This window comes from Myotis daubentonii, chromosome 9, assembly GCF_963259705.1.
Source record: "Myotis daubentonii chromosome 9, mMyoDau2.1, whole genome shotgun sequence".
Lineage (NCBI taxonomy): Eukaryota > Metazoa > Chordata > Mammalia > Chiroptera > Vespertilionidae > Myotis > Myotis daubentonii.
The window spans coordinates 67,439,276-67,583,454 of NC_081848.1; the positions used below are offsets into that span (position 1 = coordinate 67,439,276).

The 144,179-nt window shown below is 39.4% G+C and overlaps 5 protein-coding genes across 13 annotated transcripts; 2 read left to right on the forward strand and 3 right to left on the reverse strand.

The window, feature by feature from the left end:
• Positions 1 to 20,912: 20,912 nt before the first annotated feature.
• LOC132242267 (olfactory receptor 5AK2-like) lies at positions 20,913 to 22,715 on the reverse strand. The gene has a single exon (XM_059711169.1). The coding sequence runs from the start codon at positions 22,596 to 22,598 to the stop codon at positions 21,669 to 21,671; it is 930 nt and encodes a 309-aa protein (XP_059567152.1). The 5' UTR covers positions 22,599 to 22,715; the 3' UTR covers positions 20,913 to 21,668.
• A 17,811-nt stretch (positions 22,716 to 40,526) lies between these two features.
• On the reverse strand, positions 40,527 to 49,346 carry LOC132241161 (putative olfactory receptor 5AK3). Of its 2 annotated transcripts, none has more exons than XM_059709344.1 (2): positions 48,278 to 49,346; positions 40,527 to 42,024 (listed from the first exon to the last, which is right to left on the reverse strand). In XM_059709344.1, the coding sequence occupies exon 2, from the start codon at positions 42,020 to 42,022 to the stop codon at positions 41,093 to 41,095; it is 930 nt and encodes a 309-aa protein (XP_059565327.1). In that variant the 5' UTR covers positions 42,023 to 42,024; positions 48,278 to 49,346; the 3' UTR covers positions 40,527 to 41,092. The 2 variants fall into 2 exon arrangements, with proteins under 2 accessions (XP_059565327.1, XP_059565328.1); XM_059709345.1 differs by lacking the exon at positions 48,278 to 49,346 and adding an exon at positions 44,753 to 45,977 and having other exon boundaries at positions 40,527 to 41,976.
• A 3,532-nt stretch (positions 49,347 to 52,878) lies between these two features.
• LOC132241162 (fatty acid desaturase 2-like protein FADS2B) lies at positions 52,879 to 87,062 on the reverse strand. 8 transcript variants are annotated; one of them, XM_059709346.1, is made up of 12 exons: positions 86,477 to 87,061; positions 79,021 to 79,131; positions 75,348 to 75,545; positions 73,642 to 73,743; positions 66,194 to 66,319; positions 63,689 to 63,749; positions 62,507 to 62,583; positions 62,216 to 62,313; positions 60,521 to 60,617; positions 58,422 to 58,501; positions 57,061 to 57,186; positions 52,918 to 55,604 (listed from the first exon to the last, which is right to left on the reverse strand). In XM_059709346.1, exons 1-12 carry the CDS (start codon positions 86,864 to 86,866, stop codon positions 55,553 to 55,555), a joined length of 1,518 nt encoding a protein of 505 aa, XP_059565329.1. In that variant the 5' UTR covers positions 86,867 to 87,061; the 3' UTR covers positions 52,918 to 55,552. The 8 variants fall into 8 exon arrangements, with proteins under 8 accessions (XP_059565337.1, XP_059565332.1, XP_059565331.1 ...); XM_059709349.1 differs by lacking the exon at positions 57,061 to 57,186 and having other exon boundaries at positions 52,904 to 55,604; positions 86,477 to 87,062; XM_059709348.1 differs by lacking the exon at positions 79,021 to 79,131 and having other exon boundaries at positions 52,906 to 55,604; positions 86,477 to 87,062.
• Positions 87,063 to 127,097: 40,035 nt separating this feature from the next.
• On the forward strand, positions 127,098 to 128,040 carry LOC132242268 (olfactory receptor 5G3-like). Its single transcript, XM_059711170.1, has one exon. The coding sequence runs from the start codon at positions 127,108 to 127,110 to the stop codon at positions 128,038 to 128,040; it is 933 nt and encodes a 310-aa protein (XP_059567153.1). The 5' UTR covers positions 127,098 to 127,107.
• A 10,244-nt stretch (positions 128,041 to 138,284) lies between these two features.
• LOC132241684 (olfactory receptor 5G3-like) lies at positions 138,285 to 139,214 on the forward strand. Its single transcript, XM_059710618.1, has one exon. The coding sequence runs from the start codon at positions 138,285 to 138,287 to the stop codon at positions 139,212 to 139,214; it is 930 nt and encodes a 309-aa protein (XP_059566601.1).
• The last annotated feature ends 4,965 nt before the right edge of the window (positions 139,215 to 144,179 follow it).

The window sequence follows — 144,179 nt, forward strand, 5'->3', positions numbered from 1 at the left end:
ACATAGAGGGTTTTAGCTGACTCCTTTCAGAATAAGTTTCTTCCTAAATAGCATCATTCATTACAGTAATCAGCATTGAAAAGCAACAACACACCAGAGTTAGATGTTTTTCTATTTTTCTCCTGAAAAATCTCAGCTCCTAGAGATAGGGGGTGAGTCAGAATCTTACTCCTTCTTAACTTCTTAATCTTCTTAACTGAAGGTGGTCTGACACATTAGTTAAGGGCCCCAGCTTCAGAGTCAGAAAGAATTGGTTTGGAATTTCCACTGTGATAGTTATTCTTTCTAGGGCCATAAGAAGATGAACTTACACAGCATTCTTAGTTATAATGTGGACATTACCCCATGTTGTAAAGCTGTTGTAAGAATTAAATGACATATTGACTGTAAAGTTTTTATTCAAGTTCAGTACATAAGGTTCAAAGAAGACTATAAGTTTCTTATTTTTATAATGATCTCTCAACAGAAGAGGGTACCTTGCATGTAGATTAGTGCTTAAGCAAATGTGTGGATTTTAATAGTTAGAATGCAATATTTCCAGGCCAATCTGAACACTGAATTTCTAGGTAACTGTGCCCTGAAGGGGAGGGTTATATCAAATTCAATTTTCATGAACAAACCTTTATTTCCCAGTGGTACTGTGAGTTAAGGCATAGTCATCTAAGTGGGCTTAATACTAGCAGCAGGGCTGATAATGGATGGCTATCTCGGTTTAACTAAAATTCCTTGCTCTCTGGAATTGCTAATTGCAACTTGAAATTTAGGGAGATGTTTACTTGCTTCTCTGTTCATGGGGAAGCAGCTCCTTTTCTGTCCTGTTTGTTTGGATTCATTAAATCAGAGATGAGTGGGAAGTCCCAGCACGGACACTGGGAAAGCTTATTTCATGGGGTTATGAACATTTTATGAGAAGTCAGGAAGAATGGGAACTTTGGGTGGACTCCTCCAAACAGGGATGGAGAGTTTCCCATTCTGGCTTGGGTAGGTCACCAGCGTGGAAGCACAGGGGTCCTGAAATGAGGCTTGAGTTCTGGCTTTGACACTTATTAGCTGCTAACTTGTAACGGGAGAAATCACTAAATCTCCTGGAGACTCACTCATTCACTCATTTATTTAAGTTCTTATTGTGCGTTAAACACCATTCTAGGCTCTAGAAAGATGATAATAAAGTAAACACAGAAGAATCCATGCTGTCATCAATCTCATGTTCTAATGCAACAGAAATATACAGCAAGTAATAGCAAATTTCCTTCTGTGCAGGAGAAAAAGAAAAAGTGAGAAACCAGCAAAGGAGGTTGAGAAAAGGCAGCTAGAGAAAGGAAAATCAGCAAGTGCAGAGTTCTGGAGCACAGTAAAGAAAGTGTTTGAGAGATAAGAGAGTCATCAACTATATTAAGTGCTACTGAAAGGTGATGTAAGATCAGGATGAGAGTTGGAATTAGCCCATGTGGGGGTTATTGATGACCTTGAGAAAGGCAGTTTTGATAAAAGCCTAATTGGGGTGGATTTAAGAGAGATTGGGAGTAAAGAATTTACACACAATGAGGTTAGACAACTCTTTCAATGAGTTTTGCTGTAAAGAGAAGAAACAGAGGATTTTTGTTTATATATTAATATTGGGAGAAAGAATACCATATTTGTATGCTGATGGGAATGATCCAGCAGGAAGGAAGAAGCTGAAGATGCAAGAAGGGGAAAATTTGGAAGAGCAATGTCCTTGTTTGGGCAAAAGGAGATAGAGCTAGGTGTGTAAATAGAAAGGTTGGCCTTACATAGGAGCATAGGGTGTAGAAGGGATGATAGGAGTACAGGGACAGAAAATCAAGCAGGTGGATAGATGTAGTGAAGAAAGGTGTGGAAGTTCTTTTTAGTTTTCTATGTGAAATAACAATTTTTTTTTAAAAAAAAAGCTGGGAGTAAGGATGGAGCAACAGTTTTAGAGGTTTAAGAAGAGAAGATATGGTGTGAAATAGTTGCCCAAGAGAGTGGCTAGGCTAAGGAAATACAGCATTGTTGTCAGACAGCAATTGGGGCTTTGAGAATAATGAGAGGGTAAAGTGAGATCAGCCAGAAAGGTAGTATGTTTTTCTATTAGCTAAATAGATAACCTCCACAGAGAAGCCGGTGAGTTAGATTGAATTCAAACTATGAATTAGTCAAGTAAATATGACAAAGCAATAGAGCGACAATGGAATTGAAGGTGTATGCAAGATGACAAAGGTGATTTGCCTTGGAATATAAGGAAGGACTGAGACATGAGGGACAGTGAAGAAGTGGTAGGATAAATAGATTGAAGTTTGAAATGCAGTCATTGTTGAGTTTGGACTTGGAAGGCAGTGATTGTAGAGTGGAGTGTTTGAATTTGTGGTTATGCAAGAGTTACAATTATTGATAATAGTCCTGGAGCAGGACCAGAAAATGACAAGATTGGTAGTGGAAAGAAGGTCAAAATCTGAGGGACCAGAATATGAGGAGTTTTTATGGGGATGTTGACCTATCAGACCTGTGACAGGAGTTGTGCTCAGGAGAAAGACAGTGATACAATTGCTAACATCCTCAGCAGTTGAGGAGTAGTGACTTGGCTTTTAGGAATGGAGCAAGTGACTATAATAAAAAGAGGGGGTGTGCAAATATAGTTTCATGATATGAGAGTCAAAGCTTAAATTTTTTTTTTTTTTGGTGAGGAAGGAGGGAGAATGATTTGAAGCATCAGCGAAGCAATAAGGAGGGTATCTACCCCTGATTCCAGCTCCAGTCAATTCAACAGATCTCAGATTCCTTCACTTGCGCTATTTCCTTCATTGCAATCTCAAGCCATCATCACCCCTAGCATGGAACATTGTTATAACTGCAAAGCAATTTTGTCAGTATCTAAGCTATCTTTTCCTTTTGAGCCATTATCTACACAAATAGCAAGATCCATCTTTTCAAAACCTCACATGCATGTTATCCCACTCTTCTTCATGTTTCAACAAAATAAGTCAGTCCCAACAAAATAAAAATCCTTTGGAGGTTCTCATTGATTCCCACTATGGCCCATAAAGTGCTGCCCCTGCCTCCTCAGCTTTCCTCATCCCAGCTTCATCTTCCACTACTCTTTCTTTCTCAATATTTAAGCCCCATCGGTCTTTTATTCCTAGTCTGCATCATGCCCTTTCACTAATATTATTTGAATATGCAACTGAATCATAACCTTTATTTATTGAGTACTTACTGTGTGGTGGATATTTTGTTAAGTACTTTATAAACATTTATCATTCACAATAACACTGTAATGTGGGAATTATTATTATACCCCATTTAGCAAAGAGGAAAACAAGCCTAGAATGATTAATTGTCGTCTCCAAGTTCCTTGTAGCTGGCTAGAATCCAGTTCCATTTGTTTGCAAAATCTATGACCTTAATCCCATGTATTATTGCTTGCCATGTCCTTCTATAGTTAAAAATGCTTTCTCCTCTGGTAGGGAGCTGGTAATGGCCTCCCCTCCTTGAGACCTAACTTCTCCCACCCTTTATCTCATGATATCACTTCCCTTTTTCCTACTCCAGCGCCAGTAATGATTTTAATACTAATTCTACTGGGTTGTTGTAAAGATTTCATGAACTCATGATGTAAAAGCTCCAGTCCTGTCCTCTGTAGCTTGGTTATCAGATGGACAGCCCCTTTTCAAATGTTTGATCCTTTCTTTCAAGTAAATAAACTACTTTGATTATGATTTATTCTTTAGCACTTAAAGTTGCTTGTTTCTATTAATCCCTCCATATCACACTCCATTACCCCCTTGTCTCCTTTCCACATGTTAATACCAACCTATTCTTTAAAGTTTAGAACATAGGGTAAAACTTCTTCATGAAGATTTTAGGCCAGAGAAAGAAAGACAGTATTTAGGTCATATTGCCGTGGCCAGAGGGAAAACAATTCGAAGTTGAAGAGTCATGCAGTGACCTGGACATTCCTAGAATAGCACCGTAGACATCCCATTTGAAGATGATGAGATGATATCTCGGTTTACAAGACACAGTCTTTCCCTTGCCCAGAGAATGGTCTGATGCGCGAGGCTGAGTTTGGCACCTTCCCTGCTCTGAGGCTCAGTGCTCTTGAATTTGACAATAGGGGATACTCTTGCCACCTGCAAGAGTGCCTTTGTTTCCCCAATTTGTGCATAGTTTTTGGGCTTTTCAGTTTTTTTCTGGAGGCTTGATGAAAGAAAATAATCACTGCAAGGCCCCTTTAAAGGTTTGCAACTGCGTCCTTTGATGTGGAGCTAAAGCCCAGTTTGCACTTGTGCGCCTGCTGTCTGTGTTTGTCCAGGGGAAGAGGCAGCTATTTCTAATTACAAAGAGGGTCAGGTAGGCTGGAGCAGGCTTGAATCACCCCCTTTCCCAATGGCCCAGGTGGGCCTGTGATCCTGTCCACATTTAAACTTGTTGCTTCCCCCACTCTCCTTCTCCCTTCTTCTCTCCCTTCTTTCCTCCCCTGCTCTCTGGCTTTTACACGGTATATTGTCACCATAAGGTGTCCATGATCTTGCTTCCTTTCTCCCTTTAAATTTTATTTATGCTTTTATATTTTGATTCTTCATTTCCATTAATTCAGTGTTTCTTGAGCATCTTTCTTTTGGAGGTGGGGCATTCCCCCCCCCCCCCCCAAAATGTAGGCCATCATTTTGTGTGCACATTTTTATATTACAAAAATTGTATAGTACTGTATATCTCATTCTTATTTTATTCACTCAAAACAATGTTTCTAAGACATGGCTGTTTTTAATTTTTCTATTGCTTTATTTACCTCCTTGATTCTATTGGCATTTTGTTTATATAGGTTATCAATGTCGGCTGCTGGTGAAGTGCTCCTTTCTGGGTGAAGTCTTTCCCCATTCTTCCAGTGTTAAGCTCCCTCTTCTGGGCTCTTAAGGCATTTGTTCATTTTGCAATTTAAAAAATCTATCTGTTGCTGTGCAGAAGCTTTTTATTTTGATGTAGTCCCATTTGTTTATTTTCTCTTTAGTTTCCATTGCCCTCGGAGCTATGTTGGTGAAGATATTGCTTCGGCATTTATCTGTGATTTTGCTGCCTGTGAATTCCTCTAAGATTTTTGTGGTTTCCCATATTTAAGTCCTTTATCCATGTTGAGTTTATTTTTGTGTATGGTGTGAGTTGGTGGTCTAGTTTCAGTTTTTTGCATGTATCTGTCCAATTTTCCCAACACCATTTATTGAAGAGACTGCCTTGACTCCATTGTATGTTCTTGCTTCCTTTGTCATATATTAATTGAGCATAATGGCTTGGGTTGATTTCTGGGTTCTCTGTTCTATTCAATTGGTCTATATGCCTGTTCTTGTGCCAGTACCAGGCAGTATTGAGAACAGTGGCTTTGTAATACAGCTTGATATCTGGTATTGAGATCCCTCCTACTTTACTCTTCTTTTTTCAGGATTGCTGCAGCTATTCAGGGTCAGAGCAAAAGAAACCATCAGCAAAACAACAAGAAAGCCCACTGCATGGGAGAACATATTTGCCAATGTTATCTCCAGCATTTACAGGGAATTCATACAACCTAACAAAAGGAAGATAAACAACCCAATCAAAAAATGGGCAATGGACCTAAATAGATACCTTTCAAAAGAAGACATAAGGAAGGCCAAGAGACATATGAAAACATGCTCAAAGTCACTAATCATCTGAGAGATGCAAATCAAAACGACAATGAGGTATACCTTCTCACACCTCTCAGAATGGCTATCATCAACAAATCAACAAATGACAAGTGCTGGCTAGGATGAGGAGAAAAGGGAACCCTTGTGCCCTGCTGGTGGGAATGGAGACTGGTGCAGCCACTGTGGGGAACAGTATGGAGTTTCATCAAAAAACTAAAAATGGAACTCCCATTTGACCCAGTGATTCCACTTCTAGGAATATATCCCAAAAAACTAAAAACACCAATCAGAAAGGATATATGCACCCCTATGTTCATAGCAGCATAATTTACAATAGCTAAACTTTGGAAACAGCCTAAGTGCCCATCAGCTGATAAGTGGATTAAAAAACTGTGGTACATCTACACAATGGAATACTACACTGCTGTAAAAAGGAAGGAACTCCTACCATTTGCAACAGCATGGATGGAGCTGGAGAGCATTATGCTAAGTGAGATAAATCAGCCAGAGAAAGATAAATATCACATGATCTCACTCATTTGTGGAATATAATGAACAACATAAACTGATGAACAAAAACAGATCCAGAGACAAAGAAGCATCGATCAGACTGCCAAACCTCAGAGTGTAGGTAGGGGAGGGTGGGGGTAAGGAGGAGAGATCAACTAAAGGACTTGTATTCATGCATATAAGCCTAATCAATGGACACAGACACCAGGGGGTGAGGGCATGAGCAAGGGGGAACATTGAGGGGATAAGGGCACATATGTAATACCTTAATAAAAAAATCTGTGTTGAACATGGAAGAGATCAATATATATTTATTCAATTCTAACACATTCTCAACAAATATGTATTGGGTAAATGAATAATAATGATAATAGCGAACATTTCTTGCGTGCAAGCTATATGTCAGATACTGTCCTAACCATTCCATATGTATTGTCCTCACTGAACTCTCACACCAGCCTTATGAATTAGGGACTATTACTATCATTGCCATTTTGCAGAGAAGGAAACTGAGACATGGAGTTTTCAAGTAAATGTAAAGTTCATGTCATTGATAAATGCAAGCACCTTATGTAATTAGTAAATGTGGAGCTGGAATTCTAACCAAGGCAGTCTGGCTGCAGAGCCCAAGGTCTTCACTCTTCTCTGCAGCAGCCTGTGGACTGTCTAGGACTCCTGACTTCCAGTCCAGGGTGCTCTCCATGCCACAGTACAGGCATAATCTCTATCCCTTCTTTTCATTACCAGATGTCTGTTAGGCATTGCCATGAGTGCTATTATCTCACTCACTCACTTACTCACTCAAGTACTTGTCACAGTTTTTATATGAGGAAACTGGGGCTCCAAAGAATACAGTAAATCTCCTTTGTTCTCACATTTAGTTAGTGGCAGAGCCAGGATTTGAACCCAAGTCTCATTGATTTTAACTTCCGTGCCCTTTCTGTATATCACATGGTTACCAGAGAGGGTACACTGGACCTGAGATCCTTGCCACTCTGATTGCTTAGTTTTGTGGAGGAACTGATGGGCATTTGGTGGAAAGATAGGAGTTCTGGCACTGATTTGGTCCTAGAAAGTCCTTCCACCATCTGTGACTTCCTCTATGATCATGCCACTGGGAGCTTGGAATCTCTTTTCCAGAGCCAGAGTCTCTATCACTCCTTCCCTCTCCCCCTGGACAAGAAGAATATGTGCTTAATAAACCAAATAAACATGGCACATAGAAGTATATCATGTGTAAGGATGGCAGGTTCTCTGCATGGTTTTTTGGATGTGGGGTGAAGTGGTTGAGTTCTTTGGGGAATGTGCCTTCTGCTTTTTAGAAGGCTATATCACTATTTTCTTTTATTACATTGAACATATATTTCATTAAACATAAAAAATTGATAACAGTAAGATAGAAAAATAAATATCATCCAGTTTTAGAATTAAAAAAAAAAAAGAAACAAGAACCTTAGAGATCATCTTGTACTCCAGAGATCAAATACATGGTGAGCTTGGAGCCACTCTCTCCTCCTTTACTGTGTTGGAGGTCGGTTATTTTTTGTTTGTGTGGTGGCAGCACCTGATTTCCTGCTCAGGAATCAGTTCTCCCGTCTCAGTCCAGGTGCATGGGGTGGAGCAGACTAGTCTCTCTCTTCAGGGCTGGGTGGTTGACCCAGGGTCTTGGTTAGCTTGGGCGGCTGTAACAAAATAGCATAGACTGGGTGGCTTAAACAACACTCCTCCCCACCCCCAGTTCCCCACTCACAATTCTGGAGTCTGGGAAGTTCAAGATCAAGATACTGGCAGATTTGGTTCTTGGTGAGATGGTGAGAAGCCTCTTTTTGTCTTGTAGATGGCTGTATTCTTGCTGAGTCCTCACTGGGTAGAGAGAAAGGGAAGGAGAGAGGGAGAAAGAAAGAAAGAGGGAAAGGAAGAGGGTGAGGAAGAGGGTTAAGGGGAAGCAGAGGGGGAGGGAGAGAGAGAGAGAGAGGGAGAGAGAGAGAGAGAGAGAGAGAGCGAGCTAATTCTGGTCTCTCTCCCTCTTATAAATACATTAATCCCATCATGGGGCCCACACCCGCTTGACCTCATCTAAACCCAACTGCCTGCCAAAGGCCCACCTCAAATATTATTACATTGGGCTTAAGGCCTCAACAAAAGGGGTTTTGATAGCGATGACAGACATTCAGTCTATAATGCACAGTTTGACTCATTAAGACATCACTCTTTCTAGGGCACAGTGATTGGTTTACTGAAGTCTATCCAATCAGGACCAGTAGAAAGGAAATACTGGGGTGACTACTTGAGTAATTAGATAAAGAATGCTATTTTTCTATTGGATGTGTTGCAGAAAGGACATAATCCTGAAGCCTAAGGTGGTTATAATATTGAGATTGTGTATTGAACTCTGGGATTCAGCCATTGCCTGAAGCCAACTCTATCCCTGGGCATTTTATTTTCATAGACCACTTTAAAATGTGAGCTCTGTGAGAATGGGGAATTCATCTCCATTGTAGCCTCAGTGCTTAAAACAATGTTTATCACACAGTAGAGGTCTGTTAAATAATTGCTGAAGAAATGCCAGATCTTAAGCCAATGTGTGTGGTGTTTTGTTTTTTTTATTTTGTTTTTTTGCTTACAATCAGAGAAGTCCTAACTGATAAATACTCATGTTATATATTATTAATCAATTTTGACACTTTTTGTAGCTGAAGGTAGATGCAGATTTTGAATTCTTTTTACTATGGTGCTTTGGGCAGGCAGACATTATCAATCATTAGAATTAGCAGGCAAGATGGAACTCACTTAGAATCTATATTAGCTTTCCATTACTGTGTAACAAATTAACAAAAATTTTGTGGCTTACAACAACATATATTTATTATCTCAAGTTTTCATGGGTCAGGAGAATGGGTATGCTTGACTGTGCCCTCTGCTTAGGGTCCCACAAAGCTGCATTCCTTTTTGGAGTACATGAAGTTGTTGGCAAAATTCATATCTTTGTAGTAGGACTGAGGTCCTCATTTTTCTTTTGGCTGTCAGTTAGGGCCACTCAGAGCTCTAGAGGCTATTCACAGTTCCTTATCACATAGCCATTTCATAGGCTCCCCAGGACTCAGCAGCTCTGTCTTCCAGGCTTACAAGAGAATCTTCCTTTTCAAGAAGTACCCAGTTCTCCTTTTAAGGACTTTCATCTGATTAATTCAGATAATCTCCCTTTCAAAGAACTGAAAAATCAACTAATTTGGAACTTTAATTACATCTGTAAAGAACCCCTTTACTTTTCCCTTAGAACCTAACTTACTCATGGGAGTGAGATCCCATCACATGCATACATCCCACCCACACTCACAGGCATGTACAGCAAAGGATGGGAATTTTCAGAGGCCATTCTAGGGTTCTGCCCACCACAGAAGCCCTGGTTTAGTACAAATTCTTTGTTGTACAAATGAGAAAACTGAGGCTGAGGGTAGGAACGCAGCTGTCGGTGCACATGCAGTGTCCACTGGCATAACTGGAATGAAGACTCCACGTCTTCCGCTTTGTACTCTGGTGCACTTTGAGGTCATTGACTGTAGAACCATGGCTGAGTCTTTTTCAGGTCTGTTCAGACTCTGATCATATGACAACAACCTCTATTTTTTAGTTATATTTGTGCCTTTCTCTTCTCCCCAACTCCCACTGCACCTAGCTAACAGATACACAAAATGCTTTTCGTGTTGGTTTGACTAAAATCCATTGGTTAGGTTTTAGGAATTTGGAGGCAGAAGTGAAATGAAACCATGTCTACTACAAAACCAACGAGGGATTCATCATACACAGAGGGAAGCCTTATAGGGCTCTGATGAATCATTAATAAAGTTCCTGTCAGTGACTCTTCTTCCAGCAACAGCTGTGACCTTTAAGAGTTAAGTGTCACCACAGGGACCCTTCCAACAGGGCTAGGCCCCCTGCTTTTCAGCAACTGAAGCCACTTACAAGTTATGGTCATGCTGGGGCTTGAGGAAGAACATGATGAATAGGTGAAAAGGATGTTAAAATGTCAGCTCAAGACCCCAGGTGATTCTCTTGGGAGTGTGCTGAGTTCATAAGAAGTTTTCACTCACCAGCAGTTTTAGGATTTTGAATAGACTTTGTTTCTCTTCTCATAGGGCAGGCTTATTAATATGAAATATGTATTTATCTAAATTAATGTGACAGCAAATGGAATCATGTGGGAACTATATATAATATATATAAAACACACATATATATGGCACAAATATAAATGTTAAATATATACATTACCAAAGTATAAAAATATTTTATTACCACTTTCACGGGACTACATTTTTCATAAGAAAAACTTTTCGGAGATTTGGATACCTATACAATTTCTTAGAAAAGAGTCCAATTCATTGGTATTTTCAAACTCTGAGCTTAATTCTCGAGACCAAGCACATTGTCTGAAAAATAGTAGACTTTTAAAGAATAACAAGGGTCAAGAAATGGTTTGTAGAGTGAGGAACAGATAGAGGGCAAAAAGGAAAAGGTTTTTCCAAAAATGTAGGCTCCTGAAAGGCATTTTGATTGGTTACTGTATGAGTTTTCTATTGTTGTGTAATAAATCATCCCCAAACTTAGTGTCTTAATTAAGGAATATTTATTATCTCACAGTTTCTGCAGGTCAAGAATCCAGATGTGGCTTAGCTGAGTGCTTCTGGCTCAGGGTCTCTTACTAGGTGTTAGCCAGGTTTTGTGGGCTTTCCTCAAGGCTCTCCTCAAGGCTCTACTCAGGGAAAATTCTCTTCTAAGCTCACTAACGTGGCTGTTGACAGGATCCCTTGAGAGCTGTTGACCAGAGACATTAGTTCTTTTATACATGGGTCTTTCTACAGTGCAACTCACAACATGGAAGCTGGGGCTTACCTCTGAGGAAGAGTGGGGGAGGGGGAGGGAAGTGTGTGTGTGTGTGTGTGTGTGTGTGTGTGTGTGTGAGAGAGAGAGAGAGAGAGAGAGAGAGAGAGAGAGAGAGAGAGAGAGTCTTTTTGTAATTTTAATCTTGCTAATCTTGGAAGTGGCATCTTATTACTTTTTCAGTAGTCTCCTCAATCCTTAGAGGGTCTGGCTATTTGAGCTAATTTTCTTAGAGCTATCTGACTCAGGTCTTCCTCTCAAAAGCATCAATCAGACCATCAAAACTCAGAGGGAAGGTAGGGGAGGGTGGGGTTAAGGGGAGAGATTAACCAAAGGACTTATATGCATGCATATAAGCCTAACCAATGGACACAGACACTAGGGGGGTGAGGGCATGAGTGGGGGGTGGGTGGGGAGTAATGGGGGGGGATAAGGACACATATGTAATACCTTAAACCAGTGGTTCTCAACCTTCCGAATGCCGCGACCCTTTAATACAGTTCTTCATGTTGTGGTGACCCCCAATTTCATTGTTAAAAATTGAACATAATTAAAGCATAGTAATTAATCGCAAAACAATATTTAATTATATATGTGTTTTCCGATGGTCTTAGGCGACCCTGTGAAAGGGTCGTTCAACCCCCAAAGGGGTCGCGACCCACAGGTTGGGAACTGCTGCCTAAAACAATAAAGAGAGAGAAAGAAAATAAATAAAAAGAAAGCTAACACCCCCCCCCCCCCCAACAAAAACAAACAAACGAATGAATGACTGCTCACCTGACCTCTGAAACACTAAATGTATTAATTAAAGAGCTCCCTCCAAAAACAATAGACTCTTGCAAAGGCAAATTTTGGTCTTCAAACCAGAAGACAAAAAATTGTTTATTACCATAAAAATGATATCTCTTTGAGTCTAAAAATTTATTAAGGCAGGGTCTCTAGTAGGGCTTATATCAGAAGAGTTCTTATTATGCATTTAACTACATTTTCTCAAAGAATTCTCCTAACAATCATTTTTTATAGGTTATTACAGTCCTCCTGCTCCAAATGAGAACAGGAAGACCTTGTGAGATGTAGAGATACGAAACTGTACACAAGGGCTCCAGACACTCATTGTCTGGAGCCTGTTCCTTAGTGTAGACAGTGGTTTAGCTGCATTAGTTAGACTGACTCTGGCTCTCACTGTTATTTTGAATAAGTTGTTATAAAAATATAGACTCCAGAAGCTCACATGTTTGGCTCAGTCTGAGAATTTCACATGTTAAAAAAGGAAGATAAAAATGTTCTAATGAGCTAATCATCACACAATTGTTGCAAACAGAATGCTAGATGACATCTTTAAAGGTAATTCACTTTAGCCTCTTGAATCATCTCTCCAACTACCCAAGTGTCTTCCTAATGAACTTCAGGAATTAAACTCTGACTTTCTTTTTCTTCTTTTATGAAAGGCCCTTATTCTGTATTTTTGAGTATGGTTGAACCCTATGCTCTTTGGTTCAAGTTTTTGGCATCTTCAGTTAAGTTCAAGACCGGTTGTGCCATTGATGCTAGGCTGAAAGCTTCATGAAGGCAGAGGTCATGTCTGTCTTGTTCATTTTTGTGTCCCCACTTAGCCTAGAACTTGTCACTGAGCATTCATCCCCAAAAACATTCATTGAAGAAATAAATTTCTGAAAATTGAGTACAGAACGTCTAGTAAGATTGAAAATTGAGTTGGGATAATCAAGCAAGATTTATGAAATATAATCATAGGCACTAGAGTTGAAAATCAGAGATTCAGTAAATTTTAGTGGAAAGAAAAGAAAAATCCAAAAACCCTAAATGCCCATTTTGGCCTGTGACTCTTTAGGTGACGGATTTGGAAGGCCATTTGATGGCCCTGAGTATCAATGTCTTCACCTGTAAAAGGAGCCAACAACCCTAAGAGACTCAGAGAATTGCTGTGAGGGTCAGATAAGATGGTGAATAATAAAAGCACTTTGCATATTTTGGGACACTCTACATTTCTCTGGTGAAGAAATTGAAGAAAGGAAACGGTGATTAAACACATACTATGTGCCATGGTCTGTAGTAAGTTCTTCACTTATATATCAAGTTTAATTGAAAGTATCAACCTCATATAATGGTAGTGAGGATTAGATAAAATCATGCATGTAAAATACTTATCCTAGGCACATAATAACTATTCAATGAATGTTTGCTGTAATTATCATATTATTGACTATTATGGATTTTTTTTTTAAATTTTTTAAATTAAATCTTTATTGTTCAGATTATTACATTTGTTCCTCTTTTTTCCCCCCATAACTCCCCTCCTCCCAGTTCCTGCCTCACCCTCCGCCCTCACTCCCCACCCACTGTCCTCATCCATAGGTGCACGATTTTTGTCCAGTCTCTTCCCGCATCTCCCACACCCCTTTCCCCCCCAAGAATAGTTGTTGTGCCCAGATTTCAAAGTTCCCAAGACCCCCAGGGAGCCCGTCAGTCCGATGCAAAAGCAAAGAGTCATTCATTTCAAACCCGGGTTTGGCTCCCCTGCCACACTCACCGATGCAACGGTAAGCTCCAGTGGCCGAGAGAGAGAACTCTGTGTGGAGAGAGGCTTTATCTGGAATTTTAAATTTCAGGTTTGGTGCCTTCAAGGTTGTGGTTAAGTTTGAAATTGACATTTTTTTATAACAACAATCTCATGTGTTTCTGATACTTAAGTCATACCTCTGAGAATTTATTGGAGCTCAGTCCTCTCTGAGTCTCTGGTTCTGATTTGATAACCAGAGCATGCTTCTTTCTGAAGAGTATGAGAGGCATCCTGGCCAGGAGAAAAATGCAATTCCAACAACTCTGCAATGCCATGACAGGTCCAAATTGCCACCCAGAGACTCATCTACCCAAAAGGAAGAGAGAATAGAAGATTGATGTGGGTAAGATTCTAGTGTTCTGAGCAGCCTTTATTATAGACTAGAGGCCCGGTGCATGAAATTCATGCATTCAGGGGTCCCTCAGCCTGGCCTGTGCCCTCTGGCAGTCCAGGAGCCCTCAGGGGATGTCTGACTGATGGCTTAGGCCCGCTCCCCTTGGACATCCTTTACGCTGCCACAGAGGCAGGAGAGGCTTCCGCCACCCCCACTATGCTCACCAGCTGTGAGCCCGGCTTCTGACTGAGCAGCGCTCCCAATGTGGGAGCGCACTGAACACCAGGGAGCAGCTCCTGTGTTGAGCGTGTGCCCCCTGGTGGTCAGTGCACATCACAGCAACCGGTCATTCTACCATTCCATTGATTTGCATATTAGTCTTTTATTATATAGGATGGTGTTATGGGTGGAATTGTGACTCCTCTCAAAATTCACATTTTGAAGTCATAACCTCCCAGTCACTCAGAATGTGATTTTATTTGGAGAGAAGGTCTTCATAGAAATATTTTAATCAAATTAAAGTGAGGTCATTAGGGTGGGCCCTTAGTCAATATTATTGGTGTCCATGTAACATGGAAATCTAGAGACAGTCATGTAGAAAGAAAGGGCACCATGTGAACATGCAGGTGGGCATCACAAGTCAAGGGGAGAGGCCTGGAATAGCTCCTTCTTTCACACCCCTCAGAGAAACCAATCCTGTCAACACCTTGATTTTGGATTTCTAGCCTTCAGAACTATGAGACAGTGCATTTCTGTTGTGTAAAGCACCCAGTTTGTGGTATCCTGTTACAGCAGCCCAAGCAGACTAAGACAGACAATAACATTTTAGCTATTGAAAGCCCTCTGTGGTATCCTGCTAGGGTCAGGGAGAGGTGATGGGAAGGAATGACCAACGGCTTTTGGAACTGAGGTAGACCACATCTGGTATTCACTTCCACTCTTTGGGTAAATATGAGCTGGGATTCCAGAAAGTGTTTACAATATTCACTTCCCTTAGGTAAGGGAGAAAGGTGACTCATATTAAAGTTAGTAAATAAAGACAATAATAAGTGTTTCCTAAGGCTAAAAATTCGCTAAAATAGGTAGATTGTGTGAAATAGCCAGTCTGAATCATCAGATACTTTTTAAAGAAGTAAAGACGTTGAAAATCCACCATAACTAAACCATGGTAAATAACATGCTTCCTTCCTATTAGGAATCATTAAGGCACTTTTATTAATAATTGAATATAACATTGATTTTTTAATATACAAGTGTGGTGTTCTATTTAGAGCTGAAGATGTCCTTTAAATGATGTTTTCTAGAAAGTACTTCAATAGTCTACTCTCTCTAGTTACTTTTATAAAAGCATTTAGCCAATTTAAAAAAAACACACAGGTATTTTTCAAACTGAACTACAGGAAAAATGGGTTTCAAATTATTAAAAATGTATTTATTATATTATATTGGATATATGTATATATCAATTGAAAGATTCACCATGAATTTTATAACTTAACTGCCTTGTTAAATGTACAAGTGGATTTTAAAATAAGCCCAACATCAGAAATATTAAGACATGATAGAAATGTGCATTTTAGAATTAAGACAATAGAGCAATAAGTACATAGATTAAAAAGTGTCCTGTGGTCCAACACATTTGGGAAATGCTCTACACTCCTTCTATCTTAGAGAGTCACAAGGCACACCAATAAGTAATATACTTCTAGAAAGCCCATTGGTAAACAAATCTGACATTTATGAGTTTTATTTCTTGCCTCTCAGGAATCATGTTCTTTACTGTCTGATATATAGTGTTTTGCAACTAGTGTTTCATCTATTTTGTTCATTTTTTTTCTTGTTTCAGGCAGGAGAGTAAATTCATTCCTGGTTCACCCATCTAGGCAATAAGTGACGGTTCTGAAAGATATTTTTAATTGTATAAGTATTGCAAGTGTTTTTAAGTTGTCCAAATTATATTGTATCCAAGCCACTTTGGAGATTTATTTTATACTACCTGCAATGGAAAATAATAGGCTTTGAAGTTAGATATACATTTGAACCTTGGAACTACTATTTAACATGTATGTGATCTTGGGCAAGAAAAGTAACTTCCCTCAACCTCAGTTGAACCTTTGATAAAATGAGATTGGAAAATATTTATCTTAACCACAGAAAATTCTATACAACGTTTTGTTTTTATAGCAAAAATTTTGGATATAGGTTGGGTAATGTTAAAATAAGTTAGAGTTAATCTATAGTTGTATTTCCATGAAAACACCTAAAATAATGAGATGATTTATAGTATTAGGGAAAATGTTAATAACATGCTGAAATTCTGAAAAAGCATTTTGCAGAAAAAAACATGTCGGATGTAAACTGATTTTTAATTTAAAAAATTGTGTGTGTGTTTATGTGAAGGAAACACCATTGGGAAGGATATATAACAAACCTAAGAACAGTGAGTAGGACTAAGGGACATAAAGAATCTCCTTTTACAATTTTAAAAACAGCTGTATTGAAACAATAATGGCTATATAAAAGTGAATAATAAAAGCATGTAAGGTGGCCCTAGGTGGTTTGGCTCAGTGGATAGAGCGTTGGCCTGCAGACCTAAGGGTCCCGGGTTTGATTCTGGTCAAGGGTGTGTATCTTGGTTGCAGCTCCTCCCCGGCCTAGGCCCTGGTTGGGGCTTGTGCAGGAGGCAGCCAATCAATGTGTTTCTCTCACATCAGTATTTCTCTCTGTCTCCTAAAAATCAATGGAAAAAATATCCTCCGCTAAGGATTTAAAAAAAAAAGAAGCAAGTAAGATTTCTGAGAGGTAACAGATGCACTTGGCACAATTCACACTGTCAATGCTCAATAGCCAATGAGCACGAGGAGCACATAGGTGGACAAATGAAGTTAGACAGCAAGGAGAGCACACCCCAGAGGGACCAGAGTGCTGGACAAGAGGTTCTTGAGAAGGCTTATGCAGGGTGAGTCTAAGGGAGGATTTAGGAAGTGAAGGGGAATTCTGTTTTGAGCATTATCAGGAATTCAGTAATTGGATATTTTGGTAATCTGTACCTGAGAGGGGAGAAAAATAAAAGTGGATAAAGAAGGAGTGACTAGTTGACCTCTTCCCACCCATCCACCCACCCTCCGCTTCCTCCTTTCTGAGGTTTGACAGTTTGTTCGATGCTTCGACGTCTCTGGATCTATTTTTGTTCATCAGTTTATGTTGCTCATTATATTCCACGTATGAGTGAAATCATGTGATACTTATCTTTCTCTGACTGCTTATTTTGCTTAGCATATGCATATACGCATAACCATGGGCACAGACAATAGGTTGGTGAAGGCCTGGGGTGGGGGTGGGCTGGGAGAGGTCAATGGAGGAAAAAGGGGACATGTGTAATACTTTCAACAATAAAGATTAAGAAAATAAAAAATAAATAGAAAATTAATGAAATTGAAAGGAAAAAAAGGAGTAACTACTAATTTTAGCGAAGGCTTTTGTTTGTTAAGAGTCTTTGTCCTTCTTTTGTTCCAGACATACGCACAGAGTGGCCTTTTCTTGGTCTTGTTCCGTCTCCGTCATGGAGTGGCCTTGTCTAATTATTGCTTATATTCTGTAAAGGTTTTTCATGTTCAGTTGAGAACATTATGGTTGATGTGTCAGCCCTCATGGCCAGGGCCATTTCCTTGTCTTCTGTTTTTTCTTCTTCTTTTTTTTTTTCTTCCAGAGGCCAAAAATATTTCATGTGAAGCTCACTTCCCAAATATCAAATATTACTGCTATAATATTTTAAAACCAACAATGACAAGAACAACATTCAATTAATTTCCCCCAGGAGTCCTGTCTGATTCCTAGCCCCTTCCACTCTATCCAGGGTAAGAATGATCTGAAGCAGTTCCAAAGAAAGCAGTGTGGAGTCAGCCTCCTTCAACGATCCTGCTATCAAAACAAAGAGTCTGGAAATTAAGGCCTTCATTAAACGTCTGATACAGCTCATGAATGCAGGGATTCAAGGGCAGCAGCCACACTCACTGTATGTCTCAATTTTCCGTACTGTCTGGGAACACAGCTCTGAGGGCCACCTCTCGCCCAACCTTCCCGATACTGGTTCCGCCAGGGTTTTCCGACCCCTCCCACAGCTGTTCTCCGAGTCTGTTCAAACATTGCTTCCAAACCCAAGGTGTGAGCCTTTTCCCCGAACCCCGTGAAGCCCACGGTGGCTGCCAGCTGCGGGTCCGGTCCGACGCCTCAGAGCCTGTCGGTTCGCTGGGCCCCGGGCGCCCCATCACCGCCGCGCTGCAGAGCCAGCGGCAGCGGCCGCCCACACAGCAGCAGGAGTGGCACTGAGAACCCGGCTTTTTAAAAAAATTCTTTATTGTTTAAAGTATTACATATGTCTTCTTTTTTCCCCATTGACCTCTTCCCGGCCACCGCTCCCCCCTCCCCCCCCCTGCCCTCCCACATGCCCTCACCCCCCTACTGTCTGTGTCTATCGGTTATGCTCAAATGCATGCATACAAGTCCTTTGGTTGATCTCTTACCACGCCCCGCCCCCCCCCTTCCCTTTGAAGTTTGATGGTCTATTCAATGCTTCTCTGACTTTGGATTTATTTTTGTTTATCAGTTTGTGTTGTTTATTATATTCTACAAATGAGTGAGGTCATTATGCTTATTTCGCTTAGCATAATGCTCTCTAGGTCCATCCATGCTGTTGTGAACGGTAAGAGTTCTTTCTTTTTACAGCAGCATAGCATTCCATTGTGTAGATGTACCACCATTTTTTAATCCACTCATCTGCTGATGGTCACTTAGGCTGTTTCCAAATCTTAGTGATGGTAAATTGTGCTGCTATGAACATAGGAGTGCATATGTCCTTTCTGTTTGGTGTTTCTTGTTTCTTGGGATATATTCCTAGAAGTGGGATTACTGGGTCAAATGGGAGTTCCATTTTTAACATTTTGAGGAAACTCCATACTGTTTTTCACAGTGGCTGCACCAGTCTGCATTCCCACCAGCAGTTCACGAGGGTTCTTTTTTCTCCACATACTTGCCAGCACTTGTCATTTGTTGATTTGGCCAGGGCCATTTTCTAAAAACTTCTCCATACCATCAATAATTCCCGCTCTTCATTTACATGTTTATTTTATTGGAAATAAGACCACTCTATCCAACCCTGGCCACTCTACCCAATATACTGGCACATTGGCTGTACTCCTATGGACTTCACTGTGGTCCTCATGCTGGAACGATGCTCAGCTGAATAGGAAAAATGCAGTTTGCTTTACATACAGGAGCTTTGACTTTAGATTTCCTTCCCAGGCTAGTGGAGACTGATTGCTCACCCGATGATTTCTCCACAAAGAGAGTATAGAGCTGTGGCCTGTGGGATTGGTACGTGTTCCCTTGAGCATCTGTGGCCCTATGCACTGAGACAGGAACAAAGAAAGCAATCTTTATTAGGTAATTTCCTGCTAAAGGAGAGAGGAGCTTCCCAGAGGAGGAAGGTTTCATGTTGCAAACTTCAGGAGATTTCTTACTGACTGTGTGTGTGTGTGTGTGTGTGTGTGTGTGCGCACGCATGCTCGCTTGGGTGGTGAGGGCATTCTTACAGTGTCTGTCACACACATGTTGAAATAATCCATGTGAATTCTTATCACTATTAACATTTATTGAAGATTAATTAGTGTCAGGTACTATGATTTCTTTTCGTTATTTTATCTATTACTAAAACACAAAATTTAAAATCTCACAAGCTCTGTATTATTATGAGAAATGAGGTTTGAAAGATTACCACCCCCCTCTTCTGCCTTCCCTCTGAAGTTTGATGTAACACTTCAATTTTCTATTAACAGCCACTTACAAAGGGACACTGCTGGTGAGTGGCAGGGTTGGGACGTAAATCACATTCTAAAAGCTTCTAAATCCCGTGCTCTTAGTGGCACATGCAATTAAAATAACATTCTGCATATTCAGATACTTATAGCTATTAGGCTCCATCTAATATCACAGAATCAATATCTCCAGGGCTGAGATATAGTTATTGGCACTTTAAAAAAACTTTCCATGGTCATTCAAATGCTGCTATTTAACAATTGGTATTTAGAGACCAGTCATGTAGGCTACATATTTACACAACTTGGAGTTGGGAAATTGCCTATATTGTTGTTGTTTTTTTGTCATCATGTATTCATCCATTCAATATTAATAGAATACCTACTGTGTCTAAGACTCTATACCAGATGTTAAAAGGTCATAGAAAACAATTTAGTTCAAGAGCTTTATAGATAATAGTGAAGGTCTTTTATGTAAATAAATAATTTAGATAGGAAGTGATAAAAAGAATGCTTATTAATGCAAATGAAGTGTTGTGGGTCTTCAGTGGAAGAAGAAATTATTTCCAGGGGTAGGACATTAGTGGGAAACAAATGTTGAGATGGAAAAACTTCAGGGAGAGAGTGATGTTTGAAGTTCTGGTAAGATTTGGGAATATGAAGGGTATTTTTCACATGGTGTATGTACTGATTAGTTGTCTATGGCTTTCTAACTTTGAAGAAATAAGCTGCCATGCACAGGGGTGATGAAGAGGGCCATGTGGCAAAGAATTGTGGATTGCCTCTAAGTGATGGGAGCAGCCCCTGCTGAGAGCCAGCACAGGGGCAGGACTCTCAGTCCTACCACTGCAAGGAGATGAATTCTGCCAATAACATGAGGGAGGCTGGAAGCAGGTCCACCCCAGTTGGGCCTTCAGATGAGTTCCCATCCCAATTGACACCTTGATTTTAGCATCTCAGAGGATGCAGATTCCTGCCCCATAAAACTATAAGATAATGAGTGTGTGTGTGTGTGTGTGTGTGTGTGTGTGTGTGTGTGTATGTTTTAAAGCCCCTACATTTTTGGAAATTTGTGATGCAGCAATAGATACAGACTGTAGACTGGTAACAATGCAGATTTATTTCCTTATTGAGGACTATTCACTTTTTTTGGTCTTGCCTTACTAAATAATACCATAATAAACATCTTAAATATATGTCCTTATGGACTAGAATTCTATTGTACAGATCAATTTGCAAGGCTGAAATTCTGAGTTAAAGATTATTTTTAAGCGGAGGCAGGAGAGACTTCTGCCACTGCCACTGTGCTCGCCAGCCATGAGCCTGGCTTATTGCGAGAAGGATGTCTGACTGCTGGTTTAGGGATCAGGCCTGAGCCAGCAGTCAGACATCTCTCAGGGGCCCCAGACTGCGAGAGGGTGCAGGCTGAGCTGAGGGACCCCTCCTCCCCAGTACATGAATTTTCATGCACCAGGCCTCTAGTTAGATATAATTGTATTACTAATTCACAAAATTAGCTTTTGTTATGCACACCTATACTTTGTGCGTATGTTTCACTTAATAAATGAAAAGAATAATAAAAAGATTATTTTTTAAAAAGATATTGCGAGATTCCTTCTAATGTGAAGTAACACTTCAATTTTCTATTAACAGTATGTGAGAGCATAATTTTCCTTACATCACAGCATTTAATAGGCGTTATCATCCTTTGGCAGTTTTTGCCAGACATGTTTATAGAAAGCAGTTATCTCATCATGACTTTAATTTGCAGCTCAGTCTTAGTAAAAATGAGCAACTTTTCCATGTTGCTTGACTTTTTTGTTTTGATTTCTTAAAAATTAGCACTACTGGTCTTGTTGTTTCCAAGCACAGAGAATTAGAAATTGAGGATCAAACTACAGGCACTTCTTTCCAATCCCTTTCAGAGCTTCCTTCACATCTTGGTTTCTCAGGCTGTAGATGAGTGGGTTTAACATGGGGATCACAATGCCGTAAAACACAGAAGCCATTTTTTCTTGTTCTCGAGACTCCTGGGACCCATGGTGCAGATACATGTAAGAGAGGGTTCCATAGAAAATGGTGACTGCTGTAAGGTGGGAGGCACAGGTGGAGAAGGCTTTTCTTCTCCCTGCAGCAGAAGATATCTTCAGGATGGCAGCCAGGATATATATGTATGAAAAGATGACGACCAACACGGTGAACACCAAGTTAAACCCCACAATGACGGTCAGGAACATGATGTTTAAATCAACATTGGAGCATGAGAGAGCAAGAATTGGGGGTTCATCACAGAAAAAGTGGTTAATTTTATTGGATTTGCAGAAGTTCAGTGAGAAAGTAAGACTTGTATTTATGGAGGCATTTAGGAAACCCATGAGGTATGAGCCAACTAACAGTTGAATGCAGACTCTCTGGGTCATGACTACTGGATAGTGGAGTGGGTTACAGATGGCCACATAACGGTCCACTGCCATTGCAGCAAGGATATAGCAGTCACTTGTTGCAAAAGTACCATAGACTAGTAATTGCACCATACATCCTATGAATGAGATGGATTGTTCTGTTTCTAAAAAGTTTTGCAACATCTTGGGAGTGATAGCAGAAGTGTAGCAGAGATCAACAAATGCCAAGTGTTGGAGGAAAAAGTACATGGGGGTGTGAAGGCAGGAATTAATCTTGATGAGTAGGATCATCCCAGTATTACCCACGAGGGTGATCACATAAATCACAAGAAATACTATGAAGAGGATATGCCAAGACGTGTGCTGCCCAGCAAATCCCAGAAGAATGAATTCAGTCACCTGAGTGCCATTGTTTTGTTCCATGACTAACAAAGACTAGGTATCACCTGAAAAGATACATAGAAAGAAACGCAGAGAAAGCTAAGATCATTGTGATCCTTGAACTAATTCTATAATTGCAAATGGTATAATAATTTGGCCTCATAGTGGGGTCAGAGAATATTTTCTATGACATAATTGACTTACATTTTAAAGGCTGAACTTTGACACCCGACTGAAATAATTTCGTCTGCAGTTGGGAGAAATTGCCATGGACCAGTAGCTGTATTCCCAGGGTGAAAATTGATTTGCATCTCATAAATATGGCAATTCTAGAACATACAAAACATACTTTTATTTAATTATATTTTCTCTTATGCCCTCACTATTTTTTCAATGTGCCTAAATACTAATCATTCCATCTGAGATCTTGATACACCTGTCAAGTTCCAACTTATTTCTGTAGTCTGATTTTATCTTCTTCTTAGTGACTCTTTTCTGCAATCAAGGGTTCATGGACACATGGAGTCCTATATGGATGTGTTTATCAAAGTTTTTATGGTAAAGGTCATTTTATTTTTAACACTTTCTCTCTTTTTTGGACCAATATTTTGTAAAAAGCTACAAAAAGTCCTCAGTATTATTAAAAATCCTATAATAGTTTTAAATGTGCAACCTCATTTTCTATACTTATTTCATCATAGAGTGGAAACAGAGAGTCCTAGGACTGGTGCTGGTTCATGGACCACACATTGAGTAACATGCTGTATGATATCCATCCATTATAATTTACCTAAGTGCTTTCCTAGTGATGGACAACAGATTGCCTACAACTTGTCTGCACTGCAAATACCTCAGTGTGAAAATTTTTCTATAGTATAATCCTAGAAACAAAATTTTTGGGTCTGAGGGTATGCACACATTTAACTTAACAAAGTTTCCTTAGACCATTTTCCATAATGTATGCACCAAGTATGAACTCTTACTAATCATACATGGGGGTGAGGAGGTTCCTATCTCCTAAATTCTTGTGAACATTTTCTTAAAATAATATCTCATTTTTATAAGGTTTTCTCCCTTAATTACAAGTGGACTTGACCATTATCTAGTATTCTTCTTAGAATATTGGGACTCTACTTTTTGTCAATTGCCTGTTCACATTTTTGGTCAATGTTTCTGTAAGTTGCCTCTTATTTTATTATTATATATTTTAAATTATCACCTGATGATATTTTTCCATTGATTTTTAGAGAGAGAGTGGAAGAGCAAGAGGAAAGACAGAGAAATATAGATGTGAAAGAAACACATTGATTGGTTGCCTCCTGCAGGAGTCCTAACCAGGGCTGGGGCCAGGGAGGAGCCTAGCAACCGAGGTATGTGCCCTTGACCGAAATTGAACCTGGGACCCTTTGGTCCACAGGCTGATGCTATATCCACTGAGCCAAACCGGCCAGGGCTACGTTTCTTTTTAGATGTTCTTTGTCCCAGATTTTAATCTTTATTCCAGATTTGAATTTATTGTTACCTGTTAACGTGAGAGTTTCTTACAGTCTATCATCTGTTAATTTTGTCTATAATATGCTTTATAGAGCTGAAATCCTTAAATTTGAACTAATAATTCATCATTTTTGCTTTCTTATAGATTTTTTTGAAAAAAAAAAAAAAAAAGGAATAAAGTTCATTCCATTCCCTTGTCTATTACCCCAGGAGACTAAAAAGCAATAATAAAAATTTTTCCTTTCTATACTGGATTGCAGACACATTGTAATTCTTGCACTGTGAACACTTCATATCATGTACATAATTTAAAAAATATTACTATGTTTCTCAATATTTACTTTTTTTAAAAAAAGAAAGCAGGCTAATGGCACAGAGAGAGTAGTCAGTGTGTGTGTGTGTGTGTGTGTGTGTGTGTGTGTGTCTATGTTTGTGATTCTGTGTGTGCAAAATATTTAAATATTTTAAAAACCATTAAGTGATTTGACTTGTTATTTTAAAGCTTACTCACACAATACTTGGCTCAACTGTGCTATAGGAAAATGTTACCAAACATTTATGGAACAACTAATTCTAATATACAATCTTTTCCCATAACTGGCAAAAGAGCACATTCCCAATTCATTTTGTGAGGCTAATGCAATCTTGACAGCAAAGTAAGTAAAACTTGAGAAAAGAAAATGGAAACCAATATCACTTGTGAATATAGATGCAAATATCTTAAAAATACACGTCCACAATCAAATGCATCCCTGTATGAAAGAAATGATTGCTGGGGCCTCAAAGGAGTTTCCAGTGAACAGCTATTCACCTCTTTCTCAGGATTTGAGCAAGTCGAGGAATAAAGTTAGTGTCTATATGGAGATCGTACTATCACGTTCAGCCACTTGGGGAAAGATTTACTTAGTCAAGTTTCTTGCTGTGAGTGAACAATATAACTACACAGGCTTATTCACCTAGTTTTGGTGGCAGTGCCTGGGGGAGGCCACTTGCACATTTTGGGGAAGTGCCTCTGGAATGCAAGGTAACATCGGCTTCAGCAGGCTGGCTAATCCCAAGAGGGAAAGGGCAGAGCAGAGCATGCCAGGTTGTTCTCAGGTTTGCCAGTCTGCCATGTTACTCCACCTTGCTGGGAACTGAGGGAATAAAATGGGTAGAGGGTGCCTCAAATGGCACAAATTTAGGTCGCTTTGCAAGAAAGAATAATCAGAAGCAGGAGAAAAGGTATTTCCCATCTGCAATCAAGACCAAATTGTATACACGTTATGTTTCTTTCCAATGTTAATTTATAAATTCAAGGTCATTTCAATCAAATGCTTGAAAGAATTTTATGTGCACCTTCACAAACCTACAAAGTGTATATGGAGTAGAAAAGAGCTAAAATAATTGAGAGAATTTTAAAGGAAAACAAGGTGAGAACTTGTCGGAAGTTACCATAAAGAAGTAATGCTGATACTATGTGGTATTAGTGTGAGGGAAGACACATTGATCAATGCAACTGAGAAAAAGAAATTATAAAAAGACCCACAAGTCTATAGAAGCTTAATGTCTGAACACAGTAAATGCACATCAGTGAATTATGGTCCATTAAGCTGTGGTGCTATAAATGCCTAAACATATGAAATTATAATATTGTACTCCTACTTTACATTTTACGAAAACCAATTCTAAATGGATTAAACATTTAAATCATAAGACTTTGAGAGTAACAGAAGACTATATATGACTTAGATACGCAAAAATGTTTAAACAAAACATGAATACACAAAACATAAAACACTGAAAATTCAACTATACCCAGATTTAAAACACAAACATTATATTAAAAAATACTGGATGTTGACTGGAAATTTACTCTGGTAAATTTATTTGCAACCCATATAAATGTCAAAGAATCAGTATCCAGTATAAAGAAATAATTTCTATAAGTTACCCGAAGAGAAAAATTCACAAAAGATAGGATCAGGATAATCATAGAAGAGAAAACCTAAATAGTCAATAGAAATGTGGAAATGTACATAACTCACTAGCAATCAAGTAATTGTATATTAATACTGTATTGAAATATAATTTTTTACTCAGTATAAAATGTAAAGTTTTGGTGAGATTGTAGGTTCACATATTAGCAGTCATGTTGGAATCAAATTTGGAATAATTAGTAAAATTAACTATATGCCTCCAGAATTTCCATTATAGGTCCATATACTAGAAAAAAATTTCACCATGTAAACAATGACACATACATATAAGTATATGTATGACTATCGATATACGCACACAACAATGTCCTTAGCAGCATTATTCATCATAGAAAAATATCAAAAAAATCACTGAAAATTCAGTCAATTGGTGTTGTAAGATATGTGAATAAATATCACAAATGGAATGCTAAGTAATAAAAATCAAGTTGCAGAAGTGAGATGAGTGGTGGTTACCTTATTTTAAGTGTGTTTTTATACACCTGAAATGTTGTGTAATAACAGAAATTTCTCACCAAGAAAAAAACCACATCATCAGTACGTCAGTCGAGGGCTCCTTTATTCTGATGCAGAAATGCCAGGCAGAGCAGTAGCTCCATTGCTGGGGTCCAACCCCAGCAGGTCCAGGGGTCCCCAAAGGTGTGGACGGAGTCGGCGAAGAAGGAATGACACTGAGACAGCGTTCAGTTGATCAGCAGCCTAGCCAGTATCTCCAGCCCGGATCTCCAGCCAAGTTCTGGTCTGGATCTCCAGAGAGGTTCTGCTTAGGATCTCCAGCCAGGTTCTGTCTAGGTTCTCCAGCCAGGTTCAGTCACCAGGTTCTAGTCAGGTTCTCTTGCCAATTTCTGTAGTCAGGTTCAGTCCAGGATCTTTTGCCATGTTCTCTCCAGCGAAGTTCTTCTGTCTCTAGAGAATGTTCTGTGTAGGTTCTGTGTTCTTCTTGGCTCTCTTCTAAGTTCTGTCTTTTTCTGTATTGTTACATCTGTATTTATACCAGTTGATTCAATCCTATCAATCTCTATTACAAAGGTTAGGGCGTTTCTTATCTCCATTCCAGGGAGTAAAGATTATGTAGCTTAAGCATGATTGTTCATAGTTAAAGTGATTAATTACCCGCCTGGCACTTAGTTGAGGGGTTTTATTCCCTCCCTAACTTCAGGGGAAAATCCCTACCTGGGGATTCAACCTTTCTCGGAGAGGTGACCTTGGTTAAAACACAGCGCCAAGAAGGTGAGCAAACATATTAAGAACCGTATGCCATATATGTCAGGTCCCTTGAAACAGCAAGGATGGACTGGCTCCCGGCAAATTCCCCCTTTTTTATTTTTTAAAAGCAAGCATTAAAAAGAAAAACCTTTAATGCTCCCTTGTATCCATTTTAAGAGTAGGATTGGCGCTTTCTGCTATTACCTGAGTCCTGATCTATCATCCCAGGGAGAGCTTGCCAATCCTGCACTTTCCCAGGGTAGAAAGGCTGCAGTGGGGTTAAGGATAAGGCTCCTTGGGCCTACCTTCTCCCATGCCATTACATTTACCTTTCCTTCCTCAGAAAAGCATGGACATACTTCTTGTATAAAACATTCTGTCTGACTGGGAGTAACCTTAATTCCTCTGCTAGCAAGCATATGTGTTAAAAGATCAATACAGAGTCTTCTTTCTTTGGACTCAGTATGGCACATCTTCTCAATCTAAGAATCAATACAGAGCCTTCTTTCTTTGGACTCAGTAAGGCACATCTTCTCAATCTAAGTTCTGTACTATCCACCTTCTTACCCTACTTATCCTCTATAGGGGGGTCTGTAGCACCCTGGTGGAGTCCTATCCGTCCCGAGTGTGGGGTTTCTCAATGGGGGGGGGCTTACCTAGGGGAATCCTTTTCCAGGGGTTCCCAAAGGTGTGGACGGAGTTGGCGAAGACTATCCACCCTTTTCCAGTGGTGGAGTCCTATCCGTCCCGAGTGCGGGGGGCTTACAAAGGGGTCCCTGTTCGGGCGCCATTTGCCGGGGTCCAACCCCAGCGGGTCCAGGGGTCCCCAAAGGTGTGGACGGAGTCGGCGAAGAAGGAATGACACGGAGACAACGTTCAGTTGATCAGTATCCTAGCCAGGATCTCCAGCCAGGATCTCCAGCCAAGTTCTGGTCTGGATCTCCAGAGAGGTTCTGTGTCCATGTTCTCTTGCTAGGTTCTCCAGCCAGGTTCAGTCACCAGGTTCTAGTCAGGCTCTCTTGCCAGCCTCTGCAGTCAGGTTCAGTCCAGGATCCCTTGCCATGTTCTCTCCAGCGAAGCTCCTCCATCTCCAGGTTCCGCGTAGGTTCTGTCTTCTGAATTCTGTCTCTGAAGTTCTGTCTTGTTGATTCTGTTCTAAGTTCTGTGTCTTGCTGTCTTGTTACATCTGTATTTATACCAGTTGATTCAATCCTATCAATCTCTATTACAAAGGTTAGGGCGTTTCTTATCTCCATTCCAGGGAGTAAAGATTATGTAGCTTAAGCATGATTGTTTGTAGTGATTAACTACCCGCCTGCCACTTAGTTAAGGAGTTTCATCCCCTCCCTGACTTCAGGGAAAAATTCCTACCTGGGGAAACAACCTTTCTCGGAGAGGTGACCTTGGTTAAAACACAGCGCCAAGAAGGTGAGCAAACATATTAAGAACCGTATGCCATATATGCCAGGTCCCTTGAAACAGCAAGCATGGACCGGCTCCCGGCACTCCATGGACAAGATGGTCAGTTTTAGAGAAGGATGTGCCTTCAGTGATGGGAAATACAGCAAATTAAACCTGTGGTTGATGTGCACAATCTGGTTCTTTCAAATATCTTGAGAAATGAACAAGCAATACCTGGTGATAACTTTGTGGTGATGAAACAAGACACATTCTGTTTAATGCAACATTTGGTGAGGGCTAAGGGTCAACACATTTGTGCAGTTTCCTCTTCAGGACAATTTGCAAATTAAAACAGATTACATTAAGTCTTTTCAAGGAGGCTTCCATGCAGTAGGTAAAAGCACTTGTCAGAGGAAGCTAGAATTGGTCATGGGTTCACTTAAACTAGGACCTGGATAGGGTAATGACATTTACCATATCAATTTAATAATTTTGAATTGAAATAAAATGTGTGAGATATTGGGATTCCTTTTTCAAGAGCTGTGGAAAACCAGTACAAGGGACTCCACACACACACACACACACACACACACACACACACACACACACAAGCATGAGTGCCACGTGCCCAAGTATGTTGAACATGCTTAATTTAGCTTGAACGCGGTGCTTCTGAAGCGTTATTTATATTAAGCATTGTGCATTGGGAAGGACACAGGCTGACCTGAATTTGAATTCGGTTCCCATCACTTCATAGAAACAAAGAATGTACTTCCTTTTGGCCTCAGTTCCATCCTCTATAAAATGGGATCACAGAATCACTTAGAAGGTAATGACTGTCACTGTAACACTATTTGCAATAGCAGGACTTTGTAAATAGAGTTAAATAAATCAGAGTAGGTTCTTATTATGGATCAATACATACTCCAAAAAGAATGAGATATATACTTGTATGGAAAGGAGCCCATGTCATATTGTCAAATGAGCAAAGTAAGTTGCAGAATGATGCATAAAATGTGGGCCCTTTAAAAAATAAAACTTTCACTGCCATACTCTCTTTTTCTCATTTTCTTTATTTATCTATGAAAAAGGCCAGGAAGGGCTCTCACTAAACTTTTTTTAAAAAAAATAGATTTTATTGATTTTTTACAGAGAGGAAGGGAGAGGAATAGAGAGTAAGAAACATCGATGAGAGAGAAACATCGATCAGCTGCCTCCTGCACACCCACTACTGGGGATGTGCCCACAACCAAGGTACATGCCCTTGACTGGAATCGAACCCGGGACCCTTGAGTCCACAGGCTGACCCTCTATCCATTGAGCCAAACCGGCTAGGGCTCACACTAAACTTTTAATGGTTATCCTTGGGCATAGGAATGGGGAGAGAATACCTTAAACTTATAAACTTCTTTGCCTTTTCTTTTAAAGTAGCTTAATTGTTTTAAAAAGGAAGAGGAAGGAGCAAAGTCTGCTTTGTAATGATATGACAAAGTGAGGTGATTTATGTAAACTCCCTGGCACAGGGCCAGTCATTGCATGGGCACTCAAAATTGGTCATGATAACTCATGCAAGTAATACACTAAAGACACATAATATCCATCCATCCATCCATCCATCCATCCATCCATCCATCCATCCATCCATTCATCCAATCTTTCAATCATGTGTTCATTCATATCCTTCCCAGGCAACACTCAGCCAATTTAGTTCCCTCACTCCATTTCCGTTACATCACCAAAGATAAAGTAATAATTCCTAGTCTTGTGGTGGAACTTGTTAGAACTTGGCCTCTGACCCAGTTGCTCCCCCATTTCCTGCACACCCTGGGATGATACATGGCTGAAGTTAACTTACATCAGCGTTGCCTCCAGATTTTCTTTCTGCAACTGGTGCAGGCTGACTACCCACCAAGGTCTTTCTGTGTGTTTCCTTCTAATTGGGGGAGTTTATAGCTGGGGCCTAAGGGATCAAGACTTGCTCCCTTGAGAATCTGAAGTTCCTGGGGCTGAGATGGGATTAGAATAAACAAGGTTCAGTAGTTATTTTCTGCTGAAGAACATTTAAACTTCCTAGAGAGGATACATTTAATTTATGTTACTGTCATTAGGGACTGTGTGTGTGTGTGTTGCTTTCTTAAAGAGTAATTCCTTTTAAAATTTCCCTGGTTTTGGATCAGGTTGAGCATCTTTTTTATAGGTCTAAGACTCTGTGTTTTGGTCTAGAAAATTGATCTTAGCACCATAATCAGCAAAAAGCATGCCGCTCTTAAAAAAAAAGAAAAGAAATCCAAAGTTAATATAAATTTAAGGGCAGATGGTCCCTAGTGTAACAAAGAGAGTTACTACTACTTGGGCATATTTTATATTATCACTTTAACTATTGTTTATTTATTTATTTAAATAAAAAAAAACTGCTCTTGATTCTTTTTCTGAAAATGTATATATATTTAAAAAATCATCCTTGGATAAAGACAGCTTCTTCCAGTTGTGCCTTACACTGTTAGAGTATGTCAGAGAACAACCTGTGGACTAAGAGGCTGAGTTATTTGGCTATAAAAATGCTATGGTTAGCCCTAACTGGTTTGGCTCAGTGGATAGAGCATCGGCCTGCGGACTCAAGGGTCCCAGGTTCGATTCCGGTCAAGGGCATGTACCTTGGTTGCGGGCACATCCCCAGTAGGGGGTGTGCAGGAGGCAGCTGGTCGATGTTTCTCTCTCATGGATGTTTCTAACTCTCTATCCCTCTCCCTTCCTCTCTGTAAAAAATCAATAAAATATATTTTTTAAAAAATGCTATGGTTAAAGCTTTACTTTCATCAGTGAAAGGACAAAGCTAGATAGAGTCTACAGCTTTTTGACTACCCAGCATACCTACAAAGGGGAGTTATTGTCAAAAGGCTGGTGACTTGACACTCAGCATTACTTGCTGCCTGACCAGGGTCTGAGTTAGGAATGTGTTCCACTGCTGGTGGAAGAAAACCCAACTTAATCTGGCTTAAAAACAAGGACTTATTTTTCCTTCACAACGATACTTTGGAAGTCAAGACCCGCACTTTTGTGATTTGCTTAGTCTTTCCCATGTGCTGGTCAAATCGCTGTCTAACCTGTAGACTAGACTGCCAGACACCACCTTCTCTGTCAAAGCAGGAAAAGGGATCCAGGAGGGTAGGCTTCAACCACATATATACTCTTGATTGGGGAAAACAAAGCTCTCCCCCAGTCCAGGGGGCTTCTACTCACATCTCAGTGGCTACAAATGTGTAGTGGAGCAGCAGAAAGGTCTGGGTGTTGCCCCTCATTCCTAACTACTTGGTTTCTGTGCATTGCGGTAGACAGCATTGGCTGGGCTACCAGTGGCAGGTTTCCGGTGCTATCTCTCTGCTTCTCTAACTCGGGGATATCTCAGAAGCTGTGCAAGATCCTGGCAACCCCCAAGCAATGGGCGAGGGGAACTAAATAAATGTCATCACCTCGTGTCCTTCAGAGGAGCAGTTCCATGGGACATTCTACATAGTTTGGCCAAGTCCCCTGTGAGCCTGAGTTCCAGGTCCCAGGGGATAAGCCAGCTAAGTTACCCATCCTTTGTTTGCTTTTGTTCTTCTATAGCTCACTCTTCCTGCTCCTTCTCTGCTGCTTGGGATAATCCCCTTCAAAACGTTCAGCAAACTGTACAGTCTGAGGGAACTGTTCCCTTAGAACTGATGTCGCTTTAATCACTGGTCAAAAGTTCAAGGGCCCAGAGCTGTTCTCATCTGCATTGGACTATAAGTTAGGGCTCTCCACAATCACCTTCAGGTTCAATAATTCTCTAGAATGACTCAATGTTATGAACTGAATGTTTGTGTCAAAAAATTCACCAGTTAAAATCCTAACCCCCAAGGTGATGGTATTAGAAGGTGGGGGCCTTTGTGAATTAATTTAGTCATGAGGATGCAGCCTTCATGAATGGGACCTTGCACCCTTATAGGAGAGACACCAGGGAGCTCTCTAGCCCCTTTCCTATCATATGAGTGCTGACTGAGAGGTCAGTAGTCTGAGACTCTGAGGAGGGCTCTCACCAGACCCAACCATGCTGGCAACCCGATCTTAGACTTCTAACCTCCAGAACTGTAAGAAATAAATTTCTGCTGTTTGTAAGCCACTCAGTCTATTGTAATTTGTAATAGAGCCTGAACTAATACATTCGAAAAGCACTGTACATACAGTTACAGTTCTATTATAGCAAAAGTTTACAAATTAGAACCAGCCAAAAGAAGAGATACACAAGGCAAATTCTGTGAGGGTTTCAAACTTGAAGCTTCCATTGTCTTCAGGATATGCGTTACCCTCTGGGTGTCAATGTGTGGTAACATACATGGAGTATGGCCAACCTGGGAACCTTACCTGAGCCTTTGGGATACAAAGTTTAAATAAAAAAAATTTCTTTTTTTTTTTTTTAATTAAATCTTTATTGTTCAGATTATTACATTTGTTCCCTTTTTTTCCCCCCATAACTCCCCTCCTCCCAGTTCCCGCCCCACCCTCCGCCCTCACTCCCCACCCACTGTCCTCATCCATAGGTGCACAATCTTTGTCCAGTCTCTTCCCACATCTCCCACACCCCTTTCCCCCCCAAGAATAGTCAGTCCCTTTCTATGTCCCTGATTCTATTATAATCAACAGTTCATTCTTTTCATCAGATTATTTATTCACTTGATTCTTAGATTCACTTGTTGATAGATGCATATTTGTTGTTCATAATTTGTATCTTTACCTTTTTCTTCCTCTTCCTCTTCTTAAAGGATACCTTTCAGCATTTCATATAATCCTGGTTTGGTGGTGATGAACTCCTTTAGCTTTTCCTTATCTGTGAAGCTCTTTATCTGACCTTCCGTTCTGAATGATAGCTTTGCTGGATAAAGTAATCTTGGTTGTAGGTTCTTGGTATTCATCACTTTGAATATTTCTTGCCACTCCCTTCTGGCCTGCAAAGTTTCTGTTGAGAAATCAGCTGACAGTCGTATGGGTATTCCCTTGTAGGTAACTGAGTTTCTTTCTCTTGCTGTTTTTAAGATTCTCTCTTTATCTTTTGCTCTTGGCATTTTAATTATGATGTGTCTTGGTGTGGTCCTCTTTGGATTCCTTTTGTTTGGGGTTCTCCGAGCTTCTTGGACCTGTAAGTCCATTTCTTTCACCAGGTGGGGGAAGTTTTCTGTCATTATTTCTTCAAATAGGTTTTCAATATCTTGGTCTCTCTCATCTTCTGGCACCCCTATAATTCTGATGTTGGTACGCTTGAAGCTGTCCCAGAGGCTCCTTACACTATCCTCGCATTTTTGGATTCTTTTTTCATTTTGCTTTTCCGGTTGGATGTTTTTTGCTTCCTCGCATTTCAAATCATTGACTTGATTCTTGCGCTCCTCTGGTCTGCTGTCGGGCGTCTGTATAATATTCGTTATTTCAGTCCGTGTATGCTTAATTTCTAGTTGGTTCCCCAATATAAGATCGAGGGTCTTATTAGTTTTCGTGTAGATCTCATTAAGTTTATCGGCAGCTTCTAAACAGTTCTTGAGAGACCTTAAAAGTGTGGTTCTGAACTCTATTTCTTCCATTGACAATTTTGTCCTGTTTCTTTGTCTCCGCATTTTGTTATGCTTCCTTGGTGCACCCCCTAGTGGTCTTTGTTCGCAGTCTTATAGATAAATCTTGATTGTTGTAGCTAATTCCAGGGAGGGTTTGACCTCCAGGCCAAGTGGCTATGAGAATCAGCTGTGTCAGCAGTGAGAGAACTTCTGTCCTCTAGGGAGGTGCTAATCTAGCCTTTGCCTGAGGCTATCCGGCAAATGCCTCTGTGCAGGGCGTGGGCGGGGCGGGTCGCACAGGATCAACAGGGTGGGCCGGAGAGAGCAGTTATGGCGGCTCTCAGTCCTGTCCCCAGGGGCTCTGCCTCTCTGAGTCCCAGCACCCGCTGCAAAGCTGGGAGAGAAAGCTGCACTCGCTCTGACCGAAGCCAGACAGTCCCGCTTCTCCCGTTTGAGTCTGGGTCCCTAAAGACTCGCCCGGATCTGGAGCTCAGAGTCTGCGACTCCCTCCCGATTGAAAACGCCAACCGCGCCCTCCGCCGCCAGCCCGCTCCACGCACTCCGCACCTCAGAATTTGACTTCAGCACTGCGCCTCCTCTGAGTGTCCGTATGCGTTTCTCTTTCCTCCTAGTTGTAGGACTTCCACTCAGCCAGCGTTCCTGTGGTTCTGGGTGATGTCCGTTCCGTGTTTTAGTTTCACTTTTGAAGTAGTTGTTCAAAGCAGCAAACTCCGGCGTTAACCTATGCCGCCATCTTGGTTCTCCCTCTAAATAAAAAAAATTTCAATTGTAGTTTACATTCAATATATTTTGAATTAGTTTCAGATGAATGCATAGTGGCTAGACAATCAAATACTTTACAAAGTGTTCCTCCTGATATTTCCAGTACCCAGCTGGCACCATATATAGTTATTGTAATATTGTTAGCTATATTCCCTATGCTGTACTATACATCCCCATCACTATTTTGTAACTACCAATTTCCAACTGTCTTTTGGAGTTCTGTGACATATTGCTGATGTGGCTGATCTTTAGTTCCCAACCCCCCCAGACGTTCAGGTAATCCCTTAGGTCTGCAGTTCCTCTGGAGGTTGGAACTAATATGGCAGTATGCCAAAACCCCATCATAAATCACACAGAACATTCAAATGGCCAAAGCTTCCAGGCAAACAGACAATCCTATTAGGAGGGCATTCCAGGGACTTAGAGATCAATTCCAAGTAGTTGAAAGCAAAGGACAGACATTTGTTTAGGTAAGGTTAATTCTTCACTATACATACCCACATACATTACCTTTACCCAAAACCATATCTCAGGAATGAAAACTAAGACACATACCATCCTGGCCACAATGGAAACTGAGAAATTAGTACCTACTTATTTGGTTATATTACTTTCCACATTACATTGGAACCTTTTTAGAGTGGAATAAGAGGAGAATGGACAGTGGATGAAAAAACAAGTACGTTTTGGCACTGTTGGTGAACACACATAAGGGATGGTGTATAGATTCTTTGCCTTTCAGCTTCTGTAGGTGCTTTCTTTTCCGTGTTATTCTTATTGGAATCTTTTATGATTGGTGCCATATCCCCCTCCCCCCACCTTGCTTTAGACTAATATTTTCTATAAAGTCAGCCATCTTTGCTAACCTTTGCTTTCAAATTTTGGTTGAAGAGTTAAGCATCTATCATAATGTCTTAGAGACAGTTGCTGGACCTAAAAAGCCCCTATAAAACATGAGCTGCTATAAGAACAGTTAGCTGTACTGGGCTGTAGCTGGTACTTGATTGTAGTGACCACAATCAAGTTTTCTGGGTGCATTCTCTGTTCATTCATTCAGCAAGCATTTAATGAGGATGTAATAGAGTCCTGACAATTAATAGGTGCTGGGGATACAATAATGAGCAAAATACAAATTATCATTGTGTTTGTGAAGATTAAATTTGAGAGTTTCTCATACATACACCTACGGCAGTGTGAATCATATCCTGATTAGGGTGTTACTTAAAGAAAACAATTTACTCTTGGCAGAAACATGGTGTGCTCAATTATAAAGATGGCCACAAATTCTTTCCTTCAGTGCATCCACACCATTATAATGTGATGTTACAGATCTTTCCGACAAGCAGTGGAGTCAATTACTCCAACTCTTTTAAACTAGGTTGGTTGTGTGACTTGCTATGGTCAATGTGATATCAGCAAATGTCACAGAACACTCACCACTTAGATACTTCCGGCACTCAGTGTTAGCAAATGATGCCCAAGCAAGACGAATTTATTCCTTATTGATTGTAGGGCTTCTTTTACTTCCTCATGTCATAGGTGGTAGATAAGAAGATTTAACATGAGAATTACAATGCCACAAAATATCGGTGTTGCATTTTTCTATTCTGGAAACTCATTAGATCCATACTGTAAGTACATGTGAGAGAAGGCCTCGAAGAAAACTGAGAGCTGTTAGGCGGAAGACATCTATGGGGGAGGCCTTTTTTCTTCCTTTGTAGCACAAGGTAAGCCCAGGATGGTGGAAGATTATGTTTGTACAAAAGATGAAGATCAACACAGTTGAAAATCAGTTTAACTACAGCACAGATTAACAAACATTTCCACTAAATGTATTTTCAATAATTTTTTTTATTGAGATGATTATAACTTCATGTAAAGTTGTAAGAAATAAACTAGAGAGATCCCTTGTACACTTTTCCAAGATTCCTCCTGTGAGTAGTTCCCCCCAAATGTCCATATCCAAATCCCTGGAATCTGTGAGCATGTTAGATTGCACGGCAAAGAGGAACTAAGGTTGCTAATCAGCGGAACTTGAGATGGAGAGACCACTCTGGATTTTCCAAGAGTCCTTAGCATTAGAAGAGGAAAGCAGAAGAGTGAGGGTCACAGAGAAATTTGATGATGCTGTGATGTTGGCTTTGAAGATAAAGAAGTAGGCTATAAGCCAAGGAAGATAGGTAGCTTCTAGGAGCTAAAAAATAAAGGAAATAGATTCTTCCCTAGAACCCCCAGAAAATCAAGAAAGTAGATTTCCTCCTTAGAATTTTCCCAAAGGTACATAGTCCTTCTGACATCTTGATTTAGAGACCCTTTTTGGATGCTGTCTTCCAGGACTGTAAGATAACAGATTTGTGTTGTTTTAAGCTACTAAATTTGTTACAGCAGCAATGGAAAGTGAATACACCCCCAATGATAACATTTTGCCAAAGTATAGTATGATATCACAAACAGGATATTGACATTAATGCAATCTATTGATATTACTCAGATTTCTTCAGCTTTACTTATATACTCATTTGTGTGTGTGTTTGTGTTAAGTTCTATAACATTTTATCACCTGTGTAGGTTCCTGTGTCATGACCACAGTAAAAATACTGAACAGTTCCCACCACCAAAACTATAGTAGTATCTTGTATTGCCATTTTATAACCATCCCAACCACATCCTTTTCCTCCTCCACCCCTCATCCCTGCTTCACTCCATACCTAAACTCAGGTAACCATTGAGCAACCCTCCATTTCTAAAATATCATCATTTCAAACATGTTGTATAAATGAAATCATACAATATATAACTTTTGGGATTGGCATTTTTCACTCAGCATACTTCCCTGGGTATTTACTCAACTTGTTTGTTATGAGTATCAATAGTTTATTCATTTTTATTCTTGAGTGATTTTACTTTTTAGAAGGGTGTCCTCTTGATGGTTGAGCTTTGGGCTTCAACCATCATGGATATTTGCTTGGTCTTTATACTATGTTGGCCTCTAGCTACTCTTCCAGTTGCTTCTCTCAGACCTCTGGGCTGTTATTCTGAGCTGGGAATGATCCTACATCTATATCCTTTTCTTTCCTTGAGAAAAAGGCCTCCCCTTTTTTTGGGGGGTGGGGATTAGATGCCTCCTAAATCTTGTGCTAGATATGGTATCCGATTGAGTTGTAGCTGTCCAGTGATTCTATAAATGTTTGAATTTGCAAACAAACAAACAAACAAATAAATAAATAGATGTGTGAAGTGCTCATTCAGTCAAGAATAGGGTTCATATCTCCCTGTTCTCATCAGTCTAAGTTGGGCTCAAACAGCCTAAACCAGTGGTCGGCAAACTCATTAGTCAACAGAGCCAAATATCAACAGTACAATAATTGAAATTTCTTTTGAGAGCCAAATTTTTTAAACTTAAACCATATAGGTAGGTACGTTGTTATTAACTTAATTAGAGTACTCCTAAACTGGCCTTTGCTAAAAACATCCTCAATCTGATTGAGGTACATTCGCTGAGGTCAACCCCTTCCAACTCTCCCATCCTCAACTCCTGCATGAATTGTGCGCGCGCTGCCCCAGCGCTGCGGGCCCGTCTCATCCCCTGACTGACTGATACCCCCCACTTCTTCTAACGCCACTTCTTCGCCACTTCTTCGAAATAGACTCGCCCAGGCCGAAAACCGACTTCTGTGCATGGGCCACGAAGTTTCAATCGCACTGTACCTGCGCGCCCACACGTGATATTTTGTGGAAGAGCCACACTCAAGGAGACAAAGAGCCGCATGTGGCTCACGAGTCTAAACTGGTCTAAACTGTAGCTGTTGATTTATGAAACAATGTACGATTATGCAACATCAGGCCATTACTTCTCTCTATGATGTCAGAAAGGAAGATTGTTTCTTGCAGAAGTGATAACAAACCCAAATCATCCGTTTCTTCCTTCACATATGTCTCAGAAATGTCACTCCTATTGTCCATTTGTCACAGAGTTTATTTCCTTTTGGGATTTCTTTCATCTCAGTATTGAATGCAGAATACTAATGTGACACTCCACGTTGTGCCCTATTTCCAATTAGCCAGATGGAGTTCCTAACTTGTACTAAATTTTTCTCTGTTTTATTATCTTTCCCCTCCAGCTATGAGATACAATTGACAAAATTTATATATCTTTAAGGTATACACGTTGATGTTTAGATATAAGTATACATTGTGGAGTGATCACCACAATAAAGATCATTAGCATATCCCTCACCTTACAGAGTCACCATTTCCTTCCTTCCTTCCTTCCTTCCTTCCTTCCTTCCTTCCTTCCTTCCTTCCTTCCTTCCTTCCTTTCCTCCTTCATTCCTTTATGGTGACAGTGCTTAAAATTTACCCTTTGAGCAAATTTCAAGCATATGATATAGAGTTTCAACTATAGGCACCATTAGTCTCCAATTTCTCCCTCTAGCCCAGGGGTGGGCAAACTTTTTGACTCGAGGGCCACAATGGCTTCTTAAACTGGACCGGAGGGCCGGAACAAAAGCATGGATGGAGTGTTTGTGTGAACTAATATAAATTCAAAGTAAACATCATTACATGAAAGGGTACGGTCTTTTTTTTTTTTTTAGTTTTATTCATTTCAAACGGGCCGGATCCGGCCCGCGGGCCGTAGTTTGCCCACGGCTGGGGCCTCAGGATATGCTCTGTCTACCTTATGATGACCCCCCAGCTATTGTCCCTGGGTCTGATCTTTGAGATAATTGGACCTTCCTTGGACAGAAGGTATCTTCCTTTAGAAAGAGAGTCTTTGCTGGGGAGATTCTGGTAATCTTACACTGACTTCAAATTATTTATCTTCTCTTAGAATTTAAGTAGGATAGCATATTTGAAAAAAACATATCTTCATCTCTTGCCCAATTCTCCTATGCTGTTATTTAACAGTACATTTTTCTCATCAGTGCATTACACTGGCTGGTGTTAATTAAAGTGAAGCTTTCTCTTTCATCTTGCTAGCATGGCATCTCGAGATTCATGTGGGAGTTTCCATCATTTACCTTCAACCTATAAACTAAAGCTTTTTTTTTTAAATCAACAGTCTATCTTCCTGATTCAATGGGCTCTCTGCTTCCCTTCAACTTTTCATTAAATTCCTATAGTTTAAAGTTATTCATTTGGACTAAAATGATCAGGCATGCCTTTCATAAATGAATGACCATTGTTTAGGTTTTTAGATCTATCTATATTCTATATTTTTAAAAAATATATTTTTATTGATTTCAGTGAGGAAGGGAGAGATAGAAACATCAGTAATGGGAGGGAATCATTGATTGGCTGCCTCCTGCATGCCCCCTACTGGGGATTGAGCCTGAAACCTGGGCATGTGCCTTTGACCAGAATTGAACCCTAGACCCTTCAGTCCATAGGCTGTTGCTCTATCCACTGCCCTAGCAAAACCAGCTAGGGCCATTCTAGATTTTCTACCTCGAATGGAGACAGATATCAAAAGTGTTTCTAGAAGTTTCCTACTTTATGCAAGAAAGAGATATATTAAGAATAAAGTGGGTAACTAATATAAAAAATAAATCATAACATCATATAAAAATGTGTTTTTAAGTACTAGAGAATGTAACTAATAGGGGATTATCAGGTAGAAAGCATAATAGCCTAAGACATACGGTGTTTTCAAATCAGTTAATTTTATATTTTGATTTATGCAATAATTAGAGCAGAACATATGTGAAGCCTCTTTGTAGACAAGTTAGAGAACTTGATAAAATGAATGGGGAATAATGAACTTCAGTTTTAAAATTAATTATATACAGCATTGGAGTTTTTTGGACTTTAAGAACATAGCCAAAATATTTGAAACAACTAAGTATTTTGCAAAGTCCATACACACTTCTTAATATTTTAAATAATTTAAATAAAGCCCTTCTTCATGGGTAGTATGAAATATGTTCCTCAAACTATACTTAAGAGAAAATTAGTCCCATGAAATGTTTAGATATTTTCCACATTCTAAGAACTTATCTATTTAAAGAGGTAGCATTGTTTTAAGTTGTGAATGTGTTTCCAATTTCAGAAACATTACATGGTGGTCAAACATCTCTACTGGATGCCTTGATGTGCTGAATTGGGGTCCAATCTAGAGGATCTTTTTCCCCATCACTTTTAGAGCTTCCTTTACTTCCTTATTCCTCAAACTATAGATCAGGGGGTTCAACATGGGAATCATAATGCCATAACATATAGAAGCCACTTTCATATTCTCCTGGAAATTGCTAGAATGAGGCTGTAGGTACATGTATGATAGGGTCCCATAGAAAATGGTGACTGTTGTCAGGTGGGAGGCACACGTGGAGAAGGCTTTTTTCCTCCCGGTGGTAGAAGACATCTTTAGGATGGCAACCATGATAGAGATGTAGGAAAAGATGACAACCAGCACAGTGGACATCAAGTTAAATCCCACAAAGACAGCAAGTAGCCTAATGTTGATGTCAGTGTTGGAGCATGAAAGGGCGAGGATTGGTGGAACATCACAAAAAAAGTGATTGATGGCATTGGACTTGCAGAAAGACAATGAAAATGTAAAACCTGTGTGCACAGAAGCGTTTATGGAGCCCATGACATATGAGCCAGCTACCAAATGGATGCAGACTCTTCGGGACATGACAATGGGATAGTGAAGTGGGTTACAGATGGCCACATAACGGTCCACTGCCATAGCTGCCAGGAGGTAACAGTCACTGGTTGCGAATGTTGCGTAAACCAGTAATTGCGTAACACAGCCCCTGAATGATATTGATATATTTCCTACTATGAAGTTCTGCAGCATCTTGGGAGTGATAGCAGAGGTATAGCAGATATCAACAAAAGCCAAATGTTGTAGGAAGAAGTACATGGGTGTTCGAAGTCTGGAATCTGTCTTGATGAGCAGAATCATTCCGATATTACCCACCATAGAGGTCACATAGATGACCAGAAATACAACGAAGAGAGCATACTGAAACTTGTGTTGTGCACCAAATCCTAGAAGAAAGAACTCAGTCACATCAGTGCTATTTTCTTGTGTCATGGCTAGAAAGGACCAAGAGGAGAATAAAGAAAAGAAGGGAAATGTTAGGATTTATTGAAAGAAGGAAGTCTCTTGCATTTCATGTCACATTTTTTTTTGTATTGGATTTTCAGGCAAACATTCACAATAGGATTTATTGCTTAGTAAATAGTTCCTTTATTTTCTCAAGAATGAACCACCCCAATAAAAGTGATATCTGAGCCATGCATTCATTTTCTAAAGATTTCATAGAAGACTGACCTCTAATATGTGTGATTCTAAGAAACATAGATTAAAACATGTTTTTACCAAATTAAACAGATTATCTACATTTAATATTGTAAAGCAATGTTAAAATAGGACTTTGAACACTTTCAACAACCTATAGTTTTTCTCAGTCATTTATCAGTATAATCCTGGTTCAAACTCTTGAAATTTGTCCATGTGGAGATAAAGCAAAATGAACAGAAAAAGAATTGGTTAATCTAGGTGAAGTGTATACCAGAATTACTTGTACTATATTTTTTAATTGTTATGAAGGTTTTATATTTAAAAATCTAATGAAAAACATAGATTATAAAGATGTTTTCATACAAGACAATGAAGAGAGTTTACCATCAAGAGTTGTGCACTGAAGATGCTTCTAAAGACTGTTATTCAGAAAAGAGGAATATACTCTGAAGGAAGTCTCAGAAGCAAAAAGAAATGAGTGCAGACATTGGGAAACATATGGAAAAACAGGAATAAATAGAGTACAAAGTAATAATAATATTTTCCATGGGGAAGTGATAAACTAAACATATCAACAAAAACTAATATGTTAGATTGGAGGGTTCATTAGGTTTATCGAGTTCTAAAATTCTTGTCCTTAGACTTTTACTTATATGTATATATTTTCAATAATTACAAAAGATAAAAATGAATTTTTTAGGTTTAGAAGAATAAATGAAATATTAAAGTCAACCAATCCAGAGTAACACAGTAGGGGAGATGAAACAAATAATAGAAAATATCAAGATAAATAGAAATAACCTAAGAAGGCATAAATAAATCCAAATAAATTAGTAAGGAAAATAAATATAAATGGACTAAACTCATCATTAAAATTCAAAGATTGTCAAATTGGATTTTAAAATGATAAATTGAGCCATGTGATTACATACTAGACAAAAATTGAAAAGAAATTAAACAACTAATGGTTAAATAAATAATGGTATAGAAAACAATAGAATATTATACATTAGGAAAAATAAATTACAAGAACTACATTTCTTAGCCCAAAACTTAGAAACATAATGCTGAGGAAAAGAGCTATTGACTGACTGATGACATTACATATAATACCAGGACTTCAATGGTATTAGTGGCATTTTTTATCTATAGCTATTTGTTGCATGTGTTTATTTATATTTCGTGTGCCTTTTTATAATTGTTAACTATTTTTGTCTGTATTTTACACCCTTAGATTGTTGTTAAGCACAAGTTACAGACATACCATCTCTCAGCAAGTCAAAATGCTGCCAGGTTTATTAACTCGAAGCCTTACCTTCTTGATAAGACATTAAAGAAACAAGAGAAGTACTATTTGAGGCGTTAAAAGAGATAAATTAAGTCCAAAGGGAAAGAATAAATTGAGCATCTCGGGTGTTAAAAACAATGTTCAGAGACTTATGTCTAAAACAGTGGATTAGTTATATCCATAGTCCTCAAGTTCAATTGTTATAGTGACTCTCTGTGACAAAGTCAGAGTGAATAGTGTCCAAAAGGAGATACAGACCAAATGCTGTTTGGCTTTAGAGGAAAGATCTCATACTGTTGGAAGAACCTTGCCAGAGAAACCTTCCTTGAAATAAGTAACGTTAAAATTGGGTCTAAGAATATGCTTGGGATTATATAAACTGGAGATCTATATAGCCAGGGAAGGCAACTCCAAGCAGAGAAAGTACTTTGAACAAGGTAAGGGCAAGACACAATAGGGACTTACATTATATACACTTAGGGAGTGTTGCTCTAATTAGCAGCATTTTCTCTATTAAATCACAACAGACTTTTCCTATGTCTCTTTCAGATATATTCTATTCTCCCCCAGCTTTCATATTGAAATGTAAGTGACATGTAACATTGTGTAAGTGTAAGGTGTGCAATGTGATAATTTGATACATGGATCTATTGCAAAATGTTTACCATGTTAAAGTTTGTTATTACAACCTTCACCTAACACAGTTGTTGTTATGATAAGAACATTTAAACTCTTACAGCAACTTTCAAGTACACAATATAGTGTTGTTAATTATAGTCACCATGCTGTACATTAGATCCCGGAACTTATACATCTTATTATTTGAAGTTTGTATCCTTTGACCAAGGTCTTATTTTCCTCACCCTATGACCCCTGGCCACCACCGGTCTGTCTACTTAAAGATATTCTTAAGCAAAGTAAATCCGGAGTCTAGACCTGACTTCTCCCTTTCCCAAAGTGTTAGCTGGTAACTGAGATGAATACTTTCAGTTGCAAAACCTTGACTGAGCATTGGCAATATCTGAGACATTGTTTCAGGACAGTGGTCGGCGAATGCGGCCCCTTGAGTGTGGCTCTTCCACAAAATACCACGTGCGTGTGCACACGTACAGTGCGATTGAAACTTCGTGGCCACACTCGAGGGACCAAAGAGCCGCATGTGGCTCGCGAGTCGCAGTTTGCTGACCACTGTTTTAGGACATTGTGGAATGTCCAAAGTGCTCCCCACTCACCCTTCAGCAGCTCCTGCTACTGTTCCCACTTTTGAGTTTCTGGAGGAGGATTTTCTGAAGTCTGCAAAGAACCAAAGGTAAAATTCCTGGTGTATTTTTCCAACTTCCAGGCATGGATTGTCCTTCCAGACACTATAGTGAATGTCTGCTTAGAAAAATATACCAAGAGTTACATTTCTAACAAAGTAATATTTACGGTCTAATATCTCTTTCTACATTTGCTTCAAGGTGATGTTTTTGTTTTGGCTAATAAATGGGGGATTTATTTTTGAGGGCTATGGGATTAAGACCTATTCCCTTGAGTATCTCAGACACTGGGGCTGAGCTGAGTGTGCAGTATTGAGTGTCCCAGTTGAGACCATTAACAAAAACAATTTTTTTTCAAGTTTCTGTCCTTTAGGGACATTTTGCCTTATTTAATTCCACAAGCTTAGGGACCATATCGCCAACCAGGGGCAGATCTTAGATTTTGCACACTGGATCTTCTGCTTACTCCAAACTTCTGTTTCTTCGTCTTTAAAATAGGGCTAATGAACCAGACGTGGCTGCCTCAGTGGTATTGGAAGGGCAAATGCATATGCATGTACTCATCCTTTGACTCTTGGTTCAGAGAAATGGGCATCATTTTCTCCCCACCGCCTGTGACTTAGATCTTTTCCCTTTTCTTCCCATAGCTTATGGGCATATGTCTATCCATTCTCCCATGTGCTAATACGAATTTGAATCACTTGTTTGCTTGGCATGGTGAGCTCCTTGAAGGCAAGCATACTTATTAGTATTTGTGTAGGCAGGCCATGCCTAGCACGGTGTCTGGAACTAGTTCGCATCCAAATCTTCATGGAATAAATAAATGAATGTATGTAAATGAAAGGCATGATCTCTGATAGAGAAATCTACCCTTTCTACTTTACAGTGATGACTACTCAGAGTACAAAACCAACATCAGTAATAGTAATAATGTTTATTGAGGGTTTGCCATTCCAAGGCATTGGGCTGCTAGGTTTTACATGTATTGATTGTCTTGTTTAATCTACACACGACCCTATGGAGTAAGTACTGTTATTGTCTGAATTTTATAGAGAAAGGAGCTGAGGCTCAGAGATGTGAAGTGAGTCAGGCATGACTACATGCATAGTACAACATGGAATTCAAATAAGTCAATTTGAATACAGAATTGGAGATCTCATTCATTAGGCTGAGCCAGACCCAAAGTTTAAAAAGAACCAGAATCCAAGATGTAAACTCTCTTCATCAGTTAATATGTTGTTTTTAACAGTAGGGGAAATCTGTTTGCAGGTTCTCTATTTGAACTTACAGCTCCCCAAAAGAGCTTAAAACAAAATAAAGTGTATTGGTATTTACAGCCCTCATATCGGTCACATTTTGCTCTAAAATAAAGCATTCTGTGGGGGTGGGGGGGGGGGGTGGGGGGGGTGGGGTTGGAGAACCAGAATCTTCTGTCTTCTTAAGAAAACACATAAATTCAGCGATTCTATGTGAAATGTTTTATGTCAAGGCAATAGATATTATTAGCACCTACTATGTGCAAGGCACTGTTCTAGGCACTTGAGACACAAAGAAATCAAGAACATATGGATATGACTCATGGAATTTGCATCTTTGTGTGTGCGGAGAACACACTGCAAACAAAGAAATTCACTAATAAGCAAGACAATTTCTGCTACAAAGAAAATACAATACTGTGAAGTGAAGGTGCCTGAGAGGAGACCACCTCAGCCAGGAAAAGCCTCCTTAAGGGACGATACAGTGGGGAAAGCAAACACAACTGAGGGAAAAGATGGCAACTGGCTTGAGCTTGCTTGTGTGTGCCAAGGACAAGAATGCAGCCTGGAGGGACTGAAGGGGAACATGTTACATACACACTGGATCAGAGACCTAGCAAGGATCTTATCATATAAGGCCTCGGTGTAGGATAGGGAGTCATTGTAGCTTAAGCAGAGGAAGTGACATTAGATCATTGCACTGGACAGATTGCTCTTGCTGCTGCCTGGAGTATAGATTAAAAGAACAAGAATGAAAATCGAGAGCCCATATATGAGACTCTGTGGTTTTTTGATTGAGGGATAATAGTGGCTTGACTAGAGTAATATAAGGGAAATGGAGACAATGGTACTTTAATTATGCTATTTTGAGAAGGCAGCCTTTAAAGGCATTGATTTTGGTCTGAATTTAGGAACTAGAAGAAAGAGAGAAATGAAGTCTGACTCCTGAATTTTGGATTTGATCAATTGTGTGAATGGTGGTGCCATTTAACGGTGATAGAGAAGACTGAATAGGTTAACATGAAGTGCAGATAAATCAGATACGACATTACCCAAAACCAACAGAAACAATCCTCGGTGTAATTGAAACATAAATGTAAAACGAGTTTGCAAGGCGTAAAGAACCTTGTCAAAACTGAAAATGCTGAAAAGCTGCTAACGGGTACAGAGGGGCCTAAGGAGACAAAGACTGGACTCCTCGGCCTCTTTAGAGAACTTTTCAACAGCTGCTAACACAGTAAACAATCCCATGGAGCCCCCTCAGCAGCATGGGGCACATGGCAACGCAGGGAGCTTGCTGCAAAGGCAAATGGAAACCAAACCACCAGAGCTCACGTTCCTTGTATTTCACTCATCATCAGTGAATAAAGGGGATAATTTCTAGAGAGGAAAGGACAATCCCATGATCACATGGTTAGTTGGAAGTAGATATGTAACTATTAAAACCCAAGTTCAGGGCTCCAGAAACACCCCATTGTGGCTTAGGGCAGCCTCACTTTCTTGTCTCTTCAGCTCTGCCCAGTTCTTTCCCCAATAAATCATGTATCAGAATGCACGTACTAGAATTTTCTTGTTGTGAGTGATTGTTTGGGTCTGTCCCAATGAGAAGGGGATCCAAATTGCTCTTGGGCAACCTTTCTCAATTGCCTGAGCAAAGGGTTTCAAGTTACAGGCCTTAACAATTCCATCCACTTAGGCATTTTTTTTTGGTCCCCATACTGAACAGAGAGCATCAGAATGACACTTGGCTTCTGGGAAGCAATTACCAAAAATTTTTGGAATGCTTGTCATGAGGAGAAAGATTATTTACTGTTTTCATTACTAGGTAGTGACATTTTGTGATTTCTGTTGTTGCTCTTAATTGGGAGATTTTGTAGGCCACATTGAAATCATCAAACTCAAATCAGCCGAGGCCTAGAGGTTAAATATTATTTTGTCTTTTGTAAATAAGCTGTGTTATCATTACACTGAACAGGACTTAAAAGGTATAAAAAAGTCCAGCCAATGTGGCTCAGTGGTTGAGTGTCGATCTATGAAGCAGGAGGTCACGGTTCAATTCCTGGTCAGGCCAGATGCCGGGTTGTGGGCTTGATCCCCAGTAGGGGGCATGCAGGAGGTAGCCTATCAATGATTCTCTCTCATCATTGATGTTTCTCTCTCTCTCTCTCCCTCTCCCTTCCTCTCTGAAATCAATAAAAAGCAATTTTTTTAAAAAAGGTATGAAAAAGTACCCCCTACCTACCAACCCAATTATCCTCATTCTGAGGCAGTGAAGGGGTGTGTCCTGGCAGAGGGGCTGGGCATCAGGGGGACAGGAACCTAAGGAAGAAGGTAGTGGTTATTTACTAACTGATATGGTGGATTCCGTCTTTTAGTAAATGATACAGCTGAAGTGGTTGGTTACTATCTCTGGCTGTAGGACTAGTCTCCAGACATGTTCCTTGAGGTGGGGTAGACCAGAACTTTCCAACCTGTCTTCTGGGACATCCTGTCATGCTGAATATTGATTCCCTCATTTTTCAGTTTAGCTGGATGGGGCTTGGGCAGCCATAGTTCTGGGTGGGTCATCTTGTGGGATGAGCATCCGGTTCCATTTACCCTTGCCCTTATATTTCATATAAACATTCTCATTTATGTTTGTGTCATTACAGAAATTTTTTCATGGAATTGAAATATGAACTCTTTCTCTCTGTTTATTAAAATGATGACAAATTTTCAAACATTAGCAATAGAATGCTTTTAGAAGCTGGTGATGACATGTCCAGTACATATACTCCAGCCTGGATGTTTAGTTCCTTCTTGAGATGAACCCAACTCAACTTATGCAAACCAAACAAAGCAAAATTAAATAGACTTTGTTCCATAATGCCTCCTCTCCATATTTGACTTTGCTCATTATCCACTTTTCTAAACCTTCTCCTCTCCCACCTTCTGCCTCATATCTTCTCTTCTATTTTTTGCTAGGACCCAGCTAACCATTATTTTTTCTGGCTCATCTTCTCCCCCCAACTCTACATTGGGAACATTTTTAAAATTCTCTGTCAAATTAAGTCTCTCCCTCTACTCTCTTTCTTGGTTATCTCTCTGGAGCGTATGTCCAAGTTAGTATAATTTTTCCTTTATTTCCTTGACAAGGTCCAGAGGTTAAGGGATTTTCTCCAATTACTTGTTTGGCATCTCCACTTAGGTTTTCTTTCAATACTATAAGCTCAAGATGTTTAAAAGCAACTCTTCCCTTTTGTTCCATCTTCTACTTTTCTGTCCTTAGTTAATGTCACCACCTATAATATGTAAACTTTGCATTGTCTTTAGGTTTCCCCAGTGTTGAGTTACTTACCATGTTCCGTAGATCCAGGCTCCACACCTGTCTCCATCGATTTCTTTCTGTTTCATGTTTGTACCACCAGTTGAACTTAGGTTCTCATGATCTCTTACCCAGGTTGTTGCAACAGTCACCTTGCTGGTCTCCCACCTGCAGGCCACCCACTTTTCAAAACTTTCTTTTGTATGATTTCAAGATGGTTCTTTCCAGAGCCCAATTCCAATCTCCCCCTCGCTCCAGCTTGAAATTCTCTGGGAACCCATCTAGTCTACTAACCAAGCATATACTTTCCAATCTAGCATTGCAGATTTGTTTTCAATATAAACCCAATTTAACTTTCCAAGCTTACCTACCATTATTCTAACTAATTAATTATTTATTAAAACATCGGTTGGACACTCACTTAATGACTGCTGCTGGTGATAAAATGGCGAATAACAGCATCAACGTCATAGTCCTCACAGAGTTTTCAGTCTAGTGGGTGTGCAGGCAGAAATAAATAAAATTTGTGAGGTGCACAGGCCATAAGAGCTTATAAATGGAGAATTAACCTGTTCATTTAAATCTGGGAAGACTTCCCAGAGAAAACAATGCTCACACAAATAAGAGAAAATTACTTTTGAATGCTGCTGAGAAGCCATGGCAAAACACACGTATGAAGAAATGATGTTAATTGACAGTGAGGGAAAAACCTGCTGCTTGCAAGTGTCCCTAGTAATAAACAATTCCTGTTCTGTTCTCAGCACAGAATCTTGTTCCTGCCTCAGGACTTTGCTTCTAATGATCTTGCTCATCAGGATCTCAGAGCAGGCTTCTTCACATTCTTCTCATGTTCACCTTCCCCAGATCCCTTTACCCAAACTAGTTCTCTGCTTGTTATTCTCTCACAATATCATTTTATTTTCTTTACTCTCAGAGGCCCAGTGCACGAAATTCATGCACTCAGGGGGGATCCCTCAGGCCGGCCTGCACCCTTTCGCAGTCTGGGAGCCCTTGGGGGATGTCCAACTGATGGCTTAGGCAGTTGGACATCCTTAGCACTGCCACAGAGGTGGGAGAGGCTCCCGCCACCACCACTACATATGCCAGCCGTGAGCCCAGCTTCTGGCTGAGCAGTGCTCCCGCTGTGGGAGCACACTGACCACCAGGGGGCAGCTTCTACATTGACCGTCTGCCCCCTGGTAGTCAGTGCACATCATAGCAATTGGTCATTCTGCTGTTTGGTCAATTTGCATATTAGCCTTTTATTATATAGGATATATAATAACCTTGATTTTTGTTCTATTTACTTGTTTATTGACTGTCTTCTCCATTGAAATGTAAGCTTCAAGAGGCTGGCTCCTGTCCCTCTTGTTCACATCACCAGTGTCTGACACCTGGTAAGTGCTCAGTAAATGTTGCCAGATGAAAGAGAATAATGAAGATAAATATTTATATGCATAAATAAAAGATGATGAAAGATAAATGTATATATGAGAAGGTTTATTCTATTTTGAGTTAATAATTGATTTTTGCAGAAAGTTAACTATGTTATAGTCCCGTAATGAAGCAAAATTTCCTAAAAATTCCCCCAAAGATGAAGCTGCTACACAATTTTCACCAATTCTTTATTGAAGAGAAGAGATATATTTTGTTGTTTGCATAATCTGAGGTTTATTTTTAAAAGTCAGCTCCTAGAAATTTATTTTCAAATGCATAAAAAATAAGGGAATTAATAAGTGGATGGATAGATAGTAAATGAAAAAATGTTTGCTAAGATGTTCAAGTTGAAATTTAGGTGATGGCTATACTGATGCTCACTGTAAAATTCTTTCAACATTGCTGTCTGTTTACAAACTTTCATAAATAATGTTGAGAAAGGAAAAATAACTGAGCATATTCATGCCCTCAATAGAGTTTAGGTTCAATCTCCTATATTTTCTGCATCTTTAGAGTTGATGATTAGGTGATTAGCAGGGAGATAGTCAAGAAAGTTTTTTATAATATGCTGATTATGCAATACTTATTGTTTCATTTGTATACTTATATTTGGCATAATTTCCAACCAGGATAATTGTGTACTCACTTGGTTAATCAAAAGTTTGGCAACTAGAACCTTTGGCTCTCTCCTCTTCCTCCAGCCTGCGCTCTCAAAGCTGGGCCCAGGGGAGTGAATACAGTCAGACCTTGAGGGTGACTCCTGAGTCTTAGTTGTTGCAACAAGAGGAATCATTTTTCTCGATTGTGGGGAAAGTCTGTCATCCTTTCATTTTAAAAATGATTCACTACCTCTCCATCTTGTGTTTCTGTGTGACTCTAAGGCTTCTCTTGCATTTGGTGGGTCTAGGATGGGAGGAACCCTCACTATAATAACAATAACCAGTATCAGATGGGATGGGTGTTCCTGGCTTGTGAAACTATCCAATTTGCCTTGCTTCATTTGATTGTTCTGACTATGCTGTGATACATGTAGGCCAGGTAATATTATGCACCACACCTATTTTACACATTGAAGTATGGAGTGTATACATGACCTGGCCAATTTCATTGTAGAGTATTAAAGAGATGAAATAAGAATCTAGGTCCCTGACCTCTAAGGCAGTCACTCTTACTTAATGCCTAACTGAAAACACATGCAGTTTCTCAGAGGTGAATTTCGCCAGGAGGAATACAGTTTTAAAGGAAATTGGATTCAGGTAAGGCCACATAAAGACAGCCACAGAGAAGGTGAATTTTCCTTGGGTTGAAATCATGCTAAGTCATCACAAAATCCCAAATCCATGTCTTTACCCTGTTCTTCCATGTTTAATGCAGTTAAAGGTTAAATCTCAGCTTGACTATGTCCAAGTGAAACTTGTCTGAGCTGAGTACTCTTTTAGGATTGGTGAGTAGAAGTTTGTCAACAGGAGCTCTTTCCAAGTGGCCACTGTGCCTTTCATGGGCCCCTCCCGCCTTCCCCTTCCCAGGTACGTGCTCTTGCTGAGGTAGAAATGCTTATTTCATTAGCTTCTGGGAAGCTATTAGAGATATTCCAGAAACACCAGCTGCCATGTCTTCTAATGCCACTTAATTCCCCATTACTTTGAATTTTCTGGCATGGAAATTAACGAGCATTGACTATGGAGTCAGACATCTCTGAGTCTGAAACTCTACTCCACCACTTTCTACCTTGTGACATCAGGCAAGTTGCTTGGCCTCCCTAGGCCCCAACTTTTTCTTTTATAAAATAAGATTAATTATAGGACTGTGTCACGGGACCATTAGGTGGGTTAAATAAAATAATGCCAATGAGAGGTACAGTTCAGTACTAAGTGGCTGGTAGATACTCTTAAGTATTGGTAATAATTTTAATAATTCAGAGTTAGAATATGGAAGTGCTTTTCCTATATTAGAAAAAATTTACCTTTCTATGTAGTTAGAAAGAATTACATTTATATACATCCCTTCCTTCCTTCCTCCCTTTTTTTTTCCTTCCTCCCTTCCTTCCCCCCTTCCTTCTTTCTTCCCTTTCTTTCCTTCCTTCCGTACATCTTTACTGATTCTGCAAGCTAGGGCGTAATAAAAATTAATGAAGGAGTCACACAAATGAATGTAAAATTATACCTGTAGTAATTGCAATAGAGCATATCACAGTGGGGAAGCTTCCCTGGGGTGTGCAGGTGAGTGACAGCTAACCAAATGAGAAGGCGTGAGAGCAGGGAGAGTGAGAGGGAGGTTCAGACACTGGGTTCAGGGGCAAAGACCCTGTCGCAGAAGAAATTGTGAGGACTCAAAAGAAGCCATTGGGGCTGCAGCAGAGAGAGCACGTGCCAGAGTGTTATAAGGTGGGGCAAGGTACACGGGGAAGGGACAGTGCAGGCAAAGCCTGTAGGCATTTTTCCAGGTTGTCCTTTATTCAAAGAGCCATGGGAATCCATTGGAGTGTTTCAGGGAGGACTGTATTATAACAGTCAGGAGTCATTAGAAACCTACATTATGAAGGGCAGAAATGGAATGCCCTGCAGGCTGGATCATCTAAATTCCAAATCAGTGCTCAGAGACCTTGGAAACTGTCAAAGTAACAGGCCTTGGTTCTCCTCCTCTGGGGAATTTATTGAACAAGTAATATAAATATAGTCATGTGTCTCCCCAGACGCAAATACCAGTCACTGCAGGGTGAGATAGAGAAATCAACTGAGAGACTGAATTCAGAAAAAGGACTATTTTATTGACTAGCACTAGTAAGTTAAAATGTATTCCATTATAAACTTTTGTTCTTACCTAGCACCTGTTTTGAACTGTAAGTGCGAGCAGGGAGAGTGACAGAGAGGTTCAGTAACTAGTATAGTGTGTCTGTGCTTTTGCTCATATATTCATGTGGGAAGGGGGGTGAGAAGGGGAACAGCTTACTGATGACCTCAGCTGCAGGGAGAGAAAGCAAAGGGCATGACCTCCATTTAGTTTTCATGTTTCCCTTACATCGTCTGTCTAAATCTCCCAGATTTGTTCCGTTTCACAGTAACCAACTCCATTTGGGGAATTGCAACATGGGCTAGTTTCCACCTTGAGGAAGGAAGGTGTTGAGGTAGTGTGTCCAGGGAGAGGTCTGGTTGCTATTTCTAGTGACTAGAAGGACAAATCATGCTTGAATTTCTCTGGGAGTTGGATAGAGAAAGCAACCACTGTGCTCCATTCCTACTTGCAACCCTGATTTCAGGCAAGAGTAATCTGTAGATCCACTGGCAGGAGGATTCTCGGCTCTTCCAAACAGGGCTTACATTATGAAGAATTATGAAGTCAACAAAACTTTTCTCCCTTTTCATTCCCTACCCATCTTCCCAATTGAATATTACTGGTATTTAAATGCCCAGTCCTCCCAGACTAACCGTTCTCATTTTCTTAGCTTTGGCATGCATGGCTTACCCTTAGGACACGTGAGTAATTTAATGTATTTTCCTTCATTGCCCCTCTGTGGCCCCTGCTCCCTCTGCGTCAACCCCAGTGGCTTCTTTCAAGTCTCCACACTTTTTTTTTCTGCCACAGGGTCTTTGCTTCACAACCCAGGGATTAAATTAAGAAACAAACAAACAAACAAACAAAACAAAAAAAACCCCAAATATTTTGCAGAGTTTGGAAGAAGGGGATGAAATGCTTCCTGGTAGAATGTCAGACAACAGATAAACCCCTAACGCGGGGATGGAAGACATACCATTTGTTTTCTTTCCCTGCAGACAAGGTCATGTGTAAACTGCCCCCTCCCATCCCACCCCCACCCCCTGACTAGATGAGCAAAAGCACAGACATATTAAAATCAGTATACTAGCTACTGAGAGTGTCGACTCATCCTTCTAATATTGAAACTCTTTCTTCCTAAGACATGCTTCAGCAGGGGGTTATGTAACAGATGAAAATGCCTTGACGTAGCCTATGGTCTAGTTTATAGAAAATATATCCCTCTCTTGCAGTAGGGTCACCTAATAATGAGGTTTGGCAGTTCTGTTTTGGTGGTTAGGGATTAGGCAAACAAATCTTATAGTCAGGGAGAGTCTATTCTTACTTTACCAGTTGCTGTTGGGACTAAATGTAGAAAGCACTTTTAAGAAATGTTACAACTTGGAAACAAATATATATATATATATATATATATGCCAATTACACATGTGCAGTATAATAATGAAAATCTGCAATGAATATTTAAATATTTAGAGATTTTAATGTTAATTATACTCAACATTTAAAGAAAAAGAAGTTCAAGTGTTTAAAAAAGGAAAAAGCAAAAAATTTGTGCTTTGCCAGGAACTTCTTAAATGTATGATTCTCTTCAAAGAGCAATTGCCCCGTTTTTCAAAAAGTGCTCTATCTGAAGTCTCTCCTTAACCTTCTTCTCATTGACCCTTGACATTGTCAATGAGACTTTTACATGGCTCCTGTACTTATGCCCAGCAACTGAGATGATTTGAATAAGGCCTGTTGGTAGGACTAAGTTAAAGATCTTTTGGAAAAAATAACATTGGACTCCACTTCCCATTTGACACTCTGGTCAAAGCCATCTTGTGTTCCCTCTGCTTCTTATTGGCAGAGGAAACCTTCAGGGAAAGTTATCATGGATCCTTAGAGTTCACACTCCTGGCACACTCCGGTATGCCAATGGCACTGATAGGTAAGCAGGAAGTTCCTACACATTCACCAGCCTCCTTGAAAGATGCAATTTCGTGCACATCAAGGCTGGCATCTGCATCATGTTTCATAGTATGCGTCCATCCAGAGGGCTGCGGATTTCTTCAAGGACCTGTGGGAAGGGTGAACGAGATTATCAGGAGGTGAGACTCTAAGATAAAAGCTGCTACTCCATGGAACATATGCTCTTTTACTTGGTTCAGGGCCACGTTGTCATTTCAGTTATATGTGAAAAATATCTTCTTCTGTTGCCCAGTGAAGGGAGTCAAATACACTGACTTGTGTTTTCAGCAGGTGAGGTCACCTCTCCTTTATGGAAGAGATTGTTCTTCTTTCAATTACTCTCTTCTGTATCCCAAACCATCACCTACCCTTTTCTCTCGTTTTTTTTTTTTTAAATCTTTTGAGATTCTTTAAGATAAAGCATGCAACTGTATAACAATCCATCCAATATACATCTACCCATCTTATTTTATAATGTGAAAGATACTTTTCTAGGCTCTGGGGATGCAACAGTGCATAGGAGAGAGGTAGGTCCTGTCCACGTGGAGTTTCTGGTCTATGTGTCCACGTGGAGACACATATCAAAGAATTTGTTACCTAATTTGTTGTTTAGTCATGATTATGACACAAGTCACGAATGAAGAGAGCCAGGTGCTGCAAGAGCATGTGACTTAGTCATAGGCGTCAGGGAAGACTGAGGAGGAAAAAGCATTTGAGATGAACCTTGAAGAGTGAATGAAAATTGACAAGGTGATAAGGACAGGTTGGAAGAACATTCTAGGCAGAAGAAAAGGTGACAAAGCAAGTGAAATGGCAAGGGCAGGGGGTTATGTAACAGATGAAGGGAGGCCAGGTATCTGGAGGGCAGAGAAGGAGGAGGAGAGGGGTAGAGTCAGACACTGGAGCACTAGGCAGGATCAGATCAGAATAGGACTGGCCTTGTTGGCTTCTTTCAAGATACTGTTGTGGTTTTACTTGCTTGTCCCCCCCGCCCTCACCCCCAATCCTAAAAGGAAGTTATTAAACCCAGATCACTGGCTATTAGTCTGAGCAGCACAATGCTTTCTAGGGAACTGAATGCTTCGGGATGGATATGAATTTTCAGTTCCCTCAGGGCTTGCCATTCTTGCTCAGTTACCCCTGGGGTCCGTCTATAGAGGATCAGTCATCCCTGCCCGATTCACACATTTATGTCCTGCTGGACCCTGCAAGCATCTTCATTTGCAACCCTGGAGCAGAATCTTTGAGAGTCCCTCCCACCACTTAAGTTGTCAAGCATGCAAAGGCTCTATAGGGGACACAAAGACAAATAGTACACAGCCCTGGTGTTAAGAAGCTTGAACTTAAGTAGAGCAGAAAGGCATTTCCATTAAGAAATACCTAGAAGGCAGAAAGTACATGGTAAAATTATTATTATCAAATCTGCAGTTGATGCTATCTATGTCCATGCCGGGCATACAGGAGCCTCTTAATAAATTGTTCCTGGGTGAATGAATCACAACCCAGTGAATAGTCTGGGGACATGAAGAAAAATGAGAGCTGAATTGAGGAGACGCTGTTATTACCTGACAATATCTCCAAATGCCTTCAGTATGGGCTTAGTCACATACTGTAATCCATGCTTGGCACACAGGGACCTCACCAGAGGTGCCACCTTCTGATAATTATGGCGGGGCATAGTGGGAAACAGACTAGGGAAACAGAAACAGGAGATACAAAACTTAGACCTACAGAGCAACTGGAAAGAGGTTCTTTCCCCCATTACTAAATAAAATTATGTCAGCAATGCAGACCCAACCTTGACTTTGCACAATACTGCTGCAGGGAGTTAAAAAAAACTCTTGCCAAACACTCTTATCTTATCTCTTAAACTTCTGTGAGCCCTGTGGTTGGCAATGTTTGGGAAGAGCTAAGAAAATAAATATTAGCACCATAAAAAATATTTATATTTGGCAGCTCAAATGAAAGTATGCATTTTTATTTATTTATTTATTTATTTATTTATTTATTTATTTATTTATTTACCATTCTAAATTATCTAGAGAGCTGGAGATATTCACCTTCCATCTCTGTCTGTCTGTTTCTCTATCCATCTAACTCCTGCATCATGAATAGGTAAGTTCTAGTAATGGCATATGGGGAAAAGTTCTAGGATAGGAGTAAGAAGTGAGGAAAGACAGGCTTTCATCCAAGGCTTTAACTAATCAGCCAGATGACTTTCTTGGGTTTTTATCTCCTCTTTGATGAAATATAAATAATAATAATTTCTTGTTCTGTTGGGATTTTAATATGAAAGAAAGGATAAAAAGAATCCTATGAATAGGTATAAGATCTCTTCCTTCACTATCACATAAATGGCTTAGATAAAGAGGTTATGGAAAGTCTCTCCTCTGAATATTCTGGGGAGATTAACTCAAAGGGTTATCATTTACTCTTTCTTTAGGGCATGTTTGCCTAGCTGACCCATTGGTAAAGTATTTCCAGATACCATTTGGAAATTGCAGCAGAGACTGGATTTCATTGTTGATTATTTTGTAACCTCAGTCTAAAGATATAGAGAGATAGGCATTTAAATTAAATTGCAATTAAGTTTCAACACAACTTGGTTACCCAGGTGTCATGTTTTTTCTTGGGTTTTGCCAACAAACCGAATGCAAAGAAAACAGTCAACAATTTCTAAATCCATGGGAATCTGTAAACCAAATCACTGGTAGTTTCTAAGATTTCACTCTATTTACTCACTATTGTTCTACTTCCTTCTTTTCTCTTTTACCCCTAATGTTAGTTGAAAGATAGCAGTCTTTAAAGAATTCTGGTTCATTTCCCCCCCTCTGTGATCCCAATCCTATGGCTCTGCTCTGGACTATATGGAGGCTATTATAAGTCAGAGCCCATTTCTCTATCATGGGTTGTTTCTATCACTTACTGGTGCTCGATTTGGAAGTTCAGGTGCCCAGTGAACCAGTCATTGAAAAAGGACTGTTCAACATTACAGGTTGCCAGGACCTGCAAAGAAAAAGTTTACATTAGATATAAATAAGCTCAAGTGTCAAACAGAGAAAATGTTTAGTTCCCTCCCCCGCCCCTCCCCCCCCCCCCCGGGCAATCATTCAATAAGTGCTCATTGATTACCTCTTTTGTGTAAGAAACTATGAGGAATATTAAAGATAGGTGGTCCCAGGTAAATAGCTTACAATTTAAAACATAAATAAGACATTTTGCAAAGAAATATATATAAGGTAATAGATATGAAAAAGTGCATAGAATTTGAGGGGGCTAAGTCACCATCAGCTCTTGGATACAAAAGACTAAGGTGTCAGCAATGAGGACCTTGGCAGATGAAAGTGAGAATAGAGGATTTTGGGAGAGATTGTAGGGTTTAGAATCCATTTCCATAGAATGGAATTGAAGGGCTTCTCAATGGGGAATAAGGCATTAAGGGTTTTAACCAAGGGTTCTGTGCATAAAAGTACATTCAATGTAAAGATTTTCCTTTGTAATCTAATGTATTTTATTTTATACATTGAAAAGTATTATCATGAGGAGATTGTAGCTTCTTCAGACTGCAAAGATTAAGATCCTTTGTGAATGTTATTTTACTCAATACCTTTCTAAGGTTTAATTCCAGTTGAGTTGACATTTTGAATATTATTTTTGTGGTTGTTCTATGTCAGCATTTCTCAAAGCATTCTTCAGAAAACCTTGGGGTTTCCTAGGACTTTTTTCAGGGGATCTGCAAGGTCAAAATTACTTCTGTAATACTTCTAAGACTTTTTTTTTTTCTTTTCATTCTCATTCTCTCATGCTTGTACAGTAGATTTTCCCAGAGGCTACTAATATAGGATGGCACCATCACTCTGAGGTATTGCTTTGATTCTTATATTAATTAATAATGAATTCATAAATGTTTGAAAGTATTTTAATTTCAACTATAGTAAATATCCATGAATATAAATAACTGATATAAATACAAACTCTTTCAGGTTTGCAGTGACTTTTAAGAGTGTCAAATGGTTCTGTAACCAAAAAATATGAGAACCACTACTTGATGCCCTATGGAAAGTCCACTGAACTTGGAAGTGAGTTTGGAAAAGGAAGCAGAATTATGACTGGATTCTCCAGTCAATCGTGGCACAACAGGTGGAAGGCCGTGGAGGTAGAGCTCTTCTGCACTGGTTAGAACTCTGAATCATTCACAGGTGCTCGGAGAGCATGTCATGTCTCCTCACTGAGCCTCTCTACCTATACAAAGAAATGAGGTGCATTCCAGTGTCCTTTTTGGTGTAAATTCATTCTGTAATTGAAAGGCTGTGTCATGTGGTCAGCAAATCTTTTCTATAAAGTATCAAACTGCAGATATTTTAATTCTCTGTCAGAGCTACTTAATTCTGCTGTTGTTGCATGAAAGCATTCATAAATAATATAAAATGTATGATCATGGTTGTGTTCTAAGAAAACTTTATTTACAGAAATAGAAAGTGGGTCAGATTTGGCCCTTGAACTGTAGTTTATTGACCCTTGGTTTAGAGCAGTGGTTCTCAACCGTCTGGCCCTTTAAATACAGTTCCTCATGTGACCCAACCATAAAATTATTTTCGTTGCTACTTCATAACTGTAATGTTGCTACTGTTATGAATCGTAATGTAAATATCTGATATGCAGGATGGTCTTAGGCAACCCCTGTGAAAGGGTCGTTCGACTGCCAAAGGGGTCGCGACCCACAGGTTGAGAACCGCTGGCTTAGAGCAAAGGCTCTGAAATCAAACTGCCTGTGTTTAAAACCTGTTTGTAACACCTATTAACTATGTGATCTTATGCAAGTTACCCAACTTCTTCATAACTCAATTTTATCATTTGCAATGTGGGAGTAATCATAGCACCTATCTCATGTAGTTCGATGCACAGTAGTTGACAGTGCTTGGTCTCTGGCAAGCATTGGATAAGAATGAATTCATATTATTGGAGATAACCAGACTCTAAATCATTATGCTTTGAAGGATCCTCTCCCAGGAACTTCATTACTACCTGAGTACTGAGCCAGTCTCTGTTCTCCTCTCTGCTCATTTTCATTGGTATGTGGCTCATCTGTGTAACACATGCAATCCAGGGACTTTCAAGAAACCTTTTGGAGAATAAAAGGAGGAATTGATGACTCCTTGAGGTGTTAAAGTTCCAATCACTGGGCTTACATAATTGCTGACAGAGTTGGCTGAGTATTGGAGGAAGTAAAAGTGACTCCAGGGTTCGAGTAAAATAGTGGTCATTTATTTTTCTCTTTAAATCTAGAAATGACACAGTAGGCATTTGGTCACAAGACCTACCTTGCTGCTAATGTGCAGAAGCAGTGCCCCAAAGTTTGCTGTAGCATTGGTGCAAGGATAAAAAAGTACCTAACTTAAGGGCATACACAGCCTAGGCTTTGTCATCAGATAGAGCTGGGTTCAAGGTCTGGTTTGGTACTGCCATTGGACCTTACAAGCTCTGTAGCCTTGGGCAAGTGATTAAATCTCTCTGAGCTCCAGCTTCCTTAGCAGAAAATAAAATGATGCTTTCTACAATACAGGATCCTGCGAGTATTGCAGCAAATAAGAGAATGCCTATTAAGCCTTTAGCAAAGTGCCTAATGCAGAGTAGCTATTATTATCTTTACTAGAGGCCTGTTGCAGGAAGATTCCTGCAAGAATAGGGCTTCCTGAGACCGCAGTGAAGCAGAGAAGGGAGCGAAGCCCACTGAGGCGGGCTTCGCTCCCTTCTCCACTGCCTCGCTCCCTCCCTTCACCGCTTAGCCCTCGGCTCCCTTCCTTCTCTGCCACCTGGGCTCTCTCCCTTCTCTGCTGCTATGCTCCCTCACCAGGTCACGGGTCCGGGTCCCGGGTCCGGGTCTGGGTCCGGGCCATGCACAGCATCGTGCGCTGCTGGCCCCGCCTGCAGTATGGAAATTAGCCGCCATCTTTGTTGGAAGTTAATTTGCATATCACGCTGATTAGCCAATGGGAGGTGTAGCAAAGGTATGGTCAATTACTATGTTTGTCTGTTATTAGATAGGATTATTATGTAGGATTTAGAATAACAAAGTAAAATAATGAGGGGGGTAAATTGGGAAGTTGAAGAGGGCTATTCAGTGGGAAGTCATTTTGGTTTTGGGAAAATTCCTAGTCATAAAGACATGTGTTAGACAATACTCATGTGAATGGGCCAAAAACAAAACAAAACTTGAGGACTGTATTTGTGACTAATTGTATAACAGGTTATTTTAATTTCTGTTTTGTGGAAAGTGCAAAGCATTCCAACAAAGGGTTTTAATGTAGTTGGTTGGTTTTTTTTTTGCACCAATGCTTTTGATTGCTAAATGCAATGGTCTGATCATGACGCTGGATAAATGTGTCTTTTAAAAAAAAATTTATTCTCTTCCATTATCTTTGGAAGGATTATCTTTCCTTTATCTTTGGAAGGATGTCTAACTGGATTACAGTTTTAAAAGATTTTTGGGTCAGGTGAAATACTTTCTTGGGAATTAAGAAAATGGGAACAAAAAGAGAAGATTGGGCCAACATTTTTTTCTAAGGAGCACCTCTTACTCAAATATTTCAACTTTTTGTTTTCCTTCACAGTTACAGAGAATGGGGCCTGGTGTCATAATCTTATGCTAATCACAAATGGTTTAGATAAGGGAGATAAGAGAATTATCTAAGGAATAAATGGATATTCTTGCTTTCTTACTTGACCAAATATATGAGCAATACTGTTCCGAAGATTCCATAGAAAGGGCCAAATGTGATGAAATAGCGGATGTAAAAACTGCTGACCCAGACGATGTCCTGCAGAGAGAAGTGCCTGAAAGTTAGATGCTCTGAACATAATCTCATTTCCCCCTTCATTGGTCTAGGGTCCCTTCATGTACTGGCTAAATCTTATGTCTCACTATTCAAAAAGCTCTATCTGGAAGAGACTAAGCACTTTCATTTCCCATTTTCTACTTGATTTAGCTTCAGAGAATGAGTTGTTACTCACCCTCCAATATCTTCCGAGGTACATCACTTGCATGGATTGCAGGTTGAAGTATACTGGCATGAGGAGGGGAAGCCCAACTGAAAACAACAATAATAACAAAAAATATGTTGAATAAATGAGTAGAATGTGTCCTCAGTGCAAGCCAGCTGGGCTCTATCTCCTTAACATGCCACCCTGCAATGTTGCCTCTGAGAAAGACAGAAGGCTTGAGATCCAAAATGGGATCTTTTGATTCTACGAGGCTGAACCAGGAATTTGGTTCAAGCTCCCTCAAGAAGACTAGGGAAGCTTTCAAGATTTGAGTCATTCTTGATGGGGGCATCCTAAAAGAGCTTTTGCTGTGAGCTTTCAAGTTATCTCAAGGTCTATGGAAACCTTCCATCCTTCACAATCCTCAGGATAGTGCCTGGTCACAATATGTCAAGGTGGCATAAATAAAGAAGCTGTACTCCTTTCTTGGCTTAAGAATTATTTACCTGCCTTTCCACCAGGGTCAGTGAGGCCAGAGCACAAACAAGTCTTATGGAGAACCTTTGGGTTTTGATAGACTCTCTCCTTGACCACACTTTAGTCAGGTCCTCTGAGTCCTCTTCTAGACTAGGCTGTGTCCGCCTGCAAACTCTCAAACTATGTAACCTCTCAGCACAAATGATTTCATCCTTCCCACATACTAAGAAACTTGAACAAATACTAGCATAGTTTCTAACAGCTCAGGGCCACATCCCTGGGATGCCTTTCTTTTCTTAGAGCGTTTATGTTAGAAATCTTACAATTGTAAATGCTTTCTCTGTCCCTCTGAGATGTATCTTCTGTGACCCAGAAATGGCTTCCTTAAGGACTTTATTCTTTTCTTCTTGTAGGTGTTTAGTCTTTCCACAATTAGAGTCCTAGATTCAAGACTCTTTGATTGGCATCCTGTCTTCCATCCTTATCAGAGCATTTCCTTTTTTACCCAATATTCAGAGTGATGAAATGCCTATTAAAGATTCCTATTTACTTCTCCATTTTTCCTTTTCAGTTTTCCACACCAGTAAGTCTAAAAGAAGGCATTCTGCTTTTCTCAGTTATAAGATAACATGGGCTGGTCTCTCTGTGAGAGCACACCAGTCATGTCTTCTAGCTTGACTACTGCTTGCTTTAAGGAAATGGAATGATAAGGAATTTGGCTCCAAGGAGACTCACCCATGTAGAAGTAAAGGTGCTGCTTTTCATAGTCAATGTATTTGATTTTCTTCTTGCCATACTAAATGGAGAGAGAATACAACTTAAATAAGAGACAATACTTCTGGCCATTACATTCGAGGACATCTATGTGTTTGTGAGCCATCTGATCAGAGTTCATTGGTTGTTGAACTTAAGGCACTAGAAGAAGCAGAGGTGGAGTGGGGAGAAATATTGTGGCATCTTTTTGCCTTAATTAAATATGAACAATTCTTGTATAGATGGTTTATTCTATTTGACTATGTGGATTATGATAATTTTTTAAAAATTTTATTACCATAGAAGCCATTTTGAGATTTTTTTGGTCCTTCTGTGGAGTGGTGATTGAAAAGGCACATTTCTGATGAATTTTTCTAGCTCTTCTTTAACAGTGGTGTTTACAATTCTGCTTGAAGCTCAGTCTCTATCTACATTCATTCAATAGATACCATGTGATAAAAGATATAGGCATGGCCTCTCCTATCTGTTCCATCTTTCCTCATTTGTGTTCTGATCATGGATCTCATGCTGTAATTTACTATTTGTAAAGTACAGTGATATTATATATACATCAGTACTGGAGATTTGATTTATTTTCTATGGGTCTCCTTCATTCATTTAATCTGTTCTCAGTGCATGAAGACAGAAAATACCTTGAGAGGAGGAATAAAAGTAATGGTTATATCTTCAATAACTAGCAGGCACTCAATAAATATTTAATTGAATCAATGAATGATAAGTCACATCCTTCTGTATATTTTATCTGTATATTCACTCAGTTACACTATGGGCAAGGTTTGACTCTTGCTTTCCCCATTCTTTTAATACTTTCCCACCTACATATAGCTTTCTTCTCTTATTTGGAAAGTAGGTCTGATCCTTTCTTCTCATATTGTTATAAATAAAAAGAAATATCATGGTGATGACATAATAATAGCTATTTGCAGTTACTCTCAAACTTCCAAATATTTAAGTGGTAGGAAAATGGAAAAGGAAATACATGAAGAAAGCTTGGGAGCTAGCAAAGCTAGGAGAAAGGCTGGTTTTGAGTGTCATTCCAAAGGAGGATGCTAAGTCTTCCAGGAGCATAGGAACTGGCACATAGAAGATTTAATTAATGCTTGTTGAAAGAATGAATGTTTGGAGAAAGTGATAGAAATATTGACAATAAAATGTGAGAATGCAAATATTCTAGACTCATCAGAACTATTTTTTGACGTGAAACAACTGAATTTTAGAGTATAAATAATTTTAAGTAATGTTTTGTGCAGTAGCTTTGAAACTATGTTCTATAGATCCCTAAGATGCTAGGGATATGTCCCAAGAGCAACTGTAAAACTTGGGGAGGTGGCCCCAATAATTTGTGAAGCTCTAGAGAAGCCCCTTCTGAAGAAGGTCAAGCTGCTTCATGAACTCCAGTGAGACAAATCTCTCTTTGTCAGGGGGGATGATAAATCAAATGTCACAATTTTAGTGATGAGCATGAAGCTCACAAACATCAGAGAGGTCCAATTTGTTTGTGGAGTCATGGTCAAAAGCAACTGACTCACAATCACAGCCATGGCTTTTGTTTTTCAAAATATAGGCAAGAGAATTTATTTCCTAATTCAGATGGAAAAGAGAGGACTACAAGACCCAGGCAGCAACTGACTAAGCTAGATTCTTATTTTTATAAAACTCCAGAATAGTCATAGTCCTAGGAACATAGCAGATTCTTCCTAAGTACCCAACTCCCAGGATCGATGTCCTTAGACCTCCTCTATTGAATGAAGACTTCAAAGAAACTTGTTGATTGTCCTTTACATGATGACATTAAGCGAGGTTTTTAAAAATATCAACCATTGAGAAATTCTGGAGTTGACTTTTTCCTTCTTTTTTCTATATTTTAAAAAATATAAATTACAGGTGTGGTCTCTAAGTATCTTAAGAAGCATTTGGGCTGTGGTTCATGTGTAAATGTACCAAAATAAACACAAACTAAAAAGAATAGCATTGTTTCTTCTAACTGAGCTAGAATTAGTTGAAATAATTAGAGATTTAGATGTTTGTGCTTTAGTGCTTATTGAATGTACTGACCTGTTTCCCTGAGTGAATGTCTCCATATTCTTGGAGCCTCATTGCTGACCTCACTTCACCTGGTTTTACTACCTAACATTAGCATATGTTGCTTCAAAGCTAGTGACAGGAAGTGGGCAGGTATCTGCTTGTCATTGAGATTGCTCAAGCAGAGTGATATGAGTTATATTTCTTACACTAGGAGGTTGTACTGAATGACTTTTAAGGACATAGAGTCATGCACTCCACACCTCCTAATTTTACAATCCCAGGTTCAGTTATTTCAAATCCACATCCTGGACTTAAAAAGAGAGATGTTTTCAGAACACGTGTGGAGTTGGAAGCTCTAGCGTGATCTTTCCAAAACAAGGCAATAGGCCTTTCTAAGAACATCTTCTAGGAACTTCTTTTGGCCAGGAGTTCTAAACATACCTTGATAGGTTGCAAATCTCCAACCAGGAAAAGTGGACCCACATCAATATCTGGGTCTTTTGGGTAAATGTTTGGTTTTGTGTGATGTTGGAAGTGTCGGTGATTCCACCATTTCACTGACAGGCCCTGAGGAGGAGAGCAAATTCATTAGTGGTGGCAAGATTTCTCTTTTGAAATGCCCTTCAGAATTAGAATTTTTTACATGCACCTCCAAAGTCAAAACAAGATATTTGAGCTTCTCAAACTTGCTCCCACTGCTGGGTCACAGAATGATTCACTGGACAGGCATTCTCAAAGCCTACAGACAAATACTCATCTGAGTCAGGAACATAAATTCAGGCTCAAACAACACCTGATGGTGAAAAATTATAAGAATCTGGTGAAATGAAACAATTTCCTATCTTTCTATTTTGAGTCTTATTAAAAAATTCTGGCCCTAGGTAGTTTGGCTCAGTGGATAGAACATTGGCCTGCAGACTGAAGGGTCCTGGGCTTGATTCTGGTCAAAGGCCGTTACCTTGGTTGCAGACTCCTCCCTGGCCCAGGCCCTGGTTGGGGCTTGTGCAGGAGGCAACCAATCAATGTGTTTCTCTCACATTGCTATTTCTCTCTGTCTTTCCCTCTCTCTTCCTCTTTCTCTCTCTTTCTTTCTCTCTCTCTCTCTCTCCCTCTCTCTCAAAAAAAATCCTTGGGTGAGTATTACAAAAAATATTCTTATAAAAATAAATTCTGGATGTAGGTGGGGCAGAGAGTAGTTTTTCTATTTAAAAATCTAAAAGGAAACCACAGCTCTAAAACTTTAATTAGTTGTGTAGAAAAAAATGGCCCCAGGAATTCTACTTCAATGAATATTTCAAAGACTATGGATTTGAAGTGATCTCCTAGGGGAGCTTGGCTCAGATCATTGCATGCCCAGGCTTCAGTGCTCTCATCCTATCTAATAAAGAGGGAATATGCAAATTGACCATCACTCTGCCACAAAGAGGGAAGCGCCCATAGCCATAAGATGGCTTGCCTGTGCCTCTGGCCAGCCCTGGGTGGCTGGGGGGCTGAGGGCGGGTCTGGTTGCACTGTGCTCCTGCTCCCCCACCAGCTGGGCTGAAAGGACTGTGGGACTTTTGTGGGTCTGAAGGGACTGGGCGCCATCATCTTGTGGCTATAGGCGTTGCCATCTTTGTGATGGAGTGATAGCAATTTGCATATTCCCTCTTTATTAGATAGAATTTGACATCTCTTAATAACTGGCCAATACATGTTTTAGATCTTCACTAGCCAATACAATAGCCATAGCCATTTGTGGTTATTGAATATTTGAAATGTGACCAAATTAAGATGGATTGTAAGTGTATAATACATATTGAATTTTAAAGATTCAAGATAAAAAAAATACAAATATCTTAATTTTTATACTGATTACCTATTGAAATGATGATATTTGAATACATGGAGTAATAAAATTACCTTTTAAAATGTGGCTATTAGAAAATTTAAAGTGACTTATCAGGAACACACTATACAACTATGGTACAAGAGATGTCTTTGTTTGAAAAATCTGTTAGCATTGCCTTCTCATAATCTTCACTGCAGATATCTTTTAGCAAGCCAAGCCCACAGTCATCAGGATCAGTATTCTCTTCTCATTTCTAACATTCCCTAATGTCCTTCCAGTGGAATCTCTCTCCAGTCCAGCACTCTCTCCTGAATCTCATGCTTGAGCGGGAGGTCACTTTCAAAACATTTCCTTTGGATGTCTCATGACATCTCAAACTCAACATGGAGTCATCAGTTTCTGTTCCCCCTTTTGGGGCTCCAATGGACTCTGCATTTCTCCTATCAAATTGTACACCACCCACTCACTCTTACAACTGTGTATTCACTCATTTATTCACCCACTCATTATGTACTTTGAAGTTTGTCCCATGTATCAGATACTGAAGTAGGCAATATTTAGAATATAAAGATAGACATGATAAGATGGGATTCTCACATTTATGAAACATATAATTTAATAAGTGCAGGAGACAACTAAACAAGGACACTGTGATAAGCAATGGTTCTCTCATTCAATTAAATCCTCTGATAGCCAATATCTTGGCCTCTTCTACCAGCTTACTATACCCTTCAGCCAACAACTATCTATGGAAATTGGTAATATGAGAGACAGGGTTTGATTCACGAAGGTCAGAGAGTGTCTGCTCAAGATTGTGGAACTTAGAACAGTGGTCAGAGTGGTGTGGGTGTGATCTAAAGCACCTGGCTCCTCCCTGGCTCCTCTGTCTGGAAGCTATAATTTCTGGAGATAAGGGAGAGAGTGATCCCTGGGGAAGTAAGGATTATCAACTTCGTGCAAAACAGGCTACCGGGCACCTAGTTCCATACAGGAACCACCTTAAGTCATTCTTCATTTTCACATTATGTCCTTTCTTAGGGCAGTAGCCAGGGTTTGGACTGAAACCACCCTGAATCTAAAGTCCTGCTACTAGATGTGTGCCCTTGACCAATTTCATCATCTGTAAAATGGATGAGGTTACTGGAAGGATTACAGGAAATACCATGTTTGACACTCTTCCTCCTAAAATGTTTTAGGATGTAGTCATGGAAACAGCATAAGCCAGATTTTTAAGGAAGGTTTTAATTTCAACTATTCTGCTTCTTTAACTCTATAATAACACTTGATTCTTATAGTTTGCAAAATATGCATATGGGAGTGAGGGGTGAAAATATGCTACAGGGAGTCCATTTTGATTTTCACATTGCACAGAAGTCCAAAATGTATGCAGATATTTCATGGTTTATTTTCAGAAACACTATTTTCTTATGTGAGCATGGCAAAGACCAAAATGTATATATTTTTGCACAGCTGGTGGATGAAAATTCCAAAGAATTTCAATATCTGTGCCGTTTCCAGGTGGGAGGAGGGTAAATTAATGTGAAATCAAGCTTTGAAATTTAAAATTGTCATACATGTACAAAGCGGGGATGTTTGCTGTTTATAGGGTAATTTTCTCTGTTACCCCCCCGCCCCAGCCCACCTTTCTTCCCCACAGGTAACTCTCTCCTGTGCATAGTTGAAGCCTATATTAGTTTTGCTCAGAAATCACTAGTTTTGCCTGAGTGCACTTGATTTGCTTTTATTTACTTTTAAAATCTTTATTGTTGAAAGTATTACAGATGTCTCCCTTTTCCCCCATTGATCCATTATAGACCACTCTTGATTTGCTTTTAGAGCCATTTACCATTTATTTACTCTGGTCATGAGTCATCAAGATTATATTCAAAATTGTTTCTGGAGACACAATTTATAACAAAAGAACTGTGTACAAATTTGGATCAATGGGAAAGCAGTAGTTTTTTTTAAAGTACCAGCAAGGGTGGAGTTGATTGAAATATTCCATTCACTGGCACCAAATCAATTGTCAATTATCTCCAGAGCAGATGAGTCTCATTTTTCCTCTGACTTCCTCAGAGTGGGGGAGGTAGGCTGCGAGGGTACACTACCTGAATCCCACAATGCTATAAGGAACGATCTCTGCTTTATTTCTGTGTTAAAGATTTCTGAGTGAATCCCAAAACACTTCATTCAGCACTAGTGGATACAGGGCCGAATAGTGAACTTACAGGAATTTTTCCATTAAATTTGTTACATAAATTGACAATGTATTATTCCTTCTAAACATGTGGGAGAACAGATATTTCTGACCTTAATCCTGACTCAATTCTGTTATTTTAAGGTATTTAAGCCTTATTTTGCTCAACTGAAAACAGGGTAGGATTAGATGGTGATTCTAACCAAGTATCTTCCAATTCAATATGAAATCAGTTCAATAAGAAAAAACAAAGAGGCTCTGAAGCAGGGCTTATGTGTTTCTCCTACGAGGGTCTGGCTTGAATGGAAGGATTTGGCTTAGTGAAAGGCTCAGAGACATTTCCTATCTTCCTGAGCCAGAGCACATAGTCATCAAATCCTAGAATGTCATAGAAAAACAGAGGTCAAATTTATCTCCTAATATTACAGATGACAACACTTGAGGGCCAGGGATAGAAAGTGACTCCCTCAAGGTCACACAGTGAACTTTATCAGAGACAGGACTAAGAGCCATTATTAGCAGTCCTTGGTTGACTTCATTCATTTATTTAATCATTAATAAGAAATTAATTCATCCATCCATCCATCCATCCATCCATCCATCCATCCATCCATCCATCCATTCATCCACTCATTCAACAAATACTCATTGAATAACTACTATGTGCTGGACACTTTGCTGGGCGCTGCATTGCAATGGTGCATAGGACACTGTGGCTGCCCTTCTGGAGCTTATGTTAGTGAGGATAAGACCAATTGCCATCATGGGCACCTGCTTTTTCCAGCAGACTGGGTTTTGCAACCTTCAACTCTTGACCAAAGCCATCTGAGTTTCCTTGCCCACTCTTCCTCTTTCTCTTCATTTTTATCTATTCGTCTGCATCATTTCCTTTATTTCTTCACAGCCACACCCTTTTAGGACTATTCAGGTTTGCTGGATTCCCCTAGCTTCCCAGCAGTAAATGTTCAGAGCCCTCCTAAAAATATTCCTATTCATGAATTTATAGGACCTATCTTCATTTTTAAAGGCACAACTCTTCTTCTGTGAGGAGTTCCTTAACCGGGTGCCAGGGATTGGGTCAAAAATCTTACTTGGGTAAGAAAAAATGTTAGAGCTTCTTAAATAAAAAAAAAAATCCTTATAAAAATTTAAAATTCTCAGGAAACCAAGATGGCAGCATAGGTTAACGCCAGAGATTGCTGCCTCGAACAACCACTTCAAAAAACAACTAAAAGACGGAACGGACATCATCCAGAACCACAGGAAGGCTGGCTGAGTGGAAATTCTACAACTAGGAGGAAAGAGAATATCATACCCAGACTCAGAGGAGGCGCAGTGCTGAAGTGAAATACTAAGGTGCGGAGTGCATGCGGAGCGGGCTGGAGGCGGAGGGTGCGGTTGTTGTTTTCAATCGGGAGGGAGTTTCAGACTCTGAGCTCCAGATCCGGGCGAGTCTCTAGGGACCCAGACTCAAACGGGAGAAGCGGGACTGTCTGGCTTCGGTCGGAACTCAAGGCAGCTTTCTCTCTGAGGTTTGCAGCAGTTGCTGGAACTCTCTGAGGCAGAGCCCCTAGGGACGGAACTGAGAGCAGCCATAACTGCTCACTCCGGCCCGCCCTGTAGATCCCCGGGGACCCGCCCCGCCCAAGGCCTGCGCAGAGCCATTTGCCGGATAGCCTCAGGCAAACGCTAGATTAGCACCGCCCTAGAGATCCAGCACAGAAGCTCTCCCACTGCAGACACAGCGGACTCTCATAGCCAGTTAGCCTGGAGGTCAAATCACCCCCGGTATTGCCGACAACAATCAAGGCTTAACTACAACAAGACTGCGCACAAAGACCACTAGGGGGTGCACCAAGAAAGCATAAAAAATGCGGAGACAAAGAAATAGGACAAAACTGTCAATGGAGGATATTGAGTTCAGAACCACACTTTTAAGGTCTCTTAAGAACTGTCTAGAAGCCGCTGATAAATGTAGTGAGATCCTCAAGAAATCTAATGAGACTCTTGATGTTATGATAAAGACCCAACTAGAAATTAAGCATACACGGACTGAAATAACGAATACTATACAGACTCCCAACAGCAGACCAGCGGAGAGCAAGAACCAAGGCAAAGATTTGAAATGCGAAGAAGCAAAAAACACCCAACCAGAGAAGCAAAATGAAAAATGAATCCGAAAATACGAAGATAGTGTAAGGAGCCTCTGGGACAGCTTCAAGCGTACCAACATCAGAATTATAGGGGTGCCAGAAGATGAGAGAGACCAAGATATTGAAAACCTATTTGAAGAAATAATGACAGAAAACTTCCCCCACCTGGTGAAAGAAATAGACTTACAGGTCCAGGAAGCGCAGAGAACCCCAAACAAAAGGAATCCAAAGAGGACCACACCAAGACACATCATAATTAAAATGCCAAGAGCAAAAGACAAAGAGAGAATCTTAAAAGCAGCAAGAGAAAGACAGTCAGTTACCTACAAGGGAATACCCATACGACTGTCAGCTGATTTCTCAACAGAAACTTTGCAGGCCAGAAGGGAATGGCAAGAAATATTCAAAGTGATGAATACCAAGAACCTACAACCAAGATTACTTTATCCAGCAAAGCTATCATTAAGAGCTGAAGGTCAGATAAAGAGCTTCACAGATAAGGAAAAGCTAAAGGAGTTCATCACCACCAAATCCGTATTATATGAAATGCTGAAAGGTATCCTTTAAGAACAGGAAGAAGAAGAAAAAGGTAAAGATACAAATTATGAACAACAAACATGCATCTATCAACAAGTGAATCTAAGAATCAAGTGAATGAATAATCTGGTGATCATAATAGAATCAGGGACATAGAAAGGGAATGGACTGACTATTCTTGGGGGGAGAGGGGTGTGGGAGATGCGGGAAGAGACTGGATAAAAATCGTGCACCTATGGATGAGGACAGTGGGTGGGGAGTGAAGGCGAAGGGTGGGGCGGGAACTGGGAGGAGGGGAGTTATGGGGGGATAAAAGAGGAACAAATGTAATAATCTGAACAATAAAGATTTAATTAAAAAAATTTAAAATTCTATATTCAGCATATCAACACTAATAAAAGAGAAAAATGGTAATTGGCGTACGAGCTACCCTTTTCATTGGCTAATCAGGGCTATATGCAAATTAACTGCCAACAAGATGGCAGTTAATTTGCATATGTAGGCACAATGCAGGGAGGTGAAAGGGAAAGCAGGAAGAAGCCCCCTGCCACTGACAGTGATCGGAAACCCAGGGGGGAGCTAAGAGCTGGGGGGCAGGGCAAAGGCAGGGCCCTGCCCCCCAGCCATGATCGGAGAGTCAGGTGCCTTTTCTGCCCTGGCCAGTGATAGCAGGAAGTAGGGGTGGAGCCAGCGATGGGAGCTGGGCACGGTCGAAGCTGGCAGTCCCAGGAGCTAGGGGTCCGTTGCCTGGGCTTAAAGCGAAGCCCACGATCGTGGGGCCGCTGCAGCTGCGGGTCCCCGCTGCCCGGGCTGGACGCCTCAGCCAGAGGCGTCAGGCCTGGGCAAGGGGCCGATCCTGCAATTGGAGGGTGATGGGGGTCAACGCCTGAGGGCTCCCAGTATGTGAGAGGGGGCAGGCTGGGCTGAGGGACACTCCCCCCCACACACACCCAGTGCACGAATTTCGTGCACCGGGCCCCTAGTATATATTATAATGTAATCTTACATATTTGCATATATGCATAGTATCTACACTGCTAGTATATTTATATTTATTTTCAGGGTGTGCACAAACATTTTTTAACGATCTGAGTGCACAAGCAAATTTGGAAACCACTTCCTTAGGAAATGACCTTTGAGAATTTCCTCCTACTCCCTGAACATCCTGTACCTTGAGATGACACATCACAAATCTGTGCATCAGGTGGTTCCACTTGGACTTCTTAAATATGGAAAGATGACCTGTGTCATGCTGCAAAAATGAACTCTGGGCCTAGAAGAGATAAAGTTGTTAGAGGAGCTGAGAAGGGAAGAAAAATTAACAAATGAGTCCACTAGTTGATTCAGGAGCCCTTTTGGGAAGAACAGTAGGAGATTTCGTCTGACCTCAAGGCAAATGCACTTTCTGTTTCCCACACATAGCACATTCTGTCCTGCCTCTGTTCCTTTGTGCAGGTGGTTTCCTCAGCCTAGAATGCTCTCTTTGCCACCACCATCAAAATCTTCCAGTGTGGAGTGGAAAGAGCATGGCCTTTGGAGTCAGGAAGATGTGGGTTCTAAACCGTTCTTCACCACTTCTGAGCTGCAGGATTCTTAGCAAGTTATTAGTAGCTCTGAAGCTCATCCTTCATCTGATAAGCAGGGATAATAGCACTTCACTCTTTGGGCTGTTGTGCAACATAAATACATGTAAAGTTCCTGGCCAAAGTTTGCTTCTTTTCTTGCTTCTAAAGTTTCTTTTCAAGGAATCGTGCAATGTGGCTTTCAAGAAATTAGTTAATATAAAATATTCTGGAATTAACAGTGATGTTAATTCCCCATAAAACCTTCCCCATTTATCCCATTCAGAATTAAATGCCTTTTTCTGCTGCAACAGCATATGCTTGTCCCTCTCCTTGGCATCAATGTCATTCTGTCATGTAATATGTTTAGATACTTCAATGGCAATCTTCCTTACTGGATGGTTCATTTCCAAGGCAGGGACCAGGTGCATTTCCCTTTGTGTCCGAAACACAGTGTTGTGCTCATAGAAGGCTATGTTCAGATATTCATACTTTAGTCAGCAAAGATTTATCGAGTCTACATGCCAGGTGTTGGTTGTCATTTATGGCAGAATCTATATGTTCTTATTCTCATACTAGAGGCCCGGTGCATGGATTTCTGCACCGGTGGGGCCCCTCAGCTTGGCCTGTGGGGATCCAGCCAAAACTGGCTCTCTGAAATTCCCCAAAGGGTCCCGGATTGAGAGAGGGCAGTTCTTGGGTGATGCACCCCGGAATCAGGCTCCCTCCTCTCTGTTTCTGGGTGCGTCATCCAAGAACTGCAGCTGCCAAGTCACAGCAGCTTGGCAGCTCCTGAGTTGAGTGTCTGCCCCCTGGTGGTCAGTGCATGTCATAGCTACCAGTCAGATGGTAGAATGGTCGGTCGGTCACTTAGGCTTATATATATATAGATAAGATGTATTCTCTGCTCTTGAAGAATTCATGGTCTATGCATTGATAAATATTGGTTGGTTAATGAATGAAAAATAAAGATGAATGTTACGTGACTAAAAACTGAACTTCTGTGGACAAAATTGGGTAAGGAGTAGCAACTGTCATAAATTAGATATTTGCATTAGGCCAGTGATTGTGCTAGGTGGTGTTCACATTAACTTGATTAGTCCTCCTCAGAAGATTTTTATAAAAAAATTTTTATCCCCCCATTTTACAGTCAAGAGAACTTGGGCCCAGCAAGGTTTGATAATCTGCTGGGTCAGACACCAATGATTAGTTTGCCAAGGAGTATCCAGCAGCAGCTGACACCAATCTAAAGAGAGAAGAAGAAATTCTGAACCTCCCACCAAAGCCATTGTCTGGGCTTAGGATACCTGCTTACCTGAGAAATTGTGAGAAGAAAGGAAATACATATTGTAATCGGCCAGCCATTGCCAAAATGCCACAGCATTAGCCAAGCCAGCGCTTCCAAAATCAAGATCTGGATGAGGTGAAGGGAAAAGAACCCCAGGTTGGCACTGAACATGTTCATAGCCTCTAATGTCCTCCTCAGTTCTTGGAAATCTTCCACCAACTGGGCCTGTGAAATATTCAAGGAGGAAATTAGTTCTTTCAGGAGAAAGAAAGCTCAAATGATCATAATTACTAATATATTTTATTAAGTTATTAATACCTTAATTTTATAAATAGAAATTTATTAGTATTAATATATTTAATAGGGCAGAATTAAAAACAAAAAACAATGAGCAAAAAAAATCCTTTGAAAAATGTTATAATAATTTTTTTTTCTTTAGAAAGGAGAAAGATGAGGAGTGGTTTGCCAACTGTACTCAAGCTTCATGGAACTTAGAATTAATGTCTTTTTTTGAGGGGTGGTGGTGGTCAGTAAAGATATATAAAAGTCAGCCTGGTCAGCGTGGCTCAGTGGTTGAATGTTGACCTATAAACCAGGAAGTCACGGTTCAATTCTCAGGGCACAGGTGGGCTCGATCCCTAGTTGGGGGCGTGCAGGAGGCAGCCGATCAATGATTCTCTCTCATCATGCTTCTGTCTCTCTCTCCCTCACCCTTCCTCTCTGAAATCAATAAAAAATATATTTTTAAAAAATATATACAAAAGTCTAACAGTTGTTTTTGAAACAATCAGTATTATTTCAGGTGTTGACTGATTTCTGGTTATGCTTTGGAGAACTTTGTTGTCTGTATGGATCTATGTTACCATAGATACTGGTACAGTTTATAAGTGATATTTTACAGTTTTAAAAAAGTATTTTTATTGTTGACAGTATTACAGTTATCCCCCATTTCTGCCCCTTTGTCCCCTCCACCTGGCCCCTGCCCCACCTCAGGCCTTCACTTCACTGTTGTCTGTCCATAGGTTATGCATATATGCATATAAATTCTTTGGTCAATCTCTTCCTGCCCTCCCACCATCCTTTTTTTTTGAGATCTGTCATTCTGTTCCACTGTCAGTTGTTTATATGTTCAAAGGGCTGGTTCATAGAAGATGATGAAGATAAATAGATATAGGTCACTTAGATTAGCTCAATGGGTAAATTCACAGTGAGATGCTCAATAGATCCCCAGAAACAAGACAGATCTCTAGTGACATTAGAGTGTCTGCTTGCTGGAAAGGTCCTGGTTCTGTGCACATGCACCAGGCATATGTGCATGTATGTGTATGTACAATGCTAGCCTCCATTGTCACATCATACTAGAGAGCCAGCGCAAAGACTGGGCAGAAATATCTCTTAGCTTAATGACTGTTATGGGGTTGAAACCAGGCCTGCTGGGAAAGTGACAAGAGTATAAGAAAGAGCAGGATTGTTCAGATGTAAGAAAGGAAGAAATTTGAAATAAAAAAGAGCTAGGAACATAATTCTAGAAGTCAAACAATTTCATTTAAAAATTCACTGATGCAATGTTTAAAGGATCTACTACCTGGGAAAAGTCTGGGTGGGCTCATCGATGAGGCCCTCATCAACCCTGGAATCTGGAGGCCATAGATAATTTTAATAGGTCATCTCTAGAGTGCCTCAGAGCTTGGTCATGTTTTCCAACCTATTTATTTACAGAGATAGGGTTGCCAAAGCCCAGAAGAGTGATTGGTCTGAAACCATCAGCAAGTCAGTGACAGATGCCGGATTTAAACTTACACTTCCTGACACCCAGTTTTGTGCTTAAACATTAATTGTCTACATATATATATATATTTGGGTAAATACAAGATAATCATTTATTGTCTAAAAGAGTGTTGATCTCTGGGGGTAACCCTAAATTTTCTTTAGTTTTCTATCCATCTGTACTTACATATGTATCTTCACATAGATGCACTAAAGAAAATTTATGGTAGATCGTTACCTCCAGAGACCAACACTCTTTTAAAAAATGAACACTTTCAGCTCTTAGCCATTAGTGGGAGTTTCTTTTCCGTAGAGAATATTTTTGGGGAAAACAAAGCTTTGCATCATCTTCCTCTTTTAACTCAGGGCCTCCTGCCCTAAGTGATATAAAGTTCATGATAATGATAGCATCTAAAATTTATTGAGCATTTACTGTGTTCCAGACACTGGTCTGAGCATTTAAATGCCTTTAACTCTTTCCATAATATTCCAACAACTCTGATGATGCATTTACTGTGTTCCAGACACTGGTCTGAGCATTTAAATGCCTTTAACTCTTTCCATAATATTCCAACAACTCTGATGATGTTGGTTCTATTGTTGCCATTTACACAGAGAGAAGCTGAGCTACAGAGAGTTTTGGTAAATGGCCTAAACTTAGACAAATTATGGCAGGGCTAGGTTGTGAGTCTAAGCTGTCTACCCTCAGAGCCCACCCTTCTGAACGTAGAGCCATGCTTCTTGACACACAAATCCTTGTGGGATGCACACGGATCTAAGCAGTGGTTCTCAACCTTCCTAATGCTGCAACCCTTTAATACAGTTCCTCATGTTGTGGTGACCCCCAACCATAAAATTATTTTCGTTGCTACTTCATAACTGTAATTTTGCTACTGTTATGAATCGTAATGTAAATATCTGATATGAAGGATGTATTTAAGCGACCCCTGTGAAAGGGTCATTCAACCCCCAAAGGGGTCTCGACCCACAGGTTGAGAACCACTGAGTGAGCTGAAGTGTTTGTCTCAGGTCTACACATAACCAGTTCTATATCCTCTCCCTGGACCTCTGTGAGTTTGATTCCTCATTTCTTAAAGTGGAAATATAATCCTTATTCTACCTGCCTCACAGAGATAGGTGGGGTCAGCACTTTGTACAAATTATTTCCGAAGAATTATAAAGTGCAAGCTGTTTATTAGCTGAAATCCCTTTAAGCTTTATGTAAAATCATCCTGGTGATTTTTAACCTTATAGAGACCCTGTCCTTTGGAAGACAGTGTTCAGGTAGCCAAAGTATTGGAGGAAGAAAGAGTGATGTCCTCCCTTGGGAATCCCTAATGGATAGAGGTCAGACAAGAGTGACTTGGAGTCTCAGTATTTCAACACACCAGCTGCGGGACTTTCAGAAAGGAATTCATTTTCCCTGGACTATAATTCCCCCAAATCTCAAAAGGGCAGTAGTCAGAATATAGTCACATCTTTGATGCAACAGCTATTTATGTAGTTTCTATTATATGTCTGATCCTATGCAGATGAGTCCTGAGGACATAGGGATAAGCCACATAGACACAATCTCTTCTCTCATGGAACACAGTGTATCAGGGAGCATAGCCATAGACATTAAACTAATAATTACAAGCAGTCACTGGCAAAAATTATGTGTATAAATTACCTGGCATGGAGTAGGTGTTTAGAGACATGGAATTACTGTTTGGCACAGGACCAAAAATTCTATTCGTTTGTTTCACAGAGGTTTCAGAGCTCTGAGTGGGAGGAGAACATTGTTTGGAAATATGTGGCATTCACTTACTCACACTACTGCAGGTCCACCCAGGCATGATGGCTGGGTGCTCACAGAAAATGATAAGTTGAACCTGAAATATACCTTGGCGCCATCCCTCCACATACTCTTGAGGCCTGAGACATCACTCACGTTTTTGTTTCTCTCCTGGCTGGGCTCTCCTGGGGCAAGCTCTCCAATGAGCAGTGGCTTAAGGTACAATCGTGCAATGTCAATCTCCAGGTGCATGGCTCTGAAAACATCCTGTAGACCAGAGGGAATTGTTAGAGGCTAGAAGAGACATGCTTATCTACAGATTAGTCCCCTTCCTGACCTCACCCTGTGCCCATCTTGAGAACCAGCACAGACTCTGTTGTAGAGAATTTGCTTACAATTCCTGGTTGATGCTTCAAGTGGACTAAGCAAAACTACCCTTGGAAATACTCTATGAAAGCTGGAGATCCACCTACTGAATGAACTGATTCACTAGGCAAGTCCAATGCAGCCAGATTATCCCCAAGAATTGGAAGAGACCTCTATATTATTGAGAACCAGAAGAAATAGTGGCTTGAGTTTATGGGCCATGATAAATCTTTCAAGTCCAACATCATGCTTGGGGTTGAAGTTGCTTACACTAGCTAAGGCACGCAGCAATCAAGACTGGCTATGCAGATCATGTCTTCCATCCAAGTCTGCTGCTGGGTTCTTACCCAAGGACCAGAGGAATGGGGTTCTTGAATTAAGTTATTTAAAAACAAAAACAAAAACCACAAAGTTGATAATGGTTGTTTAAGAAAAATATGGAAGAAAATGTGGGAGTATAGCCCTTGAGCTCTGGGTTATCTGGAGTAGCACACTCTTGGCTAAGTTTGTCACTGATCCTAAAAACATGAGGCAGTATCTGCAGGGGCTTGTGGTAGCCAGACACAGAATTGAGTTGATCAATTATATTTTTCCATCTCAGGACCCTTGCTAAGTAAAGATTTCAAATGGCTATGAGAAGCAGCAGTGGTTCCTATATCATGCTTATATTTGGAAGTGAGAAACATCCTCTTCCTTTGGGGATTTAAAGTTTTGGAGGGAGGGGGATTTTCTAAGAGGAAGATGCTAGACTTTCTGCTATTATGGCTTTGGGGATGAGGGTGATTAAAAATGAAGAAATATAAACAAGGTTATAACTTGAATACATGGAAACCATACACATTACTCTGAGTTATGTTGTTGCATAGCACTAATTAAGTAGACACAGGAGCAACCTTCCTGTATATAAATCCTAGCTTTGCCACCTACTAGCTGTGTAGTTGTGGACAAGTCTCTCGACCTAATTGTACTTCTCTTTTCTCTAACATGAAAGTGATGATAATAGCTGCTCAAGTCAGAAAAGAATTATATGTATTAAGTGAATTAATTAGAATATGGTTGGCAGATAGACAATTCTCAATATATGTTAGTTATCTTTCTTGTATATCTCTAGTGATAAGAACTTACTACTTATCTTCTCTGCATGCAGCAATTCAGATATTTTCTTCCTATACTCCAATTTCTAATGTGTTGTGAGATCTGAATTATTTTGGTAAATATGATAAATTCACCATCTTTAAATCATAGAGCAACTTTAGACATAGCCAAGAACTATATACCCTACTTATAAAAAGGTGCTTATATAATGAATAAGGTTAATTGGAAATCTGCAATATCAACTCTTTGGATTTATTTCACCTAGATTCACTAATGTGAAAAGAGATTTGTATCTGCTAAAAGCAGTCCAAACTCGACTGTCCATTCTGCTTCTGCACACCTCCTCTAACCCCCTTGGAAAATGCCCAACTATATGATTTGAAAGGTGTTTTTTATTATCACATTCAATGATTCTGAAACTTAGTTCCCCTAACCATGAAGAGAATAATTTAGTGATTTAGAAGGTGATTAAAGTATTTCCTGATGATCCATACTGAAAAATCATGGTCTGCTTGCTGCTTGGGAGCAGATTAGAATGCAAAGAATTCTGATTGATAAAGATCAGAGTGTAAAGGAGAGGTAAGCTATTGAAATTTCATCTTAGTCTGAGCAGTCATCCAAAGTCCTGGAACAGTGTGCTGACAATCACATTCCTCTGGGTTCAGTATTTCTTCTGACCCGCTGCAAGGTTCACTAGTCAGTACTGTGATAGCAGGGACTGAAGACCTACACAGTGTTCCAGAACAGTAGGCATTGCCCTGCTCTGTGGAATTCTTTTCATTGTATTGATGGGCAGTACAATAAAAAAGTTTAGCTAGTCTTAGAATACTTGATTTAGAAGAATTTCCTAATAGAGACTGAATGTTGAGTCAGTTGTGAAATCCCCTCTTGAAAGACCTGCAAAAACGAGTTCTGTTACCAACATTCTTGGGCAAGTATGTTCCTGCTGAAGAAAGGAGAGGGGATAAAATGAAGGGGAAAAGAGATACTGCCAATATTTATTGAATGTATTCTATGTACAAGATACTCTATGGGCCAATTCACAATCATCATCTTAGTGCTGTGAGGTTTCATTGATTCTGTTGTAAAGTTAAAGAAACCATGTCTCAGAGAGGAGAAATGTCTGGCTCCAAATACCACAGTGAATAGTAGAGTCAGGATTTGAATTCAGGGCTTTGTGACTTTAAAGCCATGAAGCTGTAAAGGTCCATTCCAGCCTTAACATGTATATATATTTTTGAAAGCCCTCTCAAGAGGGGAGCATCATCGGATTGTTTGGGGATGGTGCTAAAATCAGTATGTATTTGCTAAGTATAGAGTAATGGTGTCTCTCCACCTTAGGTTGTAATCATGTGAATCACTTTGCCTCTGGTTTCAACCTCTCTCCCTAGGCTTAGCTTTTATCATACCCTTCATGAACCATGTTATTCACTGGATCTCTCCCAATTCAATAAACATTTCATGCCTCTTCATGGTTCTGCAGTTTTGCAGTGTTTCCTTGCCTTCATTGCCTTCCTCTGCTTTCTCTACACAAAAGCTCTCTTCACCCCTCACGATCCAAATGAAATATTTCCTCCCTGAACCCACCCAGGAAAATTATTCATGGTCTCCTCTGGGCTCCTATGACACTTTGTTCCTAGAACTTTTCAAATTATATTGTAAGCAATCTGTGTCTCTACCCTTTCTCTAGTGGCCTTTGAGTTTTTTGAAGATTGGGACCATGTGCTATTGATTCCATTATCCATAACATCTATCAGTATGCCTGGAGGATGGCATGTGATCATGGATGTCTAATGGGTAAGGGAAATTAATGAATGAATACATGAATATAGGGTTTTCCTTTTTTCTTTTTTCTTTTTAGTCCTCACCTGAGGATATTTTTCCATTGATTTTTAGAGAGAATGGAAGAGAGAGAAAGAGAGAAACATTGATGCCAAGGAAACACATTGATTGGTTGCCTCCTGCACATGCCCCAACCAGGGCCCCGGCTGAGGAGGAGCCTTCAACGGAGGTACAAGCCTTTGGAGGTCAAACCCAGGACCCCTTGGTCCACAGGCCCATACTCTGTCCACTGAACCAAACCGGCTAGGGCTGAATATAGAGTGTTTATAACAAGGAGAAAGTTGGGATCATCAAAGTGTTGAACTCAGAGGATATAGTTCTTAAGCACCACTGTCCCCTTCCTATCCTCCGTATCTCTCATTTTCTGACCTTTCTGCTGCTTTAGCCTCTCTCCTTTTCATCTGTTAGCCTTTTGAATTTCCTCTCAACCATCATCTGTAGTCCTAAACCTATTCATAAATTTATATCAAAATTTATTATTTTCAAAACAGAAAAAATGTTATTTTCACAACTGGCTTGGTAATCCTGATAATTTTTGGCTGCTTCTTAATGGGAGACAACAAGATGTGCTTTACTGTAAAAGCAGTATGATTCCTAGTGGAAGAGAAAAGTACGTAATGCCAGAGACAAAATCTTGCCTTTACAATTCAAGTACTGTATCCAGGTTGTGCCCTGCATGAAGGCACCCAGCCAGGAGGGAATGTATGGGCTGAAATTCAGCCAGCACTCTGCTTGCCAACTCTTCAGCTGCAACCACCCACAGTCACAGTGCTGGCTAGTAGGGGAGCAGGCTGGTTTATATTGGGAAGATTACTTAATCTTTTTTTCTAAATGTGAATAATACTACTACTCAGTCTGCCCCATAGGTTCATTAATTCCTATGTTCATTTATTCAGTCATTCCAAAACCGATTGAGAGTCTAGATAAGTGGTTAAGCTTTGGAATCAGACATCATTAAATGACTGCATTTTTATATTATTTAATTCATCTGAGTTGGGTTAAAATTTCCCAAAATTCAGGAAAGAAAAAACTGATGACAAATGTCTGCATGAATCGCAAAACAAAATAACTAGAACCTTGATTTACTCCAGAAAAGCTCATCAGAATATTCAATGCCCAACCACAGACACCCATTGAGTAATTTCTTCGCTGCTCACCCTTTTCAGATTTCATCTGCTCCAAAGCAATGACTAGAACAAGTTTGCCTCATATTTTGGGTACAGCATGAGTTGTGAGTAGGCCGATTTGTGAGGAGAATGCAATTTTTGCTACTTCCTTGGAAGAGAACCAATTTGGAGTAGAGAATGCCACATGACCTCACCCAGATTTCTTTTCACCCTCAGGGATAAGCAGAGAGTTATTTTTCTCACTGAAACTCATTCTATTTCTTGAGAACTTTCCATATTTGAAAACTCTTCCTTGTACTAAGATATTTTTTCTATGATACTTTCAGCTGAGCTCCAGCGCAAACTATCTCTCTCTTTCCACTCTCCCTACAAAACGGCTCCCCTGTCCCATAATAGATATCACCACCTAGTTACCTAAGCCAGATATCCATAAGTCAGTTTAGAGTCCTTCATCCTATTTACTTACGCAGTCACTCATAAGTGAATGAATGACCTTTTATGAGGAGGATGAAGGCTTGGGGAAGAGTCGCTGTGTAAATAAATTTTAAAAAAGGCACGCACTCTGGACAGGTGTAGTCATGAGTCCAGGGCAACACAAAGAGACTATTTTGGGGTCCACATTTTCCTTTCAGGGCATAACCTACGAAGGCCTCTCAAGTCGTAGAGAGAGTATTGGACCTCAAGGCCTCTGACTTTGTTCTGCCCTCCTTCCCTAGAGAGCATGGTGCCCTCCACCTTGTACCCTCTGTTTCCAATAGGTGGCACCCAATAGAATCAGGATTTCTAAGCTGGTAGTAAACAGAAAGTAATAATCACACTCCGGAGGCTATGGATGTCGGAGATATGAATAGTTGTAGCTACAATGGAATGGAACTTTATTAAAGTGTCCGACATTGTTCTGAACACTTTACAAGCATCAGTCCCATTTACCATAAACCAGTTAGATGGGGAATGCCGATGGTGCAGCCGAGGTGCAGAGCATTCCAATAACTTTCCCAGGTTCATTGAAGGACCCCAAATCCCAGGCTCTCCATTCACTGAGTAGTCACAGCATGATGTGGGTGTCAGAATTTCCCCAGCACCCTCCCAATCTTCTTGAGCCACCTTCCCTTGGAGAATCTTTTCTCTGAACATTTTTGGATTCACTTTCCTAATGTCTGAGGTCCATGACTGAACATGCTCAGGATTTTCATTCTCAGGATGTGAGTCCTAAGGTGGCATGAGTATTTTAATCTGGGGTTCTGATAGTTTCTATTTTATTTATCAATTCTCCTTATTGGCTAGAATTAGATCAGAATCACATCTTTTCCTAACTTCTGGGAGGTAAAAATTATCAGCAAATTAGAGATTTATCATCTGAGCTGCCTTTAGCTTAGAATTTATCCATGATTTTCACGGTGGCTGAGACCCACGTCTTTGCGAACACATCCTCTGAGTTCATTCTATGACTTGAGTTAGGAAAGCAACAACCATGTTTTCCCTGAGTTGTGGGAATGCGAGAAGGGATACTTAGGGATCTGTAGTATTTTTTATTCCATTTTATTTTTGTTACTTTCTCTTTCTATTCTTGCACACATTATTTCCACCTCACTTCCATCCTCAGCTCTCTGGATTCCTACCCACCATCTAGCTTCCTGATACAAAGGTACTCCCATCCCTTGCTACAAGCACATGCTCATTTTCGCAATAAAAGGTTGAACTTTGTTTAAAACATATGTCTGATGGAAGTGTTGGGGAAGTAGCAAGGTACGTTCAGAAATGTATTTGCCTGACTGTAGAATCAAGATATGAAGATGGTGGAAGAAGAAGAACCTACTCCACATATTAATTTTCTGATTTTGGGTTAGTTAGAAATTTTTCTAATATGTTTTTATTGATTTCTAGAGAGAGAGAGGGAGAGGGATAGAGAGATAGAAACATGAATGAGAAATATCATTGAACATCTGCCTCCTGCACCCCCCTCTAGTGGGGATTGAGCCCACAACCTGGGCATGTATCCTGATTGGGAATTGAACAGTAACCTCTTGGTTCCTCGGTGGACACTCAACCGCTGAGCCATTCTGGCTGGACAAGGTTAGTTATATCTTTTTACTCTCATTTCTTCAACTGTGTAATGTGGGCAATAAAATTTCTAATTGGCAAAAAGTAATCTTCCTTATAGAATATTTTAAAAGGGCTTCCTAAATGCATCTAAGGATTCAAAAGACCTTCCTATTAAATGTTAAATGGAAATTTTATTTGTAAGGACTCAGCTACAAAGGTTTTTATGGTAAAACACCTCCCTGGTTTCAAAATTTGGCAATATTACTTGGTGGCTGTGTGCATTATTTGTCTCTTTGAACATTAATTTTCTCATCTGTAATATGGAGATGGTATCCACCTTCCCCATGGTGAGGTTTAAGTGAGGTGATGCATTTGAATGTGTCTAAGGTATTCTAGGCATCCAATAAATGTTACACTATTTTATTTCCTTTGCTGCTTTGGTGGGGGAGGGTGATGAGGAGAAGTAGTGAAGAAAAGGGGAAGATTGGAAGCTAAGAAAGATAAGTTTTTGAATCTGAGCTCTGTTGTTGGGTGACCTTGGGCCAATCAGTTATCCTCTCTGATTTTAATTTCTTCTTCCATAAAAGTGAGTTGTATTACCTCTTTGACACTGAATGAGCTGCAGGACACAAAAGAGCTCTGCAAAGCCTAAAAGCCTATGTAATTGTAGGCTTTCACCATTGTTATTAACAACATTTTTACTGGTATGCTTAACAGATGAATCACTGACTTTCTTTTGAACACTCCAAGTTAAAGAGCCTGAGAAATTTATACTTGGGTACATTCCCCTCCGCCCCCCCCCCCCCCAGATTTTACTCACCTATTTGTAACTTTCTTCTTACAAAACAGCAACTCCATTTCAAAGCAAAACACCAAGAACAAAACGAAAACCAGACTACACAAATATAGTACCCACTGTCAACATCTGAGCTCATCCCAAACCTGAGTCAGATAATAGCTAGACCTTGAGGCTTACGTTGCTTCCGAATCCTTGCCGGACAGGAATCCTGAAAAATTAGTTTGGGAGATGAGCTGTTGTGGAGCTTGAGCACCTACTTGACATGCTTTTGGGAAGAGAGTCAAGGTCCCACCCACCCAGCAGCTGGAACAGAGAGAGGATAGAACTTGGCGTTCCTTACCGTGGCATCTTCCCCCGCATAGTGGTTGAGAACCCGCCGGCCCCCTGGATGTCGGTCCGCCCAGCTAGTAACATCGTAGACCTTGCGATTGATCACCAGCCACTGGTCGGTCTTCTGATTGTGTCTCTGGATCTCCTGCCAACTGTACAAGTTGAGGCTCTTTCTAGGTGTGTCACCTTTCCCATCTGCCTCCTGCTTTGGGGAGACCTGTGCTTTCCCGTTTTCTTCTGGTTTGTCATTTGCCTGATGCTTCTCCCCCAGGGGCAGCTGACTCGTTCCTACAAGGCTCCCATTGGCTGCATGCTTTTCTTCAATCTTCATCATCACAGAACCCCTGAGGTTTCTGGGTTGACTCCTGAAACTTCTAATCCTCACCTCTGATTGGATCATAAACTAATCCCTCTTTCCCTTTTATTCCATTTGTAGTATGATGCCTGCACAGAACACTTCTTTTTAGCCTAATTTTCTCCTCCCAAACTTGACCAGCCTCTCACTTCTGTCTGTCCTGAATCTTTTCTGCCCAGATGGAGGCTGAACCACTTTTCTCTCCTCACTTCTCTCCCTGCTGGCTGGTCTCTTAGCAGCATCTGTCACCATTAAGTCCTTAAGTAAAGAGTTGTGACCAATGGTAGTCCGGCACAATGTTGTTGCCCGCCCCCCTCCCAACCCCCCAGGAGGAGGGGCCAGGCTCTGTCAAGTAACTTTCTGCTCTTCATCAAGGTGGGTTGGGTTCCTAGCTCTCTGAATGAAAACATTCAGATTTCTTAATTCAACATGTGAGCAGAAGCTTTCAAAATCTCCAAGATGACATGAATGCTTCATGGACTTGACAGCTATTTCTTCCCAGGGCTTTTAAACTTTTTAAAAATACTTTTTGTAAAGGTTTATATTTACCAAAAGAGCATGTCAACAGTAAACCAGTTTCTCTCTTTTATCTCCCTTTGAAAGCTGTCCAAATCTGTCAACACACCTGAAAGTAACAGCCACAGCTGTTTTCTAGAACACATGATTTATTTACAAAACCCAGTCATGTGCTTTATCTGGTTGAATCCTCACATTAACCTTTTGAGGGAGGTGCTGTTAGTGTCTCATGTTCCAGGTGAGAAAACACTGGCTGAAGACCTCAGGTAAGATGAGCCACAATCACCTTATCAGTGAGAAGTAAATCCAGATTTTCTGATTCCAAGTCCCGAGCTCTTTCCATTCGGTTCTCTGAATCTAGGGTCTAGACATAACTTGACTCGGTGGTTTAGAAGTGAGGTGAAGAAGAGATTACAGGGTGATGGTGGTGGTGGTGTCTTAATGTTAAAAAGAAATAATAGAAAAAGCCTATTTTCATATTTAGAAATTGATACTGAGTAAATCATCAGTGTTTCAGCCCAAGATTTATGTACTCAGGGATTTATTCCAGTATGATTTATGATTTATAAATGTTAAAAATCAGCAATGGCTTAAATGTCCAACTATAAACAAGGCTTTTTTATGTATAAATGGAATATTATATATATATGTATATATATAATATTTAATTACATGGACTAATGTTTGCAAAATAAGAAGTAAAAAATTAGTAAATAATATTCTGCTCATGATTGGAGAAAAAATGTTAAAATATTGGCATTAGTTCTCCCTGTTATTAAGGTTTTTTTTCTTTTTTTATTCTGTGTGGTCCTTTAAAAAAATTTTCTTTTTTTGCAAATGAAGACATGTTACTTTTATAATTTCGATAAAGCAGGATTTTGTTTTCTTAAATAGGGAACCCAAGAAAGAAAGAAAATGCATAGATTTTGGAGCTAGAAGAATCTGGGACCATATTTGAGCTCTTCTACTTATTAGCTGTACAGCATGATGTGAATTACTTTACTTCTTTGGTTTTTCATTTTTTCCATCTGTAAAGTGAAAAAATAAACACAATTCTCAGAACTACATTAAATTAACATAAGTGTTACGGTATTTACAGAAACCCTCAGTAATTTCCATAATTTCTGTATGGGAGTTTTATACATCCAACATAAATACATTTGGCATTCAGAAGCTACATATATAAGTCCAGGATAGCTCTGGAATTTCAGTATAAGTGAAGTTTGAAGACAACAGCCTGGTTGGAAGTTTGTGGGAGAGGGAGTTCAGGGAGTTTGCCTGCTTCGATATCAAATAGACATTTGTACTTGTTTTGTACAGTCTCTCTGAAGGCCAGGAGACTGTTTACAATCCTGGAAATAACAAACTTTGGAGCCAGAAATATCTCAGCTGAATATTCTTACACAAGGTTCTTATTATCTCTGTGCCTCAGTTTTGTTAGTTTATAAAATGGGGTGAACAGAAACTACACTCATAAGTTTGCAAAGGAGATTAAATTCTATTATGTACTAGAGGCTTGCAGTCTGGGAGCCCTCGGGGGATGTCTGCCTGCTGGTTTAGGCCTGCTCCCTCTCGCAGTCCGGGACCCATCACTACTTACCACCCACCTGCAGCAGAGGTGGGAGAGGTTGTGAGCCCAGCTTCTGGCTGAGTGGTGCTCCCCCTGTGAGAGTGCACTGACCACCAAGGGGCAGCTCCTGCATTGATCATCTGCTCTCTGGTGGTCAGTGCATGTCATAGCAACCAGTCGTTCTGTCGTTCAGTCGATTTGCATATTAGGGTTTTATTATATAGGAAGGGAAGAGGTTAGCATAGTACCTAATACCTAGAGGTTGCAATAGATGAAGCAGCTGTTATTATTGTTATTGTAGATATTTTTATTTTTTCTTTGGAAGGTAGTCACCTGTGTTTGTTATTCTTTCAGACCTTCAAGCCTCACATAATTTTATTTGTTTTAAAAGAAATATTATAGAAAACACCTTCATTATTAAGGCCAGGAAGAGAGACCAGAGGTGTTTGATTATGAAAGGTGAAACTCTTTTGATTCTGCCTTTTGTCCACCCCAAAATAAAGGGGACATCTGGGACTTTTTAGGCAAGAGTTCTGTTCTATTTTCTCTCAGGAGGAACTGACTCCCCATAATTTCATTCTTATTTTACTCAATTCTGTGGAATAAAGAGAGAAACAGGGTAGTGGAAGAGAAATGGATACATGTGAATGAAATTATAGCCTACCCAGCTGGTGCAGAGGGGCTAAGAACTAGGAGAAAGCCTATGTAGTTACCTAAATATTTATTTATGCTTGTTTGATTGATTGACGCCTAAAGGTGCATGCCTGAGATGTTTTCCTTCAAGATAAGAAAAGCCGTTAGCCCAGCTGGTGTGGCTCAGTCAGCCTGTGAACCAGGAGGTCATGGTTTGATTCCCAGTCAGAGCACATGTCTGAGTTGTGGGCTTGATCCCCAGTAAGGGGCATGCAGGAGGCAGCTGATCAATGATTCTCTTTCATCATTAATATTTCTATCTCTCCCTCTCCCTTCTTCTCTGAAATCAATATATTAAAAAAAATTCTAAAAAAAGAAACAAGAAAAGCTGCTAGAAAACCTCCAGAGAACAGTTGAAATGGAACAGAGAACACTTCGATGGGCTCAGTTGGAATTTCCTTCATTACACCCTCATAATAATACTAAAATCTCCCCCAGGCGAGGGCTTACCTGCTGTTTCCTGTGCACGTGATGCATATCTAGCCATGCCCATTTACTGTGCATGCTCACCCAAAACATGCCTCAACATGCTATGATGTAAGCAACAGCCCTATAAAACCATCTGGTCTTTTGTTCTTGGCGAGAAACTGCTCAGGGAATGACCCCCAGTGCACTCCTTGTTTGCTGGCCAGCAATAAACTTTCTTGGAATGTGTTTTTGGCTGACCTCTACCAAGTGGCTGGACCCCATTCCAGTCAATAACAAAATGAGATTAAAAAAAAGGGAGCAGATAAGAAAGAAGGAAGTGGTATGGAGTAAAGAAAGGAAGTGCCTATTACAGTGGTAAAAACTGACTAGATGACAAGGATGCTGGTTACAGGGTGATCCCCAACTAACTGCTTGCCTTGTACCTTCACTGAGACTGAGTTTCCTTATATGTAACATGGGAAGTTGAAATTGACAGGGCTCCAACGATGCTTTAAGTTCAATAGCCTATGAAAAGATGAGCAAACCTTCCTAACCTCATTTTATAGGGAAGTGTAACAATGGGCTTCTGTGTAGGTTTTGTGTACTGGTAAATAGCTGTAGAGTGTTGCTGGCCAACAGGAATGAACCTGCCCTTCCCAGAGGGACCTCTTGTGGTTTTGGAGCAGCCTAGAGCTAGTTCCTACACTGGCCTTGTCACAGACGGAGAGCACACGACCTTTTGCTTGCTGAGGGCCAGTCTCTCCCTTCTCATGCAAGGCTCAGAAAGTATTCGTACTGGAGGTTTTCTTAGCAAAAGTCCTCAGCACACTGTGCTCCCAATAAACATTCCTTTTCAGAATAGATGCAAGTTCGTCAGAACCTGGGTATATGTTGGTTGTGTGCAAATCGTCCCCAGATCAGCCTTCTGGAGATCTGATTCCCCCCAAGTAACTCATCTTCCCAATGATGTTCTAACTCTGGGGGGAATGAGGTGAGTGCCTCGTCTCAGAGGTAATGCTGAAGATTTTCTATAAGGATAGGATTCTGGAATATCAATCCCACACGTAGCTTTTTGAGAAGCTAGCATCTTTCACCAGTGGAGTCATTCGTTTATTTACAGATCTGTTTGAGCCTGTTATTGAGTAGCTTCCAGAGGGCTGGCATAGTGCTCTAGGGCTTCATGGGCTTTTTATAAAAAAGGTGTTTCTGATCTCATTTTTTTTTTTCATGGAAGTCAGAGTAGGGGTTAACCACGACTTGAATATGTGTATTCACTTACTTAGGAGATTTGAGGTAGTATCCTTGGCCCAGACAGGTTAGACTAGGGCCTTTGGAATCTCAGCACCCTACCTCTCAGCCTGAAGCTTGTCAGATGCATATAGCAGTTTCCTGACATTAAGGACCTTTACAGAATTTATCAAAGCTTTACAAAGAATTTAGCATTTTCTAGTAGCCATGCTAAATAGCCTGGAGGTGAGAGGTGAATAAAACTTCCTTTTCTCTGGAGAGCATTTAGTTTCTTTTAGAGAGGCAGACTTCCAGAGTTCACATTCAGGACCATTGCTTCTACCTCTGTGAACTTAGACAAATGTCTCAACCTCAGATTTTTATAAAATGGGGATGATGCTCATAATACTGAATGGAATTTTTTTGTGTGAAGATTAAATATGTTAATTCATGTAGAGGTCTTAGCATGTATTAAGTTCTCTGTAAGTGCTAGCTACTAGTATTCTCTCTAATCTCTGAGTCAGCATATTATTCAACTGTAGCAAATATTTGATGAGCACTTGCTATGGCTTTGTAGGGCATCTTTACAATAATTTTGTTTTCCTCTTCCTCTTCTTCTTCTTCTTCTTCTTCTTCTTCTTCTTCTTCTTCTTCTTCTTCTTCTTCTTCTTCTTCTTCTTCTTTTCAATTACAGTTGACATTCAATATTATTGTGTATTAGTTTCAGATGTACAGCAAAGTGGTTAGAAAATCTAGTGCTTTATGAAGTGGTCCCCCCTGGCTTTAAGTACCCACTGCATAGTTATCTCGATATTGTTGACTGTATTCCATATGCTGTAATCTACATGTCTGTGGCTATTTTGCAACTAATAATTTGTATTGCTTAATCTATTCGCCTTCTCACCCAGTCCCCCAACCTCTCTCCCCTCTGACAGCTGTCGGTCTGTTTTCTGTATCTATGAGTTTGTTTCTTTTTTGCTTGTTTGTTTATTTTATCCATTAGATTCACATAGAAGGGAAATCATATGGTACTTGTATTTCTCTGACTGGCTTATTTCACTTAGCATAGTATCCTCTGTTTTCTTAAAGGAAGTAGGAAGACAGTCAAGTGGGGAAGAAAAAGAGACAAGTGTGTATCAGTTTGGTAACTGAAGTAGTGAAAAAAAAAAGGGTATCCAAGTACAAACCACAGACTGAAGAAGCAGGTTGAGTTTTCCTCCTCACAGTGTTGTGGGCTTGGTTCTCTGAATCATCTTCTACCTCTTGGAGTCTCATCTCCAGGCTCCTTGTCTCCTTTCAAATCAATACATGAACATTCTCCATCTCTGCGATGTCATAAACCAACACAAATGGCCCATGTTGTGCACAATCCTATAGTCATGTCCTCAAAATCAGAGCATTCTCTTTTAGGTAAAAAATGAAAACATTTAAAAAGAAATTCTACAACAGTCTATGCCACTTTTTGGTCCTGAGGATTCAAATTCTACTAATAAAGAAAGAAAAACTTCGAAAACAGCACAGAGATTGAGAAAGCTCTGGTTTTGGCATCAGCAGGACTGATCATGCTTTTCTTCTTAAAAGCTGAGAACATTTATTGAAGTCACTTATCCTCTCTGAACCTCCATTTCCTTCTCCATTAAATTGGGTATAACGATACATATTCTGCCTACATTTTAAAGTGTTGTGAGGCTCAAAAGAGATAATAGAGATGGAAATACAGTTATAAAGTAGAAATTTGTTACAATAATTGTGATTTTACAGGAAATGCAAGATTTTCCCAAAGTATCCATGAGAATTCTTCCAACTGGATCCATTTTGCCCCAGATAGAAAAATAATTGCTCTCCTTAATAACAGAATCATGCAGAATGTGGGACTGAGTGTAAGGGGATTCGATTCTTCTGTTGACTCGGTATGATTAGTCGCTATCTACCTACCTATAATAAAGTGCTTTGAGCTCCGTGAGGAGTGACATTATTCATACAAGTGCCTGTGAACATACCCATTCTTATCACTGGTTGATCGGCTTTCCAGAGGATTCCTTTGGCTTGGGGCACACCCTGGCTCTGTGTGAATGGAACGACTGCATGAACTACACACCCAATTTTCCCAGGGCAACTGCTCTGGGTGCTGCTTTATCATTCAACAAAGTTTGTTTAAAAAACACCCCAATTACCTCCGGATGCTTTGGCTTGAAGAGTCTCATTATCTCAATGTGGACATTCAGGCAGGACTGCTTGAGTCACAGACGCTCCCAGCACTCACCTGGTCCCCTGTCAACTGGCAACTGGCTGGCCCAGGCCCTGCCATGGGCAGGATCCAGGTGGGGCAGCATAGCCTTATATTCTCACAGACTCAACACAACCACATTCTTGTGGTATCAGCTACTGCCTTATTTCATAGAGAGATAAAAGAAATGAAGACCTATTTCTGAAAAATAAGCATGGATACACAAGACTTTGTGTTCACCTAGTCAAAGAAGAGATGGGGAAAGCTAGACGACAGAGTAGGAAATTACACTGTAAGGTCCAGGAGGGCAGGATTTTTGATTGTTTGGTTCATCACTCTATTTAGAGTCTGACCTAGGATCAGCTCCTCACTAAATATTTGTTATAAACAAGTGAATAAGTGCATGAATGAATGAGCAGAGGAATGGGACTGAGTTTCAGGTTTGCCAGTAACTTTGTTATTGTTGTTGTTATTATTATTAATACAGTAAAACAATGTTTATCTTTTTATTGTTATTATTAGTTTGTTTTTTAGTGCCATTTCTCAGGCAGGGGAAATTAGATTCAGAGAGATTAAATAGCTCAGAGGGATTAGATAGCTCAAAAATGGTGAAGTTGAAAATCACTCCTTAAACTTTTTTCTCCTAAAGATTCTCTAATATTCAAGGAAAGCAAATAAATGCCATGGTGGTCATGCTTCAAGTGGCTTCAAGTGACTGGTTAAAGATTTATTTTAAAACTTCATGGAAACTTTGCTTTTTGTTCAGTTATATCCAGTATCTCATCTCAATTTTGGAAAATCCTGTAAGTTTACCATGTGATTTCATGAGACCATTGGCCCATGAAACCCAGATTTGGTGAACCTTAAGGAATGCCATTTGGCCTCTGGGACATGGAAGCCACATTTAGAGGTGTTTATATACCCTTTCTACATACCCTATAGATGCATGGGGTCAACTGTGTGGGCAAATATTACTGTAACATGTTGATATATTGAAACGGACTCCCTCCCAAAACTGATGTCTTAATCTTTCTTCTCTCCTTTTCCTTCTCTTCTTCACTTTGCCATATCCTCTTCTTTCCTTCCTCTTTTCTTCATTCCCTATATTTTCCTTTCTTTCTTGGACCTCTCAGAGATTAATAAAGTATGTCTCTTCCCCATGTCTCTTTAAGAGAAAAGATAAATAGCATTGTGTTTTTCAAGATCTCAATGGTTCTTTCTCTCAGTCATGTTTGTGAGTCTCTGTCTCTCTTTCACATTGAAGAAAGAAGATTTAACCGGCCAGAGTAAGCTGCTCTGCAAGCAAAATCTAAACAGGTCCCTGTGACGGTAGCAATCCACTATGGTTCTCCATCCAACATGTGAGTAAAGGATACCACCTGCACAGTGACTGGCGGATTTAGCAGGAAGAGCATTATTTGTACAGAAGAAGCAATCCTGAAAAGGCCAAGCCAGGAGAAAATGTAAATAGAATTAGTAAAGGATATGGCTCTGGGGTGAGTGTTCAGCTCGAATGTTACTGTCCCCATTGTTGGTATTTGATTGAAGAGATAGAGAAATGAGAGGAAGAAATAGAAAGAATTCTTTAATTCCTACCCAATTCTAAGGGGGGTGGGGTGGCACTGATCACATCCCTTGAACCAAAGTCCTAAGAATATGTAAGAAATTGTTCCAAAGTTGAAAGTTAACTGTCCACGTGATGTGGTGCTATGTTTTCAAGACTAGTTCATGCTTTGGAACATTTCTCTGGAAAAATGTGGTTGGATTCTGGTTCACAGTCTCCATGGTGGGGGTCTGGACTGAATGACAGGTGTAGTCAGCAAGAGTCTTTAACCAAACATAGCAGAATTGGCACCTTATGATTAGACTGTACAACTATGCAAAAGCAGCATGTGGTTTTGTGGTGAGTGAGATTACACTGGAATTTCCTCTGCTAATTCTGTAAGATCCAACATAACATTGTCAGCAACATAATGCATGTGATCTTTCAATTGACTACTTTGTACCCTGGGCCAAGTCCAAGTCACAATGACTATGGCATGATGATAAATAATATGGCGTCTTCTCTCACAAGTAAAATGAACTCATCTAGGAATAGCACATCTGTTTGAAATAATGGTGATGAGGACAACATTAAAACATTTATTAAGCACTCAAGATATGTCAGTACTACTTTAAACACTTCACGTGCATTACAAATGTTAACTTGAACAACAATCCTATGAGAAATGTACAGAAAATCTGACAACATGCCCAAGTGCACCCACCTCACAAGTGGTAGAGCTGGGAAGTCACTTATAAAGTGACTAATCTTTTAGCTACAGTTACTACTTCACCTCTCACCCATGAAACTTCCTTCTGCTACACAGACCTTAACTTTGTTTTCACAGTATGTTTTGTTTGGGAGCCTCCCTAGTCAGTCTAAGCTGGAGAACTCCTTTGTATCCATTAAGACTCATTTAAGGAAATGTGTGAAGATTTCTATGACTCTCTTGTGTTTGTACTTGGTACATGACTCCACCACTATAAATTATCATTTTGTGTCTACATGTTTGTCTTCTTGAGTAAAGTGTAAGCATTAAGTGAAGCAAATTTATGCTTATTTCTTCTTCTTATCCTTAGGACCAGGACCAGGTCACTGCCTAATGAATGTTTTATGAGTGAATAATGAAAGAATAACTAAAATAACCTACTTACCTGAATAGAGCAAAAATTTGGACAATAAGCAGAATAAAACTCTAGGCTACCCAAGTGAATGGTATAGCATTCAAGCACTGAAGTGCATGGATGGCCCTCAGAGAGCTGTGGTTGAAATGTACCAAATTGTATATCCATTATCTCTTTCTAATGGACTTTCCCCAATCTCTCTCTGATGATATAGCTCCATTGGAGCAAGCATGCCCTTGTAATGAGACACCTCTTTTCTAGGCCACAGTGGCTAGTCCAGGAGACCTACCCAGCCTAGGTTGAGCCAATGAGCATTTTTTGGGATTGACTACTTTCTTGAATGGAGGAGATGTACATTTAGAGAGCTGTTGTCAATAGTTATTTTCTACTATTGGGACTAGGAAGCCAAAATGTTCTTTGTTGTAAGGAGATACCAAGGAATGAAAGTCAAGCGCATACATTCAGAAAAATATCCTGGATAGAACTCTAGTAGTACTCACCTGACTGAGATATATGGGTTCCATGAGAAAACGGCCATTTATATTGTGTTCAATACTCTATTCCCTGGCCTAGCATGATAAGCATTTAATAATAAGTTTTTTTTTCCAGAGAATGAATAAGTAGGGTCCTGAGCAGAGAAAATATCTGAAAGAAGGAAAGGGACAGCTGGTGTCAGTTACTATGGTGCCAGAAGTTCTTGCATCTCATGTAGGATTTTTAGCATAGCTGATTCCATCATTTCAACTGAGAATCTTTTGCTCTGAAAAACACGTCAAGAGTTCATTTGGAAAGAACTTTTTTAAATGTTGAATTCTGGGTGTCAGCTTGTGGAAATTCCTATTTAATTAGTCTGGGTGGGGTTCCAGAGTCTGCATTTTCCAAAAGCTCCCCAGGTGATTCTGCTGAATCCCCACACCCTGTGTTTTACTCACTTTCCAGTTCCAAGCTAGACTATTTATTGCATTAGATGGGTGTTTTAGGTAATATCAATTTATTATTCATTTAACAACTACTTATTAATTATCAAATGTGTGTAAGGCACAGCATAAATTGATTGATTGCCCTGCTTTTAAAATTCCTACTAGGAAAGCAATTTATACCTCCTTTAAATGAATAAAAAAGTAATACTTACACCTAAAACTAGTAACAAAATAACATTGACTGTAAACTCTAATTGAAAAATAATGTTTTAAAAAAACAATACTTACTTTAGGATCAGAAGTTTCATGGTACCATCTCATTAGAATGTAAGAGAAATCCTTATATGTATGAAGTCACAAATTCTGACATAGCAGAGGGTCAGAGAGTATGGTTTTTTAAAAAGAGAATCTTTACTATCGTAAGCTGGAGTAATTTATCCTGATCTTTTCTGCTTGCTTCTCAGAGAGGTGAGGCACAGACCTTGTCCAAGCTAAACAGGAAGCTGAAACTCTGACCATAAAGTAATCTGCACCATTGTGAATTATGAACTTGGATCTGAACTTAAAGGTCCTGAAAGTCATGGGACTGGTGGATGCCTATTCAGAGGGGTGGTGGCTTAACTATGACAGGGAAACCATTGACTCAGGCATCTGGGGTTCTGGTCCCCATTACCGACTAGCTGAAAGCGTTATAAAGCCATTTCTCCTCTCTGGGTCTCCATATCCTTATCTTCAGGAATTGCAGGTCAAGTTGTTATCAAATTTGAGGGCCTGAATTCCAAAGAATACTGAATTAGAAGAAAAAGTTATCACTTTGGCTGATCATGTGGTGTTAAGATGTTCAAAACCACAAACACAAAACTTGAATGCCAAAAGGCATGGCAAAACTTGATAGCTGGCTCATCACTCTAACATATGTATCATCTTTACAATTTGAATGAAAACAAAAAACTTTTAATAGAGTAGTTGAGGATGCCAAGTTAAGGAATACTGCATTAGATAATATCCAGTGGAAGATAAAAAGAAGCCATGTCTGAGAGTTCTTCAGGTCTCTTATCTGACCACACACAAAGTATACTTCTTATTCTGCTGTGTCACACAAGAAGATTAAATCTACAGATAATATGAGATTTGATAACAACCACTTATCTTCTGAGAACATACGTGCCAAACATCATCTTAGGCATTCTTAGAGTTACACAGAAAGGGAGACTGTGCGATAACTATGCCTCAGAGGTTCATTATCTGTCACTCTCCTGCATTTTCTCTGCTCCTGCACTAGACTATGTGCACAGAGTCACAAAGAGGACATGCGCACACCATGCTGACTTGGCAGGGGACTCATGTTCATTCTTCAAAACTCAGTTTAAGCAACACTTTTATTTTTTCATGATCAACCTTGATAAAACTGAAACTCTTCCTTTGTGTTCTCCCTGTCCCTTGGGCATGTATGATTCTAGGTCTTGTCATATCTTGCTTGCATTGTTATCTTTCTCTTAGTAGACAGGCATCATGCCTTTTAAAGGTATTTTATTGATTTTAAGAGAGAGAGGAAGGGAGAAAAGAAAAAGATCGATATGAAAGCACAACATAGATGGGCTGCCTCGCACACGTCCCCTACTGAGAATTAACTCAGAACCTGGGCATGTGACCTGACCGAGTAAAGAACCAGCAACTCTTTGGTGCACAGAGGGATGCTCAAGCAATGGAGCCACACTGGCCAGGACAGGATCATGCCTTTTGACTTCTGCATTTCTATTTTTTTTTCTGGGGGGGGGGGGTTGGGTTGAAAATGATCTTTATTTATTTACTTATTGGTGGGGCCTTAACATAATTTTATTATTCTTTTTAAAATTTTGTCTTTATTATTGAAAGTATTACTGATGTCCTCTTTTTCCCCCATTGACCTCATCCACCCTTCCACCACCCCCAGGCCTTCACTACATTATTGACTGTAACCATGGGTTATGCATATATGCATATAAGTTCTTTGATTAATCTCTTCCTACCCCCCTTCCCTCTGAGATTCGTCAGTCTGTTCCATGCTTCTATGTCTCTAGATCTATGATGCCTGCATTTCTCAAACATGGAACTGACTCGTGCTCAGTACTTGATTACAGGGTAGATGAATGGGTCAATGGTTGACTAAGATCCAGAGATGTTCACATTCTACTTTATCATTTATTCCCTGCAATGGAGGGGCAAGGTGGATGTGTACATGTCTCAGTTAAAATGAATCTCCAGCTCTCTGCTCATCTTAGCAGTGCTAGGCTTTGGGACTTATTTTAGTGTCATCCCTGATTGTTCCCTTGCACCCTAATTGGAAGTATCTTCAGGTCTTTCATTCCAGGTGCACTCTTTATTTATTTATTTTTTTTTCGAAGTGCTATTTACACTCATGTCATTGGCATCATCTTTAGATCTGATGATAATTGCAAAGCCTGAAAAACAAATTCTCAAGAAAAGATGCTTTCTGGAGGGCTAATGAACTCTTGATGTGACAAGATGAAGACCCAAACCTTCATCTTCTGAGAGATGTTCGCTACTGCATGTGGCAGTTTCATGCCTCTGGAGGCTGATGGTCAGTAATAAATACTCAGCTCTGTGATTGATTTTCTGATTCTTGTAGTTGCTATTTTACTTTTTACTGCATAACTACTATGTCCCAAAATGTGAACTGCAATATCTCAAGCAGTCTTCACACCTAACTCTTACCCTCATCTGGCAGGAGAGATTCAGAATAAACAAGAACCTGCTCAAAGTCACACAGTTTCAGTGTTATTCAGCTAATTATTGAATGCCTATTTATTGTCAATCTGCATGTTAATAACCCTCCATCTTTCCCCCTCTGTTTGGACAGAGGCTTTGGATATTTCATGAAGAAATTCTCTTCAGTTTCTGACCAGTTCACAGGGGTTGATTCTAATTAGGAGGAGTTGGTGCTGAGGACCTCTCAGTCCTGTGCTTTCACCAAATATAGAACTGGCACTCACTGTGCTCCAGGCAGTATATTAGGCCCTTTAGGAGATGTAAAGATCAATAGGTTAGTTCCCCCCTCAGAGAGCTCAAAATCTATAATGGGAACAAATAATTTCACAAAGAATGATAACACAAGGAAGCATCTTAAAACTGCCATGGAAGTGGTATAAACCGCCTAGTATGGGGAATCAAAATTGGAATGATAATGGTTTGCTTGACATGACCAAGGAGGCTTCATAAAGGAGGTGATAGAGAATTAGACCGTGAGAGATGAAGAAGCTTTCCAATGGCAGGGGCCAGAGGAGAACATGTAGGCAGAGGTCATAATGTGAGCAAAAGTCTACGTTTGCAAAAATATAGAATGGGAATGAGAATACTCAAAGTTTCTGGATCACAGCATGAAGGAGAGCCAGAATTTGGAGTAAAATGGGAATGTTAGTGTTGGATTCTGAAAGGGTTTGAATGCAAAATTTAGGTGATTGGATCTTAACACTCTTGGAAAGTCTGTGGATTTCTACAATTTTCTTTGGTAGAAGAGCCTCAAGGGGGAGTGTTTTTAAGAACTTAATTAAAAGATTTATGAATTGGGCAGGACCATGTAGGACAGACTGGAGGCAAATAGAACCTCAGAAGGTTTGTGCAATGGCTTAAAGTGAGAGGTAATGAGGACTTGAAAACAGATGGGGGTGGTGGGGATGGAGGGGAGAGGTGGCTGCCATCTCCTAGCTTTTTCATTGAAAACACAGGCATCATCCCTTAACACTTTTATTGAGATACCGTAAGTCAATTCCTTGTGAATACTTCAATTAGTAGAATCATAGCTGCAAAAGATTCACTTTTCCCTTCCAAGCTTCTGTTTTGGCAAATGGGGAATTCATTACCCTGAGCAAGTTCTACAGCTCTCTATCTTTGTCTCATAAGATGGGTAGAGAATATAAATTGATGATAGTCTTCTTTCAACTTCTCTATGTTTTAAAAGAATATCTGAAAGAAAATTTATTGGAGATTAGGAGTGAGCATGACATGGAGTACTGGAGGAGCCCTAGAGTGGGAATCAGGAAGTTGGAGTTCCCGCAGTGGCTCTGTCCCTATCTAAATGTGGCTTTGGGATAACCATTTCCTCTTTCTGAGCTTCCGTGTCCTCCCAGATCAAATGACAGCGTTGGGGTTTATGAAGTTTCCAACCTTTCCCAGAGATAGAGCCCTCGGTTCTGATATTCCTTCTGAAGAATCTAAGGTATGAATCAGATGCATGAAACATGTAGCAATGAGGCTGAGGCTGGAGTGAGGAGCTTAAGTCTTTGGAGCTCCATGACACATGGTCAGAAACCCAGTAGGCATTGTGGATTGTTAGATGATCCCAGATGATCCTTTAAACTCATCATAGTGACATGAGTTTCTAGGCAGAAGTTACATACTGAGCGCCTTACCACCTTTGTGCTCCTGAGTTTGAAAGTGGGAGCAGCTGGTGAAGCTACATTCTGAACATGGGGGTTTTCTTTCAATGACTCATACATATCAAATTTCTACTTGCTTCAAGTTTCAGCACTAGTGGTTCTCTCTTCAAAAGATACCCTTTCTCCATACATTTGCATGATTTACTTCTTTTGCCTGAAAACCTATCACTTGGATTGGTCCCTTTCAAGGCTCTGGGAGAGATGCTAGCAGTGTGCTCACATGATCACTGTATATGCATAATTTACAAATGTAAGATATTTAAATTATAGTGGATTATGACCACAATCTTTCTTCTCTCATTTTTCCCTCTGTCACACTTTTTCTTGGGTTGGCGACTTTTGAAACTTTCTGCCTCACTGTCTTCATCTACATAATGAAAATAATGACAGTATCTACCTCTCAGTGTTGTGAAGGTTGAATATGTTCACACAGAAAAAGTGCTTAGAACAGTGAGTGCCTGGTATGCAGTAAGTGCCTCTTATTTTATTCTTATCACTATATCTAGAAATTGACAACATAGTAGACATATCACCAGATTCAAGGTCTGGCCAAACCATTGTAGACCTTAAGTAACTTACTAATTCTAAGAACATCAAGCAGAAAAGGTTCAAACTCCTTCTCCTGTAGTTGAAATAACTAAGGCCAAAGGAAATTAAGTGGTTTCTCCAAATCTTATAGCTAGGGGGGGTCCAAGGTAGGACTAAGACCTAGATTTTCTGATAGTAAGTGAAGTGGCTCTTGAGCATGAATCACATGCCTAGGCTGCCTAGAGCAGTTGATCACTCCCTTCTTTAGTGACTTTTACACACCCTAGTCATTTGGGCTCAACCCCAGAGAACAGACTGGAGAAGAACAGGATGTCCCCAGCAGCCTGCCAAGAACCCTGCAGAAACCTGTGATGCGTAGGGCCAGAAAACTAATTTTGAATGGGTTGTATTTTAGAATTTAGATTTCTCTTTGAGGCTAGTCCCTGGCTTTAAGGTATGGCCAAAGAGCAAAGGCTAATCTGAATTTAAGTCCCAGTTCTTGAAAGTTAGAGCCATATCTTGTTACCATATGCAAGGATAAACTTTGGATATATCGGATTATATAAATGTAAAACAAAACAAAAACATTGGTTGAAGAATACATGGGTGAATTTTTTTATAATCTCAAATTGTAGAGAGTCTTTGTAACTATGACACAAATGTCTATATGCCATAACAAAAGGATTGAAAAATTTGATAACCTTAAAGAACAAAAATATAATAAATAAAAAAATTAAATCTCTGCATGGCAAAAAAAAAAAAAAAACCACACAAAACAAAACAAAAATAAACAACAACACACACACAAAAAATAAGTAAAATTAAAAAACAAATGACAAATTAAGAAAAAATTGCAACTAATGTCCAAAATAAAAGGTTAATGATTTCTTTAAATAAAGAGAGCTGCCAGACATTAACGATAACGATACAGAGATAACATTCCTTACCTATCAGATGGGCAAAAGTCCAAAAGTTTACAAAACCCTCCTTTGATGAGCTTTTAGGGAAACATAACGGAATTACTGGTGGGAGTAGAATCTATTACCTCATTGGAAGGCACTATGGCAACTTTTATCAATTACTTTGACCCAGTGATTTCACCTACACAAAATGTAATATGCACAAGTTTTTTTATTGTTTGTATAGCAAAAATCTAGAAGCAATCTAGGTTATCATCAAAGGAATGATTACATAAATCATTTTTCACCTCTACAGGGGAAGGTCATATGGCAAAATGAGGAGCTTTTTAGGTACTGTCATGGAAAGGTCTTCAGGAAATATATCTCTCTATATATAAAAGCCCAGCGCCTGGAACAATGGAATGACCGAAACGACTGGAATGACCAGTCGCTATGATGCGCACTGCAGCAGCCAACCAGCCTGATCGGGGCCCCGATTGCCACCCCCACCCTGATCAGGGGCGGGGCTGGCCAGCCAACCTCCCATGTCCCCTCCCCCCCTCTGCCCCCACCCAATTGGCCCCCATGAGGGCGGCCAGCCGGACCCCATCCGTGCACAAATTCATGCACTGGGCCTCTAGTATATAAATAAATGATATATTTTTTATTGATTTTAGAGAGAGAGAGGAAGGGAGGTGGAGATAGAAAAACATTGGTGAGAGGGAGCCATTGATTAGCTATCTCCTGCATGCCCCTTACTGGGGATTGAGCCTGCAACCCCACAACCTGCGCATGTGTTCTCACTGGGAATTGAACTAGTGACCTCTTGGTGCAAGAATGACACTCAACTGAGTCACACCAGCCAGGGCTCCAGGATATATATTTTTAAGTGAAATAGGAAAACACAGTATAGTTTATGTAATATATTATATTTTAATAGAAAGCAGGATAAAAATATGGAATTGTATTTGCTTGCATTTGCATAAATTATAAATGATATCCAAGAAAGCAAAATTAAACCACTTTCAGTTAGTGCTAGGGAGTGGGATGAGGGATGGAACGGTATGGACAGGAAAAAAAGGGAAGCAAGAGGACTTCCAATGAATGCCTTCTTTTAAATTAAATTTATTGATGTGACATTGGTTAATAAGGTCATATAGGTTTCAGGTGTACAATTTTATGATATGTTATCTATATATTGCATTGTGTGCCCACCACCCAGAGTTAATTCTTCTTTTGTCACCATATATTTGACCTCCTCTATTCTTTATTATCCACTGCCCCCTTCCCTTTGGTAACCACCATACTGTTGTCTGTGTCTATGAGTTTTTGTTTGTCTTATTTGTTCACTTGTTGATTTCAGTTTTATATTATATATATGAGTGAAATCATATGGTTCTTGATTATTTTCTGTCTGATTAATTTCACTTAGCAAGATATTCTAAAGATCCATCCATGTTGTCACAAATGGCAGTATTTTATCTTTTCTTATGGCTAAGTAGTTATTCCACTATATATGTGTACCACATCTTCTTTATCTAATCATCTATCAAAGGACACTATCTATTTCCATGTCTTGGCCACTGTGAATAACACTGCAATAAACACAGGGGTGCTTATATTTTTGCTAATAAATGTCTTTTAATTTTTTGGGTAGATACCCTGAAGAAGGTTTGCTGGGTGATGTAGTAATTGTATTTTGAATTTTTTGAGGAACCTACATACTGTTTTCCATAGTGGCTGTACTAGTTTACATTCCCACCAGCAGTGAATGATGGTTCCTTCTTTCCCAAAGCCTCTCAACCCTTGTTCTTATTGAACTAGGTGTGAGGTGGTATCTCATTGTAGTTTTGATTTGCATTTTCCTAATATCTAGTGAAGTTGAGCATCTTTTCCTATATCTCTTGGCCATTTGTATGTCTTCTTGGGAAAAGTGTCTGTTCAGGTCCTCTGCCCATTTTTTTTTAAACCAATGAATGTCTTTTTATACTGCTTTGATGAAATAGAAACAATTTGCCTATCCAAGAAGTAAAAGTAGATGTAAAAGAATTCCCAGCATTGGCAAATATGTGTAAAGTGAGTTTGGAAAAGTTGTTTAAACTTCATGAGTCTCAACTTTTTCATCTACAAAATGAGGGAAATCAGAATCTGCCCAAAGCTTTCTTTCAGGACTTTGCAAAATCAAGCTCATTCTTGACTCAAGTCATTCACACTCTGTGCCTTCTGTGTAGAATGTGCTACCAGGAGGTTTTGGAGAACTCCAACTCTCACACCAATTTCCTCCTCAGAAGTCTTCTGTGGCCACTCTATATACTGTATTATAGTTCCCACTCTACTGGCCTATTTCTCTATTTTGATTTTCTCATAACTTCTCAATAGGGAGCTGAACTTCCTCTCTCTCCTCTCTCTCTCTTCCTTTCTCTCTCTCTCTCTTTGATATGTTGCATCTCCTTTATTTAGTCTGTTGGTTTTGAACCACAAGAAGAGGGCATTGTTTGATTCTATCACAGTTGAGATCCAAGTACCCAGAACCACGCCTCATGTCTGAGATGTATTTTTTTAAACAAATGAATGAATGAGTATTTAACCCAATGCAAGATGCATAGAAGAGGCTCAGTGGAGTTTAGCTATTTCTAGCATGGACTACATATCAGGGATTTGGCTGTGTGGTGCACTACCTCCCCATCTGTTATTCAAATAGCAGTTTGTATGACTATATTTATTTGTTTAACTATAGCAGTAAGACTTAACTTAAATGGTTAGCTAGCATTTGGAGTAAGAATTTAAGACAATTCCATTCTCCTGCTTCCTGGATTGACCTTTCATATTTAATTAGACTTTTTGTGTTCTCACAGGATCATTGTAATCTCATTCTCATTTTCTTCCCAAATAGACAGGAACCAAGAAGCCTGTGCAACCAGGAGCCTGTGCAGTGCAAACTCAGAGTGAAAGCAGTTCCTCAGCTGCTGGTACCTTGGTGTCAGGTAATTGCTCATACAGTGGGGCCTTGACTTACGAGTGTCCTGACTAACGAGTTTTTTGAGATACCAGCTGTCTCTCAGCCGATTTTTTGTATTGAGTTGACAGAGTAATTTGAGTTAATGAGCTCCTTAATGAGCTCCTTAATGAGCTCGGTCTCAGAACAAATCAAACTCGTAAGTCAAGGCCCCACTGTACTTAATTTGCATATCTAATCAGAGAGAAGGAGCCTAATTATCTCCTCCGTCTGGGAAGTCTCTGGAGAGAAAGCAGTGTGTGTTTTCTCTCCCCTCTCCCCCATTAAGAAAAGTAATATCTTTGAACTTGATTTCATCTTGAGGATGAAAACAGAAGAGAAAAAAAATATATTTTGTTTTTGTGTGCAAATATATATTTTTATAACCCTGGTTCCTGGTTTCACAGAGAAATGTTCAGAATGCCATAGGGAGTTAGACCCTTAAACACAATGTGTGTGCTGTGGTATAAGTTAAGTTTTCTCTACTTCACATATTGCTTCCTTTGGGCCCTCTTTCACCACGTGCAATGAAAGGCTTATCTTCATGCTCAACTTGAAATGTATATACAATGTGAATATATAACATTAACATACCATTGTGTGTGTGTGTGTGCGCGCGTGCGTGTGTGTGGTTTTACAGCATGAGGTGGGGAGATGAGTTATTTTCTAGCCACTTTACTTAATGTCACCAGCTTATCTGGCTAATTCCAGGCCCTTCAATAGCAAATTTTCAGGAGCTCATTATGTGGTTGATTACTTCAGTTTCCCACTACAGGATACAGACTGAATTAACGGGTAAACAAGCTGGGAGATTGATATGCAATATTACAAACGTTACGCAAGGGAATCTTTAAAGATTCTGCTTTGCACTTAACAGAATGACAGAGATGTCCAATGTGAGTTTGGAAGGCACAGGCTCTCCAGAGCTTCCTTTCAGTCGGTGTGTGTGTGTGTGTGTGTGTGTGTGTGTGTGTGTGTGTGTATTTCTTGTCTCCCTGATGTGCGATAACATAGCATTTTGTGCAGCGGCTGCTTTCATGGATCAGGGAATTGTGGATGACCAAATGACTCATTTCAGTGTCAGAGACTGAAATCCAACCTTGTAATTTTCCTCATCTCAGCCTTCCTTCCCAGCATAAAGCAAACTGACTCTGATAAGCAGAGCAGGACCCAGAGGATAAACCAGGTGAACCAGAGGCATCGCTGCATGAGATTATCAAAAGCCCTAGGTAGGGAATGTGTCTTGCTCAAACTTTCAGCCTCCAGTAGGGTAAAGTGGGCAGTCAACTGACAATACTTTTTATTTTCCATATAACAATGCTTTAAATTCACAGAGCACTTTGAAATTTACCAATACATTTTATATTTATTATTTTGTTCAAAACAGATGCTAGTTCAATGCTGGGTATATCGGCCTTATTTTATAGGTAAGGAAAGAGACTCAGAAAAGTCAAAGAGCACAGTTAGTGGCTCTGAGGGCTGGCACCAGCTCTTCTATCTCTAAATGGACTCTTCTTGCTCAGCCTCAGATGCCCTCATTTACAGTTGAAATAAAAATGACCGACTGACTGAATGAACGATAGTCAGGGTTGGAGAGGCGCTAGCCTGACAGAGAAGACCCAGATACAAGATCCATCAGGACCCCCTAGAGAAATCCAGGCTGTTGGTGTTGAATTGCAATTTAAACTGCAGCAGGGGAAAATCCATTCACATGTTTTTATCTTAGGAGCCTTCATGCTACTGATTTAGCAGGGGCCATGTGGGGACCCTATTCAAAGTTCACTGGATGCTCAAGGCCAGTTGGAGTATAGAGGCCCTGTTCAGAGTATGCCAGATGTTCAAGGCCACTCTGAGCATGTGAGTCTTAATCAGGGTGTCCAAGAACTATACACAGGTGCAAGAGCAAGGCCACAGTAATCTGTATGTACACTGCACAAGTGTGCCCTTCTATAACCCAAAAGACTGAGGTCACTATTTGGAAAGAAGCCTCTTTATCTAAGTAGTATAAAGTCATTACTGACCAGCCAGTGCCACCACTGGTGAGGCTGCTCCTATGTAAGGCAGGCTGCTATTATGTGGGCCTGCGTTATGGAGACTATGTATTGTTACCTAACCGGTGTGCGGCTACCAGCTGTATGGGACTTTGCTTTGCAGAACTGTTTTGTCTGGTGGCTCCTTGTTAGCAATGGCTACATGGCCACTGGTTTCTACAATAAAGACTCTCTTATATGCCCACACATTCTTATGTCTTCTCCATCGAGGAGGTCCAGTCCCTGACAGTTGGCATAGTGGAGCAGGATGAAGTTACTGAGTTCCAAACAGGCCACTATATTGAGTTCAAATCTGTTAAACACAACCGAACTAATAATCCTTGTAATTCCTGTCTTTCAGATGCCTCTTCTCGCTGCTCCTCTTCAGGTTGGCCTCTTGAGGTATGGGGAAGTGGCTTTAGAGTTTATGGTGAATGGAGTGGAAGAGTGAGTCTCTTGGATTTATGTGTGGGAACTTGTATTGCCGTCTTGTTCTCTGGTCTCTATGAAACTTTTCTGCCAACCTAGTTGTTTCTGGCATCCTCAGCTGGTGGTCCCTTCTCTCTTAGCACAGGAGGGGCACTGTGGTCTTTTCTGTTTCATGGCCTCGCTCTGGTCATGTAAATAAAATAACTTATAAATAATTTATAAATAAAATAACTAAATGAAATATATAATACATGAACTGATGATGAATGCTGCAGAAAAATAAAGCAGTGAGGGAGGGTAGAGGGAGTATGGGGGTGCAATTTAGGTTGGTTTGGTCAGGAAACATTTCACTGAGAAGATGACATTTGAGCAAAAACTTGAAGGAGGCGGAGAAGTGAGCTGCATGGAATCTGGAAGAAGAAAATTCCAGATAGAAGGTAGGACTGTTTCTGGTATACATTGGAAAAACAGGAAGGATGTCAGTGGGGCTGGAAAGTAGAGGCAAGAGAAGAAAAATTGCAAATGAGGTGAGAGAAATAAAGGGGTAGGCTCATGATTGTGGGAAGGACTGTGGTTGAATTCCAGGTGAGCTGGCAGCCCCTGAGGTCTTGAGCAGAGGAGTGCTGGTTTCAATAATTGGTTGGTGGCTGTGCTGAGAATCTCCCTGAGATTCCACCTAGGGAGAAGGGTGGAAGCAGAAAAACCAGTTAGGAGGCTGTCACAATAATTCTGGTGGGAGGGATTTTAGTAGTTTGGATCAGAGTGGTAACAAGAAAGGGAGCATGAAATAATTGGATATAGATATATTTTGTAGTAGAGCCAATAGCATGAATGAATGGATTGGATGTTGGGTGGGATAGGAGGGGAAAAATCAGGATGACTTCAAAATTTTTGCTTGAGTAAGTAGAAAAATGGAAATACTCTTAATTGAGATGTGGAAAGCTATAGTTGGGTCAATTAGTAGGGGACAGTCAGGAATTCATTTTAAAACATGTTAATTCTCAACCTAGCTAGTTTGACTCAGTGGAGAGTGTTGGCCTGTGAACTGAAGGGTCCTGGGTTTGATTCTGGTCAAGGGCATGTACCTTGGTTGCAGGTTCCCTGGCCCTGGTCAGGGTGCAAGCAGGAGGCAACCAATCAATGTGTCTCTCACACATCAATGTTTCTCTCTGTCTCTCCTTTCCCTTCCACTCTCTTTAAAAATCAATGGAAAAATGTCCTTGGATGAGGATTAACAACAACAATAAAAACACACACAACAAAAACATGTTAATTCTGAGATGCCTATAAACATCCAAGAATATTTGTTGAGTAAGTATTTGCAGTGTGAGTTTAAGGGAGAGCTCTGAGCCATATACATATATAGGAGTTATCAGTATATGATCATGAAACTAGATGAGATCACCAAGGAAGGGAATGTAGACAGAGATAAAAAAAAAAAAAAAAAACTTAACATAAAAACATAACATAGCCTAACTTTTCCAGCACTCAAGACCTTTAAACTCATTTTCTGCCAGATATATCCACTTAGGTATCCCATAGGCACCTCAAATTCAACATGGCCAAAACTCAGTGCATATTCTGACCCCTTCCAAAATTTGTTATGTAACCACAGGACCAATATTCAGTTCAATGATTACACTGGGCAATATTGTTTGAGCTCTTATTGTGTGTCTGACATTTTGCTAAACACTTTACATATACTATTTAATTTCATCCTTACAATACCATCTGAAATAGATGTTACTATTTTCTTTATATTGCAGGTAAGAGACATGAGATTAGAAAGCTTGAATAAACTGCCCAGAGATATACAACTCATAAGTGGTGAACTTTGACTCCAGTCTCTGGATTCCAGTACCCATATTTATAACTACCAAGACATACAGTATCTTCATATTTAGGAAGTATAAGTTTAGAGACTTGTATGAAAGTTAAAATTTGTGACCTCTCACATTGTTTTGGATCATGGAATTCTTTCAATAATGTGATGCAAGCTCTGGACAGTTGTCCTAGAAATATGTACATATGCAAAGAGATACAACATTTTGCATTCAATTTCACGGGCTCCTTTAAAATCTAATCTTGGACCCTGACCACTTAAAGATCTAAGATCGTCACAGAAGAGTTTCTGCATTGAGTCTCTTACATTTTTTCCACACCAACTACAAAAAACACTGAAAAACTTAAGTTACTGTTTTATTTATTTTACAAAGTGTATATTCATATAGATAATAAATTAATACCACACATCTTGAGGAGCCTCCTTCCTACCTAGTCCTATCTACTCCTCACCTGCCAAAGCATTGTATCACTTCCAGAGTCTCTATCCAGTGTCTCTTTAATGTAAATATAAACATAAATGTATTTGTTAGTTCTCCGCTCACCTATTCCTTTTTTTTAAAACTCCAAGCTGCCTTTATTATTATTTTTTAAGGTAATGTAATATGTTCAGTCCTTTACTTTTATTGATACATACTGGGCATCTTTCAAGATTAATACATAGAGAGCTTTTTCATTACAATATATTCGATCAGTCCCAGAGTGATGGACATTTGGGTAGTTTCTATTTTCTGTTAGAAGCAATATTCAGTAAATAACTGACAAAAATCATTTTGTACACATACAGAAATGCTATCAGATAGAGTTCCAGTTGTAGACTAGCAGAGCCAAAGAGTAAATGCCTTTACAATTTTGATGGCTATTACAAAGTTGCTCTTTGAGAGCCAGAAACATTCTGCATACTCACCAGCAATGGAAGCAAGTTCCCGTTTCTTTCCAGCTTTCCCACAGCTGGCATAGTGTTAAACTTTTGAATTTTTGCCAATTGAATAGGTGAGAAATGTTATTTCAGTAGAGTTTTAATTTGCACTTTTCATTTTATGAGAGGGAAGAGTGTCTTCTCACATGTTTAGGTTTGCATTTACATTTCATTTTCTGAGAACGTTCTGGTTTTCTTTTTCTTTCTTTTTTTTATGTCCCTGATTCTATTATGATCACCAGATTATTTATTCACTTGATTCTTAGATTCACTTGTTGATAGAGGCATGTTTGTTGTTCATAATTTGTATCTTTACCTTCTTCTTCTTCCTCTTCTTAAAGGATACCTTTCAGCATTTCATATAATACTGTTTTGGTGGTGATGAACTCCTTTAGCTTTTCCTTATCTGTGAAGCTCTTTATCTGACCTTCAGTTCTGAATGATAGCTTTGCTGGATAAAGTAATCTTGGTTGTAGGTTCTTGGCATTCATCACTTTGAATATTTCTTGCCATTCCCTTCTGGCCTGCAAAGTTTCTGTTGAGAAATCAGCTGACAGTCGTATGGGTATTCCCTTGTAGGTAACTGAGTTTCTTTCTCTTGCTGCTTTTAAGATTCTCTCTTTGTCTTTTGCTCTTGGCATTTTAATTATGATGTGTCTTGGTGTGGTCCTCTTTGGATTCCTTTTGTTTGGGGTTCTCTGCGCTTCCTGGACCTGTAAGTCTATTTCTTTCACCAGGTGGGGGAAGTTTTCTGTCATTATTTCTTCAAATAGGTTTTCAATATCTTGCTCTCTCTCATCTTCTGGCACCCCTATAATTCTGATGTTGGTACACTTGAAGCTGTCCCAGAAACTCCTTACACTATCTTCGTATTTTCGGATTCTTTTTTCATTTTGCTTTTCTGGTTGGGTGTTTTTTGCTTCTTCGCATTTCAAATCTTTGCCTTGATTCTTGCGCTCCTGTGGTCTGCTGTTGGGAGTCTGTATAGTATTCGTTATTTCAGTCCGTGTATGCTTAATTTCTAGTTGGTTCTTTGTCATAACATTGAGGGTCTCATTAGATTTCTTGAGGATCTCACTACATTTATCGGCGGCTTCTGGACAGTTCTTAAGAGACCTTAAAAATGTGGTTCTGAACTCAATATCCTCCATTGACAGTTTTGTCCTGTTTCTTTGTCTCCGCATTTTTTATGCTTTCTTGGTGCACCCCCTAGTGGTCTTTGTTCACAGTCTTGTTGTAGTTAAGCCTTGATTGTTGTCGGCAATACCAGGGGTGATTTGACCTCCAGGCTAACTGGCTATGAGGGTCTGCTGTGTCTGCAGTGGGAGAGCTTCTGTGCTGGATCTCTAGGGAGGTTCTAATCTAGCATTTGCCTGAGGCTATCCGGCAAATGGCTCTGTGCAGGGCTTGGGCGGGGCGGGTCCCCGGGGATCTTAGTATTTCACTTCAGCACTGCGCCTCCTCTGAGTCTGGGTATGATATTCTCTTTCCTCCTAGTTGTAGAATTTCCACTCAGCCAGCCTTCCTGTGGTTCTGAATGATGTCCATTCTGTCTTTTAGTTGTTTTTTGAAGTGGTTATTCGAGGCAGCAATCTCCAGCGTTAACCTATGCCGCCATCTTGGTTTCTCCAAAATCTGGTTTTCATTTTTCAATTGGATTTGGTTCCTTTGGACATTAGTAATTTTGTAAATATATGACTTAAGTAATACAGTTACTGAAATAAACATTACTAAATTGTATTCTACATGGCATTATCCAAGCTTCTATCTCTCTTACTATCTCTTTCTTTTGTACAGCCAATATGCCTACCATAAGTTCTCATTGTTATTTCTCAATGCCATGAGGTTTTCTTATTGGCAGAACAAATCTAGCTTGATAATGAAGCCTGCACCATTGCCCCAAAGAAGATGAGATAGTCAACCCTTACCTGTTTGAAACTCAGAAGCTCATTTTTCCTTGAGTATCTCTGTGTGCCAAAGCATTTCCACATAATATACATATATATATATATTTTTTCTGTGTTGATAATTTATCCTGGTTCATGACTTTCTCCACAATGAGCCTCTTTAGCTTTTCAATTTAGAAACAAAAACCCAAAACACCAAAGTAGTAAGTCAAGGAAGCCAGTAATGTTCTTTCTTTAATTAAATTTTCGGTAAGCAAGGAAAAACAGTTTTTAAAACTCTCCCACCAATGTTTACTCAATGGTAAACTTTGTTTGGACAGGCTCACTAGTACCTTTACCACTTATAATTGAAGAATGTATATTTGCAAGTTCCTGACTTTGCCCTGAAGGACATTTCTGCCAAGATATATTTGTTTCCTGTGTTTATAATTCACATGACAAATAAACCTCATTTTCAGCTTTCATAACTGTTGTCTCTCACTTGGTGAGTAATTTTTTCACTGTTCGGAACACTTACTGAAATAGTTCTGTTAAATTCTTCTCTCATTTCTGTGTAGAGATCACTTGGGTTCATTCACCTGGGAGATGGAAGCTATTACTGAATGAGATATTGCACTCCTATAGTCAAGCAAACCTTTTATTTTCAGTCCGAGAGACATTACGTTCTCAGATTCTTCATTTCCATCTCCAATACCACAAGTCGTCTTTCTTTATTGGGCCATTTAAGAAAATTTATCTGTATTGTTGAAAGTATTACAGGTCCCCTTTTGTTTCCACATGAACACCCCCCCCCACCCCCGCCCCCTACACCGCACACACCTCTCTCAGGCCTTCACCACACTATTGTCTGTATCCATGGGTTATGCATATATGCATATAAATTCCCCAGTTAATCTCTCCACCCCCCCAATCCCACCCCCAACTTCCCTCTGAAATTTGTCAATCTGTTCCATGCTTCTATGATTGGGTCATTTTTTTAAAAATCACATTTTTTTAAAAACTACCTCCCTCCCCAAAAGGGGTTCGTCCCTTTGTGTGACTTACAATAGTCACAATGAATATAAAATAACTGTTCGTAAATTATGGGCAGATGGCCAGGTTCGCTCACTAACCAAATGATCCCCTTATGTCGACAAAGAGTGTGACAGAAAGTGTGATGTAAAGCGGTGGGAGGTGGCTGCATAGATTAAGGCTGGTAAGATTGCCCGAGGGTCTCGATGTGCTTTCACTCTATGTGTCCAAAGGCTATAAACTTTAAAATATGATACACACCCCGCCCCATGACAGCGAGTGCTTTATTTCCATAAACTTCCATTATTCCCCTACTGATGTACAGGTGAATTTCATGGTAATCTTTACTAGAAGCCTCCCCATCTTTACATTCCCAGCTGGAGGGTAGAAGCTGCAAATTAACCACAAATGGACACACAGAAGAGCTCAGTTAGAGGAATGAACCTCTTGGGGCTGGACCGAGAGCCCCAGCGTCTGTGGCCTTTCTCAGTCTCCAGCAGCCATTTGCCATTTGGATAGGTTACAGGTGATGTCTCTGTTTTAACACAACTTGGTTTTTACATATTTTTCAGGTGTTCATATGTCTTTTGTGAATATCTTCCTTTGAAAATATTTTTTTAGCTCTTCAAAGGAAGGAATATGTTTTACATGTACTTACCATATACCTACCAAATTCATCTGTCCTCTCATTTTCTGTCACTTATAACTTCCAGGCACCGCTCAGTTTTATACTTTAGAAGAATTAAAAAGAATTTAAAAAAAAAAAAAGCAGCTTAGGAGAGAAGTTGTAAATCTAGAAACATGACTGTTCTTGTCTATTACACTCTCACAGAGAGCAAGCCTATGTGTTCCTGTGGTGTGATGTCCAACACCTATCTTGCTTCTCTAGCCTCTTACTGAAGTGTAAATTCATCCTCAATATTCTGGACTTGCTTTAGGTTAGAGCCTGGCTGCAGGCATCACAGTCCCTCTGAGAAAACCTCGAGTCTGGAGCAACTCATTAGAATTAGAATTTAGCTCCAAGACCAGGCTCTTTGATGTGGCAGGAAAAGGGAGAAGGAGGCAGACACTGGATGTCCACCTCTAACCCTACGCTATTGGATTGAGTTCATGCCATGTGGGTCCTCCATTTGTCAGAGGGTGAGTGTAAATCACCGCGTGACTGACCATCCTCCTATGGCCTCCTGTGCTGCATGGGAGGGAACCAGGGACATGCAGTCACTAACCTGCACCCAGGCTGGCTGTGGGGAGCAGACAATATTTACTCATCGCCATTTCCTGGGGCCTGCCTTGAGTTTTATTCCTACTTCCGCATCATACTGTATATGAGATTTGCTTCCTGTCTTGCCAAGTCATATTTAGATTCAATTAACATTTGGCTCTTGGCATAGGGTTAATCTCCAACACTGTTTAATAAGCCCTTACTGTATATTGCTCAATCAAAACATAGCTTGCTTCTTTATGAGCTTCCAAGCATTATCCCCTTGTGGCTGGGGAATAGCATGCTATAGTGGTTTTTCAAGTTAGGACCTGGATTGCTACCTTGTCGTCTAAACCAGTCCATCCTGGTAAACACTGCTTCAAGGGTAGTGAGTCAGTCTTTCCAGAGGAGCAACAATTTTAATGGATTTGAGTCCATTAACAATCCTTCAGAGAGAACCTTGCAAATCTTGACAGACAGAGGACCTTGCATGTTTATACTGCCTGCTTCCAGAGGGTAGCAGACAGTACTTTGGAATATGAAGCAATATAAAGTCTATACATATTTTCAGCTCATGCCTCCAGCAAATCTTCAGTCTAGCTGAACAAGGTCAGATGGCAATTGATAAAATCAGCCTCTGAGAGATCCCAATACCTGATCTCTACTCTTCCCTTCACACTCCCTTCTCTGCACTGACCTTAGATATAGAATGCTCTCCTATTTTTTTCTAACATTCTTCCATCAAAACTTCCTGTGGACACTTGGGCTGTTTCCAGATCTTGGCTATTATGAATAATGCTGCTATGAACATACGGGTGCATGTATTCCTTCTGATTGGTATTTTGGAATTCAGCCCAAGTGCCCATGAGCAGATGAGTGGATAAAGAAGCTGTGGTACATCTACACAAGGAATACTACTTGGCTATAAAAAGAAGAAACTCTTACCCTTGCAACAGCATGGATGGATCTGGAGAGCATTGTGTAAGTGAAATAAGCCAGTCAGAGAAAGACAAATACCATATGATCTCACTAATATGTGGAATCCAATGAACAAAATAAACTGACAAACAAAATGGAACCAAAAACATAGATATATGGAACAGACTGGCTGGCACCTGAGGGGAGAGAAGTGGGGGTGACTGAATAAAGAAGGTGGAGGGATTATCTAAAGAACATATATGCATACCTGATGAACATGAACAATAGTGGGGTGAAGGCCAAGGGAAGGGGAGGTTCGAGTGAGTGGAGGTGATCAAAGGGGGTGGGGGAGAAAGATGGGCACCTGTGGTAATGTTAATATTAAAATTTTTTAATTAAAATAGCTTTTTGGAGATAGCTCCAAGAAACCTCCCAATTTTCTATCTCATCCCCACAAAATAAAATTAGTCCACAGTCCTCAGTGGCACAAGAGCATGTTTTCACAAAACTGCTATGACACATCTTAGCACATTAAATCCATTTCTCTCCTGATAGACTAAAATCTGTGAAGACAGAATCTTGTCTTAATCATTTCCACGAATTCCACCAACCCTTATCATAGTGTCTTATTAGAGTAGGTATCACTAAATGAATAGGTCAAAGGAATCAATGAATTAGCAAATAGCTCTTTAGAGAAAAAGAAGTTCTTTCACTTTGAAGTGCTGACTGACCGGTAATGTATCTCCCAAGTGCATTTGCATTCCAAAAGTAACAGGTGGATAAAACCTTAAGCTCAAGTAATGCTATTTTAATCATGGCATTGCCAGACTGTAGATGAGTCAAGTGATCAGGTGTTTGCATAAATTCTTTTTTAAAAATACATTTTTATTGATTTTTAGAAGAGAGGAAGGGACAGAAGAGAGAGAGAAACATCGATATGAGAGAGAACCATAGATCAGCTTCCTCCTGTATACCCCACACTGGGGATCAAGCCCACAATCTGGGCATGAACCCTGAACAGAATTGAATGGGTGATCTCGCAGTGCAATAGGAGGACACCAGACCAACTGAGCCACACCACCAGTGTTGAGTGTTTCCTTCCCACGTCCCGCGTGGCTCAGGGTTCAGGAACTGGAAGCGGAGCCGCACACAAATGAAAGAGAAGACAAGAGATAATTTGGGAATATTGGGGGGCCAGGCCGGCAAGTCCAACTCAAGGGGAAGGACTTCCTCCTGTGCTCAGGCCTCACCAAGCTTTTATTGATTCTGGGATCCACCCATAGCATAGCCCTTAGGCAGGTGACCCCCTGCAACAGGCAGACTAGCCCATCAGCAAGTATTTACATAATAATAAATGGGGGAGTAGTTTCAGCTACCACTTTCTGGACAAACAGAGGTGGCGCCTAGCTCTGACCTCTGCTAGGGCTTCAAAGGCACCCAGCCTTGGGGGGGGGGGGGGAGGGTTCTCTGTCTACGCTTATCAGATAGTGAAGGTAGTAAACAGTTTCTCACACACCAGGGCTGCATGTATTCTTAGGTGGGAACTTTTGCAGAAACTTCTAGTGATGCTAAGTAGGTTATTGTGACCATGAATCCACTTCAGTACCTGGAACAGTCCGTGAACATTTACCTGTTTAAGTTGGAGTTAATTCCACCTACAATAAAATTTTAACATTATCTTAATTGAAGTCATTCCTAGTCTGGCACCAGTGACTCCCATGGTCAGCCAGAACCTCTGCCACCAAAGCGTTGCATGACCATGAGTCACACTGCATGTGTGTGAGACTTTATTTCCTTATTTGTAAAGTTAGAAGTTGGATTCTGTCTTCTCTAGAGTGCCTTTCAGCTAAATGTTTAATATACCCCATGTAATGTACTTGCACAGAAACTTCCACCCTTAGCCTCTGTTTTTAGACTTTTTTGTTTATGTGTTTTGGTGGTTCCATTACTAGCAAGCTCTTCTAATGGTTATATCCTGTCTTTATTTATTTTTAAAAATTTTATTTATTTATTTTTAGACAGAGAGAGAGGAAAACATCAATTTGTTGTTCCACTTATCTGTGCATTCATTGGTTTATTCTTGTATGTGTTCTGACTGGCAATCAAACCTGCAACCTGAGTGTGTTGGGAGAAGGCTCTCACCAGCTGAGCACCGGGCCAGGGCTTGGTTATAGTCTATCTTTATATAAGGTAAATTATTCACATTTCTGTCCAATGCAATAGACGTAATCTTTCAAAAGTGACTTTGCATATTTTTGCTCTCAATTATTTTTCACTCACTTATAGTTTTACTCCTTTTTCTTTCGAATATTTATTTATTTTGGAGGGGAGAGACTATGGGGGTGGAAGTGAGGCATTTAATGTTATCCCCATGGACTGCATATGAGACATAAGGTAATATTTTCTACTTGATAAACACTAGAATGACTTATTGGGTGAATCTTAGATGTAATGAGTTCTTGCTTCAGCAAATCAATTAATTAATAATAAGGACTTCCGGAGTAAACTGTTGTGAGAAATTCGGTTCTGACTTGGCAGTAGAGTTCATATTTAGGGATATGTGAAACTCAACAGGCAAAGGAGATCTTATGGTGTGGTCAGGATATTGATGGTTGAGTTTAGATTTTCTGCTGTGGTTTTGAGTAGAGAGGGCAGAATTTGAGGAATCTGGATGGCAATGCAGCGACTTCTTTGTATGTGGATGTACTGCCACCTGCTGGCCTTGTATTGTCATTGGCCAGGTTTTGAAGGCTGCTTCAGTGGATTTTTAATATGGCCAGATCTAGACTCCTTCTAGTAATGATTTCTTTTCTTGAGATCTTAGCAGGCTTTTCGATATTTTTTGTTATTGTTTTGCACTGGGATGAAAGTCAAGATACATGGATTATAGTCCCAACAAGGACATGAACTTGCTCTGTGAACTCGGACAAGTTCCAAATGCTTTGGGTGGAGATTTTCTTATTTGCAAAATAGCCAAACATGGGTCATGCTTACTAAGTATTTATTGTGCTTGAAAAATGACATTTACTAACTACTTTAGATGTATTATGCCACTTAGGTAAAAAAAAATTATATCCATTTACAAATGAGGAAACTGGCAAAGAGAGAGCGAGTAATCTGTTTGGTAAATGGCAGAGTTGGGGTTAACATTTCAGGAAGTTCTGATTTAAGAAAATATACTTTTAACCATAATGCTAAATGCTTTTAAAAAGATTTCCTCCAGCTCTGGTTCTTTTACAATCTTTTTTCTTAGTGAACTGATTGTAATACTAGGTAATGTTTCTTGACAATTTGCAACTTGACAATGTGCTAAGATTGTGACATAGTTTTTTTATTCGTTGTTATAATCCTATGAAGCTAATACTGTGATTATTCCCATTTTATGGAACAGGGCACTAAAACTTAAATTAGTTGATTTCTGACCTCCTTAATTGTTTACAGTGCCCATTTTCTTTCTGATACAACTGACATTAACATACCTTAAGGCATTTAAAGGTGGTACTTGAATATATACAGTACTAGAGGCCTGGTGCACAAAATTTGTGCATGAGCTGGGGGTGCCCCTCAGCTGGCCTGCATCCTCTCCAATCTGGGATCTCTCAGGGGATGTTTGACATTCCTCTCACAATCTGGGACTGCTGGCTCCTAATCACTCATCTGCCTGCCTGCCTGATTGCCCCCTAACTGCTCCCCTGCTGGCCTGATCGCCCCCAACTGCCCTCCCCTGCCAGCCCGATCGCCCCCAACTGCCCTTCCCTGCCAGCGAGATCTCGCTCCTAACTGCCCTTCCCTGCTGGCCTGATCTCCCACAACTTCCCTCCCCTGCTTGCCATCTTGTGATGGTCATCTTCTGGCGATCATCTTGTGACAGACATCTCGTGGCGGCCATATTGTGGTGACGTCATGCGAGGGCATCGCATGAAGGCATTGCATGAGGGTGTGACACCACCTAGGCTTTTATTATATAGGATATACACTAATGTATATATAATAATATATATTTAGTACTTAAATATATGTAATATATATATACTAATACATATATATTCAGTTATCAGTCCAGAATTCTAATTTTTTTCTTACAGTTACATTAGTGTTTGCATCGTATATTTTGAAGCTCTGTTATTAGGTTTATAAATGTCTAGGATTATGTCTTCTTGATATAGTGACCCCTTTATCATTGTGGAATTACCTTTTTTTTTTTTTTTATCCCTAGTCATTTTCTCTGCTTTAACATATACTTTGTCTAATATAGCTGCACCAGCTCTCTTTAGGTTAATATTAACAAGGCTTATCATTCTCCAGCCATTTAATGTTAACCAGTTTGTGTCTTCATATTTAAAGTGGGTTTCTCTTAGAGGCATACTGATCTTGGTTTTTAAACAATAATAAAAATTTTACTTTTAAATTAGTATATAGCACATTTACATTTAGAGTGATTACTGACATGCTTGGGCTCAAATCTCCCTTCTTGCTTTTTATTTCATCTGTTCTTTCTCCACTTTTGCCTCATTTCCCCATTTCTTTGAATTTGTCTTTGATTGAAAATTGCTCCTGGGCAGTGTAACCTCGTTTTTGGCATTTCTTGGAGAAGTAGGGGGAAGAGAAATGGTCAGATCCTTGCAGGTGACTGCAGTGAAGGAGCAGCAGAGCTTGCCCTCTGACCAATGTGACAAAGGGAAGCGGGGTGTGCACACGTTCTGGCCTGCCTGAAATTTAGCCACGATCCTTTTTGCTGGCCAGTAGGTTGAGAAGCAATCTCATGATTATGCAGGGATGCCCTAGGAGTAAGTGGCGAAAGCTTACCTTAACTACTAAAGTAGTTTCTAGTTCAGGAGAAACTACAAATATGACTCAAATAAGCAACTCGGGATATTAAGATATGGCCTTATGGTTTCATTTATCACACCAGCAGCACCAACTTTATAACTCCAGTCCTTGGCTGCGTGTCAGGGATGAGATACTAGGCACCAAGGAGGTGACATAGCAATGAATGCAAGGTGGTGGTGTAAGGTGGGACGTCAACATCCAGAAGCCACTGCCTGCTGGGACCATCTCCCCCAACACCTGGATTACTCCTGTTGAAATAAACATGCATTTTCTAAAGAAGTCCATTTCTTGCTTTATGGCCAGTGGCTTGCCTGTTACATTTCTTTTTGGCAAAACTATAGGAAGAAAGTAAAAAATATACAGTCTAGCGGTGAGGATGTATAAAATAGTTGATGGGGATGTAATTCCTTTTCAGATCATGCATGCTGTACATATTATTTCATATTTTGTTTTTAACATTAATGAATATATGAACATCTTCTCATCTGATTAGAAATTTCTTCCAACATGATTTTTAGTGTTTGTTCTTTTTCACATATAAAGTATGTTGGCACAGAGGACAAAATCTAAATTGCATAGGAGGAAATACAAAGAAATGTAAGTTTTACATCTCCAAATGGCTCCTTAGGAAGAGATTTAGTATCGAGAGACTTTTCTCTGGGGATAAAAGTATACACAAACATACACGTACACACATATAACATAAATGAAAGCTCACCTGCATGCATCTCTGTTCTTATTTTTTTTTAAGTCAAATATTTTACAGGATATTGTGTGATGTCAACACACACTGCTCTAACTCATTTAGAAAAATGTTTATTTAACATGTTCCTTATTGAAAAAAGAATATTTCTAATTTTTTGCAACAATGAATAAATTTGGTCTTAGCTGTGCCATTCTATTATTTAAAGCTTTCTACTTTTAATGTTTGTTTTAAAAATATTTTATTTCATGGTGTGATTTTTAAAAATGTTTTGGGCATATGTAAAGTAGGTGAATTTCTTCTGATAATTTAAAATTTTTATAATTCATTTTTATCTTTTTTGATGTTAATCTTTAGAATTATATATAATAAACTTCTATTTTTTAAATTATTACCTTAGAACAGCGGTTTTCAACCTGTGGGTCGTGACCTCTTTGGGGGTCGAACGACCCTTTCACAGGGGTTGCCTAAGACCATCAGAAAACACATCTATAATTACATATTGTTTTTGTGATTAATCACTATGCTTTAATTATGTTCAATTTGTAACAATGAAATTGGGGGTCACCACAACATGAGGAACTGTATTAAAGGGTCGCAGTATTAGGAAGGTTGAGAACTACTGCCTTAGAACTATCTATATAGCCTAATTAACTGGTGATTGGCCGACTGGCCAGTAGCTATGATGTGCACTGACCACCAGGGGGCAGACGCTCAACACAGGAGCTGCTGAGCTGCCGTGACTTGGCAGCTGTGTTTTTTGTGTGTTTTTTTTAATGTATTTCTTTATTGATTTCAGAAAGGAAGGGAGAAGGAGAGAGAGATAGAAACATCAATGGTGAGAGAGAATCATTGATCGGCTGCCTCCTGCCGCCCCCCTACTGGGGATTGAGCCCGCAACCCAGGCACGCGCCCTTGGCCGGAATCGAACCCCGGACCCTTCAGTCCACAGGCCGACGCTCTATCCACTGAGCCAAGCCAGCCAGGGCAAGCTGTGGTTTTTGAGTGACGCACCTGAACTAGAGAGAAGGGAGCCTGATTCCGGTTGCATCACCGGAGAACCACCCTCTTGCAATCTGGGACCCCTCTGGGGATGTTGGAGAGCCAGTTTTGGCCTGATCCCCACTGGCCAGGCTGAGGGACCCCACCAGTGCATGAATTCGTGCACCAGGCCTCTAGTATCAGTATAAAAGAGTTAACCATCAGGATATTTATTCTTATTTTTCTTCCATAGCCTGATCTTGGTAGATTATATTATCTTTAATGCTCCTAATGGGAAAATTTCCTAAATCTTAAGATACATTTATATATAAAAAACTGGGTTACATTTATATAGTACTTACTCTCTACAGTGAGAGGAGGAGATTAGTAGACAAATAGTACCTATAAATTTTCCTCTTATTTCATTTTATTTGTGTTGATTATATTACTATAGTAGTTGTATCATTATTGATTATAACACTATTGTAATATCACCATTTCCTATAATCCTTACAGTTTTCTGATCTTGGTTCTATCTGAGCATTCACTGTAATCAAAGTAGTATGCATTAACATTGTGAAGAATTCTGAGAACAGTTTGAATTTTTTCCTCTTCAATTGAGAAGAGGTATTCACTTTACTAGAATAAGCTATGAGTTACTTATTTTATATTTTTCTTAAGAAATATTGTTTATTTTTATTACATAGGTAAACATCTTGTTATAATTTGAAAAAATGTACGTTACCATCTTTCGTCTTTAAATTTGCCAGTTATTTGTATGTTTGATTTTCCTTTCTGCCGTATTTATCATGTTCTTTCTGAACATTTTGAAATTGTAGTTTATTTTTAAATTTTTCTCAAAGATTTCTTTAATGTCCATGGTTATTTTAAGAAGTATCTATGCTCTTGTTTTTGTTTTGTGTCATGTGACTAACAATTCTCATTTTCTTTCCTGGGTTCAGCCAGCTTACTTCCCATCACCTGATATGCTTTTGTTACTTTTCCCCCCCCAACCTTGCTATTCCACAGAATGGATGCTTTTATTTTAAAAAATGTAATAAAAAGATTTTTCTGTAATTTTCTGTTAATAGGGTACTTTTTTCTGTTATTTTCCACATTACCTTTTCTTTTTAGGTTTAAAAAATGTCATTTCCTTTTTTAAAAAATGTTTTTCTTACTGCTTTTTAAAAAGAATAACACATAGAAATACTTTCCCCTTGTATATAACATGATTCTAATTGCTAAATTATGAACCATATCAGTTATACATTTGAGGGTTATCTTCCATTAATTAAACAAATACTAATACAACACCAATTATTAACAATCTTCTAAGGTGGATACTTAATGGGAGTTAAAAATGAGGTCCTCTGAAATATTATGGAAGTTGATAGATGAGACATCTGCTCTCCTTGATGGAATAGCAATCAGGTTCTTAAGAAGGGAGTGACTGAGATAGTTCAACCTATGTCATCAGACTATGCACCTTCTTTTCTCTTGTGTGATCCTTCCATCCCAAACAACTTCCTAGCTTCTCTTTCTGGCTCCCTGCTTCTGTTCATCTCATTAGCATTGCTTGAAATGCCTTTCCTCTTACCTTTAGTTATCTAAATTTTGTTTTTCCAGACCAATTCTTTCTTTGAAAATTTTCTCAGCTATTCCAGTTTTGGAGTCCAGTGACTGGTTATTATGTTTTCCTAGAAATAAGCAAATGTTACTTTGAGCTGCTGTCTTATTTTTATGTCTAGATATCTCCCCAGCTACCCTATAGATCTTTAACAATAATAAATTACACCAATGAGCACTGATTCTGTGCTGGACATTTTGTTGTAAGTTCTTTAAATCTATTATTTCGTTAAACCCTCCCAACATCTCTGTGAGCTAGAAACCATTGCTTTCTTTATTTTAGAGGTTAAGAGAATGAGGCACAGAGAGCTGTAGAAGCTTGCTCAAAGTGTCACAATTAGTAAACTATGGATTGAGATTTTACACCAAGGAAATGTAGCTCCAGAATCCAGGCAGCAAATTACTTCATCCCAGCTGGTTCTGGCTGCTCAAAGCGTCATTCCCCACTGATAGAAAAGAGGGTTCTCTTTTGGCAAAGAAGGATCCCAAAGGGTAAAAGAAACCCTCCATTGTTGTTGTTTTTAAACAATTCTCTCTTTAAGAAAAAGTACAGTTTAGAAATAATACTTGGTCCAAATGCCACCGAGATCATTTTAATTTTGTCCCTTCAGGTGTAAACTCTTGAGGTTTTTGTTCTTTGGGGACCTGGCTCTAAATTATTGAAAACTCCTAAGAAAATGTCCCTTATTCTGGGGAGTTGGTGAATGAATGCGCAGGTCTCTTAACTCCCAGCCCCTTTAAGATGGGGCCTTTGCCTCCTTCACCAAGTGCCTAGAAAGTCATGCTCTCGCAAAGGCTACCTCCATGAGGGGAGTTGACTGTTCCACTCTTACTTCCAGGAAATTTAAAGAAGTTAATGAAGATGCATAAAGGATATCCATCCTTAAAGAAGTGAGTACATATGCGGGATATAAAACTGAAATGCATAGACACAGACAGCAGTCTGGTGGTTACCAGAGGGAAAAGGAGTCAGGTGGTAGTAAAGGGGGTCAAATACATGGTGATGGAAGGTGATTTGACTTTGGCTGGTGGGCACACATGCAATATACTGATGATGCAGCATAAAAACATACACTTGAAACATTTTGTAATTTTACTAACAATGTCAAATCAATACATTTAACTTAAAAAAAAGAAGTGAGTACACTGTTTTTGGATAATGTGATATTTTTGAAATATGGTGGAGAAACATGAGATGAATCCTGGGAATGTAAACTCCCTGCCCCAGGCTCTCTAAAGAGAGCAGACCTTGGCATTTTGTTCACAACCTCATGAGACTAAAGAACTGGTTTTTGTGACTTTTTCTGAACTGAACTTCCTGTTTATTTCTTTATAATATAGAGATACTGTAATGTCTATGAAGTCACAGAATGTTAGGTATGAAAGGGCTAGAGAGGTCCTCCTCTTTGTTTTAAAGAAGATTCAAAATGACTTATATTCAAGTAAATAAATATATAAATCAGAAAGGAAGAAAGGACGGAATGAGGGATGGAAAGAAGGAAAGAAGATGGAAAGAAAAAAAGAAAGGGGGGAAGAGAAAGAAAGAAACCAGAAGCAGTCTGTACACCCCCCTATCCTCACACACCTATACAGACATATTTGGATGGGCATAAACAAAACATTCATGCAATAGGTGGTGCTCCTAATATAAACCGGGAACTGTCTTTGTGACTGCTGAACATATACTCCACATAGCACTAAGCAAGTGATCATGATAATAACGAAATAATCATAAATAGAATAGACAGCATCACTATGTCAAGTTCCACATGCAATTATTGTATAATTCAAGAGTACTATATTGTTCCATTTTATCCAAAGAGGACATTAATTAAAGTGATAATAAATGTTACTTAAAACCAGACTTTTTTCATATAAATTATCCTACATAGTGTTCTTTTTCTATAATTTTTCAACAGTTTTCTCTTTGACTAATTAGTCAGAAAATAATACTTTCTTGAGAATGTTCCCTGCATAAAATATTATGCACTTGATATTTTACATATTTTATTACTATAATTGACATTGCTTGCCAGATTTCAGGATAAGTGCCTTAAAAGATGTTTATAGAAATATGAGAAATCACATAAAATAATTTTACATTATTTTGGTGCAACAGATGCTTTATTTTCTATGCAGTTTCCATGACAACCTGCTGTCCAACATTTATCACTTGATCTCAAAGGTGGAACCTCTTAATTTCTTCACACATCACAGTCCCTTATATGAATAACCCTTTTGTCATTTGTGTGTTACCATCTCCACATCCTTTTATAAATAGTAGTAGGAAATAGATTGATGCACACATCTATAAATTGTGTGTTGATAATGTTAGAATGGCACTGATTATTCAATAAGAACAAGAACTTCCCTGCTTAGTCTTTCCCAATGGCTGATGTTAGGATCTGAATAGTTCATTGGCTCTTATAGTACTCCCAGTGAGGGTATTCTTGAGTGGATTTTACTATTCCATCTAAGATGAATCATAAAGAATAATTCTCATTTTAAGTACAATTTTATAACTTGAAGGAGTTTTAGATAGTTGGACTCTTCTTATGAGAGAGAGTATGAAATCCAAAGAGATCAAGGGTAAATAGCCCAAGAATGTGCAAGATTTTTGCACCACTGTCCAGACCTAGTTTCTAGAATTATTGTCTTCCAGTTCAAGAACGTTTCAATAATTGTATGTTATAGATCTGATTAGCTAATCTGTCATTAGGTTAAAATATTATTTGTGACTGTGAATGATATATTTTTTATAATGAAAATGCTTTTCTTTTTTATAGCAGATTATAAATGACCAATGGCAGACAAGAATCAGACTGCAGTGACTGAATTTCTTTTTGTGGGCCTCACAGATCATCTCCATCAGCAGATTGGCCTTTTTGTCATGCTTCTCTTCATCTATCTTGTCACACTGGGGGGTAACTTGGGGATGATCACTCTCATATGGATCGACCCCAGGCTCCACACACCCATGTACTTTTTCCTCAGCCACTTGTCCTTTGTAGATATTTGTTCCTCTTCCTCCATTGCCCCCAAGACACTGTGTGATATCTTTGCAGAGAAAAGAAGCATCTCTTTCATGGGTTGTGCTGCACAGATGTGGTTCTTTGGTCTTTTTGTAGCAACTGAATGCTTCCTCCTGGCTTCCATGGCCTATGACCGGTATATGGCCATCTGTAAGCCTTTGTTGTATACCCTCATTATGTCCCAGAGGGTCTGTGCGCAGCTGGTGGCAGGGCCCTATGCCATGGCTCTTATAAGTACAATGACCCACACAGTTCTCACTTTTTGCTTACCTTTCTGTGGTCCAAATGTTATCAATCACTTCTTCTGTGACATTTCACCACTGCTGTCCCTAGCATGTGCAGACACCCAGAACAATAGGTTAGTGCTTTTCATCTTGGCTGGAGCTATAGGAATCCTCAGTGGCCTAATCATCACCATCTCCTATGTGTGCATCCTCGTGGCCATCGTGAAGATCCAGACTGCTGATGGGAGGAGGAAGGCTTTCTCCACTTGTTCTTCTCACCTGGCAGCTGTCTCCATCCTGTATGGGACTCTTTTCTATATCTATGTTGTGCCTGACTCAGGTTCCTTCTTAGATATCAATAAAGTGATTTCTCTATTTTATACTGTGGTCATCCCCATGCTGAACCCTCCTATCTACAGCTTGAGAAACAAGGAGGTGAAAGATGCATTCAAGAGGAAGTTTGAAAGAAAAAATTTCTAATAGGTAGTTAGAATAGAATTCTATGTGTGCTGCACCACAGATGTTGGTACTGAATGCACCGAATATTGGAGTGGAAATCAGAAACTGCAGGTAAGTCTTGGCTCTGCTAGGTTATTTGAAAAAAAAAAAAAAAAAAGGAGTAGTTCTTAAATATTTTCCTGCCTTAGTCTTGTTCACTGTGACATCATGTGGTTTCAAAATATTAAGATGAATTGAGAATATAAATGTGCAAATATACTGGAAGAAAACTTAGGTAAATGTACAATCATGGGTACATGAATATTATTTAATTAAAACTATAAAACTAAAAGTTATTATGGAAAAATCAAAGCACCAGGAACAGTATTAAAAGACAAGCAATAAAATGAGAGAAAAATTTGTTCAGATGTGCCAAATAAGGAATGATAATATTCCTTATTCAAAGAATATTCCAAAATTTACAATAAAAATAAAAACAGTGAATAAATGGACAAATGAATAGGCAGTTCACAGAAATGAGAATGCAAATTGCCAAAAAATGTATGGAAAAATGTTCAACATCATTATTGGTCAAGTAAATTAAATTAAATGAAAATGCAATGCAGTGCCTTTCATAGCAGATAAAACGTTAAAAGTTTTCAATGATGGCGAAGTTCCTGTTTGATGATGTACACTGTTATTTTTCCTGATGATAGGATGAATTGCCCCATTTCTACCAAATAACTTGGTAGTTTCTACTTAAAATGTATATGGCATTTGACCTAGAAATCCCTCCTTTAGAAATCTAGACTACAGAAATATAAATGCCAATGCATAAGATAACACATATTTCAGCATAATGTGTAGTGGCAAAGAAAAAGAACAGAAATGACTTGAAGATCTATCATTTGAAGAAAAGTACTGTTTTTTTTTTCTGTGAAATGTTGTGCAGTAAATAAAAACACTGAATTAGGTAATCATGGACTGACCTGGAGAGAACTATTGTATACTGTCACTGTTGGTGAAAAAAGACCAAGTTGAAGATCAATGTGCAATACTAATATTTAAGAAAAAAGGAAAATCTATGTAATGAATGAAATATACATGTACATGCACATGTAAATGAGCATAGGGAGAAATATAAAGGATAATCAACCACATCCTGACTTTGATTACTTCATTAAGAGTGGTATTGGAGGTAGAAAAGAAGAGGTTTTATCCATACATATTTGAGTTGTAGCTTAATCAAGCCCTCTGGTCCCACTGGGGCTCGATTTAGATGTACCATTTTCCTCTGACTTTATTATTGGAGGATCAGCCAGGACCCAGCTCATATGGCAGGCCTGGCTACCTACTCACACAATGCCCTCTGTGCAAGGGCCCAGAATCAGACCAGGAGCTGCTTCTCAAAAGCCAGGGCATTCTTTACTTCAGATGGCATAGAATTGCTCCTCTAACCCAGGACCTACATCATTCTCTCACAGAGGCTTGTAAGAAGCTCCATACTGCTTGTTTTCCTGCTACTACAACTTGCATCATAGAGTCTGTTGCATCACGTGGCCTAGTGGCAGGACTGCTTGTACTTCGTCTGGGACCTGCTGTAGAGCCCTTCCTGCTCTGCATCCATAAACGCTGGCAGCCTTCCGTGCCAATGGGTATATGGGCTGGAGAAATATTCCTCCAAAACCCGAAGTGGCCTATTAGGACATTCTGATTCTTTCTCCATGAATTGTACCACGTGTGTGTGTGTGTGTGTGTGTGTGTGTGTCGGGGTGGGGGGTGTTGTTCTAGCATGCCCACACTCCCTGAATACAGTCCCTGTTCTAGTTAGAAGAAGTCAATAGTTTGAATTTGTACATGTTCTATTTTAAACTCCCCATTGGAAGTTAGGGGAAGTGCTGTTAGGCAGTTGAATATTTGATTCTGGGATTTTAAAAAGAGGGAGGTGATGGGGATAGAATTTGGGAGTATTACAGAAAGGATGACATTTAAAGCTATGGGACTAGAGGAACTTTTCTAGGAAATAAAGATAAAGAAAAGAAGATGCCCAGAAACTGATTCCCAGTTTCAACATTTAGAAACTGGGAATATGAGAAAAATCCAGGAAATGAAACTAAGAAAGATGGGAATCAGGAGACTGTTGGTTTAATACGCCACCTAGGGAAATTGTTTCAGGAAAGAGGAAGTAATCAACAATGTGAAGTACTGATTATGTTTCATAACTTACCATTGCTTTTTCAATGTGGACATCATTTCAGACCCTGACAAAAGCAATCATGGAGTGATGGGGATGAAGGCCTGCTTAGAGTGGGTTTGAGTGAAAGTCAGGCGACGGAGTGGAGAGAGCTCTACAATATTACAAAGTAAAACATAGCAATGGAGTAGTTCCCAGAGTATTCATGAGGTGCAGGTGAGAGTTTTTAAAAATATTAAACATTATAAAATAATTATGTCTGGGTGGAATGTTTTGGTAGGAAGGGAAAATTGAAGACACAAAAATGTGACAAAATGGCCCTGGCTGAGTGTATCGTTCGCTTGGAGCATCATCCTATACACACACAGATTGGGGAATTGATTCCTAGTCTGAAGTATGGGAGGCAATCAGTTTATGTTTCTCTCACACATGAATGTTGTTTCTCTCTCTCTCTCTCTCTCTCTCTCTCTCTCTCTCTCTCTCTCTCTCTCTCTCTTTTATCTCATTCTCTCTCCTTTTTCTTCTCTCTTTAAAATCAATAAATGCATGTCCTCAATGTGGATTAAATCTTCTTTTTTATAAAATATAAGTTAGAAAATTTTAAATAAGCATGAGGTCAGGGACTTGATAGGCTGGCTTTAAATAGAATCAGATAGAAGGCCTTGAAGATGAGGAAGCATATATGCATGCAGGTGAAGATTACTGGGTGAGAGAAATGTGTAAAAATCTGTATCTGAAATAAATAAAGACCACATTTTCTTGTGCTGCTTTTTATAATCTTGATGACCTTGTCTATAATGCACATTTATTTTCTCTTTGATAGCATTTAGTGCCATTCTTCTTTTAACTCCCATTTCTTTGGGAAAGTTTTTATCCAGCTGCATTAGTCTGCTATTGCTACAATAATAGAACACCACAGCCTGGGTAGCACAAGGAACAAATTAATTCCTTTACAGTTGTGGAGTCCCACTCTTATGACCTCATTCAACCATAATGACCTCATTAAAGACTCTATCTCCCAATACAGTCACATTAGGGGTCAGGGCTTCCATATATGCATTTTGGGGAAACACAATTTAGTTCATAACACCAATTATAGAGGATATTTTGGAACTTCAAACAATAAATGCAAGGTGCTTTTTTTTCTTTTATTAAACAATCTATGACCTAAAACCAATCATTCCAAACCAAAATGAGATCTTCTTAAAGTCTCATCAAAATTTCTATAAAACCTAGAATTTTCCAGGTTTATGAATTCTAATTACATATGGATTAGAACTTATATGGAATTTAGTTGGTATAGCCCTGTTCTTGAACATAACTTAATGTGATTGATTTAAAGGTTAAGAATATTGTATATTTTACTGATCCCAGAAAGGTTAAGAATATTGTATATTTTACTGATCCCAGAAATGATTGTAGGGGATTTTTGACCCCTAAGCATATGTTATTTGTATACAAGTGAATCTGCAAATGGACTTTGGGAGTTTTTAACCCAATAGAGGACTTTCCCTAGTCATTCTGAATAAACCTAAAACAAGGTATTTTCAAGTCTATGTGTAGTTTTTTGTTTTATATTTGAGTTTTTCAGACTTATGTCCAATCTCCTAAAACTACTTGTATTAACTCTCAGATGTAGTATTTGAATTGTGATTTCTGTCTCATTGCATCAAGTACTTCCTGTTCAAAGAAACTTTTGTATTTTTTTTTTCCAGAAGCCCTCCTTTGAGAAAAAATTCCATTGTGAAGTAATATTGGTTCAGACTCCATACTATCTATTTTACTTTAATTTATTCTCTATGGATGTAAACTCTGAGGTTCAGAATTCTTCAGGGATGAGGTGCCAATTGACTCAAATGTGTACAAAATATATGTATTTCATATTGTGCAGATACAAGAGTCAGAAAAAGGCAAGAAATTATTTACTATGTGTTGGTAGACTCTAAGGAAATCAGGACTAAGATCACTTATCTTTATCAGAATAAAAACAGAATTCATGATTCTTTAAGAACACCACATTGGAGATACTCATTTCTTCTTGTCTGAGGCCAGAAGTTCACAAAATTTGAAGTAATTAAAAGAGGTAAGTCAGGGATTTTATCAAAGTAGTGACTGTGCTCAACTTTGGATTAGCCAAACTCATAAAATTAGATAGTTATTATTACATAGCCAAATTTAGTTTTTTAAACATTTCAAATAGAATATCTTGGCTCAAATATTCTTGTGCATGCTTCAGTGTAAACAGAAAATTAACATGATTTTTACACCTAAATAACAGGTCTTTAGGCCTATATGGGTTAACAAAATGTTTATTCAATCTCTCTATTTTAATCAGAATCCAGTGATATAGCATGGTCAATATTCCACTGCTGGTGGTTTTTGACATTTATGTTTTAAAAATAATTATTTATGAATTTTATTACATTATTTTTTCTCTAATAATATAAGCCCACTCATAAATAAAATAATATTGCCTGTAATAGGTTATGCTTTTGTTGAAAGCTTAGATTTGTATAAGAAATATCATTAAGTAATATCCACCATATGACTAAAGCAAACACAATCAACAGGGACATTACATAAATAATTTACTGGGGAGATAAAATCAATATGTGACCACTTTTGCCAACTACAGTTGTGCCATAACGGCAATTCAATTTTATATTTAATATTATTAGGTATCATAGGACAATCTTATCCTTGTTTACAACAGGTGATTTACTGGAAGGTTCATATGCATAGAAATGTACATGACTCTGGTAGTCCTTAGAAGCTTTAATGTGTGTGTATCCTCTGAGGTTTGGGAAGATGCAGATTTTGATTGTGTGGAACTAGAGTGGGGCTTCAGAGTCTGCATTTGTGATAAGCTCCTGGATGATGCTGTGGCTGTTGATTCATGGACCACACATTGAATAGAGTCTTCAGATGACTGTCCCACAGTGTCCTACACCATGACTTTTTGTGGGTCAATTAAAATGCTCTGCTCTCCCCTTCCTATTTACATTTTATGAGCAATATTAATACATCAGTAATAGTGATCAGGAACTTATCAATATTAGGCCTATGCCTTAAGTATAATGTCCTGAATTGTGTTCATGTGGAACATAAGAAAGAAAATATAATTTTATTACTCTGAATTGGGACAGTGTACTTAATACGCTGACAGGATGCAGACGTACAAATGTTTTACTGATGAATTTCTCAACTTCTTAACTTCATTTATTTTGCAATCTTCTTAACAAGCTTCTGTCTGATCACTGTCTGAGGGTGTTCCCTAAATGGATGGCTGTGTCTCCAAACTCAATCATTCGCTCTTGGAATTTTCTAAATTTTGAAAAATTTCTTACTCTTTTGAGCTTACATTTGTGATTTTATAATTGAAATCCCTCAGGATAGCATTTGTCTTCTGGGGCTACTCAGAGAACAAAGTGAAGCTGCCACTGTTCATAACAGCCCTTTGTCAGAATAGCTATTTCAGTATTTGAACATAAGGAGGCAGTTTACTTTTTTATCTCCAGCCTAAGCTCATATTTCCACATAAGAGGACATCACCCAAGATGGTCACTGTTTTTGTTTTTGTTTGTCATTATAGCTGCTTTCCCCATGTTTCTTTGCTGAGAATCAGACTGGTATATGTTATCTTCATAACTATAATATGATACTACCCCGGGATAATGTGCAATTGAAGAAAATATGGTTGAAATTATGGTGATAATTTTCTTTCTCTGGCATTTGTTTATTCAATTACCTAATTCCCTCCATGTACTCTGATAAGCATAGGGAATATAAATATTAATAAAGCAGATTTTCTTTGCTCAAGTTGCTCTATGTTGAGAAATAATGTAATATATTAGATAAGTGTTATTTGAAGGGATGTTATGGTGATACAGAATCATGATGAGGGAGAAACTAATAGTGACCTGAGGTTCTAGAAAAATTTAATAAAGGAGAGAAAAAAGGAGCATGGAATTAGGTTTTCAAAATTAATTATTGAAAATTTTATGAGCACATATTATGTTACAGATGTTTGGTAAGCTTTATTTAGTCCGCTCTTTCAAGTAGCCCTGTGAGCTAAGTAGTCTTCATTTCTTTTAAACATACACTAATAAGACAAAGCCATTTATGCAGAAAGATGCAGAGGCAGTGTTTGATTCTAGGTTAAGTTGGTTCCAGCTTATGCTGATTCTTGTCTACTGTGCTCTCATATACAGTGGCATTTGAGCTGAAATTCTTTCTTATCTTCATAGCTCTTCTTGCTCTCTATCTGTTTACACCTTGAATAGTGTCCCCCAAATATTCATGGCCACCCAGATCCTCAGAATATGGCCTTATTTGGAAATATGCTTTTTGAAGTTCTAGTTGAGATAAGGCCATATTGAATTAGGGTGAAATCACACATCACAGATACTTAAGAATCCTATGAAGATACATTAGGATTTTAATGAATTTCCACTATATTTTTTAAGAGTAATTGGAAAAAATAGTTAAAATTTATAATGTTCCTCTGTCTTACATTAGTTAACAAAAAGATGCCCTTCATGGTGACATAGAACAATGTTTTAAGTCAACCACAAACTGCATCTCCATTGAGATTTTCTTCATACATTGTTCTTACGATGTCCTTAATCTTCCATGAAAAAGTAGATATGAGTTAACCTACTTAATCTACAGAGCTCCAGGTTTTAAGGAAGCAACAATCACCCCCATAAATTTTACATATATACTAGGAATAAAAACATAGTAACATCAACTATGAGATATGAGAGTTGAATCACATTAATGTTTTCTTCTCAAAATATCTCAAATGCTATCAATATAAAATAGAATACACTGTAAGTAATTATACACATCCAAACCTCAATCCTCTTGAAATTTTGAAGCACACTAAAAAGAAATTATCTGGCCATTACTGAGTAGCTCAGTTGCTTAGAATATTGTCCTGACATGCCATGGTTGTGGGCTCAGTCCCAGGTCAAGGCACATACAAGAATCAACCAATGAATGCATCAATTAGTGAAACAGCAAAATGATGTTTCTCTTTCTCCAAAATCAACAAACAAAAAGGGTAATTTTCTCAGTTTTTAAACTTTGGATTCTTCTCTGTAATAAATATTCTGATTTTGAGTAATATCTGAAAACTATTATTGATTAAATTTCCACTATGAATTCTATGATACTTTAAACTTATTTTCAGTTACATTGCAATTTTTTTTTTTTTTTTTACATCTTTAAAGTCACTTTCAGGCATGAATTCTTTGGCTTTAGTGAAGTGTATATTTTGAACACAAGTCTTTTCTTCTATATTACAAATGTAGTATTTCTTCCCAGTGCACATTCCCTGACATTGAGTGGGGCTGCAGGTCCATCTATACGGTTTCCAACACTCTTTAGTTTCAAGGTTTTTCCTACTCTGAATTCTCGTGTGTTGTTTAAGCTGTGAAAGCTGAATAAAGGCTTTGCCACACTAGTTACATTTGCATTGTTTCTGTCTGGTATGAATTCTCTGATATTGAGCAAGTTTTGTGTACTGGGTAAGGCTTTACCACCTTCTTTATGTTTGTTAAGCTTTGATCCAGTATGAATTATCAGATGTTGAGTAAGATATGAATGCAGAATAAAGACTTTGCCACAGATGATACATCTGTAAAGATTCTCTTCAATATAAACTCTCTGATGTTGAATGAAGCTTGTACAATAGTTAAAAGTTTTGCACATCCTTTATATTTTTACTGTTTCTCTCTAGCATGAATTCCCAGATATTGAAAAAGCTTTGAGAACAAGTTAAAGGCTTTGCCACATACTCTACTTTTGAAAAGCTTCACTCCAGTATGATTTCTCAGATGTTTAGTAAGGCTTGAACACCAATTATAGGCTTTATTACATTCCTCACATCTGTAAGGTTAGTCATCAGTATGAATTTTCAGGTGTTGAGCAAGATATTAATGCTGCTTAAAGGCTTTGTCACATTGTCTACATTTGTAAGACTTCTGCCCACTATGAGTTCCCTGAAGGTGAGTAAGCTTTGAGTGCTCATTTAAGGCTTTGCCACATCATACTTGTAAGGTTTCTCTCTGGTATGAATTGTATGAATGTAGAATAAGACATGGATGTTATTTAAAGGCTTGGCCACAGGCTTTGCATTTGTAAGGTTTCTCTTCAGTATGCATTATCTAATGTAGTAGTAAAACCTGAAGCCAATTAAATGTTTTACCACATTTTTTACATTTGTAAGGTTTTTCTCAGAATGGATTTTCTTATTTCTATTTAGATTGAATATTAGATTTCAGACTCTCCCACATGGATTACACTTGTAAGCTTCCTTCCCAGTATGAATATTCTTTTGTTCAGTATGACTTGATGATTGATGAAAAGCTTTTTATCACATTTACTTCATTTGTTTGTCTACTCCAAAATATGAATAATTTGATGTATATTGTAATTTGACTTTTTGGGCAAAGAATTTTCCACATTATAATAGTTCTCTGGAAGCTGAGTTCTCTGCTGTTTATTAGGATTTAGCTGTTGGTTAAAGTTTTCCCAATGTTCATTGCATTGATAACTTTTGTCTCAATTATATGCACTCAGTATTATTTTATGGAATGAATCTTCTATTCCTGGTTTTTGCAACAAGACCTGGTTGTTCTCAGAGGACATAGCTGGGTGGATGGATATGGTCTTTTTTCCCTTTACATCCCAGGGCTCCTTCATTGGCTCCAAAAAGATGACCACAACCGGCTTAAAGACAGCAAGACTCAGGAGATCAGGTTCCTGTAATTCTTCAAAATCACATCCATGTACAATTTTCACTGAGCTGGGTCCAGGCATCCCTAATCCTCCCCAAAGAAATCCATAGCCACATCCCTGAGGGTCAACAGTCCCTGAGAAGCAGCCATGTCATTCTGTTCCTGGTCCTGCTCCTATTTCTGGTTGTTTTCTCAGGTGGTGTGATGTTGAGGAGTTATTTCTGCATCATGAGAACATGTCTTCAAAGGCATCAGCACAACCCATTCATCTGCTCCCATCCCACTCACAGGCAGAAGGACTTCGAAATGCTGAAAGGGCCACCCTCTCCTGTCCTTTGTTACAGGAGAGTCGGGAACAATGAGCTTCCACACGGAGACCAAGCTGTGAGTTTTTCTCTCCTGTCTTCATGCGCTCTCTCCTCTCATAGATGACCCCAAACTCTACAGGGATTTCAATGCCCATAGTGACCCTCAGGCTTCATGTATGTAGGAATGTGGACTGATACTCTCAGGTTAAAACCAGAAAGAATGACACCAGGAAGGCCAGCATGACCATTGAGATTCCATAGCCACTTCTGGGTCTGCAAGAAACTCCATATTTTTAATACTTCAGATTTTTCTTCTCTATTAAGGTCTGTATCCCTCTGTGTATGTTGCACACAATGACAAATAGCAGATCAAGAATTTTATTAACATGTTGTTAGGATGTAGAAGTAACTGATAATAGGATTGAAGTAGAAGGATTTTTCTATTTTAGTTATGTGAGTTACCAGATTAAGCTGAATGCATGAAGGATTTATGGGTTTTATTCATCTTCACAGTTTTCTTGAAATGTGGATTCTGAGCTAATCAACATTCTTCCACTCAACTGAAAGGAAATGGAAACTAATGTCCATGTTTAAAATCATGACATTAAAGAGTTAAAAGGCAACAGTAGATCATCCATATATGTTAAATAAGTAAAATCCATACACATTAATATAAATTGCCCAGACTGCACAGATAACTAGCACAATAGCCATACATAGAACCCAGAAGTTTGACTAATTCCATGAATGCTTGTTGTACTTCTCATGAGTTTTGAAAACATTATTTACAGCATGTTATGATTTGATAAAGGTGAGTAAAAAATACAAAGGTGGTATATATATACATCTCCATAGTATTTAAACATGTTTGAACTGTTTAGTATCAGAAGAAAAGCACAATTGAGCTGTAAAATCAAATATTTACACTATCAGAAGAACATAGATATTGACAGCTAATGGATTCAAAGGCTATATGGCTTTTTAAATTATTGATCTATAAAAAAGGGTTGTTTTGCTCTCATTACAGATTGCCACACAACAATGGATAAGAATCAAACAGGAGTGACTGAATTTTATTTTGTGGGCTTGACAGGCCATTTTCCAGACAAGATGATTCTCTTCTTGGTATTTCTCTTTGTTTATCTTGTCACATTGGGAGCGAACTTGGGGATGGTTGCCCTTATATGGACAGATTCCCGACTCCACACACCCATGTACTTTTTTCTCAGCCACTTGTCCCTTGTGGATATTGGCTCCTCTTCTTCCATTGCTCCGAAGTTGTTGTGGGACATCTTTCTGGAGAGAAAAGTCATCTCCTTCATGGGTTGTGCTGTACAGATGTGGTTTTTTGGTCAATTTGCAGTGACTGAGTGTTTCCTCCTGGCCGCCATGGCATATGATCGGTACATAGCCATCTGCAACCCTTTGTTGTACCCGGTCATCATGTCCCAGCGAGTTTGTGTGCAGCTGGTGGCAGGACCTTATGCCATGGGCATTCTAAATGCCATTATTCAAGAGACCTTCACTTTTTGCTTACCTTTCTGTGGTCCTAATGTGGTCAACCACTTTTTCTGTGACATTCTCCCTGTTCTCTCCCTGGCATGTGCTGACACTCAGAACAATAGGTTGCTTCTTTTCATCATGGCTGGAGCTATTGTGTTGTTCAGTGGCATGATCATCACCATCTCCTATGTGTGCATCCTGGTGGCCATCCTGAAGATCCAGACTGCTGACGGGAGGCAGAAAGCTTTCTCCACGTGTTCTTCTCACCTGGCAGCCATCTGCATCCTGTATGGGACTCTTTTCTATATCTATGTTCTTCCTGACTCTGGCTCCTCCCTAGATATCAATAAAGTGATTTCTCTGTTTTATACTGTGGTCATCCCCATGCTGAACCCCCTCATCTATAGTGTGAGGAACAAGGAGGTAAAAAGTGCATTCAGGAGCAAGTTTGAAAGAAAAATGCAGTAGTAGGATTCAGTAATGAGTGGTAATTAGAGAGTTAGAAAATTCCTGAGTCTATCTATTATCAGGTTACTTGTGTACTGTTTATGTTTCTTTACATCAGGCTTGTCCTTTGTGAAATGATGCAGAATAAAATAGAAAATGTAATTTGTGCCAGAAGAAAATCCAGGAGAACTTTTTAAAAAATATATATTTTATTGATTTTTTACAGAGAAGAAGGGAGAGGGACAGAGAGTTAGAAACATCGATGAGAGAGACCAATCAGCTGCCTCCTGCACGCCCCCCACTGGGGATGCACCCGCAACTGAGGCACATGACCGAAATTGAACCCAGGACCCCTCAGTCCGCAGGCCGACACTCTATTCACTGAGCTAAACTGGTTCGGCATCCAGGAGAACTTTTATATATTCTCATATGTGGGAAGATATTTTATGTTATGTTATAAGGAAAAGATCAACATAGTTCATTAAGAAAGGCTTCATAAACCTTGTTAAATGTTGAACAATGGAAAGTGAGAGAAAAATGGCAAAACAAGTGACTCACAATGAGTTAATGTTCAAATAGGAAAGTTTTGGAATACATATATAAAACACAGTAGGAAAATGAAACACAGCTGAGGAATAAACCAAGAAATGAATGTCTAATTGACACAATTGCAAATAGTCCTAAATTAAATATATATATTATAATTATGATTAAATATATTATATATTATATATATTAATTGTTTAAATCCACAATTGCTTGAGTAAATTAAATCAAAATGACAAGGCAAAATTTTTTTTTCATCTATTAGATTAACAAACATTAAAATGATTATTTGCAAGGCTAGTAAGGTTACCATTCAATATGAGCAACAATTTTATACATAGCTAATGTACTAGTAGCTATGTGTAAATAGCTACATTGCCATACAGTAATTGTTATTTTATGGTTGCTATTAAAATGCAATGTACATAATCTTTGACTTAGCTGTCTTACATTTGGAAGTCTATGCTTTAGAAATAGGAATACAGAAACAAATATTACAGCATCTTTTGTAGAGGAAATAAAAAACAACAACCTGTATTTGCATTATTAGGAGAAAAATATTCTTTTTTTGAAGTGTTTTGCAGCTGATTATAAAAAGAATAAGTTCATGCTTTGATTTGGAAGAAACTTTCTGACAAAATCACTGATAGATGTGAAAGAATCAAATCAAAGCTTAATTTGTAGAACTGACCATAATTTGTAAAAAAAAAAAAAAAAAAAAAAAAGGAAAGAAAAAAAAGGTGAGGAGGTGAGGGTAAAATCCACCTAATGTGTAAATTATGTTGGTATGTAGGTATGTATATGATCATAGAGAGAAGTGTGAATGGCTACAGGCCAAGCTGTTAACATTGGTTAGTTCAGTAGTGTGACATTGGAGTAGGAAAGGGATCATTCTCATCTAAGTTGTTGAACTTGTTTTACAACAAATATGTTTAATTTTATAATTAAAATTCACTTTTCAAAAGCTTCCATCTATGTCAAAACTGAATGAGTGGTAGGATGAATGAATTAATGAATATATTAGTAAATAAATAAATTGAGGGATTGGGCTCAATGTCTTCTCTTAAGGCTACTCTACACTCCGACATTGTCTGATTTCATGAAGCACTTTTTAACATTGGTGAATTAAATCTCTCATTTTTTCTCTAAGGATTTGAATTTTCCTCCACTTCCTGGAGTCTATGATTTTACACATTGTGGTAAGTTTTATCTTTATTAAAGATTTTGAAATAACAAAATGCTCTTAAAAATGACACAATGCAAATATGATGAAATATGAAAGTGTACTAAATATTATCTTATATATAGCCATATGAAAGTACATTTCATAGTTTCTGTAGCACAACATTTCATAGAAAAAAATGTCTGTTTATCCTAATGTTAAAAATTCAGTGTGTTTTCTTTTATTCCCCCTGAAGTTGATGTTATAACATTTCAAATTATAGATTTCCAAATGTAAGATAGATAGGTCGGAGGTTATATGCAATTAACATTGTTAACTGTCACCCTTGTGTAATTTTCCAGCACCATTTTACTAATTGTTAAAACTCTGGCTTAGGTGTGACAAAGGGTAATGTGTTGTGTTTTTTTTTTTACTTTTATCTAGAAAGGTAAAAATTGTCTTTCCTAGTCAGATTTTGCTTTAAAGTATTTCATTCTGTATTTCCATTATATAACTTGTCTCAAGCCACAAGTTTGAGATCATTATTTCCTAGTATAAGACCTGAAGTATTTTCTGTCTTTTAAATTATTTCTTAAACATTTATGATGCAAAATCTAGTGGAAGGAGATTGGGGAGAGAACACCAGGAAGCCAGTGATAATTATAAATGGCCTTAATTGCGTTCCTCCAAATACATGCAAATACATTCAATCAGACTCTCTTCCTCCTGCTTTAGTTATTGTTCTGATATTCTAATGTATTTTCCTTTAGGAGAATTCTTTTCCATATTTACATGGATAACTCTACTTGTTTTCCATATACTGATTAAATGTCTCTTCTACTCAGAGAATGACCCTTATTTTCCAACCTAAATTAGAGCCCCTGTAGTTATTTTTCTGTTATCAGATCATATTATTTTTATTTGACTTTTTAAGTGCAACACAATGCACAATAGGATAAATTCTTGTTTTGCTTTTAATAGTGAGAAATGTTCCCATCTGATTTTTCATATTAGGCAGTCAGCAAAATTCAATGGAAGATGCATTTTTTTTTCATTTACCCTGTACAACTTTAAGTGGTTCTCCTTATTTTATAAAGCTTGAGTAAGTCCTAATACCAGTAGGAAAATCCTCTATCAATTAAGGTCTTCACATGCTGAGATCTAATTGGTAATATTGGTTCCTGGGGGAAGGTAATCAATTTTCATGAGGCATGATTCCTGAGAAGAAGTCATATATTATTCTTATATTTGTGAAGTGTATTTTGTCTCTGGTTTCTTTCAGAATTTTTTCTTTGATTTTCTATAGTTGGAAAATTTTATGCCTAGGTATAATTTTTGTCGGTATGTATCCTGCTTGGTATTCTGTGAGCTTCCTGGATCTATAGTTTGATATCTAAGATTCATTTGGGGAAATCCTCAGTAATTATGGTTTCAAATATTTCTTCTGTTTCTTTCGTTCCCTTTTCTTTTTATAGCTCCATTTTTCACCGTGTTACACCATTTGCAGCTGTCCCACAGAACTTATATGGTAGGCAGTCAGATAGGCATGAGCAGAGCAGGACAATAGGCCAGATATGGAATGTCACCAGGGCACAAAGTCCTGAGCGCCTAGCAATGGTTACCTGGCAATGGGCAGAAATGGGAGAGCGGGTAATAGAAATAAATATTGTTAATCAGGACTTCACCCATAGGGTGCCATTTCATCCCATAGATGGTCTCAGGTTTCTAGGGTTTGATCCTCCGTTTGACCTTTATCCGGTGGCATGTAGCTAGCTATGTAGTAGACCCTGTACTCTGTCCTCCATTAGAGAAGAACAAGGGGGCTAGATAAAAGCCCTACCTGACTTTCATACAAGGACAGGAGAAGACCAGACAGGCCCCAATAGGTCAGCTCCAAGAAGAAACCCTCATCCAAGGGTTTGAAAGGAGCCCTAGCCCACACCACGGGACAGTGTTTTGAGCCACCACTCAAAACTTTCTTTTGAGTGTACTTTTGATTTGCTTGCTGAATAAACTTTTCCTTGCAAGTTTGAGCCTTGGCTCTGAATTTTTTCTTAGTCAGAACTCAAGTACTGGGGTCTGCTTTTGCCTTTTATACTTAGACTAGAGGCCCAGTGCACAGGATTTGTGCACTGGTGGGGGACGTGGCCAGCAAGGATCAGCTGGCTGTGAGAGCACCGCTCATCCTGGTCAGCCAAGTGGCACTCCCACTGTGGGAGTACACTGACCACCAGGGGGCAGCTCCTGCATTGAGCGTCTGGCCTCTGGTGGTCAGTGCGCATTATAGTGACTGGTCGACTGGTCGTTTTGGTTGTTCCACCATTCGGTCATTGGGTTTTTATTATAAAGGAGGATATTCTGATCTGTTTTGTTTCCACTCTTTGTTCTCTATATTTTTCATTTATTGAAGTTTCTATGATATATCCTCAAGCACACTGATTGTATTCTCCAGTCATGTCCAGTCTACTAATAAGCCCATCAAGGCAGTTTCCATTTTATTTATATCTTTGATCTTAAGAATTTCAATTATAATTGATTAAAATTCCTGGCCTGGGAACTAGAAATCAAAGAGAACCAAGATGGTGGCATAGGTAAATGCCTTTACTTTCTGCCTCCCACAACCACATCAAAATTAAAACTAAAATACAGAACAACCATCATCCAGAACTGCCAGAAAGCTGGCTGAGTGGAAGTACTACAACAAGAGAAATAAAGAAGAAAGCACACTGAGACTGGTAGGAAGCGTGGAGGCATAGAATGGGCTGGTCTAGCACCCAGGTATGCCGCTTTTTTAATCTGGAGGGAGATTGCCTCTGCAGAGGCCACGTGGAGGAGCAAGGAGTCCTAGGCCCACACCAGAACCCCACCCCAGGGTTTCAGAGCTGGGGAGAGAGGTCCCTATGGGCAGTAAGAACTACAGACTATAAAAACCAGTGTGGATTGGGGCTGGTGACACAGGCTGCTGGAGACCCAGCTGCTCCTCTTAAAAGGCCAGCACCATGAACTAAATTTACAAGCTCCCACTTCCTCTGAGCTCCAGTGCCAGGTGAGACTCTGGGGGACACAGACACATATGGGGAGAAACTGAACTGTCTGGCGCTGGGGCAGGAACTCGGGTGGCTTTCTTCCAGACAAAGATACTCACAGTGGTCATTGTTCCTGTGCTAGGACCTCCCTGGTGTAGGCCTAACTGGCAGCCATTTCTGTTTGCTCTGCCTTGGTGATTCCCTGAGACCCGCCCCACCCAATTTACAACGCCACCCAAGCTGTGCGCAGCA

Coding starts and splice junctions, on each gene's coding strand:
- LOC132241684 (XM_059710618.1), top strand. CDS start 138,285: ATGGATAAGAATCAAACAGGAGTGACTGAATTTTATTTTGTGGGCTTG.
- LOC132242267 (XM_059711169.1), bottom strand. CDS start 22,598: ATGGAACAAAACAATGGCACTCAGGTGACTGAATTCATTCTTCTGGGA.
- LOC132241161 (XM_059709344.1), bottom strand. CDS start 42,022: ATGACACAAGAAAATAGCACTGATGTGACTGAGTTCTTTCTTCTAGGA.
- LOC132242268 (XM_059711170.1), top strand. CDS start 127,108: ATGGCAGACAAGAATCAGACTGCAGTGACTGAATTTCTTTTTGTGGGC.
- LOC132241162 (XM_059709346.1), bottom strand. CDS start 86,866: ATGATCCAATCAGAGGTGAGGATTAGAAGTTTCAGGAGTCAACCCAGA. Junction 62,584..63,688: donor GCACCTTTACTTCTACATGG/GTGAGTCTCCTT, acceptor TGTTGTTTTCAG/TTGGGCTTCCCCTCCTCATG. Junction 57,187..58,421: donor AACTTCCAAATCGAGCACCA/GTAAGTGATAGA, acceptor CTGTTTCCCTAG/TCTGTTTCCCACTATGCCCC.